A 144,179-nucleotide genomic window follows, 5' to 3' on the forward strand; every position below is an offset into this window, starting at 1 on the left:
CTGATCAAAACCAGACAATGTCAACAAACAGTGGAGAAATCTATCCTGAAACAAGATATTGTCCAGCATTTGCAGATTATGGGTGGAATTCTCTTTGACTTTTTGTGCTTATCTGGTAGTTTTTCCCCAGTTTAAGAGGCTTTTCTAGCACTTGCACAGCTTACAATTATACACCCCCTGCAGTGTGAATAATGAAGCATATACACATACACTGAGCATGCATGATAAGCTATATACAGGTCCGGTGGGAATGAGGCAAGGTATGCATGTACTTGAGTGTAAGGACCAAGAGTTGAGTGGGTAGGGCACTTTAACCAGGGCTTCTATCCTTTGCCCTTCCTCCTAAAGGATTAGAAACTTCTGTACTGAACTTCATCGATTGTATCCTAAGGCTATTAAATAAAGCAATGAAGTAAATGTGCATCAGATCACCTCCCCTAACCATGCAACAATTGGGAATAAAACATGGGAGGACTCGTACCTCCTCCATCAGGGAAATAAAACTAAGAAAGAACCCTAAAATGGTCACAGAAGTGAAGAAGATGGGTAGTATTGAGAAGGTAAGAATATTAAGGGTACAATCCATGACTGGAATACTACCATTGACCACTTAAGAACGTGGCAATTGGAGCAAACTCCTATGTGGGCGGTGAGGGTTGTCTCCATGAGAAAATTTCCACAGGTTAAATGGTTATGGCCACTATGTTCTGCATGTGCATTTGCATAGGCTGTGAACCTAGGGCATAATAGGTGATAAAGCAGATTTACATTTATGGATAGCCTTCTTCCTTTTTAGTATGAGATCAGCATTTTGTCAATCTCACAACACGCACAGGCCTACAGGAGAAATAGACCAGCACTTAGGGACCCAGTAAATTTCAGGAGGGCTTGTGTTTGATCCCTCAATCTGGACCATTTCCATGGTTCTGAGTTATATCACAAGACAAAAGGGAAGGAAGTTGAAATTTAATAAGAACAACTGATGTCTCAACACTCCACTATTTTAGACTGAAATCTCATGAAAAGCTTTCAAGATACTTAAATGCCATTGAATCTAACCTTGGATCACAATCATGGTTCAGCCTTGTTCCCAAATGATTGTGGGACAAGGTATGCATGACGAAACTAGTTGTCTAGCTAATGTAGCCTAGGCAAAGCAGCTTGGAATTTTAAACAATAATTTCAGATTTGGCCAAATATGATAATTTTCATATCTGGATTAGCATTCACTTATCTGATTATCACTACTCTCAGGATTTATAATTTTCTGAAGAATATCCATACAAAATAGGTTGAACATATTTGAAACTGAGGTGTGTCTCAAGTTCAAGTGCTTTACCTCCATATGTGAGATAAGAATAGAGGTGCAGTAGGGTAATATAAATGGGTAATATCAACTCTTGTCACAGGCTTGAAAACCCATATTTCAAATATGTTCTTAGTAAGTGAAATAGAAGGAATAGGAAAGTCAAGACACTTGGATACACTGGTAATGGGATTGGTATAAAAAAATAGGTATAGCTAGATATAGTGTTTACTCTTAAATAGACATGCCTATGAGAATTGCCTGTAACTTACGCTGGGAATTTGTCATTTATACAATTATTAAAGGGCCTAATGGAAGGTATTAAATTACAGGTTGCAATATATTAAAAATTGTCTGCTAGTTGCATAAATGAATGAGTTAAATCATTTTGAGGAGACAGTAGAAACTCAATCTGAGGAGCTAACAAAAAAAAAGGAAGATGCAAGATTTATGTTCACACAGGCTCTAGCCTATGACTGCCATGAAGATCTCATAGTCTAAAGGCAACAAACATAGAAGGACCTCATCTGTCCATGGATTTACATATGCTGTGAATCTAAGGTTCTGTGGGGTCAAGATCTAGAGAAAGAGGATAAAAAGAGCATTAAAAAATGAAAGTAATGAATGTTATAGCTTAGATATTATGATAAGAGGTAGGAAGCATAGGAGTGAAAGTTGTTAAAGATGGAATAAAGGATTTCAAGAATGTTATTACAAGGCAAGCCAGAGAGGATTCTTTTCCTGCCATTGTGAGTACTACTGACTACTCATTTTATTTTCCAGTTTTCTCTGAGGCACTTGGCCTTGGCCAAAGCTAACCCTGGGCTTGACTGAAACTTCCAGTACTTAGAAAACAAAATGGTTCTTAGCTAAATGGTCTTGCTCTTCTACTTAGGCCATACCAGTTGTCGAACCTGGGGCCAGAAAGGAATATTTCACTTATGCCAGGGTAGAGACTTCTATCTTCTGTGGCATAGGGCATAGTCCTTTTCTTAGGCCTTTCCAAGTATACTATAACTAACCACTAGGGTGACAGGGCATTAGCAGTGCCTTCTCCTCTTTTTACCTATAGCTTGTTATAGGTTGCTCTTGGATTGTACTATTTGACAGTGTTTCTTGTAGTCTTGGATAAGGCTTGCAATGATGATTTTGAGGCTTTCTTCAAGTAATGGTTACTGGTGAACACAGATGTATGCATTTTGGTGTGCCTGCTGCTGTGCAGGTAGGCTTTGCCACCTTAAGAGTCCTTCCAAAAGTCCAAAGAATGATCTGGGCACAGGTTTGGGTGCCTGCAGCCCCTTGTCTGGCTTTGCTCCTGTGACAGCTGAAAATTATGTCTGTGTGATTGCTGAAGGCTCTATGAAGTTTAGACCAAGTGTTTTTCTGTCATTTGTTCAGAGATTAAGCTATATGTTGCTGCTAAGACCCTAATTAAAGTCTAAAATGTAGTAAGGCCTTGTATGTAGTATGAGGCCTAGTAAATTTAGCAAAGCCTTATAGAAGTGATGGTGGGCCCTGTGGCGTAGCTAAAATTAACCTTATCAGAAGAATGCAAGGCTTGTACTGCTATTGGTCAGTCTAAGGACAGTTGAAGTCAAAAGAATCTGAATGGCTGTAAGTTATCAGCATAGCTCAGAAGTTATAAATTGGCTAGCACATCCAGAAATCATTTAGAAGGAAGATACAGCTCTGTGAAAGGAACTAATAATTAGCTGTTGACTTGGATCAGTGGGTCCGTGGATCTCAAGGAGCCCCAGGACTGAATACCAGGGTTCTTCCCGGCATCCCTCCAACAGCGCTGATTGGGGATGCCTGACTTCGCTGAGCTTTGTGGAAAGAAAAACTTGTCATGCATCAGGCATCAGAGGGGACTGCCAATGAGTTGCCAACGTGAATTATTGTGTGTCATTATCTGTCTTGGTATACTATTTATAGTTGTGTTTTTGTTAAGTCAATTAACCTTTCTTACCTTTCTACCCCCTGACCACACCCTCAATCCTGAACCCTCTGCAGGCGGCTGGGACAGCTCCTATAGAAGCCCCAAAACCTATTTTCATAATTTAAAACAATAATCTTTGATAAAAACAAATAAGTAGAGCAAACTTTAGCCTTTTCCCAGGGCCTAGATAGTACCCTTTAGATACAAAGTCCTCTGGGTTCAGTTCTCTTCCAACTAGCAAACTATTCCTTGCCAGCTCAAGCAACTTGCTCTTGCTCAGCTTTTAACTCCCTGCTAATCACCCACAGCTGGGCTCATACCCCAGGTCTATCTGCCTCTCTTAAATGGCCAGACTGCCTGTTTACAATAGGAAAGTAGGCTTGGTAGTCAAAAACGTTTCTCCCAATACTATCTTTCGGTATTGCTATGAAAGGTGAGAAGCAGGAAAGATGGAGAAGAGATAACAGGCAAGACAGCACTTGAAAGTGCAAGTGAAATTTTGAACTTTGTGCAAAAAGAAACTTGGAGACTGTGAAGAGACCCAAGGAGATTGAGGGTGATGTAGGCAAAGTGACAAGAAAGGAAAATTATTTTGGCTGGTGGCTTTTCAGCAGTATGATAGAGAGGAAGTTTAACTAACCTTTTCAGAAAGGAGTAATCCTACAAAGTTCGGAGCACCCGCAACAACCAGCAACTTAAAATGGGAGCTGAGCATGCTCTACACTTTGGAAAACCTTCTCTGCATCTGGTAGGAATAAGTCCTATAGTAAAAACTACTATATCCCCTGTGAAATGGTGTGTTACTTGGCAACAAGACTAACATTTTTCTATTTTCAAGACTCACTAAAAGATTTTAAAATCTATTTTAGTGAAATTGGTGAAGAAATAATGGAGTTGAGCTGGGTGTCTTATGATTATATGAGGGAATTTTTGAATATTAAAACACATCAAGTCACTTGCAACAAAGCTATTTAAATAAACCAAACAGATAATTGACAGGCTAACAATATTATCTTTATTTTTGGATGTGGCAAGAGCTAATCAGTTCTACATAAAGCAGTTTGTGCCCCATAGACCATGATAAACAAATATCTAGATGTTTAACATTATGAATAGTAATGTAGTACATATTTAAAGAACGTGCATGGAAAAATGTCCTAGAAGACATTGTTCTATTTTCTTTAGTTGTTTCATGTGACCTGAATAAAGCCTTAAAAAACAAAGGCAAATTTGTCTTTTCTTATTTTTAGCTGTGCATGCAATTGCTGGTGTTCTTTTCTTTCTTTCTTTTTTTAATCATCCATCCCTTGCACATATTAAACATCTGAAAGCTCATATTTCATGCAACTGAATTTTGTACATGCTCACAGCCCTCATAGAAGTGGCCATCTATGCTGACAACCGCTGTAAATATTGTCATTACTGCATCTGGTGTCCCACAGTCTGCAAGAAACATCCAGGAAAGTAGAGGACAATTAGAGGATTGCCTCATGAGGAGAGAATGGCTACAAATGAGATGCAGTTAGTCCCTAAGTGCCTGGGTTTCTATATCACTACTTGAATTATCACTTCTGCAGAGTGTTTCAATAGAGCATGATGGCACAATTTTGTCCAGGTCAAAGTGGCTTATATTGTAATAACATTCTTTAAAAGTTCTGCTTCAATAATCATGCCTCCATGAAAACAGTAATATTTGAGAAAATAATGGTTATAATTATATTTGTATTATAGGATTCAAAGTACTATTTAGCTAGGGGCTAAAAGACAGGAATAAAAAGACATTTTCTGGTAGAGCTTACAATCTAGGCTAATGACAGGATGTAAAAGGCAAATGAAACAAACTTGTAGTAACTAGGCAAGGAGGTAACAATTATGCAGGTATATTTTCTAGCTGTGAACACAATAGCTGTGATCCTGAAAAGATTGTGTGTCTAACTTCATACACTGCAAATTGCCAACATGCTGAGCATTTGAAAAATCTCATGTCCTCTTAAAAATGCTAGATCTCTCTGTCTCTCTCATGAGAGGCTGTTTCTTTTCAATGTCAGTGCCAGACCAGATCTTTTCAGCATGTGGTTTCACAATGTGACATTTGTGATATAAGTTATGGTGCAGCTTTGTCACCTATTAATATAACAGCTAGAATTTATTTATACATAGACAAGATATATTTTTGTAGAACTATTACAAAGAAATGTTAGGTAAATTAGATATTTGAGTAGAAAAGCTAGGCGTAGACCCTGGTATTGACTATGATAAAAACCTGAAAGTAAATTAGTATATTTTGAAACAAGAGAAAACAACAGATGTTTTCCCAAAGGGATATACGTTGAGGCTAACAGAATGAGCTTCAATTACGCTAATAGATTAATAAATATACATGTACAATGAAAATTAACATGCACTCGTCTTCCAGCCCAAGTCCTAAAGAAAACATTTCACCCACTAGAAGAGCAGTGATCCATCTTGCCTGTTTAATGAAAGGCATTATGCGTCAGTGTGATGTACATACGTAAAGAATTGACATCAGTGAGAAATTCAAACTGCTCCCTTGAGAGCAGCTGTCTTCGATCTGCATGTTGCATCTTATGTTAGGAAACCACTGAGCAGCCATGCTTCCCATTACTCAAAGCTCACATTTTTTATCTAAGAATCCATTCATTTCACCCCCCTCCCCGCCCCCCGGCAAAAAACGTAAGAGGAAAAATACAGGTTTCCAAAATTTTAACCTGATTTTTTAATTGAAAAAGAGATCCTTAATTTACCATTTTCAGTGCAGGAATAGCCAGCATTTAAGACACAGTACAGTCAAAATAAAAAAAAACAAACAAAAAGTCCTGCAAATAAACAAAAAATCTATTACTGCTACAAATCAGAGTTGAGCAAATATATGAAAATGAATTATTTAGTGTTGCTCTTCTACTCCCTTATTAGTCATACAGAGTCTCTTTAGACCACCAGAAACACCTACTTGGTGGTGTTTACAGTCAAATCAGGACAAGGGGGTAGTTTCTTTGGAATCCACCCCGATTTGGGTGCCGCTATGCTCTAACTTCCAGAAGACTTTATATTCCTAATTCAGCAAGATAATTCTGCAAGACATTTTTTTCTTTTACATTACAGCAGTTTATACTAAATAAGAAGTGTGTTTATATCTATATTATTTTAATATAATATATATATTATAATAAATTATTTCATAGATTTCATAGACATTAGGGCTGGAAGGGACCTCGGAAGATCATCGAGTCCAGCCCCCCGCCCAAAGGGCAGGACGTCAGCTGGGGTCATAGGATCCCAGCAAGATAAGCATCCAGTTTCATCTTGAAGGTGTTCAATGAAGGTGCTTGAACAACCTCCGGCGGCAGGCTGTTCCAGACCTTGGGGGCTCGGACAGTAAAGAAATTCTTCCTTATGTCCAGCCTGAAACGATCTTGTAGTAGTATGTGACCATTCGTCCTCGTCATCCCTTGGGGCGCTCTGGTGAACAAACGTTCCCCCAGATACTGGTGGTCACCCCTGATAAACTTGTAGGTGGCCATCAGATCACCCCTGAGCCTGCGCTTTTCCAGGCTAAAGAGCCCCAGGGCTCTCAGCCTGTCATCGTAGGGTCTGCTTCCCTGACCCCTGATCATGCGCGTGGCTCTTCTCTGGACTCTCTCAAGCTTCTCCACATCCTTTTTGAATTGTGGAGCCCAAAACTGGACGCAGTACTCCAGCTGCGGCCTCACTAAGGCCGAGTACAGGGGGAGAATGGCGTCCCGGGATTTGCTTGAGAAGCATCTATGGATGCAAGCAAGCGTTTTGGTCGCTTTACTAGCCGCAGCATCGCATTGCAGGCTCATGTTCATCTTGTGGTCAATGATGACCCCCAAGTCTCTTTCTTCCATAGTGCTAACCAACATAGCACTGCCGAGCCTATAAGGATGCTGCGGGTTTTTTTTCCCAAGGTGGAGAACCTTGCATTTATTGGCATTGAACACCATCAGATTCTCATCCGCCCACTTGCTGAGCCTGTCCAGGTCAGCCTGGATCATCCGCCTGTCTTCTGGCATGGATGCTTTGCCCTAAAGTTTGGTGTCATTGGCGAACTTGGCCAGTCCGCTTCTGACTCCAGTGTCCACATCGTTAATGAAGATGTTGAACAGTATGGGTCCAAGGACAGAGCCCTGGGGGACCCCACTGGTCACAGGACACCATGATGAGTGACTTCCATCAATTACTACCCTCTGGGTCCGACCCCGGAGCCAATTTTCCAGCCAGTGGATCGTGGAGGACCCAAGGCGACAATTGGCCAGTTTCTCCAAGAGACGATCATGGGACACCAGATCAAAGGCTTTTTTGAAGTCAAGATATATGACATCAATCTCATCTCCCTTGTCCAGGTGATAGGTCACCTGGTCGTAGAATGAAATGAGATTGGTCAAGCAAGACCTACCCGCAACAAACCCGTGCTGGCTATCCCTTAAGATGTTGGCGTCGGCCAGTCCATTAAGGATGGCCTCCTTAATAAACTTTTCTAAGATCCTCCCCGGGATAGAAGTCAGGCTGATGGGCCTATAGTTAGCCGGATCCACTTTCCTCCCTTTCTTGAAGATAGGCACCACGTTGGCCTTCTTCCAGTCTTCGGGCACTACACCAGAGCGCCAAGAGTTTTCAAAGATCCGCGCTAGAGGCTGGGCTATGATGCTCGCCAGCTCCTTGAGTACCCTGGGGTGAAGATTGTCAGGGCCAGCTGACTTGAAGGTATCCAGCTTCTCAAGATGTTCCTTCACAAAGTCAGCATTAATGGAGGGCAGGGGATCACCCTCACCCGGACTTCCCGGCCCTGTAGCAGGCACAGGCGTCCCATGGGGCTGATGAAAGACCGACGCAAAGTACCTATTTAATAGGTTGGCTTTTTCCTGGGCGTCAGTTGTCAGTTGCCCCATCTGGTTCAGCAGGGGTCCAACGTTGCCCCTGCTTTTCCTCCGGCTCCCCACATATCTGAAAAAGGACTTTTTATTGTCCTTGATGCTCAAAGCTAGCTGGAGTTCAGTTGCAGCCTTGGCTTTCCTGGTCTGCTCCCTACAGGACCGGACCAGTGCAGAATAATCCTCCTTGGAGGTGACTCCCATCCTCCATCCTTTGTAGGCCTTTCCTTTTAGCCTCAGGAGGTCTGCTAGGTCCATGGAGAGCCAGGGGGGCTGCTGTGCCCTCTTGCTGCCTTTCCTCCAAGATGGAATAGACTTAGTTTGTGCATTGAGGATCGCTCCCTTGAGGAGCAACCACTCTTCTTGAACTCCCCTCTCCCTGCAGTCACAGTCCCTTAGGGCCTCACTGACAAGCCTCCTGAGCTTGTCAAAGTTGGCTTTCCTGAAGTCAAGGACTTGCGTGTTGCTGACCGACTTGCCAGCTTTTCGGCGGATGGTGAAGGTGATCAGCTCGTGGTCGCTGTCACCCAGCTTCCCATCAACCACTAGGTCGCCGACTAGGTCCTCCCCAGTAGCCAGCACCAGGTCGAGCAGCGCTTTGCCTCTCGTTGGCCCATAGACTTCTTGAGTCAGGTAGAGGTCATCCACGCACGAGAGGAAGCTCTGCGACCGCTCAGATTTTGCTGAGCGATCCTCCCACGAGATGTCTGGGTAATTGAAGTCACCCATGACAACCATGGTCCTGGAGCAAGCTGCCTCAGCCAGTTCCTGGGCAAACTCCTGGTCTAGCTCAGGACTTTGGGTGGGAGGTCTGTAATAGACTCCCACCATTGTGTCCCCTGTGCCATATTCCCCACGGATTTTAACCCAGAGGTCTCCAGCCGTCCACCCTGGTCACCAATATCGGCTTGCAGGGACGCGTAGCTTTCCTTAACATAGACAGCTACACCCCCGCCCCTTTTCTCTACACGATCCCTCCTGTACAGGGTATAGCCATCTATCCCCGTGGTCCAGTCATGGGTGGAGTCCCACCAGGTCTCCGTGATCCCTATGACATCGTAATTGTTTGCACTGAGCAGGAGGATGAGCTCCTCCTGCTTATTCCCCAAGCTCCTGGCATTTGTGTACAGGCAGGCAAGCGCCCCCTGGGGGGCTCCTTCCTTGCCCACAGATTTTACCAGGGCTGGGGCTTTGGCGGGCTCCCTTGAGTGCCATGATCCGCTGGCTTTGCAAGGATTGTTCAGCGGGCCAGCAGTGGCGGTAGTCCTCCCATCCCCCAGCGGGCTTAGTTTAAAGCCCGGTGGAGCAGGTCAGCCAGTCTGGCTGAGAAGAGCCTCCTCCCTAGGGGAGAGAGGTGGAGACCATCTCTTCCCAGCAGCTCGTATCCAGGAGTATGTCTCTTAAAAGGTGTTCAAGAGACCACTATGTGTGTTATAGAGATAGATAGTTTAAAGGTCTTCTAAATGACACAGGCTGTCTTCTACTCACTATAAACCCTACTATTTAAAACTAAATTCACTCATGAGAGTGAAGAGTTTTCTTTAGAATTTTGTTTTACCTGGCTTTGCAAATCAAAAGGTACCTTCACTGAATAAAACTTGACTTTTGCCTATATTTTTATTTAAAAAATTAAACAAAACAAAACATTTCTGATTTCTTTTCAATAAACATTCCCCCCTCCCCCCCCGGGGCTGCCCGCATCTCCTCCCAGCAAGCAGCCAAGGCTTGCACAGTGACCCCAAGTCAGGTTTAGGCAGCTTAAACTAAGTCGCCTACACCTGAACTGAGTTCTGCAGACACTTGTTCATACCCTTAGGGCATTTATACCCATACCTTTTTGTCCTATGATTTGCCAGAGATCCACCACTTCAGAGCAGACTTGATTAGTTGAATCTGCTCCTCACACAAGCTGATGCGAACTGCACTGCACCGTGTGCAGTTGTATAAGCAGCAAAATGTGTATCCGCACACAGAAAATGGTGGTAGCGTGCTTTTAAACTAAAGCACCTCTGATGTGTTTTAGTTCAAAAGTGTGCCACCACCATTTTCTCAGCACTGATGTGCATTTTCTTGCTTATACAATTGCAAGTGTTGCAGTGCTGTGGCTCTTGCAGGTGTAAAAAATGCCCTTAGAGACTCACTAATTTAGAGGGGCATCAGCTTTCATAAGCAATAGCTTACTTCATTTAATGCTATCAAAATAAGTTGATGCTTAGGAAAGCTGATGCCTGTCTGAATTAGTTTGACTGGATACATTAGATAAGGTTGATCAGCTTATCATGCAAGCAATTCTTAGCTAATTATAATTTAGTGAAGCCTAAGTTACAACATTTTCTTGTGAGGGTCAACCATGAAGGGTTATAAAAAGTCAATAATAAGGTTCTAAAGCCATTTTAAAGAAAAGGAAGATAAAGGATAAAGGAAAATATTGGTCTATTATTTAATGGAGAAGGAGAATGGACAATAAAAGTCTGAAGCCTTCTTGCTTCTGTCTTGCAAAGAAAAGTAATTGTGACCAGATGCTTAATGCAATTAGTTTCAACTAGGGGATAGCAGTATAGACCCAAATGAGGGAAGAGCAGGATAGAAAATATGTTGGTAATTTAGATGTATTCAAGTTGGCAGAGCCTCATGAAATTCATTGTAGAGTACTTAAGGAACTAGCCAAAGCAATCTCTGAACCATTAGTGATTATCTTTAAAGAGCTCATATGGGACTGGGAAGGTCCCAGAGCCATCTTGGAGCCATTAACAATTATGCCTGAAAACTCACAGAGAGGAGAGAAAGTCTCAAGGGACTGGAGAAGAGCAAATATTGTACCTGTTTTTCAAAAAAAAGAAAAGGAAGGGCCAGGACATTACAGATCAGTCAGCCTAACTTCCATAACCAAGGAAGTGTTGGAATGAATCATTAAACAATCAGTTTATCAACAACTAAAGGACAAGAAGTAGATAAGAAAACAGCCATAGACAAAGGATTTGTCAAAAATGTATTGTGTTAAGCCATCCAATCTCCTACTTCGGTAGGATAAGTGAAGTAAGAGATAAAGGAAAATGGGCAATGCATAATGACTTAATAAGGCATTTGATTCCACTTGACATCCTGCTAGACAAACCAGGAAAATATAGTCTACATGAAATCACAAGGCAGGTGCATAAATGGTTAAAAAATACTCAAAAAATTATAATTAACATTTCACTGTCAAAGTGATAGGGCATCACACTTGAGCTTGTGTAGGGGTCTCTCATGGATCTATCTATCTATCTATCTATCTATCTATCTATCTATCTATCTATCTATCTATTCAATAACAGATTGGAAGATGGAATAAAAGGTACATTTATAAAATCTGCAGATATACCCAAGCTGGGAGTGGCTGCAAGCACTTTGAAGAACAGGATTAAATTTCAGAATGATCTTGATAAACTGGAGAAATGGTCTGAAAACATGATGAAATTCAATAAAGACAAGGGCAAAGTATTACACTTAGAAAGCAAACGCTTTATACATACATTTAGAATGGGCCACACCTGGCTAGGTAGCAGTATTGTAAGAAAGAATCTGGTGGGGTACAGTGAACCACAAACTGAACAAATCAACCAAGAGATGCTTTTACAAAATTTAATTCTGGGATAAATCAACAGAAGTGCCACATATGAGAGGCAAGACATAATTATTCTACAACTCATCCATGTTGAGGACTCAACTGGAGTTGTGTGTCCTAGTTTGGGCAGTATGCTATAAGAAAGTCACAGGACAGCAACAAAAAATGATAAAAGGTTTGGAAAGCATGACTTTTGGGGTAAATTGAATGAATTATTATGTTTGGTTTTCTTGGCCCTACTTGACATGTTACATTTATGCTGTGATTAACACATTAACCATGGCATCAGTGGGCAGGATGCTACACATACACCCAATTTAAAGCACCATGAAATGGGAAGCAAGCCATCATGATCACTAGGTCCACCTGAACTGGGAAGTAGAAAGGGCGCCATTAGAATCTGATCCCCAGTCCCTAAATCTTACTTCCTGAGATGCAGGAGGTGAGACTGGTGGGACCAGGGATTAGATCCCAAGAGTCCTTTTAATCAGTGTGGGCCAGGGGTCCTAGAAAAAGAAGAAAGGAAGTGGAAGAAATGATAATGACCTTCCAGTATGTTAAAGTTTATTATAAAGGGCATTGTGATTATCCATATCCACTAGGATCAGGGCAAGAAGAAATTGGCTTAATTTGAAGCAAAGAAGGGAGGTTAGATATTAGAAAGTGCTTTCTAACTATAGAGAGAGTTTGGCACCAGAGGGCACGTCCACATGAGTGTGCACATGCCTCCTGCTCTGCCTCAAACCCCTTTGAGGGGGAGCAAGAGGCACATGTGGGAACGAAAAAATGTTCCCTGCGCTGCAAGTTTACAGCGTGGGGAGAAAATTAGACCCCTGGAGATCCAGGCATCTTAAAAAACTGCTCCGCAATAGAGCAGAGCAAGGCATGGTTCAAGACCGTGCCCGGAGCCAGCAGGGAGTCAGTCCTCCTAAACAGACGCTCTGGTTTTGGCCAGAGCTTCTCTTGGGTGCTCCTGCTGCCCCAGCCCCCGGTGCTGTCCAAGGTAAGTGCAGGGGGCGGTCATGGATGAGGATGGGTAAGGGGTGGCAAGGGGATGTGGGGGGGCTTGGAGAGCAGTGGGGGGGATGTCCCTGGGGCTGCAGGGGATGAGGACCTGGCCCAGATCGGTGTCGCTCACTAGTCTGGCTTTGCACTGGAGCGGGTCGCATGGCTCCAGGAACCACACACAGGAGCCATGCCTCCTGGAGATGTGTGACCCGCTCCAATGCAAAGCCGGACTAGAGAGCCACATGGGGCTGGACCAGGTCCTCAACCCCCTACAGGCACAGCAGGGCAGAGGTGGGAGCCAGTCCTGGGGCCCGTCTGCCGCCCAGCCCAGGCCCATGGTGACAGGACCCGGCGCAGCACACCATCCCCACATGCTGCACTGGGTCCTAGCACCCAGCCGGGCCCTTCCTATAGTGGCAGGACCCAGCCCAGCACACGGGGACCCCGCCGGGTGGCACAAGCAGCCCCAGCGCCAGCAAGACCTGACTTGGCTCCATGCAGTCCCCTGTGCTGGGCTGTGTCCTGGCGCTATAAGGCAGCACGAGCAGCCCAGGGCCAGTAGGACCCAGCTCAGATCTGTGCAGTCCCTGGGCTGCTCATGCTGCCCAGCCCAGCATGCAGGGACTGCGTGGAGATAAGTTAGATCATGCCAGCTCTGGGCTACTTGTGCTGCCCAGCTGTTCCCATGCACTGGGCCAGGCCAGGCAGCACGAGTAGCCTGGGGACTGAGCAGAGCACACGCTGGGCCAGGTCCTGCTGCTATAGGAAGGGCCCAGCCAGGTGGCAGAGTGGCCCCAAGGGCAGCAGGACCCGGCTGGGCCTGGCATGTGGGGACTGTGTGCCACACCGGGTCTTGTTGCCATGGGCCTGGCCTGGCCAGGTGGCAGACGGGCCCCAGGATCCGGCTGGGCCAGGCGCCGGGTCTTGGTACCATGGGCCTGGCCTGGCTGGCTGGTAGAGGGGCCCCAGACCCATCTGGGCCTGTCTGGGCCCGGCGCCGGGTCTTGGTGCCATGGGCCCAGCCTGGCCGGGTGGCAGTGGGGCCCCAGGACCCCACTGGGCATGACATGTGGTCCCCACATACTGTGTCAGGTTCTGTCACCATGGACCCAGCCCAGCTGGATGGCAGAGCAACCCCAAGGGTGGAATGACCCGGCTGGGCCCAGAATGTGGTACCCACATGCTGTGCTGCGTCCTGCCACCACGAGACTGGCCCAGCTGGGCAGCAGGAGGAGCCCCAGGTTGGCAGGACCTGGCTGGTCTTGGCACATGGTCCCCTTGCTGCTGCTGTGAAAGGTCAGTTACAGGCCCTAGGTGGGGGGTCTGTGACCCTGGGGGGTGGCCTCTAGAGTGCCTGGGACCCTGGGCAGGAGGGATGGGGCCCTGTGGGTGATAGGGGTTGTGGCCCTCCAGGGGCGAGCTGGGACCCTCGGCAGGGAGAGGCATTCCATGTGCTGTGTGGGGGGGCTGCACCCTGTGGGGGCCAGGGGACCCACCCCTCCTGAGCATCCCCCTCACAAGGTCCCCCGCGCCCATCCACAGACCAACCCACATCCCTCCACACACACCCACAACCACACACCCACCTGCCATCCCCCACACCCCTTCTCATTCCCTTCCTGCAAACACCACATCCCCCAATTATACTTGCGTCATGTATGAAGAAAAAAAGAAGTACACATCAACACATATAGGCATTTAGAATTTATTTTTTCATGATGATAGACACTGGTAGGCTTCCAAATTGCTTTAACATTATAAATATACCAATAAAGCATTACCCAACTGATCGCGCTCTCACTCTCTCTCTCTAGATATGTGTGTGTGTGTGTGTGTGTGTGTGTGTGTGTGTGTGTGTGTGTTGCCTGTGTGTAGAGTGGTTTTTTGTTTTAACTGTGGAAGAACATGGATTTTGGGGTATTTTTAAAAATGGATTTGGGATGCTGCTGCAGCAGTCAAGCTGGCACAAGGGGTAGTGTCCCCAGGTACCAATTGACTGGGCCCCAGAAGCTCCTGAGAGCTAGTAGCCCTGAGCTGCTTGCCAGGGCAGCTTTTTGTATGGATGGGGCCAGGACAAGACAGCTTCTTATATTGCTGGCGACAGCACAGGTGCTGGCCCCAGGCTCTAGCTCCCCCTGGCTGCAGATTCAGGAGAAGCCAGGCAGGGTTATTTTGCCCTAAGTGGCACAATTTGCTTTACAACAAAGTGCATGTCCAAGCACATGTGCTGAAGCAAAAAGCCAGAGTTCAAATTTGCACCACTTCTATTTGAGCTGCTGCAAGAACACACGCTTGCATGTGTGGACGTGCCCAGAATGGCCAACAACTTTTACTTTCGATGTCTGTTTAGCTGAATCTTATCTTACTTTTCCTCATAATTGTAATTGAATTATCATATTCCCAATGTACATTTTTCTTCTCCAACATGTACAAACAGATTCTGCATTTTTCTTTAGAACTACCTTATATTTCATGACATTTCACATTACATATTGTTACAGGATTATCATGAAAAATCTCTCATCCGGGATAATCTAGTAACAAAATGTTAGTTATCTTAATATAGTATAGGAGGAAATCTCACATTTGCATGCAGTGACAGATCAAGTTGATAACTTTTAATACACTTTTAATATCATTAAGAGTAATATGCTTGCATTGCATTCTAAAGCTCCTTAATAGAGTTAGGTTGGCTTTGCTTGTCCTTTCCCTACCATGCCACACCTAGGGGCAGATCCAGGAGGGTGTACTTGTGCACTTGCACCCTGCTTTGATCCCTGCTCCACCCAAAGTTTAAAACCAACTTCCTGGCAGTGGAAGAAGTGTTTCTAGTCAAGCAATACTAAGGGAGTCACTTGGCTTCATGGTAAATAATAATCTACCTGATCCCTTCTAAACTTTTCAGTCCACAGATGTTAATGACACTCTCTTCTTTTCAACAGCCTTGGGATGCATCTACACAAGATGCTTTACTTGAGATTAGAGCTAATTACTGTGGAAAAAGTGCACAGTAATTTGCTCTAATCATAAGTGAATTTGCTACCTGTACATACAAGTAGCAAATTTACTCTTGATTACTTACTGTGCAATATGGCAAAGGTGCTCCTGGTCAGCCAGGCAGCAGGGAGCAGAAAATTGCTCACTGCTGCCAGTTGCCTACTGCCGGGGTGGACTCCACTACTGGAGCCCATGTGGGGAAAATGTCCCTCTGTCCCAGGAGCCAGGATCTCCCCACCCCCACTTCCTGTTCACAAAACCCATGTTGGGAGATTTTTATCTCCCAGTCTCAACCCCATAGTCACAAGGCCCAGGCTAAGAGATTCTTATCTCCCAGACCTGGGCCCCATGACCATATAGCTCAGGCTGGGAGATAAGAATCTCCCATCCCTGGCCCTGAGATTGTGGAGCAGAAACTGGTAGCTCCCTGCTGCCAGTGGCAGAACCTCCCCCAGCAGCAGAGAGCTCCTGGGGGCAGGAAGCAATGTACCAGCCCCCACCAGGAGACAGCTGACTCCAGGCCCCATGCTCCCTGACAGCCCTGGGCTACAGCTCCCCCTGGCTGCTGCAGGGGACCTGGTGCAGGGCTACAGGGAGTGGGAGCAGTCTGCTGCTAGGAGCAGCCAATCTGCTTCTACGTCCCTACATGGGTAGATGTATGCCCAGGACAGTTTACTCTAGAGTAGTTTACTCTAGAGTAAACTGATCCCACATTATTTGCACATGTAGATGCACCCTTAGCATTCTACTAGTCAAGCTGTCCTTTGTTCTGCAATTCCACTGGCTGTTAGATGATCCTGGTAATAAAGCTCCTATTTCACAGCCTGCAGATTGTTTTTAACTCACTCCAATTAAATTATATTTGTTTTTGCTTTGATCTTAAACTGCATGATACAGCTCTAGGCCCCTTGCATATTTGTAAACTTTTTTCTTTATTTTTAACTGGAGAAAAAGATGTGTTGTTTCATGTGTAATGATGCACCTCACCATCTCCATTCCCCTCTTCAAAATTCTAGATCAGCCCGAAGTCATATCCCATTTCTGAATTTTCTTTCTTTATGCAATAGGGCTACTGAATATTTCAAAACATTTTAATTAATTTCCTGGGTGCCTTCAGATAACTGAGGAATAATGTGCCTGGGCCTTACATGGGCACACTTAAGGGAGTAGACTGCCTGCCTAACAGTCAGGAAGAATTCAAAGGCGGCTCTGTGGGACAGGCAAAGAGAAGGAACAGAGGAAGGCAAGAGAAAGAAGAAGCATTGCCATATTCCTTCCTAGATGTTGGCCAAAAGGTATTCGACCTTGTAAAAACTTGAAGACAGCTGCTTGTGACTGAATACGCATGGAGTATGCTAATATTTGAGGCATGATCACAACAAACTACTTTGATACTTATGACTGCTATTTTGTTAAAATTTAAATTAAGGACACAATTATACTGCCATCAGAGGTAGGATTGAATAATAAACATTATTATCACTTATAGTATCCCAAGACTCTGAACTTCAGTTTGATTCTCCTTCATGTGAGCCTAAACATGTCCATTTATTTTAATGGGAAACTTGGGTCCACTAAAAGTAGAGGTAAACACAAACCCAAGGCCAGACCAAATCATTTCCAGGCTTTGGGGCATTTCAGACTGTGCATACAAATATATAAGTAAGTTGTATGTCCCCAATAACAAACAAAACTCAAACACAGCAATTGGACTATTATCCAGAAAGGGTAATCTTATTTCTGCTTTAGCAAAGAGGATTTTCTTGTGGGCAGGATGATGGTAACCTAAGAAATGAAGCTTGAGACTGGATCCAAATTCCACTGAAATCTATGGAAAGACCTGGCAAATGAGGTGGCTATTGATCATTATGGGGCTGCAAAAGTATTTTATTATATTTAAGATGAGTTTAAGCTAGGGGTGTCAAACTCATCTGGCCCCACAGGCTGGATGAGTAGCAAAGGACTGGTGCATGGGCCAGATCAAGCCCACAGCCTCCCTTCCCTCACCCCTTGCCCACCTGCTGATTCAGTGCACTCAGCACCCACCCAGGTCTGTCCTGGATTCTGGCTTAATCAGGGTCCATGGGTGCTGCAGCCAGGGACCCATTACCAGCAAATGCTATGGGTGGTACATAGCCTGAGACCTGGCCCCAGTGAGCTCTGTAGGAGCTACACAGCATGGGCACTCCTAACAGGGACAGTCCCGTACAGCATGTGGGTCAATGAATTCTTGGCCTTTGCAGATCAGATCCAGCCTGTGGGCTCTGTGTTTGAAACCCATGATTTAAGCACTTTGATGGCTTTTTCTGGTTATTTCAACTGCAGGATTTACACTAGAACTAATGGATGTATCATCATTCATCTCTCATGACATTCTCATTAAGAAGCTAAGTAGATACAGACTAGATAAAAGTACCATAAGGTGGATTCATAACTGAATCATTGTGTTTCATGTATGAGTATTCATCAATGGCTCGATGTCTAGCTGGAAGGAGGTATAAAGTAGGGATCCCCAGGGCTCAGTCCTAGGTCTGATATTGTTCAATATCTTCATTAATGATTTGAATAATGAGATTGAGTGCATGCTTAGCAAAGTTGCAGATGACACCAAGTTGGGTACAGTTACAGACACTCTGGAAGGTAGGGCCAGGTTTCAGAATAACCTGGATAGACTGAGGAAATGGTCTGTAATTAATCAGATAAGATTCAACATGGACAAATGCCAAGTCCTGCACTGGGATGGAATAATTGGATAGACACATACAAACTGGGGAATGACCAGCTAGGCTGCAGTACTGCAGAGGTGGACCTGGGGGGTTACAGTAGACCAGAAGCTGAGTATGAACCAAGTGTGTTCTTCTTGCAGAAAGGCCAATAACATCCTGGGCTGTATAAACAGAAGTGTCACTTGCAAATCAAGGGAAGTGATTCTTCCACTCTATTCAGCCCTGGTGAGGCCTGGTGAGTACTGTGTCCAGCTTTGGCCCCCTACACTTCCAGAAGGATGTGGGCAGGTTAGAAAGAGCCCAGCTCAGAACAGCAAAAATTATTAGAGGCCTGGGAAGCAAAACTTATGAGGAAGGCTGAAAGAACTGGTGTTATTTAGTCTGGAAAGGAATGCTGAGTTGGGATTTGGGATTTGATTCAGTCTTCAAATACCTTAAGGGCCACTATAGAAAAGATAGAGATAGGCTTTTCTTGGTGGCCATAGGAGACAGGACTAGGAGCAGTACTTTCAAGCTATCACTGAGGAATTTGAGGATGGAGTTTAGAAGAAACATTCTGACTATGGGGGTTGTCAGGCATTTGGAACCAGCTACCTAGAGGCTTTCTGGAATCTCCTTCCCTGGAAATGATCAAGATCATGTTAGACAGATACTTAACTGGGATGGTTTAGTCAGGGATGATCCAGCTGTGATCCAGGGGTTGGACTTGATAACCTTTTTAGGTCCCTTCTTGCCCTAACTTTGCTATGATCCTATTCTTATGATCCTATAATAATTCTAGGATCATAAGAAAGTAAGGCTAGAAGGAACTTAAGAAGGATTATAGGATTGTAAGATTACCTTTGCTTGTCTCAGATAATGGATTTCTTTCTCTTATCTGTTCACGGTCAGATTACTTGGACAGTGCGCAAAAGTAGTTGGCTGGTGTGTAAGAGAGGAAGACATCTGACTGGAGCAGTAGCAGATCGCCTCAGCAGTGATTATGTCAGCTCCAAGGCTACAACAGTCTTGACAGCTAAGAGAGAAAAGTGACATATCAGGCAGAGCCACACAGTTGCAGAGCTCTGTCCCATTTGGGGGCAGATGCCTTGCCCAGGTTATTTCATTCTTTCCTCACCATCACCCAAGGAAGAACTTCGTTCCTCTGTATGTCAGGGCTTCTGTGGTAGCACTTCAAGAGAGAAACTATGCTTTCTTAAAACAGCTAAACATCTTGTGGTCAAAGTCCCAACAAACAAACAAATGGATTATAATCCAATGTAGTACCCTATTCTGCTAAAAAATAACAGAAGTAGCCTGTTTTGTTATGGCTATCTTGATTCTACTACATGTTCCTTAAGGAGGCATTTGCTTCATATCTCCAAATCTATATCCACAACCCTGATAACTAAAAAATTACTTTTTTTTATAACAGAGTGTCACGTTTCTAATGCAATGTCTGGATTCCAGCAGCTGGAGCTTTAAAGAAGAACATCGAATATATCAGACTTGCAATATTGATTCTAAACTGGGACAGTAGCAGATCTATCCTGCAATGACTATAGCTCAGGGCCGCAGCAGTTGTAACAGTTGTTGTGTAGTCCCTGAGAGAGGGAATTGAGCTGGCAACATTATCAGCACCTACAGAAGTTGCAATATCAAGTACTATATAGTGAAGGATGTTGTATGCTATCATTTGATCCTAAATACCCAGTTAAAGTAATATACATTATTCATATAGTTTTATGTTGACCATAAGCCAAATATATTCTTAGAAACCTGAGATCAAGTACTTTGGTTACACAATGTCTTAATTTAGACATTACACACTGAAGGTCACTATAAAAATACCTTGCACACAATATAATGTCTTGCACAATGTATAAACATAGATGTTGCCAAGGAGACAGATATAGAGTACATGCTATGCTATACGTTGTAAGCTTACTTTGTTTAGAAGCAATTTAATGCAAAATGTACCAATGCTGTCACAAACCTGCCATCTGGAAGTTCACAGGGTAAACAGCATTTTTCAGCACAATTAAAATGTGAAGGGAAGTGCTCTTAAAGGAAACTTTTCTGCAGCATTTACATAGGCAGTCATGTTTTGATGTCATCTGTGACTTTTCCTGTAATAGCCATACGTATGAGAATGCCTATGTGAGTCATTTTAGAACTGTTGTGTATTGCTCTTAGAAACAGTGTGGGGAGAGCCTAAGAAACCTGACACAGACAAGTGATGTTATACATACCTAACTGCAAGCCTGAATTGCTTTAATTTCTATGAGGAGTCTCCAAATATGGAGTCTGACAGGAAAAACCTTGATATACGAGATGGCTGAAGTTATCCTCCTGGTATTAACATGAACTTCTTACATAACCTTGTACTCTATGCACAATAACTGGCCACAGGCTTACCATGCCCAGCAGCCCTGCCTCAAACACAGCACATCGCCTTAGATATGCTGCCTTCTGAGCCAGAAGCGATATAGCACTGTGGGCACTGCTGGGTGACATGGCCCCCTAGCATTACCCCATTAAAATAGCCCACATGCTGACACCTCACAGGCCCAGTGCAATGCTTCTGGTTCAGGAAGCAGCCCATGCAAAGCAGGATTTGTGCTGAAAGACCCTGCTCCTGGACACAATGATTTTGCTGCATTAAACATGGTCTGCATAACATCACCTTAAATTCTATTACACCCACTTACCCATCACTTGTGAATTTGACCTTCTAAAGCTATTTTATCAAAGATTCAGTAATCATCACATCAAACATGTTAGACCTCAATTTTTTTTCTGACTGTCATGGCTATCTGGAACCAACTTGAGGCTCTCAGTAAGTTACTCTTAAAAAAAGGAAAGAGCAAAGATCATAGGAAAGCAAAGACAAGGCCCTACTATTTCCACAATGAGTGGAACTAGTATCACCTATCCAGTTCATACTTAAAGAATTAGAGAGACCTGGAAAGACTTTTGTCATCAACAGGAATATTAATATTCCTTTCACAAGAATACTCTAGCAAATAAAATGCTGTACATTGTATATCCCTTTGAGCAGGGTCCTCCTTTCCCAGGAGGGTGAGTCATTTGTCCTTATGGATAAAACATGGTCCATGGATACAGTTCCCAATTCTGCCAGTTGCTGATTGTACAGTGTTGGGCAATCAGTGTTCTGTAACTCAGTATGCCCATCTATAAAATGGAAATTATAATTAAAATATTTACCTTTTTTTGAAAAAGCACTTTGAGAACTCTCTATAGGAAGTAAGTGATCCCTGTGTTTTATACAGTACTAAGCACATCTTTATAATAATTATATATATATATATATATATATATATATATATATATACCAAAATATTTTGTATTGTAATGAATGTGAATTTGTCAAGCATCTCTGGATGTCATCAGAAATGGAGAAAGAGACCATTGCACAAAATGAAAAACATTTAACCTTGGGGAAACATCTCGGATTTTCCAGTCAAACATTTTTGTGCATGATTAATTGCTTTCCAGATTTAATTTGAACTCCAGTATTATTAATCAGTTCAATGTCACTAGAGTCATTGTACTCACATATCTTGGCTTAAATATCAGAACTGCCACTCAGCATGCTCATTTCTGCAGGGGTGCTTGCTAAAAATAAAACTGCCCTGAATAAATTTGCCTGAAAGCTGTAAAATAAACAAATAAATAAAACTGTTCCACAATAACTTTTCCAGATTGAAAATTGTTATTAATGCCCCATATACTCATCTGGGTGAAATACTAAACATGAAAGAAATACCTTCTTCCCATAAAAGGATTTTGATCTGGACCTGTGGCTTTGTTAGGAACTGGTTAGGAACCAGTGGGGCTCAGGAAATAAGTCCTGCCTCCCTTTCTTACAGAGGCTGTAGTGCCTAAAATAACCACTAGTTGAAGCAACCTGATGGCTAAAGACAGATATTCAAAAAGCCAGAGCCTGAATTTATTCAATGGTGGGTAACTGGTGACACCTTAGTCAGGAGGGGGGCATGTGCCCTACCAGTGACCTGCCAATGGGGAATGTCCCCCCCCACAGCTAATCTCACCAACTGAGGGAGGGGGAGGTGAGGGGGGTCCCCCACAGCCAATCTCACCAACCGGGAAGCAGCTGTGGCATTCCTGAGAGTGACTGCAGTGCTTCATCCAACACCTGTGCTCCCCGCTTAGGCGACAGGTGGAGGGGCAGGTGGGAGCACTGGTGCATCGTGAGGGGGTCAGGGGGCCTCTCAGGGGAATGCATATGCACATTGCCACTGTATTCAATCTTTGCAGGTTAGTCTAACCTGCATAAACTGAACCGATTCGCAAGTGGACAGACATCCACTTTTGACACCTGCCTGCAATGGCTCAGACCAGAAGCCAGGGGGCACTAGAGTAAGCCCTTGGCTGGAGGAAAACTAAGTTGAATGAACAGTAATGGCCAGGCCTGGGCAGGCCAGGGTGTGATTGGGAAGGGGTTTAAACCCCAACCCTGGCCTGCAGAGACCCCAGCCTGGGTGTGCCTGGGGGGAGGGGGGAAACAGTCCCTGTCAGGGGTCTCTAGCCCCATCACCCCTATTCACTCACTGACTGGTCGCAGGAGTGGGGGCAGGACCAGACCCTGGTAGCCTGAGGGAAGGTAGCGTTATAATCCCCCCATTTCAGGGAGGGAGGGGGCTGCGGCATGGACACCAACAGGCTCTGCTCATACAACTGGGGCCATGCATCTGGGGCCACAATGACCAGACATCAGTATCCTGAGGTGGTGAGGACACTGACACAAGCTCTGGGCTGAGTGCCTCCAAGAAGCAGCCACCTGGCCACAGGGAGGGGGCAGGGAGAGGGGATGTGACTTGTCTGTGAAGAATGGGGGAGACCACCTTACAGCTGCCTCCTGTTGCGGTAGTGTGGCCCAGGCTCTGACGACCCTGAGATCAGTGTCTGCCACCTCCCGCCTCCAGCCCCACATGCCACGGTTTGCAGGCAGATTGGAGCAGAGCTCTCCAACCCCTGCCTCTCCCAGTGACACTGGTGGAATGAACTATTGCAGAGAGCGGAGGTGAGGCACCTGTCACCCACTGCCTGCTCATGGCAATGCCAGGAGCTCATGGGGGGCATGTGAGTGACCCCTGCCTCCAATTGCCCTCACCCCATTCCCCCCAGCCCCAAGAAGCTCCTTGCTCAGGCAAACCAGAAAGTGCTGGGAAAAAACATTGAGTGCAGCTGTGCGGTATGTGGCACTGCAGACCCATCTGTGATGCCACACACCACACATTCAGGTGTTCTCCTGACCCTGGAAGATCCTTGGGTCAACCAATGCCAAGTGAAAAAAATGGGGTGGCACACATGGGGCCAGTGTGCATCATCCAAAACTAGAGCGTGGCCAGCCCAAACCGTGCCCGAGCTGCTGGCCAGGCTTTGAGTGGCAAGATTGCTGTGGCTGCAGCCCCAGGAGGCCACCAGGACTCCAGGTAAGGTAGCTGTGGCCAGCACAATTGCCGGCCTCAGCCTCCCCTCCCCTACCCAGGGTAACCTGCAATGTGCCAGAGGGTGCATGGCACAGGCATTGCCTGGGGACAAGTAGCAGAGGCACAAAGTGTGCCTCTGGTTCCTGTCCCTGGTGGAAACAAATATCCACTCTTGTGGACATGGCTGTAGAGTCCTATTGTCAGATATTATACTCAGGTGGATCCTTTTGCAGAATAAATTATGACAACTGTTTCACTTTGAATCAAAGCTGACATTTAGCCAGAACTGTATGACTTAAGCTTCTATTATTGGCTCTGTATTGAAATTTCTTTAAGGATGTTTTATGCTGGTCTGGTTGCTTTTGTGTTGATTGCACTCTTTCTTCAATTTATTTCCTCACAAGTAGTGGGGGGGGGTTTGTAGCTGGTGGTATCCTTTTTGCTCTTTTCTTTCACTATGGTAATAAATCATGCTTTTTACTAATCCAAGATCCAGAAAAAATGTCTTCTTCCAGGTACTGTTGTTGATCATTATTTCATCATGTCATAAGTGAAAATAGGTAGACGAGCAATATTTCAGAGCAATGAGCTCAAGTAATCGTATCTTCACCTTGCTAATACATTAAAATTATCATCTATCAATATTCCAGCATAGGACAAACCTTTTTTAAAAATTAGCTCTTTCATTAGCACTTAAACAGCACTTTGTCTTCAAAGCATTGTACAAACACCAACTAATCATTCTCCACAACAGCCCATTGAAGTACGTAAATATGTAATCCCTCCGGGGAAAAATCAAGGTGCAAAGATGTAAATCAGAATCATGTTTAAAGTTGAAGAGTTCCTTGTTCCCAGACCTGGGCTGCCTCCAAATACTTCACAAATTACGGAACTTCTCCTCTTAGCAAATGTTCATGTAGAATGTGGCAATATTCATAAAAACTTTCCACTCTAACAATTTATGTTAGAGTATCTCAGGATAACAATTATTTCATAAGTGTCACGGTATCCAGCTGAATATCACTGCTATTATTATTAATATCTCCATTTTTTTTCAGAAGGGCAAGAGGCAGGCATACATGGGGGACCAGTCCTGCTGTACTGCAGCTAATCTTTTTCTCAACCCACTTGGTATAGTGGCTTTGTTTCAGATTGTGTTATTGTGAAATGCCTTTGGGGCTGAATGATCTCAACTCAGTATGCTGCAGTATGTTTCTGCCACCAAGGAACCTCCTAGGAGCAATGTTTAATTTCACATGGGAAGGAGTGGAGATCACCATGAACACTCTAAGATTGGTAGCATCTGAGAAGCATGCCAGATGTCCAGTTCTTCTGAACACTCAGTAATAGTCTCTCTTCCCCGTTAATACATACAGTACTTATTTTTTGTGTGTGGTCATTTTTGGGGGGGAGCTCATCACGCTAATATTTGACTTATTCAGAGAAACATAAACAGGAGCCGTTGCTCATAAATCATCCTTCCTCTAGCATATTTTTGCCATTGATTCTAGAATCTATCATTTATTTCACTTTGCAAGGGAGAAAAACTGAAGTTTAATAAAAATAAAATGTAGCTTACATTTTCCATTGTCTAGTGTTAAAGCAAGAAGGCTTTCTACTGTTGAGTGCCAAGTACAACCAATATCTGTAAATCTGCTATTATCATCACTTCATTGCCTCTCTCAAATGTCATGGTTAATGACTCACTGTTGATTTGCAAATAGGCTCACCTTGTGCAAAATACAGAAATCAGCTGCTTATCCACTAATAACAGGCAACTCAAATTTTCAGCTTCCCTGCCTACAGTAAAAACATGTGGGCACACATGCTCAGCGGTACCAATCTGTACCACATCAGAATAGGACCCAGAAAGAACAGATTCATCTCCTTCCTCTTTAAACTCCATATAACACCCAAGCAGTTACTTCATAGCTATCACCATCTGTTCTATAAGAATGTCATTGAATGCAGGAACAACAACCTCTAAGTTTTGATCAATGGACCCAAATAGTTGTGGATCCAATCTCCATGCACACAATTCACCTCTCATTGACGTGAATGGAAATGAATCCCCATCATTTTCAACAGGAATTGGATCAGGCCCCTATCCTCCCTGGACCTCATATAAAAAACCTATCCTGCTACATCAATACCACTGTGGAGCACTTCTGTGCAATATACAATGGATGTAATACTTTGCATAAATTCTTGACTGGGAAACTCATTACCATAGGATATCACTGGGCATCTCTATACAAAATGCATTACTGCTCAGTAGCCTAGTTTACTTCACAGTAAGAGTGCGATTGGACAGTAAAAACCCTTAACCACACTTAAATTTGCTACTTGCACATGCAGGTAGAAAAATTTAAGCACTATTAGTTCTGCACAGTAACAATATGTGTAGACATGACCCAAGAGAAAATTTGCCCCCGGGTCTGCCCAGGCACTAGAGGGCTGGCCTGGGCCAGCCCCAGGTCTGTAGGCTACCAGCTGCTCCAAGGCTATAAAAGCCTTCAGACATTTTGTGTCCTGGGGTACACAAACCAGGGAGCCTAAGGGCACTGCAGGCCATGTGTGTCCCCCTGGGCAGGCCCTACCCACCCCAGCTCCCCCCCGCCCCGCCTGCCCACACTCCCTTAGCCCCAGGTTTCCACCCCCACAGCATGCAGGGAGGCACAACACAGTGTCAAACTTTATTGAACAGTCTATACCCCTGCAGCTGGGAAGGTACAGGCCTCTCCCACCCTGAGGAATGCATTGATAGCAGCAGCAATTTCCTCCTCAGCTGTGGGTGCCAGGGACATGTAGTGCTGCCACAGGTCACCCTCTAGATGATGGCAGAAGTTGTGGAACAGCCTGAACTTGTCCCTGTGCCTTCAAAGCTCAGGGTCCCAAAGCAGGAGCGCAGGTGCACTTGAGGCACCAGGAGGATCAGCAGCAGCAGGGCATAGTAGGTCAGGCACCCCTCAACCTGTGCAAACAGCTCATTATGCATCACCTAGGCCACGTGCAACAGGGGCACACTTAGGGTGCATTGGCAGGGGTGCAGAGGGCTAGCCCTGGGACACCTCCCCATCCCAGTTATCCAGGATCCCCATGCCCCCCTAGCCTGGGTGCCATGGGCTGGGTAACAGTACAGCAGCACAGTAGGTCTGCAGGGAGAGGGCGGGGGGCAGCAAGATCAGGAGCCACAGCAGCAGATGCTGCCAGGATCCTGGCCTGTCTCACCCTGGGGATGGGGCAGGAAAGGAATGTTGCCTGCAGTCAACACCCAGCAGCCTGCCAACCCCAGGGGAGCATGCAGGGATGGAAGGCTCAAATCAGTAGCTGCCTGGACCCAGGCCTGCCTGTCTTGACTTACCATAGTCCCTGGGCACCTGTGCATAGCCAGCCCCTGATCTGAGGCTGGGCATGGCCCCTGCTGCCAAGTATCTTATCTCTTAAATGTTGCAAAAATCTCACAGAAGGCTTCTGTCTCATGGCTCTGCAGGTCCAGCATCTGGATGTGAGGGGAGCAGTTGCAAGCAGGGATGCTGGCTTAGGCTCGCCACCACTCACCATTGCAGCCTGTTAGTACCACTATCCACCTGATAGTTCTTAGGGATCATTTAGCACAATTAACCCTTAAATGGTATGTGAAATACAACTCAGTGTCCTAAAATGAAAGTCTAACTTTATTAGTATGACAAGTATTAGCTCAGCAGTTTCTATATTCAGAGAGAGAAAAACATTTAGTGTAATGATCTCACCCAATCCCAGATGTTACTTTGCTCAACAGAAAAGGCTGGCCACACAGTTCCTGAAGCAAAGGGTGCGTCATTGTCTGGGATGATCCAGACAGGTGTTGAAGGCTGGATTTATGATGATGACTGTCAGTGTAGCACCATATAGAGTTGCAGACCCTGATGAACTATGGTCAGTCCTGTGAGTTGGTGCCATGAGAAAGAGGTCTTCTACCTTGTATAAATAACCAGCAGTGGTAACCCGGTTCTCTCTTGCCACACCTTGATGGAATTTATAACCTTTGGGAGGTTTTTGTCTGAATGATGTTAATTATACTAATCTCCAACTTCTTCCTCCTGGGGCTCCAACCTCCCTTTACACCCCAGCCATTCACCAGCCAGGTGTTAATATATGATGGGCAAATTTTGCATCTTTGGGAATATTCCTGTTTAGCTTTTGTTCTTCAATTCTAGTTTCTATTCTAGGTGTCACTAGTAAGTAAACAACCAGTGTTCTCCCAGTGGAGGATGTGAGCACCCCAAAGCTGTAGAGTGTAATGACAGCTTTAAAGCAACTCACCTCAGGTAAGAATTTACTCGCACTCGACTTGGAATGCAATCGTTCCTTCTGGCTTTTTCTTCCTTTCTTCCTTCTGTCCAAGTTCCCCCAAGTCAGGGCTCGACTCTACCTGATATCCTCCCATTTATGGAAAGCACAACTTGTGTTAATTAACAAAAGAATGGAAGTTCAATTGCAGCTAGGCGATTCCCCGCCTTCGCTACCATCTAATCAGATTGGTCAGCACTGAGACCTTTCTATCTTATCCCCAACTAGGCTTCAGCACTTCACCAGTGCCATCTCATCAAAACACTTTTTAAATACCGGGAAAAAAAAAGGAATAAAGAAAAAAGTACCTTCCAGTCAGTCTTGAGGCTTGCAGCCTCTGCAACTCAGTCCCGGTTCTGTCAGTTCAGCTGGCATATGCTTCCAATGGGATGTACCTCTCTCATTGTTCTGAGCGCCTCTGAGCTCCAAGACTGTAATCTGATCTCTTTTTTCATTCCCAGGGTCTCTAAATGGCATTCAGGAGGAAGCAGGTGAACATGTCAACTCTCTCTCTCTCTTCTCCCCCACCTCCAGCCAGCTCTGGGCCAGAAATAGGCCTCACCACTTGGGGAAGTGCCAATCCAGATGGACCAGCAGCTAATAAAGTGGCATTTCAGCTGTTGCTGTGTCCCCTGAAGCTGCTCTGCCTCCAGCGTCTCAGGTAAGCTTTTTCCTGTTTCTCTCTTTTTTCTGAGGAGGCAAGGGAAACCTCTTCACAATGACCATGACAACACTTAACTTTCTTGCTTCCCTCTTTTATGTTTTTCTTTAACTTGATTCCTTTGATAACTCCTTGCTTTCAGATTGGTCTCTGTCCAGTCAGCATGTTGTCCATACTTTATCCTGTCAGCATATTTCTTTGTTCAGACCCATCATGAGCACACCACTTAAATTTAGCCATTTTCAGGTGTCTTAATTTGGGCACCGTCTATTCTCCCATATCACCTTTCATTAGCATATCCAATCATTTCATCCCTCTGATTCAGCCAGTTAGTGCCAAGCTCAGTTAATAATAGTTTTATTACCAGCTCAAATTATGTTGCATTAGAAAAACTTCTTACAGTGATAGAAAAGGAAAGAAACATGCAAGCAAACTCAAGGTCATAAGCTGCTTGCAAGAGGCAAGGCCAGGTGATATTGCAGACAACAAAAAGTTCAAATAATGAGGCTATACAGAATTTAAGCAATGATTAAATAGTGCTGAATATAAAAAAAAACCGTTTAAACAATACTGTAATTCACCACTATAAACAGGTGCAACTTTAAAGCATAAAATATGACAAGCTACCCTAACAGGCCCTACAGATGCACCAGCTGTGCCAGAGTTTTTTAAAGAGGTTCTGCCAGCAGTGCCTGGATCTCTTCCCCCCCCCAGTTGCTCAACGGCCCTATTGCAGAGCTGCAGAGAACTGGAAGCAAATCTGCTTCCTAATCCCACATGTGTAGATACCTACACAAAAACTCTCCAGTAAATTTAAGTTGGAGTAAATGCATGTGTAGATGTGCCCACTGAGACCAAGAATTTAGCAAAGAGGGAATAAGAACAGTCTTACATGGTTAAGAATACTTAATGATGACAGTCAAAAGTATGCATTTCTACTTTAAGCATATGATTCCACTTCAGACGCTGAATTTTCTGAGGGGAGGAAAAAGGGGAAGCCAGCGTCTGAAGTGGAATCATATGCTTAAAGTAGAAATGCATACTTTTGCTGAATGAGAGAGAGAGAGAGAGAGAGAGAGAGAGAGGCACCTCAGCCCCTTGCAGGACAGAACCTACAGTGAATACTGCTGGTTATGTTTCTTTCTTCTCTTCAAAGCCAGCATTAATTGCTCCTCAAGGTTGGAATGACACATCACATTCTTAGTTCACAGAAGCCCTAGGTATTTTCTACATATGCCTGCCCCTCCGACTGTTTGTGGTTTTCATGAGAATGGAATACATAGATCCTAAAAAGAGAAAATGGGTTGCAGTTACTATGCATTAAACAGAGACTGCATACAAATCACTTTGGCTTTAATTTTTTGTTTTTAAATTAGAAGTATAGTTGCAGATTTTTTCTAAAAATGTAAGCCATTGTCATATGTTTAACATAATGCGTTCAAATAAAACAATAAGATGCCATAATCAACAATAATGCACCCTTCTAGTACCTAGAAAATATTAGCATGAAAGAATGACATGACATGTTGTATTAGAATAATGCTAGACATGCAGAATCCCGATCTGACACTAGGATTTTCAAGATCAATATATGGTTTCTTTAGTGAATAATAAGCTGCTAGTGGAGAAAACCACTCAGCATTGTTTATTAGTAATACCAGATACACTGTACGAAAAAAAAAAGCAATTTCAAAACCAATCTAAGCCAATAAGCAGTGAAATAATAGTTCATCTGCCACTGAGATTAATATCTCATTCAAAGTAACTGAGTTTCCACATAAATGCAAAAGAGAAATAAATATCAATAATGTAAAACACAATATAGCTGACCAGGGCCATCAAAATCTGTTTAATCAGGTTATGTTCTTTACTACATCATTGAGCCAAACATTTACCTTTGGGATGGAGCCATTGTCCTCCAAAAATCTTTCAGCTTCTATTTACATCGTAATACTCACATGCAGTCCAAGATCAGAGAGGTGCATTATCCCATGTGAAAACACGAATGGGAAATTCTGTCCCAGGAGATATTGAGATTTCAGGAACACAGTGCCAGCTCCTTTGACCCTCCTGCCCCTTGGAGTGCAGTACTTCTATTGGGGTTAGGGCCTTCCCTCCCACTTCACTACCCACAGGATACTGAAATAAGAGAACTGCAAGAAGCCTGTAGCTCTTATAGAGGTTCCTGGCTTGAGGAATGAATATGACATGGATAATCTTGAAAGTATAAAGGGAAGTATCTGGTATGGACCAATACGTTTGTAGATAACAGGGTAGAGATTGATGAAGGCCCGTACTTCAGAGAAAGAACTATAGATAGACCAAAAGAATAATTGATGATCAGGATCCTTCAATGAAGGGAATGGGAAATTAAGGCTCTGTACAAGCCTATATGCCTGCTGCCTGTTTGCTTTTGTGGCAACAAGTAATAAAACAAGTTAATGTTAGTGGATCAGTCATGACCAAAGCTATATGTTCATAGATAAGTCTGTCTGGACCTGGGAATAGAGGCTGTAGGACTAGGCCTATTCTCTTTTCACTTCCTGGTAAAACTCAATTGATTTTGTTTGACTAGTCTCTGCTGGTGTATCTGTGCCCTTTGTATATGGCATGTATGAAGCAGGAAAGAGTGAGGCATGTTTTCATAATGGGTCTAGCAAGGGACTGTTCCTAGCAAGCGACAAGTCTCTAGTTAGGAGACTGAAGCCCATTATGCAGGTAGCTATCATGAGCTCCCCATAATTACATCACAATGATCACAGATGTTCTGGCTTCAAAAGCATAGGAGCCTCCTAAATTAAATAAAAGAAAGCTCTTTCTAACTATTAGCTATGTAAGTTCTATTTTATACAGCTGAGCAGTTCTGATTCATCCATTTTATTATTATATTAAGTAATCCCAACATACAGCAAAAGCTGCTCATCAAGGATCCCTAAGTCTTGCATCAACAGACTAATCCTAAAGCCTTTTCAGAAACTTTGCCTGAATAAGCATCCAAAAGCTTCACTATACAACAATATGGCTCTTAAATTGCACTTCCAGCAGTTTCACATCTTCTTCTGTTATCTGCCAACTCAAGATCCAATTTTAAGCAGTTTATGAAATCCCTGAATAGCATAATAAAAAGTACAGGATCTCTTTCCTGAAAGAACCATGCTTAACTTTCTCCTCTCATGATATTTTAAATAGGTGTGAGTCCCCCAGTGGAAAGAAAGATGAATGCAGTAAAGCTTTGAAGCCAAGTTAAGTTGGTTTGTCCAGGTTGTAAAAGCATATCAGTAACAAAATCCAAACAGTGTAACTTTCTGGCAATAGCTAACTAGACAGGTTTCAAACTAGCTCTTTTCCCCATTCAGTCTATCATATTAAGGTGAAGATTTATTCTCCTTTTGACTTCAGTTTTGCCCTTTCTACAGTAAAGATCCAAACCTTGGCCACTTTAAAAGTTGAGTCCTTAACAAGGTCACCTTATTCTATTTTTTTCAGGTGCAACCAAATTAAGTTGCAGGCTCTGAATTTACACCATTTTAGATCCACCCACTGATTCTGAAATATTTGAATCTTGTGTTCCTTTTCCTAGCAATTGGAAGTACACTACATAACTTCTCCCCACAATGATTTCAACAGTCTGGGGAATGGAAAGCAGTGTGGATTCCCAATGCTACAAGCTCGTGCTTGTAGGGAGGCAGTTAGATGGGCCAAAGCTACCATGGAGCTGAGGATGGCATCCCAAGTAAAGGACAACAAGAAATTGTTTTTTAGATATATAGGGAGTAAAAGGAAGGCCCAAGGAGGAATAGGACCCCTGCTAAATGGGCAGAAGCAATTGGTGATGGACAGGGGGGACAAGGCTGAACTCCTTAACGAGTTCTTTGCCTCAGTGTTCCTAAGCGAGGGGCAAGACAAGTCTCTCACTGGGGTTGTAGAGAGGCAGCAGCAAGGAGCCAGACTTCCATGTGTAGACCCTGAAATGGTGCAGAGTCACTTGGAAGAACTGGATGCCTTTAAGTCGGCAGGCCCGGATGAGCTCCATCTGAGGGTGCTGAAGGCACTGGCCGACATCATTGCAGAGCCACTGGCGGGAATATTCGAACACTTGTGGCGCACGGGCCAAGTCCCGGAGGACTGGAAAAGGGCCAGTGTGGTCCCCATTTTCAAGAAGGGGAGGAAGGAGGAGCCGGGCAACTATAGGCCAGTCAGTCTCACCTCCATCCTTGGCAAAGTCTTTGAAAAAATTATCAAGGCTTACATATGTGAGAGCCCGGCAGGACAAATTATGCCAAGGGGAAACCAGCACGGGTTCGTGGCAGGCAGATCGTGCCTGACCAATCTAGTCTCTTTTTATGACCAGGTTACGAAACGCCTGGACACAGGAGGAGGGGTGGATGTCGTATACTTAGACTTCAGGAAGGCCTTCGATACGGTATGCCACCCCATACTGGTGAACAAGTTAAGAGGCTGTGACTTGGATGACTACACAGTCCGGTGGGTGGCGAATTGGCTGGAGGATCGCACCCAGAGAGTCGTGATGGATGGCTCGGCTTCGACCTGGAAGGGTGTGGGCAGTGGGGTCCCGCAGGGCTCGGTCCTTGGACCGATACTCTTTAATGTCTTCATCAGCGACTTGGACGAGGGAGTGAAATGTACTCTGCCCAAGTTTGCAGATGACACAAAGCTATGGGGAGATGTGGACACGCCGGAGGGCAGGGAACAGCTGCAAGCAGACCTGGATAGGTTGGACAAGTGGGCAGAAAACAACAGAATGCAGTTCAACAAGGAGAAATGCAAAGTGCTGCACCTGGGGAGGAAAAATGTCCAGCACACCTACAGCCTAGGGAATGACCTGCTGGGCGGCACGGAAGTGGAAAGGGATCTTGGAGTCCTAGTGGACTCCAAGATGAACATGAGTCGGCAGTGTGACGAAGCCATCAGAAAAGCCAATGGCACTTTATCGTGCATCAGCAGATGCATGACGAATAGGTCCAAGGAGGTGATACTTCCCCTCTATCGGGCGCTGGTCAGACCGCAGTTGGACTACTGCATGCAATTCTGGGCGTCGCAATTCAAGAGGGATGCGGATAACTTGGAGAGGGTCCAGAGAAGGGCCACTCGTATGGTTAAGGGCCTGCAGACCAAGCCCTACGAGGAGAGACTAGAGAAACTGGACCTTTTCAGCCTTCGCAAGAGAAGGTTGAAAGGCGACCTTGTGGCTGCCTATAAGTTCATCACAGGGGCACAGAAGAGAATTGGTGAGTATTTATTCACCAACGTGCCCCCGTGGGTTACAAGAAATAATGGCCACAAGCTAGCAGAGAGCAGATTTAGATTGGACATTAGGAGGAACTTCTTCACAGTTCGAGTGGCCAAGGTCTGGATCGGGCTCCCAAGGGAGGTGGTGCTCTCCCCTACCCTGGGGGTCTTCAAGAGGAGGTTAGATAACCATCTAGCTGGGGTCATCTAGACCCAGCACCCTTTCCTGCCTATGCAGGGGGTCAGACTCGATGACCTATTGAGGTCCCTTCCTACCCTAACATCTATGAATCTATCTATGACTATTTTAAAATATCTTGCTCCCCAATCTTAACCCTTCTGGATGGCCTCTTTCAGTATCACACTTCTTTCCATGGAATCAATCACTATGTCAGTACTGCCACAGAGGAGAATTTTTACCAGAGAGCAGGGGTTCCCCAAACTGTGGTACTCTGCAAATCCTCCCACTCCCAGAATGACTCAAAAGTACCTAGAGGACTTAACACAACAGAACTACAAGAATCATTCCCAGTGTTACTACTGCTAGATGAAGCTGGGGTGACAGATGCTGAAGACAGAAAATTCTGGGAAACCTGTTGTCTAAAGAACTCTGGAATACAAAGCAGAGAGAGCGAGAGAGGGTACACACACACACACACACGCGGAAGGGACAGGGGCACAGGAAGAGCCATTCAACCTACTTACATCCCTGTGTTGATGTACGAATACTGTGGCTGGCCTCACTGTTATTATAGTCCGGTGTGCTGTAGTTTAATTTCTGGATATACCTACATACTACAAAGCAGTGCTGTGCACAAAAACCCAAGTTAGCTCTGAGTCGGCTTGCTTAGGTACTGGTAACATTATTATGGCACTCCACAGTGGTGTAACAGCCAGGGTTTTCTCCCTGGATAGTAGCTGCGGTAGGGACCCTGGCAGCTGCAGCAGCTGGGCCGGCAGTGGTGGTGGCTGCCATTAATGTGCCACCTCTAAGTAGACACCTGGTCACCCACTGTTCGTTGCACTACTGGCACTCCATCCAGGCTAAACAGCCCTACTCAGAAGCATAGCATACTAGCCTGGGCAGAGCACTTCCAGGCAGCTGATCTAGAGGCTAACTAACTTGCTTTTTTCTGCATGACATTGGATTATTCTTTGCAAATGAAATGCAAGTTCTAGGTTTACCTTATCCACACAAACGTATCGTTGCAATGTATTAGTCAATTCCATCTCTGGCCTTCATACTGTATGGACAAAGACTACATAAAATCAATAAGTGCTGAAATGTATCCACTTTAAATCATTTTAGATTTTTTGATCATTTGGGAGAGCTCTGCTTTCCTTTTGCAAAACTTTATTTTTAAGTGGATAGAGACTAGCTGAAGTATAATGGGAAAGTAAAAGCTCCAGTGTTAAAAAAAAAAAATCCTTAAGAACATTCAACAGCACAGCAAAGAAGAGTCAAGCTAGTAGTGTCCCCCAGTGTCCAAAAAAGCAAAAGCAATGTGAAAGACACTAAACCATAGCATCAGACATTTTAAACTGTGGATGTACCCTCCTAATTTTATCATGAAGGAAAATGCTCACCTCAGAGAAGAGGAAAAAATATACCAATTAATGGAGGAAATGAACTACAAGTGCTCTGGTGCCTTTCGCAATGACAGGCTAACCAAAGAGCTAACCAAAGAGAAATTGTAGTTTGCCCTCTCCATTCACCTGTGTGCACCCTTAGAGAAGAAAAATGCAGTGATAAATTGGCTTGTAGAGACTTTTGTACTTGCTCTGATGTCAGATAGGAAAAGGGCCCAGAAGAAAGATACTGTACTGTTATAATCCTCTGCTAGAGGACAATGATTCTTGTATGTCTGTTAATACAAGAATGCCAAAGGGCACTAATCAAGAACCAGAATTTTATTTCACTCACTACAGTGCAAATAGACAGTAAGAAAATGTTCTCTGCCATGATATGCTTATTACAAACCATAGCAGATGGATCAAATGAGAAAAGGGAGAAGGGAGAACAAGAAACCAAAATAAGCCCATTTTGCAGTTTGCATTAGCTCGCCACATGCCTGGTGCCAATAAACCAATGCTGGTAACTTAATTTTCTTGATGCTAGAGCTGTGTGGACCCTTGCAGCACTCTTCCCATACACAATGCTGTTTGTGAATCACATTTTGTTCTACAACAGGGTGGTGATAAAGCCTGCCCTTCAGTTTCAATTTAGATTTGATGAACTCAAACTTCCAGGGAAACATTTGCAACTTTATAAAGTTGCTATCCTAAATTTGCTTATTGCACAGCTGGCAGTGGTAGATGCTGTACTGTTTTCCTCGCTGCCCCACAGAGGATGCTTTCATTCTTATGGCTCACAGTCCTTTGCAAACATAGATTTTAGTTACCCAGCATGTTTGCATAGTGACCATTAATGCATGCATTTCCTGAATAGAGAAACTGAAGAACAAGGGGGTGAAATGAAAGGTCACACAGCAGAGACAGGACAAATATCCAGGAGTACTGAGTTGTATTTTCCCCATTTTAAATACTAGCTAACACTTCCTGCCTAGGAGAAAGGGCAATTGATTGGGAATAAGATTTTTCTTGGGTGAATTTTCTCCTTCTATTGACTCTTTGAAATTAGGTGGCAAACCTTCTGGTTTGTTTCTTTCTTGAAATGTTCATTATTATTACTATTAACAATAATAGTGATTAAAATAAATCACTTGAAATAACAAGAGTAATAACAACATTAATAATAGTGCTGATACTGACAATGCTGGTAGTTGTTGTTTTGCAAAAACACTTTTAGAATGAGTTCCCAAACATACGACTGTCTCCTCTCCTTACAGCTTTTCACCCTTCTTATGTAAATGAGCTCAGGAATACTTGTTCTGTATTAATTAAGTAGCAATATGAACATCAAAAAAGATAGCCTTCTGAGAAAGTGTGAGGGATAGTACTCCAGTACTGGCAACTGCTTGCAAATACATATACACAGTTAATACTTTTTACCAGCTTTCTGGGGTTTTTCCAGAAACTCAGGTTTATTCTCTCATTCTGAAATTGTGCATTTTGAAGCCATTATTTCATCTACTTGGGCCTGATCCAGGGAAGTCCTTAGCTCTTTCTGGAAAATGCTGGGCACCCTTTTCTCCCAGTGGTATCCACTTTTGCACAGCATCTTGTAAGATAAGGTCCTGAGAAAAGATTTTCAATTTAGCTTAGATTGAAGCCTCAGTGCTAAAATGGAGATGCAATTATATTAATGGAAAAGCAGTGCTTGTCTTTGTCAGGTAACTCTCTTTAGGAGTTTGTATGTGCTTGGAATGGGTTCTGACTTCTATCAGATCCTTCTAGGCAGCTATTTTTGTATTTTATTCTTTCAAGTCCTTCTATAATGACTATCAGAGTTATATCTACACACCCACAGTTACCATGGGGGAAAGAGAGTAAGTTAGTTAAATCTATTTTTAACACCAAAGGAAAGTTATTTATAAATAGATACATCTTTATAGGCGGAATATATTCCTTATGCTCAAGTGAATAGCCTTGTTTATAAAAAGCATTTTTAAACAGGTAATTTTAGTCACTGAATCACGGAAAACAACATGACACTTGCATGACTTTTCTTGAGTGCAGCTATTTTGATCACCTTGAGCTTGAACACAACAGAATCAAAACAGTCACTATGGAGCTGTTTGGCCATTTATCACTTGTTGTGAGCAAAACAGGTTTCAGTATACAGACATGACTTTCAATGCCTAGTCCTGAAGGAGTCAGGCAGCCTTGTCAGCAGTTAAAGTCTTTGGTAGTAATACAAAAGGAGGCCCAAAGTCTTCTTGGTTTATTTTTAATTAATATGTTCAAATTCTGGGTTTATCTTAGAGGTTGAATGGACTTGTAATACCCAATTAAATTAGTCATTTATACCCAACTTATCAGTGTGATATCAAGTTAAATATGATAAGTTCCATAGAGTTGTTATGATGAACTACTTTTGAACATTTTACTTTGGTAATTGCACCACTATAAAACTAGAACAGCAAAGTGCTGAATCAGGCCTCCCATTTTCTTGAGAGACTTCAGTGCTAACAATATGTCGAAACAGGTGTATGGCTTTGAAAAAGAAACAGATTAATTATATCATAAGTCTGTCATGATACAGACACCCCTGGAATGGCCATGATGTTTCTAGGGCACCATGACCATGCTGGCTCCTCCCTATGGGCACCTACTAATCTTGCCTGCCACATCTTGTAGTTATTAACGATGGATTGGGAGGCTGCCCTCAAGTTGCTACTCGCTCGGTCACAGTCCTGATAGTCCCCTAAACCCTGTAAGTTGCTGGACCCCTTTATTGGGGCCCACACTCGGGAGGGGTCTTATGATACCCACCCCTGTGACAGCTGAAATTATGTTTGTGTGATAAAGGTGCTTGCAGAAGGCCCTATAAAGATTAGAAGAAATGTTTTTCTATATTTGTTTAGATATTAAGCTATATGTTGTTGCTAAAAGCCTAATTAAAGATTAAGATGCAGTGAGGCCTTGTATAAAGTAAGGCCTAGTAAATTTAGCAAAGCCTTGAAGTAGTAAGGCCCTGTGGCGTAGTTAAAATTACCTTATCAAAGAAATGCAAGGCTTGTACTGCTAATTGGTCAGTCTAAGGACAGTTGAAGTAAAAGGAATCTGAGTGGTTGTACGTTATCAGTATCATTCAGAAGCTATAAAAGAGCTGAAATATTTGGAAACCATTCAGAAGGAAGATACAGCTCTGTGAAAAGGATTAGTTAGCTGTTGCCTGGATCAGTGGGCCCGTGGACCTCGAGGAGCCAAAGGACTGTATTCCAGGGTCCTTCCCGGTACCCCTTCGGACAGTGTTGTTCAGGAACATGTGACTTCGCTGAACTTTGTGGAAAGAGAAGCTTGCTGTGTATCAGGCATCAGAGGGGACCGCCGATAAGTTGCCTATGTGGATTGCTTTTGTCTCCCATTGCTTGTCTTGTTACTATGCGTAGTTGTGTTTTTGTTAAGTCAATAAATCTTTCTTACCTTTCTACCCCTGACCATACTCTCAATCCCGAACTCTCCACAGGTGGCTGGGACACACCCCCAGCCTTATGGGCTAGATGTGCAACTCTTAAACTGTCCTTTTATCCTGCCCCATGCCTCACAGATGTTATACTGATGTTGTCTCCTTGAGTTGAGGCCTCAGCTTAGTCTGGCCTCAGTAACTACACCCACACTGGTACTGGGGTCTGCCCCCCGCCCCATCACTGCACCCACACTGGTGCTGGGGTCTGCCCCCCCCCCCCCAGTCACTGTGCCCACACTGGCCCTGGGGTCTGCCCCCCCCACCACTGCACCCACACTGGCGCTGGGGTCTGCCCCACCCCCCAGTCACTGTGCCCACACTGTAGTGGGCCCCCAATGAGGCCTCCTCCTTCCCCAACAGCCTCAGCCCAATCCACTGGTTTACAAACAGAAATCAACGTATGAGCCCCTGGGCTATAACATAATGCAATCAGTTCAGGGTGTGCTCTGTCCCTTTAAAAACATTAGATCCCCCCCCTAGCACTAAATGCTTTGCAGGCCAGAGCCCTTAATAAGCTCCTGGAGCCTCTTAATCCTACCAGAAGTAGAACAGGCAGTCAAGCATTTCTACTTAGCTCCCTCTAAGAGAGCTCCTTCCCCCTTGGCTGCTGACAGAGAACTGCCCTCTAGTCCCAGCCGTGGGGTTTATATGTGCCCAAGGCCCTGCCTCTTCCAGTCAGCTGACCACCTGCCATGGTAACCTGCAGCTGTGGGGTTCCTGCCCGACTGCTAGTCGCCTCAGCTGAGCTGTGACTTGAGGTTGGTGACATTTCAGAAAAATCCTTCAGATTTACTCAAAAATATGGAAAAATCATCAAAACTAAATATTTTATTTGGAACAAATTCCATGTTTGCCCAAAATTAACATCTTTATTTTTTTTAGGGGTGGACAAAATAAATTAGCTTAGTTCAACACAATGTTTAACTTCAGTCCCCCCACCAAATAGGAAAATCCATAATTCCCACACCTCTAATACAGATGCATGAGGTGAAAGGCTGAGTCTTCATTTTAAGTTTAATCTTTCCTCATAGAAAACCTAAAGAGGTTCACCAGACAAAAGCTTTATAATTTAATTGAGGCAACAGGCTGCCTATAGTAAATCAAATGACTATACAGGACAATTCTGAAGGAAGGTCTGGCAAGTTCCAATTGAATTAAATATTGTTAGACTGAACAATAATGTTCCTTTCCCACTGATGCCAGGGAGACTCTTCTAAACATTTGCCATGTATAGAACAAACTGAATTTACCAGCTTCCTGATGACATTTATTAGTTTCATACTAAAAAAAAAAAAAGAAAAGAAAAGAAATTACTCCTTTCCCTAGAATACAAATGAAACTGATGCAGAGAAAATGGGATACGTTAAATGTCTTCCAGGAAGGAAATGGGAGAGGGTACAGGGTTTTTTTGATGGGATATTTTTTAATAGGGCTGTGCAAGGCTTCGGACAGAGCTTTGGATCCGGGAAGCTTTGGATGCTTCGGGGTCTGAAGTAGCACATCTGGGTTGAAGCACTGGCCTTGTTCTTGTTCAGCTTCCTGAAGAGGTTCAGAGCTTCCGAAGAGCTTCGGAGCCGCCTCGGAGATTCGGCCATAGGGTATAAAGGGGAAACAATAAAATATCTATAACTTTGTTGGTTTTTGGCTGATTTGGATGAAATTTTCAGGGATGGTAGAGTCTGTAGAGAGCATAAAGCCTGCCAAGTTACAAGACTATCGGTGCAGGGTTTTGGGGAGAACTGCACCCCAAATTCTTGAAAGCAAAACTCATGTCATGCCTATGTGTTACAACACAGAGGGGTCAAAACTGCAGGGCTGGTAGCTCTTGCTGCAGCCACAAAGCCTGCCAGGTTTCAAGAAGGTTGGTGCAGGGGTTTGGGGGAACTGCCCCACAAGCTGCAGACAAGCAAAACTGGTGCCATGGGTGCTTGTGGGACTATCTCTGTCTTGGGGCGGGGAGGGGAGACACAGCTGCAGGCCTGGCTGCTGAGCTGCTGTGTTACCAGTTAGCAATCAATCAATCATGATTCACTCAGGGACCAGGGACTCGGGGACCATCTCAACACACAGGACCTAGCTACTACATAACGACTTGATGAGCATCAATTAGCACCTACAAAACCAGGCTAAGGAGAGGAAAGACTCAATACAGACAATCAACTGCCCCAAGACAGACACAGCCATGGCGCGAGTTTTGCCTGTCAGCAGCTAGGGGTGCAGGGCCCCAGACTCCACCTGCACCATTCTCCCTGACAGCTGGCAGGCATCACAGCAGGGGCCACCATCCCTGCAGCTGTCACCTCGCTGCGCCTTAACACACGCAATGTCACCCATGGCACGAGTTTTGCTTGTCCACAACTTGGGGTGCAGTTCCCCACAAACCCCTGCACCGATCTTCTTGAAACTTGGCAGGCTTTGTGGCCTCAGCAGGGGCCACCATCCCTGCAGTTTTGACCCCGCTGTGTTGTAACACACAGCCATGACATGAGTTTGGCTTTCAGGAATTTGGGGTGCAGTTCCTCCCAAACCCCTGCACCAATCTTCTTGAAACTTGGCAGGTTTTATGCTCTCAGCAGAGGCTACCATCCCTGCAAGTTTCATCCAAATTGGACAAAAAACAACAACATTATAGATATTTCATTGATTCCCCATTATACCCTATGGCCGGATCTCAGAGGCAGCTCCGAAGCTTCGGAGCCACTTCAGCCGGATTGAGGCGGACACCCAGTCTGGAGCTCCAGATCAGATTGTGGCCATCCAAAGCGGCTGGATCCAAAGCCGGATCAGATCACTGCTGACTCGCACAGGCCTATTTTTTAATGATTAATAAATATTGGATACCTAAGTCCTGGTCAACATATTGAAACTGGCTCCCATTCTGAATTTGTATGTCTGGAGCTAAGCTATTATGTTTTCAGTATGCGAGGTTCAGGAGAGTCCAAAATGGGGATGGAATAATATGATTTTGATTATTGGGAGGAGACTCTTGGCCCACATGTATTCACAGGGACTTTGATGGGAGTTCCTTTAGACCCAAGAAATCAGTCATGTGAACTACTGTGGTGGAACTGGTCTGAACCCTGGTCAGACTTGTCATTACAAAGAATTTTTACAAAGAGAAAATTAACTGCTAAACAGCAATGTAATTTTCCCTTTCTTTTTTGCAAAAGATACCTGTGGACCAAATTCTAGAAATGCAATGATTCTGCACTTGCTTCTGCTTATTTCTGTATGATACATTATTTCTGAAAACCTTGATACTGGTGATGATCAAGGTAATGTCAATAAATCAGCATTAAACATGAAGTGTCTTACCCATTCTCAGAGAGATGCTGCAAAAGCGGTCATGTCTTGACAAGTACTGAGATTTTCTTTTCACGTAGGATTTATTTGTTCTTGCTCCTGATGTCTCTGCTGCTGGAATCTGTAAGGCATGTTGTTCTCTGTAGATATGTAGCTTTTTTAAATCCCCTTTCTTTGTTATTTTATGTGAAATAATTAAAGAGGCCAAATGCTTTGAGAATGTGGGAACAGTTCTCACTTGCAGATAATGGGTACATTCATATGTGATCTTTCTGAATTAGAAACAGTCAAGTCTCGTTTATCTGAAAATTAGTTGATAAACTCTGTGTGTCTTCAGAAATCTGTGCTCACTAAGCCTCTTTATAATGTCTATAGTCTTTATGTGTGTGATATCTTTTATTAGACCAACTGGATAGTTGGGAGAGCTGTTGGACAAGTTTTTGGGCATCGTGTACCCTTCCTCAGGCACCTTATTTTTTGTGAATAAAAGGTATCACAAAAAAGATTGACTTCTCTATATTTCCTGGAACATCATGGCTACAACATTCCAGCACTACCTCAATGAGAGCAGGATTCAACTCTCAAACTAGAAACAGTGGTAAGTGTATCATTTATCCCTAGGAAATGCCCTAAGGATTCCCCAGCTCTTGGTGTTTGCCAGTATTGTGAAAACTAATTGCTGTTTTCTTCATGTAATTCTTAGCAAAAATGCACTTGGCTGAGAAATGTTGCCTAAAGAAACAACGAACATTTATACAAAGGTTATGAAAAGCCAAAAAAAGGGAAACAGTAAAGGTTATCATTCTTGCAACCCCCTGCCAGCTGCTCTGGGAAATTATTCTAGTAACTTGACTGAAATTCTTAGCCCTGAGAAAAGAGAAAGATTGAAAAATGAATGTTCAAACAACACATGAACACAAAGAAAAACCATGAAACTGATCAGCGAAGGCAAACTTCCTGCTAACTCCTGAGGCAGGTGCTAGAGTTACCCTGAGGCCCACCTTAGTCTAACATTTATTTCCAGAGGTTACACACCAAAGAAAAGACCACACAGGTTCACTGCATACAATCTGTCGCAGAGCCCAGTTCAGGTGAAGGATACCCTACTGTGTGCATAATCTTTGTGTGTGCGTAATGAATAGCTTCTGTAAAACGAAGTGTTCATGAGCATTACAAAGAGTTAATTAAATATCACTTTAAAAAAAACAACCATTTTCCATAAAGTTGGTAGGAATACTCAGCAGCCATCCTCCTCTGTAGTAGCAGTTGACCAGCAGAGGCCTCTTTGATAGGCACAGTGCACGTGGACAGTTTTCCTTTGGCAATTAGTGGCTTAAACTGGCCAGGCCACAAAGAAGAATGCAGACTACATTCCATTGATGTACTTCCTTGAAAAACAAACTACATGAAGGGCAAGGCTTTGATCATCATGAGGAGGAGGCTTTAGAAATACCACTATTTCTTTGTCCCCTGGTTTACATGCAGTTCAGCCCAGGAAGTTAAGCACAGTAATGAAGCCCCTCAAGAGATATAATGAATCCCAAAGAACGGCATGATCACATTCAACCAATTATGGTCCACCTAATGGTGATTCTGTCTTGCACCTATTTCTCTACTTATATACAAGAATAACCCATGTCAAAAGCTTTAATAAAAAAAATAATAAAAGTCCAGGTATGTTATCTCCATTGCATTCTCCTCATCCATCAAACTTTATCAAAGAAGGAAAACATGTTGGTTTAACATGATTTGTTCTTAACAAATTCATGTTGCCTGTTAGTAATCACCCTTCATTCTTCAGATATTTAAAAATCAGTATTTAATACTTTTCTGTATTAACTTCTCAGTTATTGAAGCCAGGCTGACTTTGGTTCCTCACTTTTTCCAAATTCCAAGCTGGTCATTATGTTAACCCTTCTCCAGTCTTCTGGGTCCTCCCAAGTATTATTGCTAGTGATTATGAAGCTTTTCATTTGGTTCCTGAAGCATCCTATGGGAAATACCATCAGACCTTTATGACTTAAATGTATTCAATTTTTTCAAAAATTCTCTGAGACATTCTTTACTTACCATGATCTACAGGTCTTCTTTTTCTTTGTTTATATTAATTTTTGTAGTCATAAGGTCACAGTTTGTTTTCTTTGTAAAGACTGAATCAAAGAAGGGATTGAGCCCTGGCACCTTTGTTTCATTTGTTAATACTTCACTTTCTCCACTGAGCAACAGAACCACAGTTTCCATGCTCTTTCTTTATTGGTTGACATATTTGAAGAAGCCATACTTGTATTTGATACCTCTTGTTGCTTGTAAGTTCTTTTTCCTTGGCTTTCTTGATTTTGTTCCCTACATATTTATTTTCTTTGTATATTTCCTTAATGATGTGCCATTCTCTCAATTACCCATATGCTTTTTTTTTAAATTTCAGATAGCTAAAAGCTTCCTGTAGAGCACCATTGGCCTCTTGTGGTTCTTATTGTCAAGCTTTCCTCTGCAATAGATTAGCATTTTGATGAGCCTACACAGGAACTTCCAGCCTTCTTGAACTTATGGATAGACAAATTTAAAAGGAAAATGAGAGCTTACCTACTGTTTCTCTGAGTCTGAAACAAGGATGCTGCATTTCAAAAAGGAAGGTTTCATCTCTGTTCCCTTTTACCCCTTAAAAATCATGAATTACTTCCATGCTCATCTCCTCCTAATTTTGCAACCACCTTCATCTTTGCAATTACTACACTCCTATTGCTCAGATCCAGAGCCAAGATGGATGACTCTCTAATCATTTCCTCAGCTTTCTGAAACAGAAAGTTGTCTTCTACACAGATTTAAGAACTTTCTTGACATATTATGTTTTGTTGTGTTTTACTTTCAACAGATCCTAGGGAAGTTAATTCCTAGCTCTTCTATGTAAGAACTTCTTGTATGTTGATTTGGTCTTCAGAGACTTCTTGACAATATCATATTCCAAATTATGCTTTCATTAACATTTTCTTTCATTTGTTAAACACACACACACACACACGTTCCCCAAAAAATGGAAAGTACTTTTTCTAACAGCAAAACAGCACATGCTGGATCAGAAGGGAAAACTACCTTAGATTTTAAGAGTTTTAGTCTTTAAATTAAAAGTGACAAATTGGGCTTGATAACATGGAACCTTTGCCCTGTTACTGGGGGAGGGCTATGAAAAGGGACCTATCAAATTCATGGCAGAAGTGGGGTACGCTGTGGCTCTTTTAATTTTGCAGGTTCCCTCAAGCCCTGCCCCCCTGCAATTGGTGGTGGTACCTCAGTTGCAGCTTGTTCCTGATCAGTGGGGAGGCATAAACTGTGGCTTTAAGTATAGTGCCATTTTTGCCTCCCACCACGATCTGACGGAGGGGCCCTGGGTGGCCCTGCTGTTTGCTGCTGACTGTCAGGGAGGCAAAAATGGTGCCATGTTTAAAACCATGGCTTTAGCTTCCCTGCTGATTGGGATGGAGTGGCAGGGTCCTCCATTAATCAGTAGTGAGAGGGGGGCAGGGAGAGGGACAAGGTCAGGGTGCCCACGGAGGAACATGTGAGATTAAGGGAGCCTCCATCAGGGCCAGCCCACAGTTTTTTGGGGCCCCATGCAAGGCATAGCTTTCGGGGTCCCTGATGCGAAGAAGGTATCACCGGGGGGGGGGGGGGGGGGGCTGAGCACAGAGGCAAATTAAGGTGTACTGGGGCCCTGGCCAAGCACAAAATTGGAGGCCTCTTCCCCCCATGGGAGCTGGGCTTTGGGGGAGGAGCTCCTCGTGCTGGAAGGGGAGGCTGGGTGGACCCTCCTGGGCCTGGGCAGGGAGGCAGATGCCTACCACTTCTCCCTGCTCCCCATCCCCACTACAGCCAAATATACAGATATATATGGCAGACAAATTTCTTTGGGTAAATCTGATATCTTTTATTAGATCAACTAAATAGTTGGAAACATTTTTCTAACAAACTTTCAGGTTTAAAAACCCTTGGTCAGGCTGAGGAAGCATCTGCAGTTGGTGTGTGCTCTTCCTGGATGGAATGAATAGTAAAGAAGCCAGAGGCTGATCTGCATGCAAGCCAGTCAGTGAAAATGTAAATTGAGGAGTCAGTGGGTAAGAGTCACTGTGTTTCGTGGAATCAATCCTTAAACTGCTTGTTACTGAAAAAGCAAGTTTTGTCCAAGATGCTGCAGACTGTGTACGAAAACTTAAAAACACAGACCACCTTCCCAGCAACAACCTCCTACCCACCATGCATGTTACCAGCTTATATACCAACATCCCACATCAGGACAGCATCCAAGCCTGCCTTACATACCAGCAAGAGCAAGATGACAACTCTGAGTACAGACCCAAATATATTACTGAACTTATACACTTCATCTTCACAAACAACAATTTCACTTTTAATAACCTACACTTCCTCCAGACCAGGGGCACAGCTATGGGCACCAAAATGGCCCCCAGTATGCCAACCTTTTTATAAGCCACCTGGAACAACTCCTCAAAGACTGTACCATCAAACCCTTGCTATACTTAAGATATATTGATGATATCTTCATCATTTGGACTGAAAACCTGCAATCTCTGATTGAGTTCCATCCGAAATTCAAAAACCATCACCCCTCCAGCCAACTATCTTTTGAACACTCTAGCACCAACATCTCCTTTTTAGACATGATAATCAGCATCCAGAATGGTAAAATACAGACCACGTTATACAAGAAACCCACAGACCAACATACAGAGCTGCACAGAACCAGCAATCACCTAAACACACCAGGAAACCTGTGATATACAGCCAAGCCCTCAGATCTTACCAAATTTACACTGAGGAGAACACCCAGGATTGCCACCTCACTAATGTGAAAAAGGCTATCACACAACAAGGACAATCCTCCAGAGAAAAAGATGCACATTTAAAAGAGCCACCCGGATACCACATGAAGAATTGCTGCAGTGCAGAAGGAAAACCCCCACGGATCACACACTGCTGGTTATGACATATCACCTCTCCCTCCAGCCTACATGGAAAATCCTCAAACAATTGCAACTCATACTAGAAGGAGGCCCAATTCTTAAAAAGATCTTCCAAGATCCACCTATCCTAGCCTTCAAACAAGCACTGAACCTCACTAACCTCATCACCGGAAGCAAACTTCCTACAGCCCAAAACTCACTGAATGGATGCAGGCCATGCCATGAAAAGAAATACAAAACCTGCCAACACATCTCCACAATAACAACACCCCACAACAGATCCATCACCATTCCTGAATCTTACACCTGCACCTCCAGACGAAGGACCGCCCCTGGGGATGCCAATTAACTAATTAATCCAGAGGGTCATTAATCCTTTATGACCCATGGGTATTCAGGTTTGGGGCAATAAAGTAAGTTAATATCACTGAGCATTGATCTACTGCCTGACCCCACTCAGAGTTAGGAAGAGTAGCTACACACTACAACACAGGTAAGTTGAGCAATGTTAGCTGTATTACACAACAAAACCCATGCAACAGCTACCCAACGCAATATTCCTGTAACACCCGAGCTGCAACACAATACAATACACCCAATGGGACAATAACCCAATGCACATCCCAAACCCAATGTCCCTGATCACACAGCCAATCAACTACACATTACAGTGAGCTTCGGTCACTACACAGTTAACAGCTATGCAACTTTACAGACAACCCAGAAACCACAGATGGCAGCAAGAACACCCTGGGTCTAGTCGGGAGAAACCCTCTGACAGTCCCTGAGGATTTCTACCTTTTCCCTGCTTAGGTACTCAGCATCTCAAATAGGGGAAGGGTGATGCTTTACCCAACTGCAGCTTCCACAGTTAAAGCACAAAGGAAAGAGCACGAGACAAGTAAGCCTCAGCAAGCTCAATCCCAATGACCAGGTCACAGCAAGGAACCTGCACTCGATGAACTCCCACACCCTGAGAGCCTGGAGTCAGGACTGTCTAGCCAGAGTGAGAGCAAAGCTGAGTCCGAGCCTGAGCCCCCAGAGCTCCTACTGGCTGCTCTGGACAGGATTTATGGCCTTCTAAACATGCCACCTGTCACTTACCCAATGGTCCAATCATTGCCATTTTCACAATACCCAATCAAATTCAAACCTGGGCAATACTTAAAAGGACCAATCAATTCAAATTATTTCAACTCAATACAAGCAACATTATTATAACTGCCTTATTAATTAACATATCAACATTGATAAACAGTTGCATTGCCATTACACACTGTGCATGCCCAGATCTTAAAAGTAGGTCATGACTTCATCGAGGTTGAGAGTTCAAACCCTCTAGACACTTGTCACCTCTAGTGATATGGTACATGCATGGACGTTCTACATAGAAACGTTACATATCTCATCCAGTGCACCAAATGCCCTGATGGAAAATATGTAGGAGAGACTAAACAACAACTGCGCACCAGAATGAACGCACACTGGAAATCTATTAAAGACTAGAATACCCAGTTACTGGTGAAGGCACGTTTTTCACAAGAAAACCACTGTCTCTCCAGTCTGTTAGTTCTAATCCTCAAAGGGAATTCACAAAACACTTCTCACAGATGAGCCTCTGAACTTTACTTCATCAACCTCCTGGATACAAAAAAAATCATGGACTAAACATAGAAGAAATACAAACATCTCGAACTCTTGGTTCTAAAATGATACCTTTTATTAGACCAACTGGGAAATCACAAGAAATTGTCCTTTTCTGCAAGCTTTCAGGCTCAAAGGCCCTTCATCAGGCTCTGAGAAAAGTATAGATGGTAAAAAGTTCCCATAGGTAGGCAATAAACTTCATTTTTGCACAGAGAGAGCTGGAGGTGGCAAGCTGTCCCTCTGGGTCCAGCTTTTTCTTGTGATTTCACAGTTGGTTTAGTAAAAGGTATCATTTTGGAACCAAGAGTTCTACATTTTTGTATTTCTTCTCATCTCAGACCTACGTGGCTAGCAAGTACATCCCTGAAACATGGAAGATGCCAAATTTTAGCCAATTTTGGATTTTAAACTTCATTTCAGGACAACAAGAAACATTTTTTACCTCCCCGCCTGCCATATGACACCTCCAAGGAAGGAATTCTACCTAATCTACATACCAAAGAGCAACTCAGCACAACTCTCAAAGACACAGCTACTAAGTACATCCCTGGACTAAATATAGACATTGGATTTATGATACACTATAACCTGCCTGACATCTGACTCCCCAGGTACCTCTCCACCTTTCCCTGCTACATTCATCCCCATTTCCCCTCCCCCCAAGCCTGTCTCACACCCACTGCCTCCTCCATTTACATCTTCATTGACTGGCTTTCTTGCATGCAGACCAGCCTCTGGCCTCTTTACTATTTATTCCATCCAGAAAGAGTGGGTAGGCAGGATTGGGGGGAGGGGATGGGGGAATAGCAGGTCTGCAGGTTGGGGTCTTGGTGAGATATGGAGGGCTGGCAGGACCACAGGGAGGGCTTGTTGGTCCATGGGGAGGTTCGTCTGTCTGGGAGTGAAGGGGGTTGCGGGGCTAAAAATAGCATGGTCAGGGGACTGTAGGTAGGAAAAGTGCAGCCCCAGGGCTGGGGCAAGCTGCTGGACTTTCACAACCCTGGGGTTGCACTCTGAATGTGTACAGATGTTTGGTAGATCAGGTCAAGCCATTCCTGATATAACTTAGTTCACCTCTTCAGTGAACTAAATTTGATCTGCCCAGGCATTTTTTGCCCAATGTAACCTTCCCAGACAATTTTTACAGACAACTTTTTTATGGAGTGGCACTTAGATCAACCTAACTGTAATTTGGTTGATCTAAGTATAACATCTGCACATCCCCTTTGTCTTACTTCAAGCAATCCCATGGAAACCTCTCCACATGCTTTCTGCATGGATGGGACACTGTGGCTTTTAATGTATGTTGTCCAGGAGAAAAGTGGTTGGTTGAGGAGTTGAACCATTTTTTTATGGTGCTGTCACCTGACAAACTGATTCCCATACAATATTTGCTAACCCTTTAGAAAGGTTTGGGGTAGGGCACATGGTAGCAGGGAAGGATTGACAACAGCTTTCTTATCACACAGGAAACAGTGAATGCCAGAAATTATGGATAACCACACTTCTCTGCCATTGTAGATTATCTCTCTGGGTAAAGTTCAGGCTGTACAACGATTGCCTTGTCTTTTCTGTAGATCAAAGCTGGCTCACCTGCTCGATATAGTATGAAAAACCTATAACATTTGCAAGGTAACTTTGATCTGCCCTTGTCTTTCTGATAGGGTAAAACATGATCTGTCCTTATAGCCCTAGAGAGCTGAAGCCCTAAATGAACCTGATATATATATAACTTATTATACCTTAATATAGAGAGATCTAAATGAATTAATTTGTTCTGTTGGTGTTGGTGGAAAAAAGTGGTCTGACTATTGATCTGCAAAACTACAAGATGTTATATCTCATTAATGGTAAGATATGATTTACAAGAAAATAGATATTTATTTTTAGAAGTTTCAGTCATTTTCCCTTTATGCCCCCCAATTACCCCATGTGGTTTGTGTGACCTGCATTGTATGAATGCTGGACTCCAAATGAGTTTGAGCGAGTGAGTGATTTTTCAGGCCAAAGTGATTTTTTCAGACAATAATATCTAGATTATAACAAGAGTGATCAGGAACAGCCATCACGAATTTATGCTTAACCAATCTGATTTCCTCTTGTAACAGGGTGCTACACCCTGTGGATGGGGAATACCAATGAATGTGACATACTTTGACTTTAGCAAGGCTTTTGACAGTTCCCCATAGCATTCTCACTGGTAAGCTAAAGAAATACAATCTGTAAGACACAACTGTAAGGTGGGTATGTAACTGGTTGAACTATCATGCGCAAAGTGTGCTACTGTTCATTTGTCTAAGTGGGAGGAGATATCAAGTGAGGTTCTCCAGGGGTCTGTATCGGGCCTGGTACTATTCAAGATCTTCACTAATGGTTTGCAGAATGAGAATGAGTGGACAGATTTTAAGATAACACTAGATAACCTAGAACAGCAAGGTGGGGTTGGAGGCACTTTGGAGGATAAGATTACAAATCAAAATGATCTTGATATGGTCTGATTATTAATCAGATACAATTCAGTAAGGACAAGTGCAGAAAACTATACTTAAGACAAAACAATCAATTGTATAAATATAAACTAGAGAATGATTAGCTAGGCTGCAGAGAAAGATATGAGGTATTATAGCGGACTGCAAACTGAATGAGTCAACGTTGTGTGGTATAGTATCAGAAAAAAAAAGGCTATGTTATAAACAAGTCACAGGAAGTGGTTCTTGAACCAGGTTCAGCTCTGGTGAGGCCTCCCTCACCTGAAATACTATGTCCATTTTTGGCACTGCACTCCAGACAGACATGGGAAATTGATAAAAGTCCAGCAGAGAGAAACAAAAATTATTAGAGGTGTAGAAAACATGGTATACATGGAAAGGTTGCAAAAACTGGAAAGATTTAATTTGGAAGAGAGAAGACAGAAAAGGGAGTTGATAAGTCTTCAAATACATGAAGGGTTGTTATTAAGAGGAGATGATTCTTCCGTTATACTCAGAACCAGTGAGACCGCAGCTGCAGTACTGTATCCAGTTCTGATCACCACACTTTAACAAGGATGTGGACAACCCTGAGAGAGTTCAAAGAAGAATCACCCGTATAATCAGAGTCTTGACAGGCAAGCCATACAAGAAAAGGCTGAGGGGTCTGGGACTCTTCAGTCTGAAGAAAAGAAGGCTGAGAGGGGACGTGGTAGCAGCTTACTGCTACACTAGGGGAGTACATCAAGGGCTCAATGAGCAACTGTTCACCAGGGCACCCACAGGGAAAAACAGGAGGAATGGCCACAAACTCCTGGAAGTTCGATTCAGGCTCAACATTAGGAAAAACTTCTTCACAGTCAGGGTGTCCAGACTGTAAAATAAGCTCCCTCCAGAGGTAGGTGGATCACCTACTCTGGAAATCTTTAAGAGGAGACTGGATGACTGTCACCTGACCCCCAGTTATCTTTCCTGCTTGGTGCAGGGGGTTAGACCTGATGATCTTCCAAGGTCCCTTCTGGCCTTACAATCTATGAATCTATTAATCTAAGAGGATAGTAGTTTCTGGGTCAATAGGGACAGAGCAAGAAGTAACTACCTTAAGTTGCCACAAGTGGAATTTTGATTGGAAATTAGCAAGAACTTTCTAGTTTTCAGGGTGATTAAGTAGTGAAACAGGCTAGCTAGGGAAGCTGTGGAATCTCCATATTCATCCATGGAAGGTTTTAAGAGAAAGTTAGACAAACACTCGTCTGGAACGGGTTAGATAGGAATGATCCTGCCTTGAACTGGATAACCTTGAGTGGTTCCTCCAGGGCTATTTTTCCATGATTCTATTATATGAATGCCCTCTGGGCAGTTTTAGCTAGTCAGCTGTATTTTCATGGAGTAGATTTCCCGCAGCACATTCCTTGGGAATAACAACCCTGAATTCACCTCGCCGCTGGTGTTTGGTATCTAGGTGGTCAATATAGTACAGGTCCAGTGACAGAAGAAATGGCCCTCCAGCTGTATCCATGGAAGTCCATCCCTTCCATGATTATTAAAGTTTGAAAGAATAAGGACAAGTTGACTTGCATAGAGTTGTGGTAGGACTCTCTTACTTCAGAGTCTCGTATGGGTAATGGCATTATCCAGGTAATTCAGCAAGTGTGTGTTTATAATCTTATAGCACTAGTTCAATATCTCAGTCCAGTCATGTACCTTCTCATAAGATGCAGGTTTGCAAGAAGAATCAGTTATACCTTTTACTTTTTTAGATGAATGGAAATGAGAAATGCAATACAAGTAAAAGCTGGAAGTTAATATGGCTTTAATCTTATATTTGTTCTACAAATTACTTTTTATAATTATTTTATTATATAATATTATATTATATATTAATATTTTATTCATCCAATTGAAAATAATTATAATCATGAAATTAACTAAAGGAAACTGAGGATTCAGATTTCTCTTTGCTACAGGATATGCAGGAAACAAGATAACGTCTTTTCAAGTCCACCCAATTATCATGGAGAAAACAGAAAAAGATCTCATCTACTTCAAGTTTTATCCTTCCTCAAGTTTAGTCTACTTCAAGGATAAACCTTGGAAAGTGATGACTTAACAGTAGGCAATTTATCACTGGAGTGTGTCTTAGAACATGAAAAAATAATAGTTATAACTAGGAAACAGAACGTGCTTTTCCTGGATTGTAGGATCCTTGGGGCAAAAACTATGCTGATATTTTTAAAGTACCTATTGCAATAGAGTCCTTAGGGTTTACACTTCTTCCATTAAATAAGCTTCCTTCCATTTGGTAGTAAGACAACTTTGGAATCCCCGTATTCATTATAGAAATGGTTTCTTGTCTTTAGAAATTTAGAAAGCTCCATGAAACAGGTTAAAAGCGGTAATAGATTTGACTGGCAGATTTAATATGACACATGATCACATAATGATAGTGAGGAGTAAAAGGAGACAAAAATATGTAGAAGAATTATGCAACTCACTGCCTCTGCAGCTCCCTTGCAGTGAGAATCCATTAGAACCTTAATGAAATGTGAAAACATCTGGAGGAAGGGACAGAGTTAATAAGGTCACAAGCACAAACTAAGTATTGTCTTTTCCTGAATTTTGAGTACTTCCGTGTACTTTCATTTTCACATTCCCTGAATGTAGCTTTTAACAGAATGTAATGTAGAAAAAATATGTATCAGGAAGATTTTCTGAACTTCAGTTGCATTTATCCTTGTTAACAACCTATTCTGTTAGTTGCCATGGACACAATGATTGGAGGTCATCAAAAGCAAATGCGGCAACAAGAGAAAGGAGCACAAACAACCAGCACAATGCAAAATGTAACATGACTAGTATTATAAATATTGTGTCAGCTTTCTACATGTTAATAAGAGCCAGTTATTTGTCTGTATTCTGTGGCTCTGTGAAACACAAATATGTACTTCTATCAAAACCTGAAATCAAAGCAAGTCCAATCTTTTTTGCAAAGAATCCATAAATATGTCAAAAGAGATAAGTATGTTGCCTACTTTCTTCCATAAATTAAAGTGAACAAAGGAGATAACCACAGTCAAGCCAGTGACATTACTCAGGGTTGTAAGAATAAGATGAGACCATAAGGCAGGAGTGCGCAACTTGTACACTTTTAACATCGCTTGCAAGATAAGCTTTCCAATAACAGGCCATCACTAATGTAAGCCCTCAGCACATTTGCCAGAGAGAAACTGGGTATATGTACATGCATGCGCAGATTAACAAATCACTTCAGACACGACATACTGTTATGAAAAATAATTTGACTCATTGTTTTGTTTATGGTTTTTGTTTTTAAATTCTTTTTCAGTTTTGATGGTCACAGAATAGCAATGAACAGGTGGTTTAATGAATTCTGGTGGGCTTCTAGGTCTGCCCTGGCAGGCTTCATGTTGCTGTGTACCCCTGCTGTAAGGTATCATTTCTTAATCTACATATTGCCACATTGGGCAGAGACTGGTTTTATGTGCAGCTACCATCCTGGCATATGCAAACTGCATTTCTATGCACAAATAGCTAAAACTGTTCTTTTTTCTTGCACTACTATGTGCAAACATCTCTCTCATATATATATAAGGGTTTAGGGCAGCTGTCTGTGTCGGTCTGTCCGTAACACTCTTTAAATGCGAATAGCTTGAAAACTGGAAGAGACAGAACATTTGTGTCTTCAGAGAAATTTCTTTGCTGAACCTTAGTATTTGTTTAGTGACCATGTCAAGATGATCCCAGTTTCCAGAACTGGGAAAAAATTCAGGGGCCGGGACTGTTTCTACTGAGCTCCTCCAGGGAGGGCACCAGGAGCCCAGCATAGTGGGGAGGACAAAGGAAGGGGCTGGCTGAGGAAAAGCAGGGGCCGGGCAGAGACATGATGCAGCAGGTGAGCAGCGGTGGCCCTGTCCCAGGCCCCAAGCAGGGAAGGAGCTGCCAGGGGTGAGCCCAGCACAGCTGGGAGGGCAGAAGGAGGGGCCAGCTGAAAAAAAGCAGGAGCTGGGCAGAGGTGTAAGGCCATGTCCAAGCAGCCACAGCCCAGTCCCAATCCCCAAGCAGGGAAGGAGGTGCCAGGGGGTCGCACAGAGGAAGCCCCAGGGTGTGGACGGCTGTTGCAAAGTGCGGAGATAGCCTGCCCTTGTCCTTGCCCAGCAGAGGTGTGCAGATGGTGGCCAGATGGTAGCTCAGGAGGGTCTACCTCCAGGCCTCTGGACGAGAGCAAGTACAGGAAGGGATTGGGATCTTCAAATGTTCAGCCCTTTTCATTTAAGTTTTATAAATATTTAATTTATTTAATAAATATAAAGAAGTAAAATCTATCCGTTTGGTTTTGTTATATGAAATTCATTCCTTACAGGCAATTCGCTAGTAAGGGCAATATTTGTCTTTGTTCCTGTCAATATTTTCAGCAGAAATATCAAGAATATTAGCCCCAATACCTACAGTTCTAAGTTTTCATCTGATGGGACTTAACTTTTGGTGAAACTGGAATTCATCAATAGAAAAATCATGCATACCCTCCTTAAGCAGACACCAATAAAAACTCACTTGATGTATGAAATATGTGCTATCATATCAGGATATGAGGATTGTGAGAAATAAATAGAATGAGGGTGAAAGAAAGGGACTTTGTGTAGAAAGGAATTCATACATGAAAGGAGACTAAAGCTTTTCATTCTAAAAAGCCAAGCAAGGTCATTAGTTTGATATATCTGAACAGCTATGGGAGTCAAACATGTTTTGTCCTCCACAGTCTGTCTCCAAGATTCAGTTGTTGGCTTCCTTCCCATAGGTAGTGGCAGAGATTCTGGAATTTCAGCAAAGGACCATCCTAGCTTTGTGGTAAGGCCTATGTGTGTTATTTAGTCCTTGTTTAGACAAACTTCCTATAACTAGGCTGAGAATGTAGGATCTGACTTAAAATAATTATCTGACTGAGATAAGATATTGATAGACGTAGGCACTAAGTAATTAAAGAAACATGGAATTCATACTCATTTCCATGGCTAGCCTGAAAGAATGATGCAACTTGGAACAAGTGGCATACTAAAGAAATGCAAACCATAGAATGAAAAAAAAAAACAGCATTAGCATAAATTTTAATGCTATTAAATCATAACAGATCCTAATGTCTCATAAGGACTGGGACCACAACTACATAAATTCTGTTTATATTTTCTTTCATTATTTTTATATATAAAATATTTGAAAGCTCTCCGGTGGAAATGTATTAAACAGTTGTGCAATATTTAAACAAATGATTTTCCAGTCTCACATTTCCACATTAGAGTGACAAATTATTAATATCAATATAAGATTTTGCATTAATTTCTTAACTGAGGTGAATGTGCAGTTGACAAATGTCCAACATTTAATCCTGAGGACTCTCTTTCTTCCCAGGGAATAATATCCACTTGTGGATTGATTTGAATATTCACTAAGGCCTCTTTACACTGCTGCCTTCAAGTAGTTATAAGTAATTTTAAGTCCTCATTACCCAGCAGTATGTCAGGGCCTTAGCTTATGAAAGATTTAGGCCCTTTATGTCAATCACACCCTTTGTACAAAGGAGGTGGTCTGTCTTTCTCTGTTTTATTTTGCAACCTGGAGATTTTAAATAAAAGTGGATGAAATATTTGTCAGCAGTTTCAGGAGAAACAAGTAGATACATTTGGGTTTGATGAATAATTTTAGCAGAGAAAATGTGAGAATTTTTTCAATTTAAAAATTTAATTTCAATATTTTCAAAGTGAAAGCTTTTGACACATCATTTCAGATTTATGCTTTTGCTTTAACATTGGGATAATTATAAAAAAGGTAAATAAGTAGTAAATAACTTGAAACAGTGCCCACAGGCATACCACACTATTCAACAAGAGAGACCTCCTAAACCAGAAGTAGTGTAGCCAGGTGACATAATTAGCACTGCCAAGCCAGAGAGCCAACTACCCCATCCCCATTCTAATTAATTTGCTCAAGGCAAATTTGCCCAATATCCAGTGGCATAACTAGGAGGGGGCAATAGGGCCAATCAGCCTGGGCATTGACTCAGTGGTGGGTGAGGGGCAAAAAACCCCAGCTGTTACCAGCAGCCATATATTTGCATTTGTGGTCACAGTGGCAACCACAAGTAGTTGCTTCCACTTTGCACTGGGCACCTGACTGCATCTCTACAGTGCTGCCCAAATCAATCAAATTAAATTCGAGTACAAAGCCCTAAAACCAGGGATGAATAACTGCATGCACAATTACAGACAAGGGAATGCCTGGGTAGGCTGAAATACTGCAGAGAAGGACCTGGGAATCAGGTCCTTCTCTTATATTAAGCTGAATATAAGCTAACAGCATGCTTTTGTCGCAGAAAAAAACAAACAAAAAAAAAAGAAGCACCAGCAACTGTGTTGTATTAACAGGAGCAGAGGCAGAATAATGCAGCCAGACACTCATCAGGGCAGTTATGACACATGGGAGCAGCACTGATTTCTGGCTGCCACCATACTCTGGGCTTGATTATGTGACTACTGCAGAAGTGTATTTTTCCTTCCCCATTTCTTCCCCCTCAAATTGGGGCCTGGGGCAACTACTGGTTTCCCCTCCTTATTCATTATATTGAACAAGAGTGTCAGTTGAAAATCAAAGAAAGTGATTCTACTGCTCTATTTGGCACTTGTAAAGCCTCACCTGGAGTACTATGTCTAGTTGGGGGCCTACATTTAAAGAAAGATGTGGACAGATTAGAAAGACTCAAGCAGAACAGAACAGCTCCTGGCCAGCCCTGGGCCATGCTGGGAGGTCTGCACATGTGGGGAAGTCAGCTCCTGGGAAGTCTGCACATGTGGAGCCAAGGCTGGGAGGGCAAGGGGGCGTTGTCCTGGCCTGGGCTCTGTGATCAGAGCATGCCCCAGCAGGTAGCTCCTGGAGGCAGGGAGCCATCTCCCAGCCCCTGCTCCAATCATGGATCCAGGGCTGGGGACTCTTTGCTGCCAGGGAAGGGGGACATTGTCCCATCCCAGAGCCCACCCTGGCAGTAGGATTGTTCTCCCCCAGCCCCTGCTGCCCAGGCTGACCAAGGCAAATTTGCTTCCAGTCTGTATCTACATGTGGGCTACTGCATAGTAACTACCATAACCATCTACATGAGACACTTTACCACACAGTTGACTCATTGACTGTGCAGTGAGCATCTGCACATGTAAATGGTGATGCTTTACTGTGTGGTTAATTAGTCAACTGTGTGGTAGAGAGTCTTGTGTAGATGTGTCCAGTGAAATCTATATGGCCTAGGGACAGAAATTATGCATAAATTGGTATAAGTGTTCAGAAACTGTTTCAAATCTGCAACACAACAGGAGTTTAGTCCTGCACGAATTGTTTTCCAACATGGCCAAAACTGGTTTAAGATAAACCTGGATAGATGCAGTATCAGACTTTACTGATTTAGGTTAAATCAGTTAATTGAACTTATATCCCAGGTCCCCTCCAGATTCAAAATACCTCACAGTCCCTCAGCATCCCAGGATGTTTTTACACCTCCCCCCAACCCACTCCCTTACAGGGTGGGGTGGCCTTAGCACAAACTGTTTACTCCAGCTGAGCAGGGAGGTATGTTGTAGCACCCCCTGGCTTCTGGCCTGGACCACTATAAGCACGTGGCTGCATTTCCAGAATCAAAAGTGAATGTCTGTTCACTTGCTTATCGGTCAATGTATGCAGCTTAGAATAACCTGCAAAGATTGAATCAATTCAGCCTTGGGCTTTTTGACCATCTATACTTAGCCCTGGAGCTAAGAATCAGGAAACCTGTGTCAAGATTTTTTTAAAGTGGGCAAATTCCCAGGGGTGACTCTGATAAGTCCCTAAATAACTTAAATGAAGCTGGATAAAATTCAGAATTTCCACTGTGTGAAAATTTAAACTTTTCAAAATTTGTTTTTGTGATAAATTAGAACAGGAGCAATTTTGTTTAAAAAAAAATCTGTATAAGTTCACTAAAATGTTAGCATGTAAGTTTGATTTTTTGTTTTAAATTATTTTCATTTTACTTTACTTTTATTATAATGATTATAATATTCCATGACTCATCAGCAGTTGTACTGCATAATCATAGAATCATAGAAGTAGGGTCGGAAGGGACCTTGCAGATCTTCAGGTCCAACCCCCTGCCTGGGCAGGAAGAAACCTGGGCTCAGATGACCCCAGCCATGTAGGTGTCAAGCCACCTCTTAAAGACCCCCAAGGTAGGAGCCAGCACCACTTCCCTTGGAAGTCGGTTCCAGATCCCAGCCGACCTAACTGTGAAGTAGTTCTTACGGATGTCTAATCTGAACCTACTCTCCAACAACTTGTGGCCATTATTCCTTGTTATCCCGGGGGGCACTAGGGGAAACAAGGTCTCCCCCAAACCCTTCTGGTCCCCCCTAGTGAGTTTACAGACGGTCACAAGGTCCCCCCTCAGCCTTCTCTTGTGAAGGCTAATATTTGTTTTATCCTGTAAAATCACATAAAATATGATGCCTTTCTATATATGAAAATTTTATTTCAAAGTGAAATACTGGACTTTTCCAAAAATTATTTTTTCCAATTTTTTCTTCATTTAGAACATATTTAATTTGGTGGGATATTTGTCAGAATTGATACAGTTTGGGAAAAAAAATCATTTGTGTCTGAATGCCATTTTTGAAAAATTATTTCAATAAGTGTTTTCTTACCAATTTTTGCCTAAAAATGCAGAGCTCATTAAAAGTAGGACTTTTGCTCCTAAATCATGTAACTGCCATTAAAAACAGCATCCAAAAGCATATTCAGTCCCTTAAATTGCCTAGTTTTCAAAAAATGTAAGCATTTGCCTGAAGTTTCTGATGAAATCAGAGTTGTAGTATGATCTGCACTATTAGGAATCAGGTTGCCTATTTGGATTTCCTATATTTTACAACATTTTAGTCCTAGTGAATAAATGTGTTTTGTGGAATAAATACAGGTCTCAACCTGTACATAGCATCTATAACTTCCTCCAAAATTGGATCATGCGCCACTGAAGTTTATTGGCATTTTGCTATAAAGTTAATGGGATGAGGTCAAACTTGTTGATGTATAATTGAATACATTTTTGCTAGTTTTAAACTTGAAACTGATCCAAGAAAACAACTCTGTGTAAAACACTGTACAACTGTGGTTTTAAAATGTTGAAGTCAATAGTCCTTTCAGATAGTCCTCTCAAGACAGGGTCCATCATATGTTGGGATAACACAGCAGACTGGGATTTTCAATATTTAATTTTACACAGCTATATTTTAAATCTAATGCAGGAAGTAAAGAAAAATCCCTTTCTTCTTCCTCTCCCTTCCCACACTTACTGTTTTGTAAAGAACCTTTAAATAATACTAATATGAAGTTTTACATGATCATTGGTTTGGTTCTCAGTAATAAGATAGAGTTTGCACAGTATGAGCCATCCTACAGTAAATCATACTTTCCAGCATTAGTAACTTCTGTGCTACACTAGCACTCCCAGGTGACCAGAACATCTTACTTGCTTAGGCTTTCTTCTTGTATTAATTTGTTTAAAGAGTACATAATTTTGTTTAAAGAGTACATAGTTATTATATCAGAATATGTTCGAACCATATTTTCAAATGGTCTTTGACCCAGTTGGTTTATTGAAAAATAGAGAGAAAATAGAATTAATGCTTCTAACAGTTACAGCAGTATCATACACAGCAATAATACAACAAAAATAGATTATAGGAACCACATAATAAGTTTTAAAAGAACCAAAAGCCAAACGACAACAAAACAGTTATTTCAGCTTCTTTCCTGTCCCTGCCTACACTACCACGTGAAACCAGTATAAAAGCAAAACCTGGGCTAAGCAAACCCAAGTAAACCAAATCAGATAACATTAGATCTATTGTGAAGCTCTGGTCCATACTGGAATTTAATTATTTTTAAAGTTTTATTATTATTAAAGTTTTATTTATTCCATCTGCTATTACTCATTATCACTAACCTCTGAACCTCAGTTATGGTTGAGATTAAAGAAGCAGAAATGCCAACATCTTGCAGTCACGCTTTGCATTTTCTGGAAACAGAAAGTACTTCCCACAAAATCCTAATGTTGGTAGATTTCCAGTCCAATTTTGAATATATAAATATTTAGATCATATAGTTAACATTTGTTATATGCATTCTCTGTTTCCCCTTTGTGTAGCCTTTGTCAGGGACAAGAACAGTTCCATCATTATCTTCCCCTACATCCCCATAAAAGACCATTTTTCAAGAGAGTTGTTTGTCTTTTATTAGAAGAAGGCTTAAAGTAGATTATGAAGATTAAAGTAATGTTCTCCTTATACTGCAAAACAGAAGTGAAACTTCCAAGAATGCTATAGTTTTTCTAAAAACTCTGTTATAAAATTACACATGATAATACAATTACACTTGTCAATGTCTTTCTCAGTGCTTATTTTTCTTGAGATTTCTGATTGTTCATTGTCACTGATAGGTATAAAGAGAGCCTGAAATTTGCTAATTAGAATGTCAAAGAGATGAAATGAGACACACTCAATCAAATGCACTAGCTACAGTATCTTCTAAAGTAATGAAGATTTTCAAGTAGCTATGTTCACATTTAACTTTGAGTTGATATCGTGATTAAAGTACAGAATTGAGAAATAAGACATGAAGTCTGTTTTCACTTATAGCACTGGCTTGACTTTGTTCAACAGCTCTCAGATTTAAGCCCAAACACCTGTAGCTCTCATTGACTTTAGGCTTTAGTTACACTAATCCATTTACCTCTCTCTGGCCATGTCCAGATGAGCGTGGCCATGCAGTATGTGGTACTGCACACACATCTGTGGTGCCACATACCACACATTTAGATGTTCTCCATGCTGCCAGGAAGCACTGCCTATGTGTGCACTGGTCTGCTTTTATTTTCTGAGGGTTTTTTTGACCCCTAGGTATCCAGTCAAAAGCAGAGCTGGGCTGCACCGAGCCATGCTGCAGCTGCTGGCCAGGCTTCGCACAGCAGAATCACTACTGTGGCAGCCCAAGGAGACCCCCAGGATCCCAGGTAAGGCTGCTAGGGCCAGTCCAGGGCTGGCCCCAGACTCCCCTATTCCACCTGGGATAACTTACCGTGTGCCAAATCATGCATAGCATGGGCGTTCCCTGGGGACAAGTAGCGGCAGCACAAGGTGCACTGCCGCTACTTGTTCCTGGGGGACCAAACATCCATGCTTATATGGATACGGCCTCTGATTCCATTTCCCGTATGTGAAAGTAGGAAATAATAGTGACTTGCTGTATTAAAAAAGTAGTGTGAGACTAAATTGTCTTTGAAAATCTTTGATATCCCCTTACAGAATTCACTGTACACTGTACAGCATTAGATATGGGATTACAGACTTGGTTCACGAATGAGACTGAATCATGAAAAAAAAAAATTATCCATTTTGTCAGGTGTTTCTGTTGAATTTGGCATATGTTATCTCACTGCTCCAGGACAACAGATGTAAAACTTTTTGCCTATTAGTGGCAAGGACTTGACAGATGAAAAGGATGTTCTTAATTCATGGTCCTGTTTAGTCTACAATAGTAAGTTAATACATACAGCAGAAATGATTCAGACAGAATAAGAATTGATTGAAGTCTTTACTGAAAATGGGAACTTGCTCCAAGTGGAAACTTTTCTAAGATAAGACAAGTTCGGCGAATTTCACTAAAGTTATCTTATATTCTTATACATTGTATCCAGATATGGCAAGACATCCAGGTCTGGCAGCAAAATAAATAAATAAATAAATAATGCCCAACAAGGATATTAGCACCATCTTTGGTTATGTTGATTTAGAATTGTGTCTTTTATTGTACCTTTTTATACCTTATTTGTATTTTTTATGTCCTGTTCAGACACATAAGTCTCTTCTTATTTTTGATCTAGTATATGTGTATTGACTTCAGGGGAGTTATGCCACGTTCAAAGTCAGGACGATCAGACGACTGGAAGAGATAAGATGTCATTACTGTATTCAGCAGAGACTGACATCATAGACATAGCAGAGGTAAATTATAATGATGAGGGGAAAAAATAAGAGTTTCTTAAGGTTCCTGTGGTTCTTTGTCTGAAATCTCGAGTCCCACACATTAAAAAAAAATCTGATTATACTTTATTTGAAGAAAATAGTCTCTGGCCATATGATTACTATACTCTCTGTTTCCCAAGACTGAGTTTTTTCTACTTTTTAACAACTCAAATGTCAGTCTGAAAGATGAGGTTTGAAATATAGAAATACTATTTTTCATAGTGTGCTGCTGAATCTCTCAGGGCCTTGTTATGCATTACCCTGTGAACTGTTCAAATATTGATTGGTGTTACTGCTAGCTTGAGTTAGGAGCAGTCACATGTTCAGGACGGTAGGAGCCTGGAGGACAGAAATATAAGAATTCCCCTACCTCCCATTCAAGGTTTCCATCCTGCCTCTGGGGTCTCCCCCCCTTCCATGCTCCTCTTTACTTGTGGCTGCTTGCATTGTCTGTCCCAGGGAGAAGACACAGAAGGGTTAACCTGCCTGCCTGACTTGTGCCACCACCACTGCCAGGCTGCTGCTCTTCTCCAAGCTGATCTGGGCTTAGAAAAGGGCAGCAGTGGTGGTGGCCAGGCAAGCAGGTTAACCCTTTCCTGCCTGCTCCCCTGGTACAAACAGTGTGGGCAGCCACAAGGAAGCAAGGAGTGGGGGCAAGGGGAGAGTGGGGAACTGGGAATTTGGGGAGGGTGGGGGGTGACGGGGGACAGGTGAGGTGTTTACACTAAGGTGCAGCCTAGAGTGGCTACAATTTAGTGTAATACAAGCTGGGTAACACAGATCAGAGATGAGCCTATACTGAAGTGGTACAACTTTAAGATTCCTAAACAGTACTTAAAGCTAGTTTCAGGTATTATATATGGACAATCCAAGGGTTAAGAGCTCCAGGAGCTGCCTAAAATGAATGTGTAACAAAGTCCTCACATATCCCTTGGGCGAAAAAGCTGCAGGACTATGACACATACTGAGACACAATGACACCTCAGTTATAGTCTCAATCTGACTCGAGTTTAGCTTCTTCTGACAATCCTTAGTGTTTTGTTCTATTTTTATATTCTCAAATGCATGAGATAATGAAAACAGCCCTAAAAGCGGAGTGGGAACAACAACAACATTTGCAGCCAAAGTTCAAGCAGTGGAATCAAGGGACCCAATCTTGGTTAACAGTCTCCTCAGCATACATATTGGAGCCAGAAAATGTGTGTTAGGCTTGATATCTCAGAATACAAATGTATAAAGCAATGACTAAGAACTCTGTCTCCTGTCAAGAGATATAATGCTGTTAAAAGATTTCAGAGAACTGGAGCCAAGATGTCCGAGGCCAAAAGAAAGGTTTCGTCTCAGGAGATAGTCATGAATTAATTATAACACATTTTTGAAAAGGCAATGAGATTTTTTAATGTAAAGCCTTATTCATTTAATTAATTGATTTGATTTAGGAAAAAGCAAAGCCAACAAAATGAAATCAGTTCAAAGTACTTGGTAGCTAGTTCTGGGGAATTTTGAAGGGTTTTACTTCACAAAGAACTACCTGAAATCACTTCCAGGCTTATTACAAAGAAACCCCTTTTTACCAGTTTTGCTATAACACATAACCTGTGCCTGTCTCCTGTGTCCCTTTGGAAAGTGCTAAGAAAAGATACTTGTGGGCAACTAGGCTTGATAGAGACAAGGGTATGGCTATGTCCTATCCTGCTCATGCACACTAGGATGGAGATTAGCTATTTTTTATATTTTCTTTTTGAGTTAGTCTAATAAATCAGTGAACATTCAATTAATTGCACTGTTTCATCTTCTCTTTATTCATTGTTAAGAGACTGTTATGCCTAGAACACGGGAAACAAATTCTAACAAGTTTGCTCTCAGAGGCCTTGGCCTCTACACTAGTATAACACTGGGATAGAATGGAAACACAATGCACCAGTGTAATATATTTAAATTCAGTGTAGAAATACCATAGGGAAAAAATAAAAGATAAAACTATATCCCTACAGAAGCTATATCATATTAGGTTTCATCTCTCTGAAGCTTAGGTTGAAGGCAGGGCAGGGTGGCTCCTTACAGACTAACTGGCTAGCTTAGCTTGGGGTAGCTGTTTGCTCAAGGCAAATAAGCTATTACCTTCTCCTGAGCCACCTAGCAGTGAGGTAAAGTAATAGCAACCTACTGTATGCATCTATCCAGGAATAGCTGCTGGTCAGTCCTCTCTGTATTCTCCTGTAATTTGCATCAGTGTATAAATCTGCTGTTAAATGTTTTGTGCTATAAATACCGTGTGTAGCCAGATAATGCATTTCTTATGTTCTTGACACACTACTAATGCAGCTTTCTGAGCTGCTTTCCCGTTTCTCCCCCTCTTACCTACCTATGAACTTATACTTGGATGTTTCCCATTGCCAACCCAGCAGCCCTGTACCTTAACCAAAACCCTTTGATTCCCATTAAAAGCAGTGGGTGCACAATGCCTGGAAGGACTAACCAGTTTTTCTTGAAAGTGTTTGTACTGCTGGGACTTGCTAGTGTTCCGGCAAAACATTAGCTAATGATAATTCTGAATGCAGATCGAACACTTCACTTAAAAATTCCTCTTCCCTGCTATGAGTGAGAAGATTGAAACTATTGACTTAAAAGGTTTAAGAATCATATAAGGCTTAGTCCTTTTCACAAGAGTGCAGGAAAACCAGGTCTACACAAAGCTACAATCACACAAAGATACAGTCAGGGGATTCTGCTACTAATGTCTTTGATATTGTTCTGCAAATGATGCATCTGTAGGAAGCATTCATGGTCAAAGAGGACTCTGCACCTCTACAATATGAATGGTTCCTACAACTGTATCATTTGCAGAGTTGTCTTTGACCAGTTTCAGGAATGAGGGCAAATGTAATATATAATATTGGTTAAAGCTTATGAGAGAATGGGTGCACATGGTATTTAAAGGAAACCAACACATCTAACACCACCTTGTTAGTTCTCTTTTTACTACTGTATTTATCTTGTAGCCTGAGCTGCATATCTAGAAGGTAGGTATCACAAAGCCACTGATTGACAGATTGGCATGTTATTCTGCTGAATCAGCTACACTCATTTTCATATCAATTTACCATCACTGCTGTATGTCACACAATTGACTTCAATAGAAATACTCAAATAGGAGTGGACAGCAGAATCTATCCCTATATTACCATTTGGAAACAATATCAAGTTATAAACATCATAGAACTATCATCTCATGTAGAGCGATGTTTTTACCCAGTACTTTGTCTTTTATTTTATAAAAAAAAGCAAGACAAAAGATGACATTTTGTTAGTGTACAATAAAATGCCTCCTTTCTCCATGCCTCTGCATATTGATTCTCTGCTGAATCTAAGTATGACCAGCATGTTTTCTTGGGAAGGTGTTTGATTAGACTCTTGGCTCTGTGTCTGGTCTGACAAAATAGATTTGCTGTTGTTTAGCAACAAATAATCAATAGACAATCTGCAAATGCATACAAGCTCAGCACAGATAAACATCATTCAAAGTAACAGAGAGAAATAATATCAAAAGCTGATAAAGATGTTATGAATATAATTGCTTTGATCAGGGATAAACCAGGATAAATTCAGATGCATTTAAAAGCAGCTCATTTTATACTGATTCTTAGGAAGCTAAATACCATAATCCTTAATCAAAACTCCAAAAAGTTCAAAATAAGAATGCAGCTAACCCTGTGTAATGAAATATTATAATTTTCTATGTACAACAGCAACCACTGTTTTGCTATGTGTGTGAGTAACTCCTTTCAGCTAGTGACTGCTCACCCATGCTTAAATATTTTGTTGAATCCAGACAACAGTTTGCAAGCTCAAATCAAAAATCCCTTGAAAAGAAAAGATGTGTGTTTCTCATCACTAGAGGGAGCCGGTTCCACATAATATTCTACAAGTAGCAAAGTGCAAACCCTGTAAAGGAAGACTGCACAAACTCAAATAGCCTAATCATAGTCTGATTCATAGAGCCTGAGTTTAACCTTCATGTCATGGGACAAGGTTCCCCTTTTCAGTTGAACTTTGTGAATTGGTCATAAGAGAAGAAATGTCTTGATTTTTTGGATTTCTCTTCTCTCTTTTCTGGTAGGCGAGTAATTGAATGGGAAAGAGCTGGTATTGAATCTCATTCTGCTATGTTTTAGACTTGCTTTTGAGTGACTGCCAGAGACTACATGAAAAATATCATTAGAATAATTACTAATTAATACTAATGTACAACCACGTATTTGACATTTTCTGTAGCTCACCTTGTCCAGTCATTTCTTTCCTCTCTTTTGCAAACTTCGCTGTATTTTCATATTCCTGCCTTTTTATTACAGAGAGAAGCCACAGAGGATTAAAACAAATCACTGTTTTTCTATAGGCAATATTGAAATGTATTAGTTGCCACTATCATAGCTCAAAATGTAATAAAAATGACACACACTAAGTTAAGTACATGAAGACTGTAGGCTGCTGTGCTATTAAACTTGTGGTAATTGCATGTGGTCTGAAACCAGCAAGATGCCTCAGTGATTTCCAAATATGCAACTGGGCCATGTGTAAAAAGAGAACTTCTGTGCCTATTGCCCAACCTGTTGCCTGAAGTCCAGTGCCAGCTGTTACAACAGTGCTCCTTTCCTGGAGTCAGCATCAACTGCCATCTCCTACATCTGCACACACTGCTAAACCCACAATGTCTTGATTTAGAATGACCCCAGACACTCATCAGACCATGGCCCCAACTCTCACCCTGCACTTAGAACTAGGGAGACAAAAAGGGAAAGGCTCAACCATATCCCAGCCCCCTCCCCCCCACACCCTTAGGCCAAAGATGATTAACTGAGTATGCAACAGCGTACATTCAAGTGCCACTGCTTTCTCTCCTGGTTACCCTATCAGCAATAACAATACAAGGCATCAGGGGCACATTCATACATCCAAACATGGGGCTATGTTTTATTCAGGTTCCAATTCATAATATATTAAATATACCTCCCTCATCAAATCTTTTGAAGGCAACAAGTTTGGATTCCTTCTCTTTCACCACCAGAAGACTTCTGGTGTGACATCTTGAGACCGGTACCATCTTTTTTATTCTGTGTTTGTTCAGCATCTAGCACAGTGAGTCTGCTCCATGTTCAAGTGTTGTGGATATCAGTACATGGAATGAATTTTGCTCCCTATGGCACTGACATCTGGATCCAACCAGACTCAATGCTTGGGACTAGCCAATTTTCACTGATGCAAATATACTCTTTCATTTCTTTACCTTAGGCTAGCCTAGATGCTAGCTCATTGAAATGCTTGCTATGGAATATATAAATAAATAGGGTCCATTTTTCCTCTCAAGTTCCACTACTGCCACCAGTTGACTACAGAGTGTTTACGTGGGTCTGAGAGAAGAATTTAACTGAAGCAGTATTCTTCTTTCATTTCAGTGTGGCCTTTACACTGCCCACCCATTGTAAGAGCAAAACAAAATGAACTTGTCCAGACTCTTCTTTAAAATCCAGCTCTGTGTTTTCAGCTCTAAGCTACACACTTGGCTGTGTGGGAATTCACTGAAGACACACATGGCAGTGTAACCACATGACTGAAGGCAATGTTAGGGTTCAGTGCATTTCTCTGTGCCACATGGGAATTTACAATTGCTAAAGGTAGCACTACACTCAGCGCTTGTACAGACATTCACCAGTGCTAGAAGACACACCAGGAATGTGATCTAATTAGCTAGAGTGGGCAGGAAGCGGGGTGGGGGTGGCGGGGGCTAACAGGTCTCTGGGGGTGTTGGCAGGATTGGGGGAAGCTGGTGGATCTACTGGGGGGTGCCCATCCAGGGATATGGGGATCTGTGGGTTAAAAATACTCAGGGTCAGGGGGGTAAAAAAATGTAGCCCCAGGGCTGGGGCAAGCAGCTGGGCTTTTCCAGCCCTGGGGCTATGTTCCAAACATGTACACATGTTTAGTTATACTGGACATAAATATCACAGTCAATGTACTGCACCTCCTTAGTAAGTTAGCTTGGAACAACCATTTTTTACCTGATCTAAACTCCCCGATTGTACATACAGTTCAGCAATAGCTCAACCTGCATGTAACATCTGTACGTACACTTTATGATCAAGTCCATTGATCAACGTTTGGGACACTGATCAATAAATGGTAAAACATCCAGTATTTGATCCATCCTGGTAGAAGAGTTTCATAGACCTGAAATGATTCTGACCCAGCCCCACAACTCCCAGGGGACAGCCAGTCAGAGATGAAAGTAGCTTTAAATCTGAATTCAAAGCTTACCCATTTCCCACAGAAAGCAAGAGCAGCTTTTGCCTGGCAACGGGCCCTTCTGTAGCCCCAGAAGAACTGGAGCACGGACCATTTTTGGTCACATGCCCTCTTCCCCTGCAAGCTCCTGGCATGCTCCTGCTTTGAAGAACATTTTCTGTGCTGTAGGAAGCTGGAACATAAACCCTGAGGAGATTAATTTTTTACAGAAGCCTTCATTTAGCATAGCATCAAATATAGGAAGCGGGGTAGGGAAACAAATCCTTGTAAATACAGAGTTACCTCAGCAAACATCTTTTCAACAGATGGGAATTCTTCACTAAGTTTGTGCTGGTAATCCCCACTTTTGGTCAGTGAGTAAATCTTGCCTGGAAGCCAATCAGGCTAATCTATTCACAAGTTCATCATCAAAATACATTTGGCCAGTGCCTGAATTTTCATCCCCATCGTCATAAGGATGTATTTACAGCATCTCATTTCCTTTTGTTAACCACAACTGTATTCTTTTTAGTTATAACTTCAGCCCAAATTACACAAGTTAAAACAACCAGCTGAAAAAAGAAAATCAAATGGAAGTAGCTTAGTTATAGGCAACAATGACTGTACAAGACAGAGCTGTTCCTACCTTTTCTGTGTTTACCCAGGTAATTATTAGTAAACCAGCTTGCATTTTTGTGTTCATTACAGCACACAGACTACAATTACTGGTCTGAATCATGTCTCTGTCACTGGTGAACATGCTGATTTGCACTTTCATGTGAATGCAAGCTCTGATGGGATTTTGGACAATGACAATGGTGGATTAAACACTGTTTCAAGGGGGAAGAATCCTAGATAATGTTAATTAATTCCCAATGAGGCAGTTATTGATTTAAAACCTGTGTTCTCCAAGAGGCACTAGCCCTAGATCAACTCAGTGTAAAAGGGGCAGAGTAAGTACAGTGGTATTTTACTATGGATCCAGAGTTCAAATCATACTTGTTTTTCTATTAAAGGCCACCCCTAGCTGTTAGTATCTGGTTAGTCAGTAGGTAAGGAATAAAACATGTCTGGGCATGATGTTTGCATGTCACTCTTGTATACGTCAATAGCTACAGACTTTGATGTTCAAATAAGCTATCAATCTGATAAACTGCCCAGTTCCCTAATCTACTTTGATGCCACTGTCCATGCCTCTACACAAGATGCTTTACTGCATTTTAGACTAATCTAATGCGAAGTAAAGTGTCAACATCTACATGTGCACAGCAATAACTGTACAGTATGTTAGTCTAGTATGCCATTTTCTAGTGCCTGTATCTACAGGTACTAGAAAAATGGCACATTAACTAAAGCACAATATTGCATGTATAGATGCTGACCAGGAGCAAATTGCTCCCAGTCAGCCTAGGCAGTGGGGGGCCACAGGGAGTGAGGACAGCTGTCCTGGCTCAGTGGGATGCTGCCTACCAGTCACGTGGAGACCAGGACCCTTCATGATCTCCATGTGGTTGGTTTCCACATCCTGATTACCATTTAGCTGGGAGGCAGCTGCCCACTCAGCTGGGACAGCTCCCACTCCCTCTCTACACCCCCCACACCCTCACTGGGGGCTAGCCTGATCTCCCCCTGGCTGGGGCAGAGCTGCCCATCAAGCCAGGACAGCTTCCCCTTGCCCTCCAGAGCCCAGAGCTAAGCACCTGTTCCCCCTGCCAGCCAGGAGCTGGCACCTGGGAGAGCCTGGAGCTGCCCCTGGCTGCTGTAGGGGGGCTGCACAGGGCATAAGCAGCCCTGGACTGGGCTGCTCCTGTCAGGCTCAGTTTGCTCCCCACAGGGAGCAAACATGTAGATGTGTGCCTGGGAGCACTTTAATGAGCCTGCATTTTCTGTGCAGATGCATCTTGTGTTAAGCACTCTGTGTTACTTTCTCTGCATGTGGTTATAAACAACTGCTTCTCATATTTCTGCATGAGCTAGCCCTGGTGGTCCTTTAATCATAAAAGAATAACTACTAGCACTCGTAAGGTGTTCAGAGAGACAGAGAAAGGTGATAAAATTTTAGGAGTTTTGCTGATCTCTGCACCCTGGATCTCAAGTGATATCCTGATTATACATTGTAAAACCAAGATTGTTTCAATGCAAGTACCGTGAAGTATTTTAATTGGGTCTGGCTAATATATACAAGCTACCAGTCTAACCTGCTGTGATTTATGTTTTTAATCACATACCCTGTCAGATTGCATTGTTGCCTCTAAAAACACTCCACAGACTCTGATCCAATATTCCTTTCCTCTCCTACCTTCAAAGGCCAATGAGTATTCAGCAATAAGCTATCAGAGTTCTCCATAGACCACTGACACTCAATGAAACACTTCCAGGTGGTCTGTAGCTCTGCTTGTCATGTATCTACCAGTCTTCAGTGAGCGCTAATTGTATCAATGGCTTTTAATTAACTTCCAGACAGGTTTGTGATCAGTTAGATTCACCCTGTTTGCCTGTTTCACATCTCTATGTCTCTTAGGTGATTTTTGTTGGAAATGTAGAAGATGTTGCTGTAGTGGGAGGAAGAGCAACACGCACAACAGAATCACACTACGAGCTGAACATACAGAAACAGCTGAGGTTTCAGGCAGCAAAGGGAGATTTGGTAGTGCTTAACAGAAAACCTGAACCCGGAAAGAGAAAATAAACAGCACAAATACAACATATAAAAGCAAATTTATTTTTAACTCACCTCTTTAATGTTTCCATTCAGTACAACCAAGCATTCTGTTGCCCCAAGGAGGTGTGGCAGAGAAGGTGATACAAGAGGGTTTTTTTCCCAGAAGCCATGCATCAAGGGATGAGTGTGTCCCAACCCCAGTATAGCAGGTGGTTGGAGACTCATGTTTACAGATTGCATGACATGGCTCTGCTGATATTTGTGGGACTAGCCATGTGTCAGTATAGCTCTTGTGGGATGGTGGTGCTGTGCTGTCTTCACAGCTGTTGCTTAGAAATCCCCCAAATTACTGCTGATTTAACTAAAAACATCCCAAGTGAATTTCCACTTGGAAATCTACCCAGAAGCAAGAGGAAATGCCAGTAAGAATGACCACCTTGCAATTCTTTCCCCTTCCCTCTTTCACAAGCGTATCTATTTCCTCTACATCACAAAGGAAGAATACACCAGCTCTGCTGCTGTCTCCTCAGTGTCAATTTGTATACTCTTCAAGTGTATTCTGCTAACCTCTACTGCATGTGGTAAAGAGGAGCAGGGCAATGAGGAGTCAATAAAAGCAACAACAACAACGAGGTAACTTAAACACAGAGACTATTCGACTACGATACCTTTTCACTGTGACATTCCTTCAAGTGCCTGCACTACTTAGAAATTGTCCTGCACTGCATCCACACTAAAGGCCAGATTGTGGCCAGCTGTTTCAGTGGATCAGAGAGTACAGCCCCTTGCAGTGCTGCCCTAAGGCCCCTGTCAGAATCAAAGCTCCATTCTACTGGGCACAGTTACAAATGCGCAATCTTTTTTCCAAAATGCCTGCTGTCTTCCAAAAGCAAAAAACTGGAAAGAGTAGGGAGAGAGGGTTCAAGCAGGGTAGGTGGTATGATGATAGGAAACATGCTATTTAAAGCAGATTACCTTGCATTTACTTTTGATAGTGACAGGGGAAATGGCATAAGGTTTTGAGGAAATAGGAGCAGGAGAAAGGGACTTTGTACAGGAGAAAAAGGAACGAGGGAGGTAGAGAATAAGTCTACAGACTGATTGTGAAGGTGAATGGAGAGAGGAGGTTATGACAAATAATTAATCGTCAAACCTATGGTTGGTTAAAAGCCACCTGTAATCACCGTCTCCATTCTGAAACTGTGAACATCTGACGGGGACACAACTTCCTTCCTTCCATTTGTTATACACAACAATTGCTAGGGGAACTCCTTGTTTCTTCTAGGCTTACTCTTGAATAATAATGTTCTGCTGTGGTTGGACTCCCTAGGAGAAGGAAGGAGCTGTGGAGGCATCTACAGGGATGTTCCCCACTCTCGAAGCTGGGAAGTATGTTGCTCAGTTGGACCTCTTTCGTCCCTATGAGTAATGCTGCTCTCATCTGTTGCCAGGAAGTATCTGATGTTCCAAGGGACTGGTTATACCCCAGAGGCTCTCCTTGCTTTGTTTCTCCCGACCAGTGTGTGTGAATATAAGGAAGAGGTTCTGTGCCCTGGTGCCTCTAGAAGGTGCAGTTAGAGTCCTTCTATTTGCTGGACATATGGGGCGTGTCCAGACGAGTGGATATCCAGGGGTCAAAAAAAATGCAGAAAACCCCCCCAAAGCAGCGCACACTAGGGCAGCATGCACTGCTAAAAAGTGGAGGCAGGCTGCTCAAAGCCATGCTGTTGCTGTCGGCTGGGCTCAACCTGGCAGGATCACCTTGGCTGCAGCTCTGGGAGGCTCCCAGGTAAGGATGCTGGGGCCAGCACAGTGCTGGCTGTAGCCTCCCTTACACCACCCAGGGCAACTTGCCACACGCTAAAGTGCATGTGGCAGGGGTGTTCCCTGGGGACAAGAAGTGGTAGCCCAAAATGCATCACTGCTACTTGTCCCCTGGGATCCAAATGTCCACGCATGTCTGGATGCACCACCAATGGTGTTCCTGCCCTTTTCAGGATTTTCCCAAGAAAACATTTACCTATCTTTCATTTAGGTCTGAATGTTTAATGAAGGAAAGTTTGACAGGCTTTATTTTTTAGAGCAAAATGAATGGTCAATATTTTTCAAATAGCTGAAGAGTAGCTTGTAATATTTTATAACAGCAATATTTTAACATGTCTGGATTGGTTAGATAGACCTTTTCCTAAGTTGTGGCATTATTTCTTATTTTGAGAAATGTATAGGTCAGATCCTGAGATCCTGACTCATTTTCTCTTAATACATGCTGTGGAAGTGTGCTTGAGTCAGAATTGAGTAAAAGACAGAGTTAAAACCTCAGGAAACTGCCCACTGGTAATAAAGCTCCTTGAGATTTAAAATGTAGAAGTAGTGGTCCTGATTTCACTTCCTGAGTCAAAAAGCAGTCTAAAATTAGGATACTGCAGTCCCCAATGGAATTTTCCTGTCTCTGATTCACTGAGTAGAGGGAATTGTGCTTTTCTTCTAGTAAGGGTATATCTACACAGCAGTCTTTTATCTAATTGCAACTTGTGTAGACATACCTCACCTAACTTTAAACTACCTAGCTCAGGTACTGTTGTTGCAAAAACTGCTCCTGGTAAATAGCTGGGTGGTTGGTCCACACTGAGTTCCTTGCTACCATGGCTATAATGTTAGCAGTGCCTGCAGTAGCCTGTTTGAGCTAGCTCAGGTACATCACTTACACAAGTTGGTGTGTAAATATACTTTAAATAAACTAAATTTAGGTATCTTGCTTGAACTTTAGGTATTTTGCTGGAAAAAGCAATCTGTCTAAAACCAAGAACCTTTGTGGCCACACTCCAAACAGCCATAAGTTTGCCAGAAATCTATCAAGACTTCATTTAACTGTATTTAATTAAAGGGAAATATCTTCAGTTTCTAGCCATATCCATTCTTTGCTATTGAACGTAAAGCTTTCTCTGACTTGACAGTTGCACTGATTTAGTGAACTTCATCTTTGAACAGGCAACTTTTATTTGCTGCTACATTAATGAGAGTTTATGGGCACTTGTACATGTGACAAAAATGTCATTTGTTTGGCTTAATGGCATCACACATTACACATACACCAGTTTGGGGGGTTTAGATGAGTTTGGTAGTGTAGTTTGCAATGTTGTGTTGCAGCTATTAGTCAGTTTGTCCCCCAGCTGTAGGAGAGGTGGGCAGGCTCTGCAGAAAAAAAAAAGGATCATGCCCCTCACTACTTCTGCCTTCAGCAGGCACCTGCTGGGGTGGGGGTAAACTGAGCCACTGGCAGCTCAACCCCCAGCCCTGGGCAGGCTCCACCAAAAAAAATAATAGGACCAAGTCCCTCACTGTAATGCAACAGAAAAATAACCCCCCTAAACTGAAATGGTGGGTTTCAATTAAAAACCCACTGCATCAATTTAGGAGGCATAGAAGACTAAACCACCATTACCTGTACAAGTGCCCTGTAATTCTATGTCCCTTCCCATCACAGTATTTCAAAGCACTTTCAGACATAATTTAGTCTCCCATCACGTTAGTGAGGTAGATAAATATTATAATCCTCTATGAATAGATGAAGAAATGAAAGTTCAGGATGAAGAAGAACTCAGTAGTGCATACTGCAAAGAGAATCTGCCCAAGTCCCTGAGATGTACACAATACGCTTGAGGAAAGAAGACTATTTCCTGCAGATGCTACCTTCCAAATAGGAGGTAAAGGCAAGGCTGCTCAGCAGTTGTGGATTTTGAATTAAAAAATAAAGTAAGAACACAGGAAAAACGTGGATGATGCTTTCTGAATTTTTTTATTCCTGAATGTTTTAGCTAGCTGTACATGGAGAAAGACTCAAAGCTACATGCCCTCACCTTCACCTCACACTGGGCTGCAAAGAGGAGATCATGGCAGGCTAACATCACATGTCACACAAATACCTTAGACAGAATTCTGGCTGAGGACCCCAAAATCCCCCTTGCTCTGTAGCATGGCCTTTCAGAGCCCTCTTCTGCGTCATCTGGCCCTCAGTGATTTCATCAAGGTCAGAGCTACAGCATGTGCTCCATTCTGCACCTGGCAGCTGTGCTGGCTGATACAGAAAAAAAGAGAGCCAAGAGCCTAGTGCTGGTGTCAGACAACTTCATGGACATCCCCCCAACATTGTGAATGGCCTGTGTGCAAGGGTCCAATATAGGGAAGTCTCCTTCAGCTGCAGTCTGACCCCATATGTATGGGCTAAGTGAATACTGTCATTGATCAAATGTCTCAAATGGCTGTTGACTATTTGTAATTAAAGCAGAGATCTCCCAAGAAAAGGGTGACTCAGAGGACTGTTAATAAAATGCACTATCATCACTAATTTACTGGTTTAAATCTAGCATAAATTACCAGAAGTTATTATCGTCCAGGTGTTTGATGACAATATAAGAAGGGTTAGATCTCAGTCCAGTTTCTAATAGGCAGTGGGCCATATCTGTGTTGGTGATATGTCTTTCCCAAGATTCTTAAACATTAACATCTCCAGCCATGGGACACCAGTTTGCAGCTGTTGCACTTAGAGGTAATTTATACCCATCTTAAAGCCCTTTTATATTACCAGGGAGGTTTCAAGGGGCATTGGTGCAAATGCAAATTCAGACCATTGTTTATAACAGGCCTTTTCTTCTTCCTGGCTTCAGTGATAAATATCAAGTGAGAAGGGTTTGGATGAATCCCTCTTGGTTCTCACATGATCTCTCTCTAACTGACCCATATAAAAGAACACAATTATTTTGGGGAAAAAAAAAATCTCTCTGTGATTGTTCCAGGACATCCCATGACATAGTTCAGAAGACAGCCACCCACACCTTGTTCTTAAACTGCTCATCTAACTTATTTGCTAAATTTATACCATTTGCATCACTGTGCAGGGCATGTCTACATGAGACAATTTGAGCAAATTAGACTAAATCTACTGCACATTAATGCAGCAGGCAAAGCCTGTGCTAATGCATTAAGTTGCAGTTGATTTAGCCTAATGCGCAGTAGCATCACTAAAAAACAGTTCATCTGTGCTAATGCCAACAGTAGTGCCAATTATGGTGCATTAAGTTAGTACCTGTCATTACAGGTACTAACTTAATGAGCCATAATTACGGCACATTAATGAAAGTGTAGATGTGCCCACTGTAAGTGTTAGATATCTTCAGTCCTGTAATTCTATGTGCTGTACTTATTCTTCCAGGATGAATCTTGTAATTTTTTTTTATAAATAATGGATATTGTTGACATGTAGAAATGAATGTGGTGAGGATACTGTTCCACTGACAGGAGGCTAATTAAATCATTATTTTAAGTCAACTCTAATTGTGTTCTTTGGATAGGGAGTATAGTCTTGGTGCCTTCATTTGCTGATTACTTTATAAAAATGATAATCCCAGATTAGGGGTTAGAGAACTGGTTCATTTCTGTTCAGGGAAAAATGATTGGACATAACTTTATTTATGCTTGTTCATTTTTACACACAATATACTCCTATTCAAATAATCTGTCCCAATTTCATCCACATAAATTTGGAGCAAATTCAAGGGGTTACTCCTGACTGACTCTCATGTAACCTGAGACAGTGTGTGTTTCTTGGTTCTTAAGGACATTCTGGACAATGATGAAAGAAACAAACAAACAAAACCCTTATTAGTCACAGCACTGCCTTCCAAAACTGAAGTTATCCATAACCTGCAAACCAAACTGCTTCTCTCACATAATCTTTTTCTAATTCAACTGCAAACCCAAGTATTTTAATTTCCCCCAAATCAAGTGGAATGCATTTGCAATTAAATGTATTTCAACCACTGACTCTATTTGGGGAATGGTCTGCTGTGAAATTAGGTTTTGAAGAGGGAGAGGGGTGTTTTGTGTTTTTATTATGTTGTACAAGGCTGTTACACATTTCAAAATTTTTATGTTCAAAGATTTTATGGAGAAATCTAGAAAACGTGTACAAAATTAACAAACGAGTGTGAATAGGTTTTATTCTCTCTTTCTTATCAAAGAAAGATTATGTGCATTCCTTGGCAGAAAAAATTACAACAATGTCTTTTCAGAAGCCAAACCAGTAATGTCTGCATAATGCCTTTCAATGAGGGCATTGCGAAACTTTTCATGTAAATGCCTGTTTTATTTATGATGTTAATGTGCCAAAAATACACATATCTTCATAAAAATCTTATAAGGGAAGAAGGTCAAACCTGCATAAGATATTGTGCAGCTATTTCACTTGCACTAAAGAAAAGCCTAAAGAAACAGCACAGTTTTCTTCTTGGGAATCCTCCATATTGCTGTTGGAATACTCAGTGATAAAGGTCCTATAGCCCGCTCTATACACTTCAAACTTCCAAAATTCTACGTGGCCAAATAAAATCCCCAGACAAAGATCTTAAATATTTATCAGACACTGAGAACTCATTGCACCACCCAAAGTGATCCTTGCTTCTGCCCTCTGCTCTCTCCCTGGATGATTCCTCAGTTCTAAACAACTAATGCCTTTTGCTGGAGTTTAAGAAAAAAAAGCCTGAGATAAAGTTGAGGTTTCAAATTTCCTTTTGAACGTCAGCCTAGTCCTCTAGCCCAGATCAGAACAGTACCATAGCCACAGTTACAGCCTTCCTTTCTCCTCTCAAGCTTGAGAAACTATTTAAAGCTAGTGCTTTGGAACTATAATAGTGTAGGAGAAAGAATGAATGAGATCACAGGAGAGACGCAACAAAATCTGAAGGAGCAATATGCCTACGGAATCTGAACTCAAAGGAATTCTCAATACAGGCTTATAATGTTCACATTTGTGCACTGTCTGAGTTCCTGCAAATTTTAAGAAAACGAATAACTGCATCATAAGAATAAAGAACCATCTGAGTAGGTTAGGTTAGGAAGAAAAACAGACTGGCTAGTTAGCTTCAGCTAGACAGCCAGACTTTAAGCACCTCTTGAGAACAAGCCATGTGAGATTCATTGTCTGTCTATACATCTAGCTAATCATTTAAACTTACATCCACTTCTTTCAGCTTGATTTGATCCTTGCACGAGTGTCTCTCAAATCAGTCACTAGTTTCCTTGGTCATATTCCTGTAGAGGTCATGGAAGTTGCAAGATACAAAATTGTGCTAAGACAGGGAATGAAACATTCCCAGATGATCTGATTGATTTCTTCATGAGGATGCAGCACTATTAAACAGATGCTATGCAGATTTTGGAGACTATCTGCAATGTAATATAGGGCATGTCTCTCATCCCCCTTACCCCACCCAAAACGCTAAGATTACTTTCTTGTCCTCCTTATACTCATTTCTTTCCTGCAGGTCCCTGTTCCTCCCTGATCCAGTTCACTGGATTTGTCCAGCACTAGGGAGTGACACACTCCACCTGCTCCACACATACTACCTCCCAAACCAGACATACCATAAACAGTTTAGTGAGGGGCTAGGCACACACCAGTAAGCAGTATCTCACAGTGGATGCCGAACCTCTCACTAATCCAGCTATATTACTTCCAGGTCAGGGGGTCCCATACACTTGTCCCTTGCCTGGCCTGAGCTGGCATGGATGTGCTTTATGTCTCTATAAATTCAATTTTTTCCTTCAGGAGACAGGTCATAACACAGTTTAATAAAATACTTGTGAAAATACTATAACTTATTGTTCCTATTTTTATCCCTATTGTTTCTCCATACATGCAGAAAAGTCTCTTAAGAAGATTGTAAAGTATATGAATCTGAAGAAGTTACAGGATAAGTAAGGATTTTGTATGCATTCAAAACATGTCCATAGTGACTACCAGATTGATACTGCTTGGCTGTATATTCTAGCCAGTGTCTCGACCTTACATGGGAAAGCAGGAGAGACAAGCACAAGGAAACATTTCCCTTGTATTGCTTATCAAAGGCCAGGAACACCTGGATAATTCTGAGATAGACCACTCCTTTTCCTCAGATATCCCAGGCATCCAAGGTAATTTCCATTGTTTATAGTGAACAAATCATTATCATCTCTAAGAAAAGAGCCATTTCTTTTTTGTCCAAAAGCCTTCCTACCACAGTAATTTGCCTGGGACCTTTTACCCAGTACTTTTTATCACCCTTACAGTGCAAAAGCACTCAATTTTGATTAAGTGGGAAAAGAATATGTGAATGCCCCCTGGTGCAAAGAATTTTCTCCTTCTGACAGATTCATCTGAGTATTTTCTAGTCGCACAAATATCCCAAAGTTGGCACTGTCTTGCTAGATGAGAAAAGCTTGCAGACATAACAGTTCCCAAGCCAAGTAGCACTACTGTGCAATAGTTAGTCATAACTCAATAATATGAAGTTTAAATAAATTGAAGACAATTTATTAAAAGAAAATAATGTTAGTATAGCCCATTTTCATGAGGTTTGGTTCAACTGCCTCACATTTCAGTGAACAAATTGCTCATGTGTTCAGAAGGTTGATCTCAGAGCTGCAATGTCTTTAGTCACTTTCTTCTATCAGTGCTTTATCTCAGTGTTACATGACTTCCAGCTCTTTTTCTTTTGTCCCTTCTTTATCACTTTTGGATCTGATTGTATTTGACATCACTTGGAGTCTTAGGTTTTAGCATTATTACCAAATTTCTAGTTGCTCAGTATTTTCAGGTTTTATCACAAGGATTGAGGCCAGTTGAAAAAAGTATTCCATGACTACCTAACTCTGTAGCATAAGCAGGGTTGTGCAAGAGTGGCACCTGCTCTGAGTGCAAGGTTTGAAGGGGTGCCAGAATGGCCCCCCACCCCCATGGAGTCCATGCTCTGGAAGCAATAGCCCCATGACTTACCCATCCCAGTAACACTAAACAGTTTCCAGCTGCTGCTTCTGCTTCAAGAGCAACAAGTTGGGTGGCAGCAGCATGGACTCAGCTGGGGACTGTTTAGGAGTTCATAGCATGGATAAGACTAATATCCCCTCCCCTTTCCCCAGCCCCAACTCTCAGACCCACACCCCTCCCCCTGCTTTTGGAACCTTCCCACCCATCTCTCACTAGCACCATGACCAAAAGAGACTTGGGGGTCACGATTGACCACAAGATAAATATGAGCCACCAATGCAGTGCTGCAGCCGGCAAAGCAAATAAAACTCTGGCTTGCATCTACTGATACATCTCAAGCAAGACCCCAGAAGGCATCCTCCCACTTTACTTGGCCTTGGTGAAACTGCAGCTGGAGTACTGTTTCCAATTCTGGGCTCCACACTTTAGAAAGGATGTAGAGAAGCTTGAGAAAGTCCAGAGGAGAGCCACGCACATGATTAGAAGTCAAGGGAACAGGCTTTATGAGGACAGGCTGAGAGGCATGGGACTCTTCAGCCTGGAGAAGTTAAGGCTTGGGTGATTTGGTGGCAGTCTATAAGTACATAAGGGGTGTGCATCAGGAACTGGGAGAGCATCTGTTCACCAGGGCACCCCAAGGGAAGACAAGGTCTATGGGTCACAAACTGCTGGAAGACCACTTCAGACTGGACATAAGGAAAAACTTCTTTACTGTCTGAGTCTCCAGAGTCTGGAATAGACTCCCCACAGAAATGGTGCAAGCACCTACTCTGGATACCTTTAAGAAAGCCTTGGATGCTTATCTTGCTGGGGTTATCTGACCCTAGCTGACTTCTTGCCCCTTGGGCAGGGGGCTGGATCCAATGATCTCACAAGGTCCCTTCCAGGCCTAATGTCTATGAAATCTGTGAATCCCCCCACTCGTGCAACCTGCACGTGTACCTCCCTCTAACCCCCTTGCCCCTGCCTAACACATGCACTCCCACAGGGTTTGCCTAGGGCACCAACTCTGCTTGTTATATTTAATATGCTTTAGAAATTGAACACAGAAGATCTGGTCTTCTCTTATAAATTAGGTAGGTTAGAAATTACTCCCTTGACATTAATGGACCTGTACTGAGGTAAGCTGATGTTAAATAAGAATTGAGTACAGTTGCATTAATTAAAGTGCACACACTCTATAAAACCTAATGTTTTTTAGCATAGAAAATTATGCACCTGAAGAAAATAACATGATTCAGCTATTTTTGCACTGCTTGCTTTACTGAAATGGAAAGTCACTTAGTAGTCCACAGATCATGTGAATTTTATGAACACTCTGATAGCAATCCACTTCCAAGTGACTTCTGGATGTCTAATCACAAGTATACCACTGTAATGATCTGAATTTGCTAAAACTGTTCTTTAAGCCAGATTAAATACTATGGCTGTCTGAAGCTTCAGTCCCTGACTTGATTCAGTGGAAATTCAGCCCAATTCGGTGGCCAAATCTCTGAATCTAAATCAAATCAGGAGACCCTTTAACTCTCTGAATCAAATTGGAACCCTTCAAATCAATTTGGAGATATTCAGAAAGATTCAGAGATTGGGACATAGACACAGCTTTAAATGTTCTTTCTACATACCTCAAGGTACCAGGTGACTCACGAACACTGCAATGCTGGGGCAGATGGAGTGTCCAACAGGAGCACGGGGGGGCGCTCCTCAGAGTGCTTGGCAGCAGACCTGGAAGTCAACCAGAAGTACTTGCGGACCACTTCCGGGTCTGCCAGCAAGCACTCAGTGACTGGTGCCTCTTGGGTATGGTGGGGCACCCAGGGTCCCCCACAGCCAATTGCTGAGCCAGGGGAGCACAGGGGGGTCCCCCAGCACTCCCCGGCAGACCCAAAAGTGGACTGGAAGTACTTTCAGTCCACTTCCGGGTTCACCATCGAGCATGCAGGGGGGCCCCAGGCACTCCTGTGTGACACTCCATCTGCCCCACCATTGCAGCATTCACAAGCCATACCTGATACCTCGAGGTATGTAGAAAAAACATTTAAAGCTGTCTCTATGGCTGAATTGCTGATTCTCCAAATCAGCATCAAATCTTCAGATTCAGATACAGCCAAATCAAATTGGGGACAGTGATCCAAATTGAATCACTGTCCCCGTTTTGGGCCGAATCCGAATTGAATATGGCCCATTTTGCACACCCCTAATAAATACTTACAGTTTGTGTATTCCTAAATATTTTTGATGTTCTTTTTGCTCAGGTCATACCAAATATGTCAGCTACATAAAACTTTCGAATGTGGTCTGAAAATTGAGTTTGTGATGAAGCCATGACCCCTGGAAAATGGGGATTTTTCATGGTTTGGGTATCAATAATAGTGCAATCTATGCCATTAACATTTGATTTATTATTACTGAATTAGACTTAAAAACCCAATGATTACTGCATACTTAAGATTAAGATGCATTAGCAGAATGTTGTGAGAACGCTTATATAGTGCTGTCTGTACTATAATTAGCTAAGTCATTAATGCCTCCTTTTGTATAAGAAACAAAATTATCAATTTTTTAACAAAAGCAAAGTAGTGAAATGTATAAACAAGTTATTGCTAATAACAAAACCCCTTCTGGGGCCAATTTTGAAAGCATTTTGGATGACATTCCTTACTAAACAGGGGTACAGAATTAGACCTAAGACCAATGTTGGTCATTTCTATTTGAGACTACAGCTGCTGCAGAACCAAAGGAAGTAAAGACTGAATATCACTGAAATGACAGTGAAGGTTAAAATTTGGCTTGTGGAATAATTTACCAAAAAGATATAACTAAAGAAGGAAGGATTATGCTAATTTTCTGCATAACAGTGAATTTCACCTACCTTCTATGCACAGAAGTCCCATTGAAGTCCTTTCCAGTCCTATGGCATGCAGTTTCCTTTAGAACATTAACCCTTGTTCTATACAATCTTAGTGTGAAATTAATATTTATTAAAACATATCTTTTTAATTTCTAGTAATGCATGATATTTTTTCTAAACAAAAAATGAATGTCTAAAATGTTCACTGTGGTAAGATTACTGAGGCAGGGAAATCTATCCTGATCTCAGATGCACTGGCATAAATTAGGAATAACTCCACTGAAGTTAACAGAGTAACAGTGAAAAATAAAAAATGTGCAATTTTGTGTCCTCTTCAAGCCAGCAGGGGTAAAGTAATAAAACTTCAACAAGGACTAATAATTTCTGCTATCTAATAGCTGGTTTTAGGTGCTAGTTATGAATCTCAAAAGAATACTTCAGGAAAAGAAAGGTGTTGGAAATGTCATATAATATGATTTCAAGGTGTCCCAGGGATAGCAAGAGGAGGGGTTGGGAAGCCACGGTTATGGGGCCCGACATGGGGAAAAACAGTGAAATAAAGAAAGAATACAAAACAATTACTTACCTGCAGGAAGAGCGGCACTAGAAGATCCAAAAGAAAAGCCGACGTGGTTTACAAGCCTCACATTTATGCAATTAAGGCCAGCTGGTGATGTCACAAGGACACACTGGCCGGCAGGAATAAAACTGGCTGGCAGCATTAGGGAAGGGAGAGCCAGTGAGGAGGCAGAGGCTCTCCGTGCTGGTAGTAGGCAGGACTGGTGCTAATTTGAAATGCCTGAGTGACGGGCAGCTAGTGGAGCACCGAGAGCTCCTCACACCCAGGGCACTAAGATTGAGCCCCAGGAGGGGCGAAGTGTTGGGAGGGACTTCCCCCTTGTGATGCCGAGGAGTTGCATCGAGGGAAGCGCCGAGGAGTGGCACAACCAGGACGATGAGCCCAAGGGAGAGGCTGAAGTCAACCTTGGGGAAGCAAGGGTGTCCCACTTGACTGCTCCCAGGTACCAGGTCAGGGAGCTGGGCTAGGGATGGAGAAGAGAGGGGAGCTCTGCAGAATCAGTGTTGGAGGAGCACTGCCAAATTCAGGCAGGAAGGCTGAGAAAGCCAACCGGTAGGACACTGGATAGGGAGACCTTCCGGGTCCCTTCTTTTGGTTTCTTTTTTCATTTTATTCCTTTACCCCTGCTTGACAGGGGTGCCCTCAGACCCCAAGAAGAGAGCCAACTGACTCAACGGGATCACAGGCCTAGAGCCCAGGCCAGCTAATTATCCTTCCCCGAGGATAGAGAAGGATACAATTGGGCATGAGCAATATCTGCAGAATATAAAGACTGCAGAATGACCTGGATAGGTTGCAGGGGTGGGCTAACAAAAACAGGATGCGCTTCAATACTGACAAGTGCAGGGTGGTACACTTGAGCAGTAGTAACCAGCAGCACACTTATAAGATGGGGAACTCCCTTCCTGAGAGCACGGAGGCAGAAAGGGATCTTGGAGTCATCATTGACTCCAAGATGAACATGGGCCAACAATGCGAGGTCACGGTCGGCAGGGCTAACCGGACCTTATCGTGCATCCACAGGTGCATCTCAAGTAGGGCCAAGGAGGTGATCCTCCCCTCTACGCAACACTGGTCAGGCCACAGCTGGAGTACTGCATCCAGTTCTGGGCACCCCACTTCAAGAGGGATGTGGACAACATTGAGAGGGGCCAGAGGAGGGCCACCTGCATGATCTGGGGACAGCAGGGCAGACCCTACAATGAGAGGCTACAGGACCTGAACCTGTTCAGCCTTCACAAGAGAAGGCTGAGGGGGGACCTGGTGACTGTCTATAAACTCACTAGGGGGGACCAGAAGGGTTTGGGGGAGACCTTGTTTCCCCTAGAGCCCCCTGGGATAACAAGGAATAATGGCCACAAGTTGTTGGAGAGTAGGTTTAGATTAGACATCTGTAGGAACTACTTCACAGTTAGGGTGGCTAGGATCTGGAACCGACTTCCAAGGGAAGTGGTGCTGGATCCTACCCTGGGGGTCTTTAAGAAGCGGCTTGATGACTACTTGACTGGGGTCAATTGAGCCCAGTTTTCCTCCTGCCCAGACAGGGGATCGGACTTGAAGATCTACAAGGTCCCTTCCGACCCTACTTCTATGATTCTATGATCTGCACTGAAGAGGCTGCTGTGTCAAGATCTGGCACCTCACCAGAGGTTGGCATAAGGCTGGGGTGTAAGGGAGGTGGAGCCCCATGAACATCCCACAAGCAGCGTGGTCATCCCTGAGGGGAACTTCGAGGCTGAACCCCACACTGATATAACATTCAAAGATGTGGCAGGTGAGTTTGGGGAAGGCCAGAGGAACAACCAAAGCCCACCTCAGGAAACCCATGACATTAGAGAGTGTACACCCTCTACTGCATGGACCAAGGTGGCATGCGAGCGGGCATTTGAAGCTAGATGGGCACAAAGTGGTGCATTGGCCGGGAAGAGCGGTAAAGATCTGACCCCTAGAGGACCTCCTGTCATGCAGCCAGCAGCTATGACCCCTCCAGATGTGCTGGGGCAGAACTTGCAAGCCCTAATGCAAATCCTTGATGCCCAGCAGCAAATGATGGAATGGCATCAGGACTGGCTGTGGCACAGCTTGACTGCATTTAGGATGCCTAAGATGATGCGGGAAGATGATCTGGAGGCTTACACTGAGGCCTTTGAGAGGCGTGCCATTATGACAGGCGCACAAGGTTATTGTTTTATTATTATTAAAGAAAATTAGGGTCTAATTCTGTATTACTTATATGAGGAAAACTTCTATTGACTTTAGTAAGGAGGTCTCAACTTAGATTAAAACATGCATAAGTACAGCAGCCAACTAAGTGTGAATGTTTCCCCCCTTTCACCCAGAGGTCAATAATATGTACTGATTTTCACAGGGTGAACATCTTGTGTGTAAATGAGAAAAAAAACAAGCAGAAAAGCTGTTATTTTATGGAAGGAAGAAGCTTAGTTCACAAGAGCTTAAGTTATAGAAGAGTAAGAAATGTACTATTCATAGTTCAAGTAAAAGAAGACTCAGGTATAATGTGATGCCTCCCTACACCATGTGCAAATGATGTCAGTGATGACCTATGGTTGCTACTCTTTCTGGGGCATGTGGTAAAGCTCCCCTTGTAAATTCCCTCTAACATATGTGTAGCAGGCTCACCTTTCAGAGCTTGGGTTGAGTCCCAGTCTCCAGATCCTGCTGTTTTGAATGGTAGAGCCCATCCACCAAACAGGAGGTAGCAGGAGAAATAAAGTCATGACCCTTTCCTGAGGGGAGGAGAAGAACTTCCCCGGACCTGATTGAAGACTGTAAACTGTCAGGTCTGGAAGGAGTTGCGTGCCCAGCACAAGGGCAGATGCAGCAAGGGGCTCAAGAAGAACAGAGCTAAGAAAAGCAGGGGAGCCCTCCCTCAGTGGGCAATAGGCCCAAGATTCCTGAAGCTGCCACTGGAGGAGCAGCCTTGGGAGCGGTGCAAGATTGCTCGGGCTGTTGACAGCACACAGAGACAGTGCGTGGAGACCTGGCCCCGGGACCAGTGTGAGACTGCTTGGGCCCATCACGGTGCATGGTTCGGTGCTTGGAGCCCAGGCTTTGGAAGCCACAAGTGGCGGCTCAAGCCTGCAACCCCAGCAGGACCAGCAGGCCACACAGTGCATGGGGGGAAGTGCACAGGGCAAAGGCCTTGGGGCTTCAGTGAGGCGGCTCAGGCCCTATCTCCCAGCAAGTGGCCAGGTCCCATGGTGTGCCGGGTGGTACATAGGGCCCAAGCCTGGGGAGCCAGGGATCAGCGGAGGCTGCTTAGATTAGCCACCCGGCATGAGGATGACTGGCTGGAGCCTGAAGCGCCTGACCTGTGCTAAGAGAGCCCTCAGTGCTGAGCCAGGGCACAGGGAAATGGTAGTGCTGCAGCGTGAGGCCCAGCACCCAGGAGCCAGCAGCAGTGGTTCAGCAGCTGCGAGAAGCCGAGCCCTCAGTGCCCAGAGCAGGGCACAGGGTGGAGAAGAGCCCAGTGGTGCAGGAGAGGCCTGGAGAGGTGCTCCAGCAGAGGAGACCCCATTGAGCTGCACCCTGACCACCACCACCTGAGGGAGCATGAGTCATTGGGCACTTGGGTCCCACATGGGGAAAGACATTTGGGGTGGGCAACCCCAGAGAGGGGGCTGGGTGAGCAGTCCCCTGCCTAGTCAAGGCCCTAAAGGGAGGGGCCCCTGGTGCTTCCTGGACACTCCTCAAGGGACCCCATTGGAAGGAGGACTATCTCTTGCCATGGGTCAGGGACTATATTAAGGAATAGATGTTATTAAGATTGTTCATGTTTTCACCTTCTATTTTGCAATTGAAATGTTGTATTGTGATGTTGTAAATAGTGTTATTTAGAGTTTGACCTTGGTTATTAGTTAGTGTTCTCTGTGTAAATATAGATATGATATTTAGTATATGATATTTAGTTTTATGTTTATGTATATTATAACTTAATAAATTGTATATAGTTAAGAAATTTGGGCTTGGGCTAACTCTATAGACGAAAGAGGGATCTGCCTGAAATTTTGGCATCCCTCTCACAGCACCCCCTCCTGCTACCCATCTTATTCAATTGAGAATAGGGCACACCCTTGGGTGTACCCAGGTTACATATGTTTCCAAATAGGCTCATATGTACCTGAGGCAAAAGGAGAGGGAAAAGAATAGTAAATTTTTACCCAAAAAGAAAACCAGTCCCACATATTTTAATGCAGTGAATTTGTTTTCAAGGTGGTTTGTAGCTGTAGCCACAGGTAAACGCATATGCCTTTTTTAATATCTATGAAACCCCTTTCTGATCTAAACTGACTGCCCCCATACCTTTTTCTCTTCTCCAAAAAGTCATGCAGCTGTGTCCAGGACATCAGAACACACAAAAGAAAACTTAGGAAAACATTACCCTAAGATATTTGTGTTTATGCATATGAAGCATCACAACTGATCATTTTAACTCTGAAGCATTACTGTGTTGGCTGACCTATTTTTTACTTTTTTTTCCCTCCTATGTAAAAGATGTGTATTTTTATAGAATTATGCTTGACATCTGTAGTGAAATACATAGCTGTTCATTTTCCAAAAACACACAAAGAAAATTCTTAATTACTAATTCAAATAAGCTGCATCTACTCCCTTTATGTTCTGTGGTATAAAATTGCTTTATAATATTGCTTTACAAAGTAAATGGATAATTTATGTAAGCAATTTAATTTTTCCCCATGAATAAAGGAATCCCAAATTGTTCAGAGGAGTTTGGGTTTTTTTGACTGAGTTTTTAAAGCATCTTCTGGGGCTAGCAAAATTGTGTGTTCTCTCTTTTTATTGCAGAAGACAGGGTAGATTTTCACCTTATAGACAAACTAAAATATATACGTAGATATACAGATAGATCTATCTATATTTCTGTCTTTATTTATAGATATCTATGTATCTATAACAGTCTATAAGGTGAAAATCCACCCTTCCTTCTGCTTGACTTCAGACTACTTTCTAACATAAAAGGCCCACAGCCTGCTATGTTTGGTCATGCTGGGTGCATCTACATGAGACACTTTATTGTGGAATTGACTAATGAGCTGTGCAGTAAAGCATCACCATCTACACACATGCCCCTATTAGGTCAGAGTAAACTAACTGCACCATAGGATAGTACTGCCCAACACAAGTACTATCCTATGGTGGAGCTATTTAATGTACCACAGTGCACATGTAGATGGTGACTGGGGCTGGTTGGACCATGAGGGTACAGTCTACCTGCCAACTAGTCTTGCACTATAGCACCCTCATGCCCCAGGCAGCCCCTCCACAGCATGTTAAGACAGGGTGAAGCAGATCCAAGCTGGCAGGCTGACCCCCCTGCCTTCTCCCCTCTCCCCCCAAATCCTCTGTCAGCTGGGGCTGCACAGCTCCAGTTCAATGTGCTGCAGTCTCAGCGCACATGTAAATGCCATACCCAGGAGCAATAAACTCCAGGTTGCACTGTGCTGGAGTGCATTGTGTTGCATTAATATCTGATGTAGGCATGCCTACTGAGTGGCATCTTACTTTACAAGCCACCTAATTATTTCAGTATTATTTCAGTTAAGATGACTGAAAGAATTAGACCCAAAATGTGGAATGTCAGATGTTCAGTCTACTTGTGCTCCTCAAGGGACTGATGCAAACCCCATTAAACTCAATGAGAATCTTTCCATTACTTTGAGTAGGGTTTGGGTCAGATCCCAAGAAACTGAGCAATCCAGCAAGCAAGAAATAAGGAAACAAGGAAATCCAGATCCTTTAAATACTTTCTATCATGGATAGCCTCAAAGATACACAGTTGTACTAAACCTCCCTTCTCTAATTGTTAGTTCTCTTGCTTGTAAGATGTCTTTTGAGACATTTACATCAGATGGTGCATTATGCCACTGAAAAATTTAACATTCAAAAGGTTTCTTTTCAAGAATGGTTGGTTCCCTTAATTCATTTAGTAGCAATCTTCTCTCAAGGTTCCTTAGCAAACTAAATGGGGTAAATTGATGAAGCATTTTTCATGTGTTCTGACAAATGTCCAAAATGAATGTACAGTTACATTAATTTAACTGGAACCTGTTCTTAACATCTTTAGTAGATATATTTACTACTTTATTATTTAAGGCCTTTACTTCTTTTAATCTTTCATCATGCAGAGGGAGTATTAAATTATAGAGAAATCCAGTTTTCAATTATTTTAGAACCATGTGCTGAAAAACCATATTGGAAAACTATATGAAAAATGAATTTGGCTTGTTTTGATGTCTTCTAAAACGTGCAACACCTTTCCTCTTTGATTTCCTGAGTGGAGGTGAAGTTGAGGAAGGAAGGATATTCTGTTGGCTACAGCAACATGAGTATCCTGGACTTGTATCCAATCTGTTGACTTATTAGTGCTTTATTCAACACAGCTAAAGGATACTCTTACTGATATTCACACGTTGTTTTAGAGTTGAGATGTTCTGGGAATACATCACTGTACCTCAGCCACTACCCTGCGCTGTAATTTCTATGATTCACTGAATACACTATAGTCCTATTGCATGTTAGAAGAATGCTCCTCAAAGCTACTAGTTTTATGGGGCCCCATGTCCCCTATTTCACTAAAAGCAGCTTTAGATTGTATCACAGGGATGATAATCAATCTAATTTATAAGTAATTCATGCAGATAGTAAACCAACTGCCATTAGTGCACAGAGGTTTTACCTCTTTATCCTTCTAGCAATATCAATACTCTGATATGAAGGACAAAAACCTTTTTATTAATTAGTTTTCATTTGTTTTGTATCAGTGTCCACCAACTTTGGCATTACTCCATTGGCTGACCCTTTGTAAAGGCTTGCCTAAGTTAGTGTCTGTCTACACACTTTATAAATTAATATTAATTAATTATTTATGTTGTTATGCATATTATTGGTAGACCTAGAAACCCCAGTTATGAACCAGATTGGTGCTGGATAAATACAAAACACAAAGCTCTCCTTACCCCAGGGAGTTTGCAATCTAAGTATAAAACAAAAGACAGAGAGTCAGACAGATAAGGGAGTACAAATAAACAAGGGGTTAGCATGAAGGATATGGGTAAGCATGAGGGGCAGTAGAGTCAGCACACCAGCAGCCTAACCATTTTCAAGTTCTTCTGTAGGAATCATAACATAGGGAAGTCTTATAATAGGATTTGAAGGAGAACAACGAAGTAGGTTTGAGGATGCATAAGAGGAATTCCTCCATGTGATGAGAGGACAGCATTGGAGAAAGCAGAAAGGTGTTTCCAAAATAAGAAGGCATAGGCTTCACTTCACTATGAATTTCACTTCATAAATCTACTGGATACGAAAAATCATGGACATTGGATTTATGACACATTACAGCTTGCCTGACATCTGACACACCAGGTAACCTGGCCTAAGCTGACCACTGGTGTTCTTTCACAGTTTTCCCTTCTTTGCCCCACCTCCCCTCCTATCTCTACCCTTTGGATTCCATATTTCCACTCATTTGCATCTTTACAGACTTCTCGTTTACTTCAGCTTCTTTTCTACCTTTGAAAACAGCAGCAGTCTCCCAATGCCTGAAGAAGGATATTTGTGCCCAAAAGCATGCAAAGAACTTTTTCCAACTATTTAGTTGCTCTAATAAAATATATCACATCTACCCAAAGAACCATGCCTGCCTATGGCCTTAGACCAACATGGCTACAACCAACAACCAAGACATTAGATGCATACATTTGGAGCCTTCAAAAGGAAAGGAGCAGTTATGTTCTGATTGTTATGTTTGAACAAGCCAAAGACAATAAATTTTAGTAAAACCGCTCCAATTCTCCAACTTTAATACTGAATGGCGTGTTCAAGTTGGAACAGTTTAGCTACATTTGAACATGTGGGTATTCACAGTTTTTTACCGAATGATGTAAACCTCAGAGAAGAGAATGCTAATATTATCGGTCACTATTAGTATTATATTAATTTTATATATTTAGAATCCTTGCCACTGAGAAGCTTAGTGCATTGTTCACAAGTCACATGGAGAGCCAGGGCTAGAGTCAGAGCTAGAACACAAATGAGGAGATTTGATTTTCAATCTTATACTTTAATCCTTTGAAAACACAGCTTTCAAAACTTAGTACTTGCTTGATAGAATTTATAAATCATTTAACAAAACAAAGAAAATATATTGCTATTAATTGCCCCCTTTAGACTTTTTGCACTGGTTTATTTCTATTACTCTTTGCTGTATGTGTTGTCAGCAGCTGGCCAGTTAAGAGGTATATATATGTTAACTGTAGGGCACTGGGATGGTAAGGCACACATCTCACCTATGTTGTAAAAAGGTATGTGGACCAGCCTACACAGACTCTGGTTTGAATATATAATCATTAATATAAAAGAACATATGAGCTAAAAGCATGGTTTGCTCCCAAGTAGTAGAATCCAAGGGAAAGCTGATGGAGCCTGTCTTAATGAAACTACTTTTTTTTAAAGTCTTTTAAAAAGATATTTGGCATAAATGAAATAGCCAAACAATAAATTTCAGCATGATCATTCTTATTCAGGGACCTCTACGGCAGAAGCAGCAGCAGCATGATCAACAGCTAATCATTAAAGTAAACATTCAGACTGAATTCTGAATCCTGCCTGAGTGATAAATTGCCTTCTATTTTTTCCTTTCAGTATTGGTGATTTATTCTGTTTCTGCTCACCAAGAGGTCACACAGTAATGCTCCCATGACTTCTAGGCTAAGTACAAGCAGTCAAAAAGCCTGAGACTGAATTGATTCAGTCTTTACAGATTTTTCTAAACTACAGAGATTAAACTGAGAAACAACCAGACAGATATTCACTTCTGAGTCAGGAAATGCAGCCACATACCTGCAGTGGCTCAGGCCAAAAGCCGAGGGGCACTACAGCACAGCTTTCTGGCGCACAGTCAGCATGAGCTGTGTGTTTGCTTCCTCTTCCGACTGCCCCCCAAAATCACTGGGATTTTTAGTCCACAATCATAGCAGGAGGATTCTGCAACATTGCTCATCACTTCCTCTTCCTGCCTCCAGGTGCCTCTGGGATTTGTAGTCCACAGTTGCAGCCAGTAGTAAGTTTTTAGCAGAACAGAGCAGGGCAGCTCTGTACTTAGGAGAAGAGTGGTTTAACCCTCCTCCTTGGGAGGAGGGAGTCCTGCCTCCCCCAAAACCCTTCTGTGCTGGAGCAGACAGCCCAGCCCAGTCCATGGCTAGAAAACATGCTGGGGGACTGTAATATAGCTTGAACCAGGAAGGGGCCTGGGACAAATTTCATAAACTGGTTTGACCCAAATCAGTTATGTCTGATACTACATTCAACCAGGTTTATCTTAAACCAGTTTCATCCATTTTGAAACGGGTTTATGTGCAATGAGTTGCTGTTCTGTTACAGGTTTAAACCTGTTTCGGATCACTTAAACTGATTTATGTGCAACTTCTGTCCCTAGCTAACCATTTTCATAAAGCATTTTGGAATCCAAGCACATGATCTAGTTAGGAAATATTAAGAGGCCGGGTAAAATTGTCACAGGTGCTTCATTGATTAAGCAATTGAGTACTATTTTCAAAGGCTAACAGGAACTTTTAAAAATGGGATATCAACTCTTAAGTCTCTTGGATACATCTGGAAATATTACCCTTGTCTTCACTACAAATGGGAACTATGCTTTAGCTGGATTAAGAGCTAACTGTGTTTCCACTTGGCCCCACAACCCCATTACATTTGCTTTGTAGAGGGATTTTACATCTGATTGTATAACCTCAGGAATTTTTCAAGAGTGACCTGAATATGTTTTATATTGAATGACCAACATTACCCTGAATCTACTTCAGGTGTACAGAGATACAGGCTAATGGGTCTTAAAAAACACTCTTATACAAAATAAAGCATATCACAAGGAAAAGCCCAAACACACTTCAGAGCAATGTCAAAATATAACTGAGCCCTATAGAACATCCATTAAACCTCTTTTGATATATGCAGGGCTTCCTGTGGGAAAAGAGGACCACAAAATAGATGTTTACCCCCCAGGACATCAAGCTGATAAATCAGAGTTGTTATTGCTTTATTGATATTATCATATTGACCAAATATAACTTGAGAGAGAGCCTCCACCATTGAGTTTGTCACATATAAGCAGTACTCTCAACCCTTTCCAGAAGAGGCTTAGTTTAGTTTACTGGGAACTATTATGTCAACAGACCTCTCCTGGATGACCCTCAAACGCATAGCTGTTTTGTTTAGTCTGATCGCTCTCGCAGTGACAAATACGATTGTAGAGACAAGTCTGCTCAGATTCCACTTTCCCACAGCAGTAGCTGCTCCTGCAGGATATTCTGTGTTACGGCATCCCTCTTGATTCATGGGTCAGTGAGGTACAATGCAGAACTTTTATGTCCTGAGGAAGATGACAGAAAAGATAGTCTTGTTGTAAGGTACTAAAATATGCTTCAAAAGATCAAGGGAGTTTAGCTCCTACATCTGCAACAGATGCCCTGTGTGACTTTGGTTAAATCACCATTGTACTTCAGATAGCTACATACAAAATGAGGATAATGACTCCTTACTTTATAGAGATACTGTGAAGGTAAATTTAATAATAAGTCTGAGCTGATCAGACACTGTGGAATCATGCATCTTTTAAGGCCCGATATAGAAGAAATGATAATACCCCAATAATTGCTCCCCTAGCAACCTTCAGCATGGTTTCATCCTTAGGGCTTTATGCAGGTGTGCAGAAAACTAATCTAAAACTAGGACCCTAGTATCAAGCGCAGACACATTTCCTATAGGGCCACCACTTTCTTAGGAATTTTTTTTTTTTTGTATTTTAAATTGCTAGTACATGCTTGTTGAATTTCCACTCAAGCTAACCTTTTAATTCCTTTTCCACTCTCATTACTGATATCCATAGCTTTTCAGAGATCAGTATAAAATATAATTTGATGCTCTTACCCTCTGAGTCAATATTTATGCTCATAATTTATCATTTTTACTAGTTCAGAGATGAAGACAGCAAATTAACAGGCCTGAATGATAAATTAGCGTCACTTTTGCCTATGCATTAGCATGTCAATGAAATTCCTCTACTTTGCCTGTACAAAGAATGATAACACATATTAAAGGAAGATTTTATTACTTTTTTTTAAAGTAATTGAAATCCAAAAAGAATTTATATTGAAATATTCATTCCACTTTGGTTTGTGCATTTTGACTAATCAAGGTGTGTGTGTGTCGCGAGGGGGGTTCTCAGGTTACAGACACAATTTACATCTAATGTTGACAACTTTTTACTGAATTATTATGCAAGCTGCTGTTATCACTAAAAGCACCACATATTTATTTTTATACAAGACTCCATGAAGTTCAACTCCGAGAAAGATAAGTTTTTCTGTAAGACTATCAATTTGGTAATTTACTTAGAAATCAGGGAGTAAATACAGGACCCTCAATTAAGGCTAAGCAGATCTTTATAGCGTTCAAAGTTTTTTTAATTGCTTGAACTACTTTTTTGAATTTAAAAAAGCCCAAGTTTATGAAACCCAAAAGGATGATTCAATTTAAAAACAAACCCATTTTTTCCTATCAAAATGGAACTTTCCACTATATAGCAAGGACAGAAGAAAAAACACACTTTCTTCACTGAAAGGTAAGCCTGGCACAAATGGATACCTGTAGTATAAACATGGATTGGATCCAAAGCCTACTGAAGCAAGCAGAACCCTTTCAATTGACTTGAGTGGGTGCTGGGTCTGACCTTATATATATAAGCTGAGAAGAGAAAGGGGGGAAAAACCCATATATATATTGGGCATACATTTTACGTTTTAATGGGATTGTTTTCCTCTTTCTCTGTCCAGTTTGTCACATGGTACACTAACTGTACCACTTCTCTAGCAGCTCACCAGGCACTTTTATACTGCATTTGTCTCCTGTACTTTCCTCTTCCTTTCCCTCTTAGTCTTTGGGAGTTCTAACTGGTACTTTTGCTGCATCCCCAGCATACACTCTACCACAAGGCCTCAGCACCCACCCATATATAAGCAGAAGCCAGCCTGGATCCAGAGTGAATCTGACCTTTCAGCAAAGACCACCATGACACTTTATGTTCTTGCTTACAGATACAAGCAGAACTGTCTCTAGGGGTATGCGGGGCCTAGGAGCAGGGGGTGGGTGGTGAGCAGCCAGAGCCGGCAGTGCTCAGTAGCAGCAGTGCATGGTGGCCACAATGGAGCCTATGCAGCACTGACTGCAAGAGGCCCCCAAAGCATGGGGCCTGGGGCAGTCACCCCAATTTGCCCCCCCCCCCAGGGACGGCCCTGGATACAAGACAATTACCAAATTTTAATGGTGCGAATGGAATCAAACCCTCAGCAGCAGGAGAGTTACTTTTAGCTCTGAACATCAATCATTTCAAGATAAATGAGTGCCCCTGAGTTTCCACAGTCAAGACTTTCTTAAGCAATTAGAATACACATCCTTTCTCCCCAGTTGCTATCTAATCCATCTCACTGGGCAACAGACCCATAGGCAAAGGAAGAAACTTGGGGGGGGGGAGGGGAATCTGAGCGCATATGTGCATTTGCACCCTGGGAAGGCATGGAGAGGCATGTGTTTCCAGATCTGCATGGAGCAGAGCGGGCTGCTGCTGCTGGCTGTGGCCAGGGCTGTGCCGGGCTCTTCCCTTTGGAAGCTGGGCTGCATTGGAGCAGTTGTTGGCAGTGCTGGCAGGGAGGGGTTGGGGGGGCTATGACTGATTTTGGGGTGGCTGCAGCCTCCCCTCATAGCCCCCCCTCCCAGCGCCCCTACTCCCAGTGCCACCACCACCCACCCCGAGCAGAGCCCAACCCAGCCCCCTTCCCCTACTCCCACTGGGAAGAGCCCGGTGCAGCCCTGGCGCCACCCTGCAGCAGCAGCCTGCCCTGCCCCACACAGATCCAGGGGCACCCCCCCATACCCTCCTGGGGTGCATGTAACAGTAGGATCTACAGCCCTGGACAAGCCACTTGCAGCTCAGTGCCGCATCTTGCCCCACCCTGGCTGTACAGAACCTGCCTTTCCCTTAGCCCCAGCCCCACTCTCTCCTTCACCACTGCATGTGTACCCCTCCCCACACCTGCTGCAGCTGCCGGAAGCCAGAAGCCAGACTGCCTTGTGGCCTACTGATGCCCCTCATCTGGGTGGACTAAGCCCAATTAACCCCCCCCCGAACAGGCTCCTTCCAATACCTCCTTCCACCAGATTACCTATAGCAGGGGTGTCAAACCTATGGCCCATGGACCAAATCCTTCCCTCAGAATCATGTCATCTGGCCTGCAGGGCCCCCTAGAGGGTCCGGAAAATCAGGGTTGGGACAACCACTGAAATATGGGTGCATTGTTAATCCCTGGAACCACTTCTGCTGCTGCTCATCCCAGCACTGCTGCTGCTGCCATGTCCAGATCTGATCCATGTCAAGTCCTGTGGTCAGGATTCTGCCTGGTGACAGGGTGAGTTTACTCCTCTTACCTACAAAATGCGAAAAGGTGCTAGCAGAACTCTGTGTAACACTGTGAGTCTCCTCACAGTCACCTACCTAGCCTTCAGTCCTGTATGAATCAAGGGCCTAATCAGGTAAAATCATCATCTGCACAGAAATGCTTTGATTGTGCAGTGGGTCTGGAGCCCTCAGAGTCTTCATTCCTCGGGAATTTGTCTCTAATGCCAAGTGGATATCTTACTGCAGGCTGCAAGCAACTTATTAGAACAATAATGCAGCTTCAGACTTTACCTGCTTATTCTGGTGGCCCTCTCAGTAGTATCTGGGCATCTCCTTCAGTGAATCACATGTTTATCTGAGAGCAGAAACCACAAATTTTCAATTGCATGGTGAATGGGGGGAAAAAAACCAAAAAACAAAACCAACACAAGCTCTCAGCAACAGCTGCTCAGTGTGTGTGAGCAGCCCCTCTTTGTGTACTTGACATCATAAAACCAAGTTCTTGTCTTGTCAGTATGATTTTTAATAAGCATATATTAACAAGCTCAAAGAGGTAGTCTTCTCTCCTCCACTCACCTCCACAATAAATAGCTCCAGGAGGTGAAAGTTTGCTGTTGATTTTTAAAGGGATTTTTATGTTGCCAAACAAGTTGAGACCAGAATTCACTTGCTTGAAACTGAGCTTGAGCTTGTGCCATGACCTGTAAAGTTAACCTCCCCCTGCACTCCCTTCCTTGGCAGTAGCTGCAGTACTGCTGGATTCCTTTGGTGCCTTGAGTCAGTTAAGCAAATATAGTGGATTAAGAAACAAGCTGGCATTAGGAAGTGGAGGAGGCAGATGGCTGGTCACCAGGGAAAGCCTTTGACTTGCTGCCAGACTGTTTCATTACTTCTCAGTTATCACTCCTGACAGGTAAAGGCACTCGGCACAATCAGCCCCATGTTCTTACTGGAGTTATTAGGACTGAGACCAAACAGACTATCTGGACTTGAAATGGCAAGTTAGAAGTTAATACAATAGCATATCAAAAGTATTGTGAAAGCGCTGAACCTGGATGCCCTAGGATAGTGAGCCTATTGCCATATGTTTAGTGACCAAGTGCCTACTAAAACTATAGACACACAAGCTCTCTGCCAGAAGTCTCCATGTGACCCTTTGAGGAGTCACCAGAACTATATACAAAATCTGAACTGGCAGGGTAGAAGAACTGAACAGAGAGGAGAGGGAAAGGTGGCAAAGACTCTGATCAGGGGTCCTGTACATCATCTTTTTCCTCCACTGAAAGCTTTGCAAAAAAGCATGATACAAAAGTGGTTCCTTGCTGAAGGCAACACAAAGTTCTGATGTGATGTTCCCAGCACCAATAAAACCAGGATCCTGTTCACTGGTGGAGCCTAAAGATGAGATCAGGTGAGTGCTGCTAAGGTGGGAAACAAGCCTGGTTCAGTGCATTCCCTGAACTTTACGATTGCGTTAATGTCTGACAACCAATTGTGAACAGGGTGTACTGATGGGGGAAAGGAGGAAAAGTGGCACATTAAAGGTACACCAGCCTTTTGCTGGTGCGTGGAGCAAAAGGCTGGTGTACCTTACACTTGTGCATGAAGAAATGAGGAACAGGACTGCTGCAGCTTGGAGGGATAAATAATTAATTATCCCTAATTAATTATATTAAAAAGATGATTTTTAATTGTAATTTTTTTTCAAGTTGATGTTCTTAAGTCTCCGAGTATAGATTGCCTGATTTCGGACACAAGCTCAGTGCCTGTTGGAGGGGAAATGTTGCCTATTGATGGTGTCAAGCAAAGCTGTTTAACTTCAAAAGATCCATGAGGCTAGGTACAAACATTCAGAAAGCTTGAGGTGGAATCAATCTAAGTTATGTGGTTTCCTAGAAGCAACATAGTCTAGATCGGTAGCGAACAGAACACACTCTTGCTCTTTGGTGGGGTGGGGGAGAGGGGCAAATCTTAGGGTCCTGCCATTGCATGCCAAACTTTTTTCTGTTATGTGTATAGACTGGTTTCTAAATCACTTATACCAGTAAAAATATAATATCTGTACCCGGCCTGAGCTGGGCCTTTAGCTGCTGGTATTTTAAGACAAGCCCTTAGATCATTGAACCCAGCCCTAACTGTTGCCTACCCCACCTGGCAAAAGGGTTATTCTCTTATTAAAAATTAACTCATGGCTAATGAACACTGTACTTTTCAAGCAGAGCCTGTCCCCATTCCTCGATACCAGCCTCCCCAGCTCCCATGCTGTAGATTTCTCCACAAAGGAAATTTAAGGATTAGGGCAAGGAACAGTAACTGATGGCTGACCAACCCCACCATCCCCGTCTCTTTTATGTGGGAAGACAGGTACACAGCACTGGGCAGATTATCTGATCAACAGCTATGGAACCTGGAGCTGATGTAAGCGGAAGATAGTCACTAAGTGGGCATGTATTTAGGGAAGATTTTTACCACTTTGCCACTACGGAGTAGTAATTTGATTAGATCACCATTTACATAAGGTAAACAAGGAACAGGAAGGCATGCCAACAAAGAAGCCACTAAAGTCTAATGTGTTTTTTAAATCTTCCCTAAATGGATGCCCTCTTAGTGACTATCTTCCTTCTGGTAGCAATAATGTGTTAGCATCATCCTTTGCCCTCTCATTAGTCTTCTGTTCCAATACAATACTGTTAAACTCATAAATATTAAATAGGAGCAATAATAGGGTCTCACAACACACATTGGATCAAATTTGCCTTCGTGTACATCTAGGAAAATGCACCATGTGGCACAACTACAGTAGAAAGTAGGATTTGTCCAGTTATTTCTATCAAGTGTAGTCGGTAATTGTTAATGCATTACTATAAACGATAAACTGAGAGCCTTTATTCTTTGGTCACCTTATGTGTTGCAGAATTTTCCCAATAATAAGTAAAGCTCTTTTGTTTCCTCCCTTATATAAGTGCAGTATGCACTGATGTCAAAGTGGGCAGAATCAGCTGTTACCTATAATAAAAATGGTAAACTTTGAGTTTCACATTTGTGGCAAAAAAGGTTAGACCCCACATACTGTATCTCCTTGGCATTAACCAACTTTGTTCCTTTTAAACACAACTTGTGCTACTAGTGTTCCAATTAAGAAGATATCATTGACCTTTTCTAACCTTGGGTTATCTTGATTCCCCTCACACCATTCCAGCAAAATCCTGGTCACAGCAAAATATGTCCTATATATATGTAATATACTGTATATGTACAGTTAATGATTTAAAGCTAATCAGAGGGACAGCTCTTTGAGACAGAACTTCAATAGTGAAGACATGCATCAACTTTTTTGTTATAAATGCTGTCTTCTGAGTGTAAACAAGTTTTATATAGGAACAGCTTAAGGCAGAAACCCTCTTCTCTTCCAAGGTTTTATATCACTTCACATTTCTGGAACAAAATCCCTAAAGTTTCTCAGACAGGACTCAGCCACAGCTGCTCTATTACAAATCCAGAAAATTAACATGTGTAATGAGACAGTTTGACTAAACAACACAAGCCTTTGTTTAATTTCCTTCATCTGACCCAACTTGCACAAACAACATCGGCAAGTGTAAAGTTGGGGCTCTTGTTCAGAATGTGTAAATGGAGAGAAATGGAGAGAAAGAGAGAAACTTAGTAGGGCAAAGGAAAGAAGCAGGGTGTAAATAAAACAGTCCAGTGATTACAGACAAAGCAACTGGAGGGAGAATATAAGACACAGTGGAGCCAAAGAGAAGAATTAGTAGGTAGACAGAAATTAATTCAGTGAAGACAAAAGAAGCAGGAGATAGAAAAAGCCCCATTCCACCAAACAAATGCTGTGGAGGAAGAAAGATCACAGATCGCACCATGTATGAACCAAATGAAAAGAATGTAATAGAGACTTCAAAAGGAGAGACTGGAGTTGGAAGAGAGAGGAGATAGAAATGGCCCTTGAAATACTGAAGTTAATGTGGTTACAATGGTATAACTGAAATGAGGCTTTAGCATAGCCAATTCAAGCAACACATTACCATGAGAGCAAATGCCCAACCCCATGGCATTGCAGCCCTTCCCAGACTAATTGTTACAGAATTAAAAAAAAAAAAAAAAGAATTGTTCCCTGCTTTCTTTCTCTAGATGCTGTTCCAGCACCCTAATTAGCCTCTGCTATAATTGGCTCACTTCCTGGCTACCTCCTTTTCTAATAGGACATAGGTGGGAATTCTTCCAGCCAATAGGCAATCCTGGACTGGGTAGCTGCACTGCACTGCAAATGTTAGCAAGCACTTACAGCATCAGGGAACATTTTGCAAACAACTTTGATATGCGATTAATATTAAACTCAATAGAGTTCTACATGCACACCATTAGAACTATTTCCTGCTCTTCTAAAGCTAGCCAAATTGGCCATGCAAAATGGAAAATAGAAAAGGGATGATACAAGAATACCTACTCGGTTCTTTTTTTGGAAGAACCATAAATTTACAGTAACTAATGACTGACCCCATACCTCTTTCATGCAGGAAGATAAGTGCCCCTATGCATTGAGCACTGGCCAGATCATCTGATCAACAGGTAAGGAACCCGGAGCTGATGTAAGAGTTTAATTAGTTTGGAGAAAAAATAAGAGTACATTTTAGTTAATAGTAGAAAAAAGGCATAGGGTAATAAAACTAACCTGATTCAGTCAAAGAATATAATTTAATTTCCAATTCAGCCTGCTTAATAGAAATGGACTCTGAGGACAGAGAATTCATGCTACTTGTGTTGATCTATTTCATGGAAATGAATTTCACTGCTCTGCCTAGGAATTATTTTGGTTATCAGTGCTATACAACCAGCAGAGTGCTCAATTTTATTTTCAGAGTTTCTGATCATTCGCAACTACTGTGCATTCACTGAGAACTGTGGATGCTTCATGCCTCTGAAAATTGCAAGTTACTAGCCATAATATGTCTCCACAATTAGTACAATATCTCTTGGCCCGGCAGAAAGGGAATAGCACCATCTAGTACAGCAGTATACTACTCTCAGCACCTTGGGATCTCCTTTTTTGACTTCCAGCCAAATACACTGCACATTTAGCCACTTTCTTAGCTCCACAAACTGAGAAGATCTTTTCCCAGGCCATGCCTGCAGGAAATGCTATTAGTTTTGATCTGCTGGAAAGAAAAGATAAGAAGAAAATCTGTTGCACTTTTGTGAACTTTGAAAATCAAGACACATCTCTGTTTGGCCTTTCTTCATTTCTGAACAGTGAATTGACTCTAATTCAATAAATAATACAGTATCTCAGAGCCAAGTGCTGCCCTCCTATAACCCCTAACATAAGTTACTTTTCCAAGGGGAAAACAAGTGAACCAAAGGTAAAGAAACATCCCAGTGCAAGAGCAGTGTATGGAATGGCTGTACATCCCCAAATTAGAGCCCAGAGTTTATAACAACAGATATTATTAGATTTATCTCAAGATGCTTTAAATTAATATGACAGACTTGTTTTTCTCTTTAGTTACACCCTGTAGAAAGGGAAATGTGCCCTCTTAAACCTCAGTTCCATCTTCCTGCTAGTGCTTGTGGTTTACCAGCTTTTGCTATACTCCTAATAATGGCAACTAGGGCTGTGCGAAGCTTCGGCTGCTGATTCAGTTCAGAGGAGATTCGGCCTGATTCGGTGGCTAAATCTCCAAATCCAAATCGAATCAGGAGACCCATTAATCTCTCCAAATTGAATTGGAAGCCCCGCCCCCCAACTCAGTGATTGGTGTCTCCTGGGTCTGGGGGGGCACTAGGGGTCCTCCCACAGCCAATTGCTGAGCCGAGGAGGCGTAGTGGGGAGTCTACCGCCAAGCATGCAGGGGGGCCCCCCCACACTTCTGTGGGACACTCCATCGGCCCCACCATCTCAGCATTCATGGGCCATGCCTGGTACCTTGAGGTATGTAGAAAAAACATACAAAGCTGTGTGTATGGGCAAATCAGTGATTCTCCGAATCAGAATCAAATCTTCAGATTTGGATTCAGTCAAATCGAATTGGGACCATGATCCAAATCAGTTAATTGAATCACTGTCCCCTGAATCAGTCCAAGAAACAATAATTAAGAAATCTGTTTCCCTGCCCCCGCTAAGTAGAATCAACTAAAAAATTCAAATTAAAAAAAAAAAGCCCATCCCATACCCCCACTATAAAAATATAACTAGAATACCTCAGAAAAATGTAATATCGCATTGCTCATGATGGTAGACTTCGCTGCAATCCATTATATAATGTTCTGAATGCAGGTGTTTACTTTTTTTTAGCCTTTTTATATGAATAGGCACATGGCATAACATGTAAAATAAAGTATTACAACTAAGTTGATATATAAATGTGAATGACTCAGTTTAAAAATGAGAACAAGACACAGAGAGATGCTTCAGGGTTAACCTGGATTCTTATTATTAAACCTGGCAGAATAAAAAGATTAAAGACACTTCTGTAACATAGTGCAGTTACATGCAAGTCAGTATTTAAATGTTTAAAACACCATTCCATGTGAGTGTGGACTGCTTCACATGCTAAAGAAGATATTCTTCTTTAGCACCACCAGAAGTGGTTCTGTTTGCATTAAAAAGGGGCATGTCTGGGTTCAATTAAGTAACAGCTTTATTTACAACCAGCTTCTTTTATAAACAGGCTTCTCAACACAGGAGAGAGCTATGCAGAAAACAACAGTATTGTTTCCTTTAAATGCCGTAGGATTCATCCACTAGCATTTCACACAGCTTGGTCACATAGGTTTGCTTTTTCAAAGGGCATTGTTTGGAAGAACATACTCCAAAAACAGTAAGAAAGCACTGCACTTGTGAAATGTGGGAGAATTATGGTTCATTCAGGGTGAAAACTCTTCCAAGGATCAATTAACCTAGGTATCAAGATTCATAGAATCATTGAAAATTAGGATTGGAAAGCACTTTAGGAGATTATCTAGTCCAACCCCCTGCTCAAAGGAGAACCAGCACCAACTATATCACTTCAACCAGGGCTTTGTCAAGCCCAGCCTTAAAAACCACCAAGGATGGAGATTCCACCACCTGTCTAGATAACCTGTTCCAGAGCTTCACTACCCTCCTAGTGAGAGTCTTTCCTAATATCCAACCTAAACCTCCCTTGCTGAGACTGTTGCTTCTTGTTCTGTCATCTGTCACCACTGAGAACAATCTAGCTCCATCCTCTTTGGAACCATCCTTCGGGTAGTTAAAGGCTACTATCAAATCCCTTCTCAGTCACCTCTTCTGCAGACTAAATAAGCCCAATTCCCTCAGCCTCTCCTCATTAGCGATGTGCCTCAGATCCCAAACCATTTTCAATGCTCTCCACTGGACTCTCTCCAACTTGTCCACAACCTTTCTATAGTGGGGGCCCAAAACTGGACACAGTACTCCAGATTTGGCCACACCAGTGCAGAATAGAGGGGAATAGTTACTTCCCTCTATCTGCTGACAACAATCCTACTAATGCAGCCCAGTTTACTATTAGCCTTCTTGGCAACAAGGGTGCATTGCTGACTCATATCCAACTTATTGCCCACTGTAACCCCTAGGTCCTTTTCTGTAGAGCTCCTGCTTGGACAGTTGGTCCCAAACCTATAGCAGTGCACAGTATTTCTCGATCCTAAGTGCAGGACTTTGCACTTGTCCTTATTGAACCTCATGAGATTTCTTTTGGCCAATCCTCCAATTTGTCTAGGTCAATGTGACAGATCAAAGGGAGCAGGGGAGGAGAATTCCCCACTCACCCCTTTCCCCTTGCCTGTCAGAGGGTGAAAAGCCCCAGCAGCGCTGGAGTGAGCTGCAGGAATGCCTGGTGCAGGGTGACAAGCAGCGCAGTGCCGGTGCCATAGCCCAGAATGTCCCACCGGGAAACAGTGATTGCCAGTGAGCAAGACCCTGGTCAGGACTGAACCAGAATGCCACATTCTGTGGATCTTAGAGCCCTAGATGAGGGGACTGTTGGTCTCAGCTCACCTCAGGTGACTCACCTTCAAATAGAAGGAACAAGCCACAGCTGGAGGTTGAGGACCAATGCTTATAGGTTGGGCAAGCCCAGGGACAGTGCAAAAGAACACCAGAAGTGGTGAAGTGCCACATCAGATGCCAGAGAGGCACACTGAAGGAGGGTGAGAGGCTGTTAAGCTGCCCACATTTCTTTATTTTGGTAACAAATAGACTGTGAGAGGTACCCCGTAGTAACCCAGGGAAATACTGTTCAGAGTCTCCAGCTGTGAAGACTTAACAGCTGGAGCTAGAGTTCAATATGGAGGCCTGCAGCAGGAGTGTATAGGTGGAGGAGCCCCATAAGGGTCTTGCCATATGGCATATTTTGTTAATTTGGTTAAATCTTTCAGTAAGGTACAAATTCTTGACTTCAAAAAAGCTGACTTCAATAAGCTAAGGACTTTAGTGAGTAATGCCATACAGGATCATAGCCCACAGGAAAAGAGTGTGGATGAAGAGTTGTCATTCCTCAAGGACACGATCCTCAGTGTACAGAAGTTGTCCATAACTGTATATAAAAAAGGTGGCACAAGGGCCAGGAGGCCATCTTGACTCAACAGGGAACTCTCAGATCTGAAAAAGAAAAGGGAGGCTTACCAATGATTAGAGCTAGGAATAGCCCCCAAGGAGAACTAGATAACATCGGCCCACACCTGTAGGGGGCAGATTAGAAAAGCAAAGGCAGTAACTGAATTCAGGTTAGCAACTGAAATCAAGGACAATACGAAGTCCTTCTATAAGTATGTAGATAACAGGAGGAAAACCAATGGAAACTTGGGACCATTGCTCAATGCATCTGGACATCTCATCACCAACACCAAAGAAAAAACTCAAGTCCTGAATGAGTACGTCACATTTGTATTCTGCCAATCTAAGAGTGATAGCCTGCTGAATGCAAATATGACATAGAATAGTCACAGTATTGTGACTCATGTTGTGTATGTTGACCTCCCAACAGTCAATGTAGAGCTTGTGAAAGAACAGCTAGAGAGGTTAGATATCTATAAGTCAACAGAGATGAATGAACTCCTTCCAAGAGTGCTGAATGAACTAGCCAAAATCATCACAGGGCCACTAGCAAACCTCTTGAACATTTGTGGTGCTGATTCAGAGAATCAGCAATTCGGACATAGACACAGCTTTAAAAGTTTTTTCTACGTACCTTGAGGTAGCAGGTGCGCCTCATGATTGCTGTGATGCTGGGGTGCATGGAGTGTCCCACAAGAGTGCGGGGGGGGGGCCCTCCACGTGCTCAGTAGCAAACCTGGAAGTTGACCGGAAGTACTTCTGGGTCTGCCGGGGCCCGCCCCGCCCCGCCCCCTGCACCTTCCCAGCTTGGCAATCAGCCGCAGGTGCCCCCCCCCACCCCAACCCAGGAGGCACCAGTCACTGAGCTGGGGGAGCACAGGAGGGCTCCCTGGGCACTCCCCAGTAGACACGGAAGTGGACTAAAAGTGCTTCTGGTCCTCTTCCAGGTCTGCTGCTGAGCACACTGGGGAGCCCCCCCGTGCTTCTATGAGACACTCCATTTGCCCCAGCATTGCAGCACTCATGAGGTATGTAGAAAAAAAATTTAAAGCTGTCTCTATGTCCACATCTCTGAATCTTTCCAAATCTCTCTGAATTGATTTGGAGGGTTCCAATTCAATTCAGAGAGATTAAAGGGTCCTCTGATTCAATTCGGATTCAGAGATTCAGCCATCAAATTGGGCTGAATCTCTGCCGAATCGAATCAGGGACTGAAGCTTTGCACAGCCCTACCAGTTATCTCATCATAGAAGGCAATCAGGTTGGTCAGGCATGACTTGCCATTGGTGAATCCATGCTGACTGTTCCTAATCACCTTTGTCTCCTCCATGTGCTTAGAAATGGATTATTTGAGGATCTGCTCCATGATCTTTCTGGGGACTTAGGTGAAGCTGACTGGTGTGTAGTTCCCTGGATCCTCCTTCTTTCCTTTCTTAAATATGGGCACTATATTGGCCCTTTTTCAGTCATCTGGGACCTCCCCTGATTGCCATGAGTTTTCAAAAATAATGGCCAGTGGCTCTGCAATCACATTAGCCAACTCCCTCAGCACCTCTGAATGCGTTGCATCCAGCCCCATGGACTTGTACACATCCAGCTTTTCTAAATAGTACCTAACCTGCTCTTTCACCACTGAGGGCTGCTCACCTCCTCCCCAAACTGTTCTGCCTGGTGCAGTAGTCTAGGAGCTGACTTTGCCTGTGAAGACCAAGCTAAAAAAAGGCATTAGATATTTCAGCCTTTTCTGCATCATCTGCCACTCAGTTGCCTCCCCCATTCAGTAAGGGACCCATACTTTTCTTAACCTTCCTGTTGTTGCTAACATACTTGTAGAAATCTTTCTTGTTACCCTTCACTGCAACTCCTATTGTGCTTTGACCTTCCTGACTTCATCTCTGCATGCCCAAGTAACTAGATTGTTGAGCTATATCTGGCCAAGGAAAGTTACTGGGAGGTAGGATAATTTTAAAGCACTCAAGTTTTTGCCAACTCTGCTCTGAACTAGATTCGATGGGAGTTTTACCAGTGACATCATAAGGAGCTGGTTTAAGCCAGTCCTGAGTGCTGTTGAAATTTGAAAGCATATAGAACGTGTACATACAAAACAGACTTGATGGGTACTTATTTTAGCCCTGTTTATGGAGCATTTACAAAGTTTCTCTAAACATAGTATTTTGTCTACCTCCACTAATGATTCTTATTGATATTCTTTAAAGTATTTGTTTTAAATCTATTCAACTTGACTTTTCAGGCACGAAGATCTTCCAAAATGTGGTATCACATAGCTCAGGAAAAGGCAGGGAGACTTCTAGCTCTCAAAAAGCTTTATTGCAACAACTAACATACACACAAAGATGACTGACAACTTCCTGTTGATGTCATCATGTCACCCCTCAGGAAGAGTATTAACCCTTACTACTACATCCCTCATTTCAGAAGAAACTTGAAAGACTTTCAAAGAAGTGCAAAATCATCTGGGGAAGAGACGTTACAGGCACATCACTCATTTGGTGAGTCTTTACCACTCACTTCCTTAAAAAAAGACAATAATAAAAACAGAAACATAAATAAGCTTTTTCACTTAAAGCAGATAGATTAACAAATCTAGTCTATTTGATGGAACTGATGCATGTCGTGACATACTATAGTAAACAGGTGGAATATGACGGAGATGCTCTCGATTCCTACATAGAAAACTTCTAGGTGTCTCCACCCAATATGAATGAGGGATATCTGTCCTAGTCTGGACAGCGCTTTGTGCTCCTGCATCTGGAATCCATATTTCCTGCTGTGGGAAAAGATCAGGTACATTTCTTGAGGCATGTCTAATGTTATAATTCCATCTCTGACAGTCCTTTATCAGTTTATCTTTCTCGTGAAATTCCTGCACATCGGCAAGTTTTGGATGTCATCTACCATAGTTGGCAGAGTTGTATGGAGTCAGGGACTCATAAGCAACTCAGCTGGACTCCATCCATGCTCTAATGGTGTTGAACCATCAGGAGAGTGTTATAGAGATCTTTGTTGTTCTGAAGCAATTCTTCACAGTCCACACTGCACATTCTGCATCCCCATTGCTACATGGGAAATGTGGACTGATGTTGATATGCTGAAAGTCATAATGAGCTGCAAATTGCTTAAATGCAGCTTCAGAAAATTGTGGACCATTATCTGTTCTTAAAACTGAAGGTATGCCATGGCACTTGTACATATATATATGATCTTCAGCATCATTTAACACTCTCAGTTGTGGTGTTCTGTAACTGTGCCATCTCCAAGCAACAAGAGTAATAGTCACCAATGAGGTAAAGACAACGCTTCCAGATCAGTAAGTTGGCTCCCAGCATGTGCCATGGATAATCTGGCAATTCAGTCATGGATTCATAAATTGTAAGGGACTGGAAGGGATAAAGCTTTTCCGTGTCCTTGTTGAAGTGCAGCACCCAGAACTGGACGTAGTACTCTAGCTGCGGTCTCACCGATGCTGTGTAAAGCAGAAGAATCACTTCCTTGGTTTTGCTTGAGATGCATCGGTTGATGCATGCCAGAGTATTGTTTGCCCATCTGGCTACAGCAATGCACTGACAGTTCATGTTCATACTATGGTCTATAATTAGCCCTATATCCCTTTCAGTTGTGGTGCTAGTCAATTTGGCACCACCGAGCCTGTAAGTATGTTGGGGATTGTTCGTCCCCAGATGAAGCACTTTACACTTCTCAGTGTTGAATTTCATCTGGTTCTAACCGCCAAACTTGCCAGTCTGTCTAGGTCTGCCTGTATCTGCAGCCTATTTTCAAGCATGACTGCGTTCCCCTATAACTTGGTGTTGTCTGCAAACTTGGCCAGCGTGCTCTTCACCCCCACATCCAAATAATTAATAAAGATGTTGAAAAGCTCTGAACCAAGCACAGACCCCTAAGGGACACCACTGGCCACTTCTCACCAGGACAACACAGATCCGTTCATTAGAATTCTCTGGGTCCTACCCCGCAGCCAGCTTCCTACCCACCTAACTGTCAAGCAGTTAAGCCTGCAATCCTCCAATTTTCCTGTAAGAATATCATGGGATACCAAATCAAAGGCCTTTTGGAAGTCTAGGTATATAATGTCGACCTCATCTCTCTTATCCAGGTTACCTGGTCAGAGAAGGAGATGAGATAGTTAAAACAAGACCTGTCCATGACAAAGCCATGCTGGCTGTCATTCAGAATCCTACCTTCTGCAAGCGTATCACATATAGACTCCTTGATGAATTTTTCCAGGATTTTCCCTGGGATAGAAGTTAGGCTAATTGGCCTATAGTTGCCCAGGTCCTCTCTCCTCCCCTTCTTGAAGATGGGCACAACATTGGCCCATAAGACATGACTCTACAGGGACTGGTCAGTGTTGAGCACAAACTTTACAACTATCCACTCAGTATGTCAAGTCTATTTATTCTTGGTTGGATTCTCTTGGCAATATCCATTGAATCCATATCACAGTTCCATGATATCTTTCCTTTGAGTTTGTGAGGAAATCATTGCATGTATTTAAAAGCCCAAGCAAAAGCACTACTTTTAGTCCCCATAGAATAATTTTGTCAAGATAGGGAATCTTGGTGCACAAGTCTTCAGTTAATTGCAAGTGAATAAATAGCTGTCAAGAGAAAACTACCTTACTCCACAAATTATCCTAGACTAAGACAGGTTTCTCTTGGTTTAAATGGTTGCATCATTCACTGGCAACTTTTTTTTCCAAGAACAGTTGGTGTTCTGAGATATTCTGCGCGTGTGCTCATGGCCAGCGTAACATTCTAACTCTCAGTAGAATGTTCCAATTTCCTGGAAATCAGAAAAGTTCACCATTTTCTGCAGTACTTAGTGTTTTGGGATTGCATCAGAAACAGCAGTACTTTAGCAATCCCAGGAAACAAAGCTTTGAAAACTTACAAAAGTTCAGTTCAAGAACCAGAGAGATTTTGGCAGACATAATACTAGGGAAGCTCGATTTTTATTTTTCCTTTTAATCAATCAATGATTTTGAATCACAGAGTTTCAAGTAAGGAAGAGTCGTTTTGCAGTAGAATAATATGCTCACTTAGACACTATATAATCACTACTACTTATTTCTCCTGGACAAAAAAAACCTGTTCATCAGATTGCTCTTTGGTTATGGGGAATTCAGCTGAAGCATCTACAAGTGGGATCAGTATCAGAATATTAGGAGCCAAATTTTGATCTAGCTACTCTGTTTGCAAATGCACAAAACCTGCTTTTATCTATCAAGGGACAGATCATGCATCCTCTTCCACAGGTACAGACAACACCATGAAAACAAAATTAGTGATGTTGTGTAAAATGGGCAGTGTCAGAGAGGTCATTTAGGAGCTGTGTGTCCTATTCCCTGAGGGGTTTTGTACATCAGCTTGGAGAAGATCCATGTTGTGCAAATACTCACATGCTCTGTTCCATGAACAGGAACGATGGTACTTTAGACCTTCATAGCACTACTCTGACCTTCTGATTGGCCTAAATCAGTTCAAAATGACTCTGTGTCTTTAGGGGAAGATATTTCCTCTCTCATTTATTAAGGAGCTTCCCCCTGGCTCAGCGCAACCTATAGGCTATGTTGTGTAGTTAGTAGTGTTTCATATTGCATTTGGTGGTTTTTTTCCTGTTTTCTATATTAAATCTGGTTTTGCAGGGGGTTAGGGGGGTTTTTTGATTACACTACTTGTGAGGAGGTTTTTTTGTTTATGCAGGACACCCTAGTAATTCATTTAGTGTTCCCAGATTTCTGGGTGGGGGCTCGATCTATGGGTATAAATTTATCAGGTACCCCAAAATGTGAAACTGGCCCTTATGCTGCCTACCAGTGCCTGGCAGAAGGGTTACACATGTAAATAATTCATAACATGTTTCCCTCCTCCTCACACAGGACACAGTTGTTTCATGAATTCTTCACCAAAAGGAGTGTTGCAACTGTTCGTCCTCATTTACGTTTATTCTGCCAAACACCTGCAGCTTGACCCAAATGCATATGCAAAAGAATCCTTTTAATGTGATTCATGTTAGCTTTGGCAGACCCCAAACATCTTTCAGCCAGCTAAATACCACTTGAAAAACAGCACTGTATTTTCTGCTTCTCCACCACCATCATGGTTTACAGACTTATTCACCTCTGAAAGTACACAGTGGATCTATGATATGTAATTTTATTCAGTATAATTCAAAGTCTTAGAGCTGGTCTACTGAGGTCAGTAGCTATTCCACACTAGCTACCCAAGTAGACATTCTTATTCTATATTTAAAGTGTGTAAGGATGGTTTAACTTAGTATAGTCTGGAGGGGTAAAATAAACTGCACATTCATAGATTTCATAGACATTAGGGGCTGGAAGGGACATCATGAGATCAACAGGTCCAGCCCCCCCACCATAGGCATGAAGTCAGTTGGGATTAGGTGACCCCAGCAAGAAATAAATGCACCTGTTTTTTGAAGGAGTCCAGAGTAGGTGCTTGCACAACCTTGGGGGGCGGGGGGAATGGGGGAGTTTGTTCCAGACCCTGGACACACGCACTGTAAAGAACTTTTTTCTTATGTCTAGTCTAAATCAGCCTTCCTGGAGTTCATGGCCGTTAGACTTTGTTATCCCCTGGGGAGCTCTGATGACCAGCTATTCTCCCAGGTCCTGATGTACTCCTTTTATGTAATTGTAAGCTGCCACCAAGTCCCCCCTAAGCCTTCTCTTCTCCAAACTGAAGAGTCACGAGTCCCTCAGCCTTTCCTCATATGGCCTTCCCTCCAGGCCTTGGATCATAAGAGTGGCTGTCCTCTGGACTCTCTCAAGCTTCTCCACATCCTTCCTGAAGTGGGAGGACACTGGACACAGTAATCCAGATGTAGTCTCACCAGCTGAGTAAAGTGGGAGGATGACTTCCCAGGTTTTGCTTGAGATACATCAGTGGATGCACGCCAGAGTTTGGTTAGCTTTGCCAGTCACAGCATCACACTGGTGGCTCATATTCATCTTGTGGTCTGTCAAGACCCACAAGTCCCTTTCAGTCATGGTGCTAGTGAGCACAGCACTGCTGAGCCTGTAAGTATGCTGGAGGTTCTTCCTACCAAGGTGCAGCACCTTGCACTTCTCTGCATTAAAGGCCATCAGGTTTTAGTTGGCTTACCTTGAGAGTGAGTCCAAGTTGGCCTGTACCCCCAGCCTGTCCTGTGGTGTGACCACCCTCCACCATAATTTGGTATCTTCCATGAATATGGCCAGTTTACAGCTGACTCCTGAATCCAGATCATTGATGAAAATGTTAAAGAGTATTGAGCCAAGTACTGAGCCCTGAGGGACTCCACTGGTAACCCTGCACCACACTGATTTGCTCCCTTCAACTAGTACCCTTTGGGTCCAACCCAATAGGCAGTTGCCTAGCCATCGGACCGTATGATGATCAAGGCCACAGTTCCCCAGCTTAGCCATGAGGACATCATAGGGAACTAGGTCAAAGGCCTTCTTGAAGTCCAGATATATGACGTCCACATCATCTCCCTTGTCCAGGGCACATGTTATCTGGTCATAGAAGGAAATGAGGTTGGTCAGGCAAGGCCTGTCAGTCACAAAGCCATGTTGGCTGGCATTCATAGATTTCATAGACATTGGGGCTGAAAGGGACCTCGGAAGATCTTTAAGTCCAGCCCCCCCACCATAGGCAGGAAGTCAGCTGGGGTCATAGGATCACAGCAAGATAAGCATCCAATTTACTCCTGAAGGTGTTCAATGTAGGTTCTTGAACCACCTCTGATGGCAGGCTATTCCAGACCTTGGGGGCTCAGACAGTAAAGAATTTTTTCCTTGTGTCCAGCCTGAAAATGGTCTTGCAGTAGTTTATAACTGTTTGACCTCATCATCCCTTGGGGCACTCTGGTGAACAAACGTTCCCCCAGATACTGATGGTCACTCCTGATGAACTTATAGGTGGCCATCAGATTACCCCTGAGCCTCCACTTTTCCAGGCTAAAGAGCCTCATAGATCTCAGCCTGTCATTGTAAGGTCTGTTTTTCTGACCTCTGATCATGCACGTGGCTCTTCTCTGGACTCTCTCAAGTGTCTCCACATCCTTTTTGAATTGTGGGACCCAAAACTGGACACAGTACTCCACCTGTGACCTCACCAAGGCCGAGTACAAGGGGAGAATGATGTCCCGAGATTTGCTTGAGAAGCATCTATGGATGTAAGCCAGCGTTTTGGTCACTTTACTAGCTGCAGTATCACATTGCAGGCTCATGTTCATCTTGTGGTCAGTGATAACCCCCAAGTCTCTTTCTTCTGTAGTACTAGCTAGCATAGCACTGCCAAACCTATAAGGATGTTGCAGGTTTTTCCTCCCAAGGTGGAGAACTTTGCATTTTTCGGTGTTAAACACCAACAGGTTCTCATCCGCCCATTTGCTGAGCCTGTCCAGGGTAGCCTGGATCACCCTCCTGTCTTCAGGTGTGGATGCTTTGCCCCAAAGTTTGGTGTCATCGGCGAACTTGGCCAGTCCACTTCTGACTCCAACGTCCACATCATTAATGAAGATGTTGAACAGTATGGGTCCAAGGACAAAGCCTTGGGGGACCCCACTGTTCACAGGGCACCATGACGATTGACTTCCATCAATTACCACCCTCTGGGTCTGACCACGGAGCCAATTTCCCAGCCAGTGGATTGTAGTAGACCCAATGCCACAATTGGCCAGTTTCGCCAAGAGGTGATCATGGGATACCAGATCGAAGGCTTTTTTGAAGTCAAGATATATGACATTAATCTCTTCTCCCTTGTCCAGGTGATAGGTCACTTGGTCATAAAAAGAAATGAGATTGGTCAAGCAAGACCTACCCGTAACAAACCCATGCTGGCTATCCCTCAGGATGTTGGCATCAGCCAGTCCATTAAGGATGGCCTCTTTAATTAACTTTTCTAAGAACTTCCCTGGGATAGAAGTCAAGCTGATGGGCCTATAGTTTGCCCGATCCACTTTCCTCCCTTTCTTGAAGATAAGCACCACATTGGCCTTCTTCCAGTCTTCGGGCACTACACCAGAGCACCAGAAGTTCTCAAAGATCTGTGCCAGAGACTGGGCTATAATGCTCGCCAGCTCCTTGAGTACTCTGGGGTGTAGATTGTCAGGGCTGGCTGACTTGAAGGTATCCAGCCTCTCAAGGCTTCATGAGGTCAGCATAGATGGTGGGCAGGGGATCTCCCTCATCTGGACCTCCCTGTCCTGTAGTGGGCACGGGCGTCCTATGGGACTGATGAAAGACCGACACAAAGTACCCATTTAATAGGTTGGCTTTTTCCTGGGCATCAGTTGTCAGTTGTCCCATCTGGTTTAGCAGGGGTCCAATATTGCCCTTGCTTTTCCTCTGGCTCCCCACATATCTGAAAAAAGGACTTTTTATTGTCCTTGATGCTCGAAGCTAGTTGGAGTTCAGTTGCAGCCTTGGCTTTTCTGGTTTGCTCCCTGCAGGACCGGACCAGTGCAAAATATTCCTCCTTGGGGGTGAATCCCATCCTCCATCCTTTGTAGGCCTTTCTTTTTAGCCTCAGGAGGTCTGCTAGATCTCTGGAGAGCCAGGGGGGCTGCTGTGCCCTTTTGCTGCCTTTCCTCCAAGATGGAATAGAATTAGCTTGTGCATTGAGGATCACTCCCTTGAGGAGCAACCACTCATCCTAGACTCTCCTCCCCCTGGGGTTGTGGTCCTTTAGGGCCTTACTGACAAGCCTCCTGAGCTTGTCAAGCTCGGCTTTCCTGAGGTCAAGGACTTCAGTGTTGCTGACTGACTTGCCAGCTTTATGGCAGATGGTGAAGGTGATCAGCTCATGGTCGCTGTCACCCAGATTCTCATCAATCACTAGGTCTCCAATTAGGTCATCCCCTGTAGCCAGTACCAGATTGAGCAACGCTTTACCTCTCATTGGCCTGTAGACTTCTTGAGTAAGGTAGAGGTCATCCACACATGATAGGAAGCTTTGCAACTGCTTGGATTTTGCTGAGTAATCCTCCTATAAGATGTCTGGTAATTGAAGTCACCCATGACAACCCTGGTCCTGGAGCATGCGGCCTCAGCCAGTTCCCGAGCGAACTCCTGGTCAAGCTCTTGACTTTGGGTGGGAGGTCTGTAGTAGACTCCCACTGTTGTATCCCGTGTGCTGTGTTCCCCATGGATTTTAACCCAGAGGGTCTCCAGTCATCCACACTGGTCGCCAACATCAGCCTGCAGGGACGCATAGCTTTCCTTAACATAGAGAGCTACATCCCCGCCCTTCTTATCTACTCGATCTCTCCTGTACAAGGTATAGCCATCTATACCCATGGTTCAGTCATGGGTGGAGTCCCACCAGGTCTCCATTGTCCCTATGACATCATAATTATTTACATTAAGCAGGAGGATGAGTTCTTCCTGTTTATTCCCCAAGCTCCTGGCATTTGTGTACAGGCAGGCAAGTGTCCCCTTGGGGGCTCTTGCCTTGCCCACAGATTGTACCATGGCTGGGGCAGGGGTGGGCTTCCTTAAGTGCCTTGGCCTGCTGGCTTTGCAAGGGTTGCTCAGTGGGCCAGCAGTGGCTGTAGTCCCCCCATCCCCTGGCGGGCTTAGTTTAAAGACTGGTGGAGCAGGTCAGCCAATCTGGCTGAGAAGAGCCTCCTCCCCAGGGAAGAGAGGTGGAGACCATCTCTTCCCAACAGCTCGCTGCCTCTCTCGCCAAAGAGCGGGCTGTGGTCATGGAAGCCAAACCCTTCCCGATGACACCAGCGCCACAGTCTTTGGTTGACTACCTGGATCCTCCTCTCCCTCCTCAGCCCATACCCCGAGACTGGGAGGATCAAAGAGAACACCACCAGACCCTTTAGCCCTGCTCCCCAATCCCTTTAGCCCTGCTCCCCAATCCCTGTAGTGCCTCATGACCCAGCTGGGAGTGCTCTGAGCCATGTCATTGGTGCCCACATGAATAAGGAGCATGGGATAGTGGTCTGTGGGCTGGAGGAGTTTAGGGATATTCTCCACAATGTCTCAGATGCGGGGCCCCGGGAAGCAGCAGACTTCCCAGGCTAGGGGGTTGGGGCAGCAGATTACCCCCTCAGTCCCCCTCAGGATGGAGTCTCCCACAACAAACACTTTGCATTTTGTCTGGGGGAGAGCAGGGATGGTAGCTGCAGTTGGGCTTGTGTTGCCTGTGGGAGCTGGCAACTCAGCAGGTTCTGCGTGGGCTGCAAGAGGTTCATACCTGTTGGTAAGCTCCGGCGGGCAGGGGGCTTGGTTCAGCACGCCTTAGGGCCCTTGACGACCTTGGTCTGTTCCCCTGACTTGACATAATGGGAGGTCCCAGAGTCCTCCCTTGTCCTGGAAGGGGACTGTGACAGCTGAAATTATGTTTGTGTGATAAAGGTGCTTGTTGAAGGCTCTATGAAGATTATATCAAGTGTTTTTCTATATTTGTTTAGATATTAAGCTATATGTTGTTGCTAAGAGCCTAATTAAATTTTAAGATGTAGTGAGGCCTTGTATAAAGTAAGGCCTAGTAAATTTAGCAAAGCCTTGAAGTAGCAAGGCCCTGTGGCGTAGTTAAAATTACCTTATCAAAGAAATGCAAGGCTTGTACTGCTAATTGGTCAGTCTAAGGACAGTTGAAGTAAAAGGAATCTGAGTGGTTGTACATTATCAGAACAATTCAGAAGCTTTAAATGAGCTGGAATATCTGGAAACCATTCAGGAAGGAAGAGGCAGCTCCGTAAAAATGATTAGTTAGCTGTTGCCTGGATCAGTGGGCCCGTAGACATCGAGGAGCCCAAGAACCACATCCCAGAGTCCTTTCCAGTACCACTTTGGACAGTGTCATTCGGGGATGCCTGACTTCGCTGAACTTTGAGGAAAAGAAGCTTGCTGTGTATCAGGCATCAGAGGGGACTGCCGATAAGTTGCCGATGCTAATTGCTTTTGTCTGTCATTGTTTGTTTTGTTACTATCCATAGTTGTGTTTTTGTTAAGTCAATAAATCTTTCTTACCTTTCTACCCCCAACCATACTCTCAATCCTCGAACCCTCCGCAGGCAGCTGGGACAGGGGACCATGGTCTACCCTCCGGCTCCCGGGGGAGAAGGGCCTGGCAGTAGGAGTCTATCTCCTGCTCACCGTCCCTGATGGCATGCAGTCTCTGGACTGCGGCCTGGAGCTCCTCCAGCTGGTACACCAGAGACCCCAAAAGGGAGCAGACCTCACAAGGGGAGGTAGCCATGCTCCCAGGCCCCAGAGCCTGAAAAAGGTACAGGCAGCCCGTGCAGCTGAGAGCCAGGGGCTCTGTCTGCATGGAGCCAGGAACTATGGGCTCCATCTGGGTGGCATTTTCTGAGGTGCTGGGGGGGGGAGGAGGCACAGATTCTGAGGGGACCCTCGGGGTGCGGCGCATGCCCATCTGTGTCGTGCTGCTGGTAGACTGGCTACAGCTGGGACTGTCTACCCTGGGGGGCTTGCAGGCAGGGCCTCGGGCCCTCCCACTCACCCTCCTGCGTGAACTCTGCACTAACTCATGCACCAGCAAACAAGCGTGCCTGTTTGTGCAGCCTGTTCACATGGCTCCCTGGGGGGCTGGGCCACATAAGGGCCTGGGCGGGGCAAGACCCAGCCTGGCTCCCACTCAGCCACCTCCTCCCACTCTCTAAGGGTAAACCCCCTCCCACCACAGGCCCTGCTTACCTCCAGCTGAGTTGGGGGTCGGCAGGGGGCTCCGCAGCTGCTGGGAGGTCTCTGGGAGGCTTCGGGGGAGCGGGGATGCAGCAGGCTTTCACCCGTGCGTCTCTTGCCACTCATAGAGCCTGAAGCTTGCTTTCCATTAGTCTAGTGTTAATGGATCCCTTGACAATTTTCTCCAGGATTTTTCCAGGGGCGGATGTCAGACTAACTGATCTATAGTTCCCCGAATCATCCCTCCTCCCTTTCTTGTAGATGGGCCACGTTGGCTCTTTTCCAGTCATCAGGGACCTCACCCAAGTGCCACGAGTTTTCAAATATCCCTGCCAAGGGGGATGCAATGATGTCTGCCAGCTCTTTCAAGACCCTTGGGTGCACTTATATTGCTGTATAAGAGTGTCTCCATAGGGAACTACCATGGAATAGCTGTTATGCTTTAAATTTACATGCCATCTTACTTCACAAAAGCTTCCCCAGATTCTACATTATAGGCATTTATAATTTGGAACCTCAGTACTTCAGTCATCTCTTATGTCCAGAAGTAACTGCTCAGTAGTTACAGTCAATGAGCTGATTTTTAGGCCCAGATCCTCAAAGATATATTTAGATAGAAAAATTAATGCCTTTGAGCATCTGGACTTTAGTGGCTAAGTCCATTCAGGACCAACCCATCAGTACAGCTTCCTGTGATTTAATCTCCCTTGAGGAATTCTCTCGCAGGAGGAGGTCATCCAGAGTGCCATAGTAATTACTTTTACACTATTGTGTGTAGCTTGTTTATTTCAATAATCCTGACTTGTGAGATGTTTTGTTTTTTGTGAAGGGGGAAATGTAATGCGGCATGTGAGAATTCACTGTTTTCTTCAGGTTTGCTTTCCATTCTCTTCCTTCTCCTCCTTTCTCTTCATGCGATTTCAAAGTTGTCCCATTTTATTTGGCAAGGTGAGTCATCCAAAAGCTACTGAGTTTACCCTTTGGGTCTCTTCAAATCGCTTGGTTTTATTTATTTTGATGTATGACCTGATCATTCTGTATTTAGATAGAAAATGCCATTTAAATACATTAAAGAAACAGAAGCTGAACATGGCTTCAACATACAAGCTAATATGAAAAATATCCAAAGACAATAGTGGCCTTCATCTTCTAATAATGACACAGGCATGATTGTCATGGTTTAATTGCCAACTTACTCAGGTTGACAGTAAAGCTAAGAAAAACCTCAGCATTACCTTCTCAGGCTTTCATGTTTGAACATATTTTCTTCAGTGAAGCCAAGAAGAATCAAGTGTAGTTACTTAATATTGTACGTTCTTTCTTTCCTGTAGGGCAAGAACAGCACTGGTTATGCTGGTAGTCATCATTTTTTAATTGCACCCCTCAGCTTTCAAGATTTAGGTCAAGCTGTTCTGAGCCTGTGGCACCAACAGTATCTTCTCTTCTAATTTCACTTTCCAAAAGAGGCGAGGTTGTGATAGAATTATTTTTGGAAACACACTGCTCTTCCATCGTCTATAAAAAGTGCATTGATACCTTTGGCGTCAGCTAGAGAATAGACGTGCTGTGGTGGTTGGCAAGGGTGTGTAAGTACTGGTGCACTGTATTTAGTGAAGAAAAACAGAATTTTTCATAAGGCTACGTTTTTTTCTTCACAGCAAGACGCCACAGACATTTTGACTTCTGTCAGTCAGGTTACTCCCTCCTCAAATCACTTCCAACTTCTGGTAGAGTAACTTGTCATCCAGACTTCTCCGTGTGTGAAATTTAGGAAAATAAAATTCACCTCTTTAAAAATGAGAAAAATAGCGTGTCCTTGATTATTTCTCGGTTTTCAGGCTTAATTAAACTCAGTTGGTGTTCATGAAAAACAATGTTGCATTGCCTCATTTTTAACACTGTTACATTTTCTCTTGCTTTCTTCCTATATGATACATGACTTCTATATATGTTTTGTATTTAATGGATGCAGCAGGGAGTCTTTATTATTATCCTGCAATTGCACTAAACAATAAATTACTACAATTATTATTTATTTTTTAGAGAGAGAAGAGGAGGTTTGGTCTGAGCCCTCACTATTTTTAGTGGTATAGAAATATGCACATCATTGTGGATCAGAATCTAGATCCATGGTACAGATGGTCAGTCCAGTATGATTTCTCTAAATGAGTCTATCACCACTGTTTAAGCACGCAAGAAAAATTCTAAAACCTCAAACTGGGTGATTTCAGAGTACTTAACCCATAAGGAAAGTTATTTTCTTATCCCTGCATTCAGAGGCTGGTGCTATTGGTGCTGGTGATTGGCGCTTGCTATGCTCTTGGGCATGAGAGTTCATATTATTTATTTTATTTTAGTATCTGAATAGTTCTGAATTATACATATTTTTTCAATCTTTTTTTAGCTCCATCCAAGCTTCTGGCCTCAGTTGCTTCCTGTGGCAATGAGTTCAACGGGCAATCACTATTGCTGAAGAGAGGAAACTGTCAGAAAGCTTTTATAATTTAAGGTATTTTCTTTCATTGGCTTTAAATTTTCTCTCTTTAAAATACCATTAATTTGCTCTTTTCTGGTATTATGAGAAAAGGTAGATATAGTAGTGCCTGATTTATCTTCCCTAGGAAGTCATTATTTTGTATAACTTTGTCCTGTCACTCTTCATTCCTCTTCGCTCTTCAATTCCACTGTTTTTAATCTGCCATCACATAGAAGGTTTTCCCTGCCTCTAATCAATTTTGTGGTGTCACTGGGAATCCTATTTCTGCTACTAATGACATCTGATAAGGAGGTGCTAAGCCTCACCAATTCCATGATGTTGTTGAAGACAGAAGACATGAAAGAAAGTGCAATAGTTTTGTTTTCAAACTATGCCCTATTCATTTAAAAACAAAACTATTGCACTTTCTTTCATGTCTTCCATCTTCAACAACATCATGGAGAATGCATCAGGCAATGGCAAAATCTGGGTGCTAAGGGCATTTGGTACCTCAGACTAGGTACAAACATTCAAAAACCCTAAGGTGGAGCCAATCTAAGTTACATGGTTTTCTGTAAGTGGTGTAGTTTATATTGGTAGACAGAACACACATTACCCCTTTTTGTGGGGGCGGCAGCAAATCTAGACTTGGCTCTGTCATTCTCCATGTGCTGAATTTGTGTTCTGTTAAGGCTATAGACCACTTTTGAGTGACAAACTGCTGTTCTGTTACAAGCATAGACCAGTTTTTGGTCACTTATATCAGTAAAATGTAATGTCTGTACCTGGCCCCAGTGTTGCAGCATTCTTGATTATAGCAAAGGAAGGTGACACTGAAAACAGTGACAGTTTATGCAGTAATGAAAGAATGGATGGTGCTTTTTAAAAGGGATTTGTGTAAATAACCAAAGAACACATTTTGGTTTCACCCCCTCCAAAAACATACAAACAAAGCCTGGGTATCAAAGCTGAAGGAGTTGAGAGCTAAAGAGAGGGAAAACAAGGATAGAGGCAGAGAAAAGAGGAAAGGCCTGTATGTAGGAAGAAAGCTTAGCTGTTCAGTTTACTGGAGGAGAGTTCATTAACAAGGTACAGTTTCCAATTTGCAGTGACTGCATTGTCAGAAGAAACAGAAAATGATGTGTCCACTCTATTCAGCAGTGGTGAGGACTTAAAGAACTGTGTCCAGTTTCAAGAACAGGACTTCAAGAAAGACATAGAAATATTGGAAAAGTCCAAAGAGGGTGATAAAAATGATTCAATATCTAGAAAACATGACATATGAGTAAAGGTTGAAAGAATAGAGCTTATTAGTGTGAATAAGGTAAAAACTGAGGGAACATGGTAGAGTTTAGATAACACTTTTCATTTTGGAAAACTGGTGTTATAAAGGGGGGGCAGCAATCAACTGTTCTCCATGTCCATAGATGACAGGCAAAAAGCAATGAGCTACTTTTTTCAGCAAGGAAAATGGCCTAGATATTAGAAAGAACTTTCTAAGAATGAGAGTGGTTAATTCTGGAACAGAGTGCCGTGAGGGATGGTGGAATCTCCATTATCAGGATTTTTAAGAGCAAGTTAGAAAAATATTTTCTGGGAAGGTTTAAATAGGGATGATTCCAACCTGTGGATTGGACTGTGTGAACATATATAGCACTCCCTTATAGCACTATTTTTGAAGTATAATACCAATCAAGGAAGAATCCTTTTAAAATTATTAAATATGAATGATACAGTATTTCAGTATTTAATCACAATAATGCCATATATAAAGATTTTTTTTGTTGTAGTTACAGTTTCCAAAGCATTCCATTAAATTTGATCCATATAATCATTTTTAATCAAGAAAAATTCTAGAGTTCTTAAAAAAAAATCTTTAAGTAGTACTGGGAGGGGACACTTGGTATCTGAACCTCTAGCCAGTCAGGCCCAGCTGGGGAGCTTCCATACCTGACCTTGATCCTGGGCTATTAAGACTGCCCCAGTTCTCTGTAACAGGATTGGCTGAGAGTCCCACTCAGCCCTTTTAAGCACATGTGCAGCCTCAGGCTGCAGGCTGGCTTTGACAACAGCCTCAGTCTGCTCTGGCAAGCCTTGCATCCACTGCTTTCTAGTTCTCCTGGCTCTTGACTCAGTGTTGGCTTTTCCTGATGCTCTTCTTTGATCTTCCCTGGAATGTAGCACCTGGCTCTCTGATTCTCCTGGCTTCAGACCTCAGCTTGCACCCTGGATTAAGTCTCTCCAGCACCTATACCCATGCTCTCAGGAGCTGCTGTAATTGAAAAGCTCACAGTGTATTCAGCATCCTGCATTTTAAAATGGTGGCAGAGGGGCTTTAACTAAAACTTGTTCAACAGGCTTCAGTTAAAGTGCCCCCACAGCTATTTTGAAATGTGGGGATGTTGAATACACAAGACGCTGCAAAACGCTGAAATCTGCTCTGATGTGTTCTAATCAGAACACGTTGGAGAATGTGTAAGAGTGCCGTCTGATCTCCTTCTCAGCAATCTTGGACTTTGGTCCTACATTCCTCACTTTGCTGATCCAGATCCTGACCTGATGCCCTGGTCATCTGTACCCCACTCAGCTGACCTCCTGGTTGCCCTTCAGGGCCTACCTGCAGGCCCAGTACCTACATCCCAGCCAAACCCTCACAGCAAGGTTTGCTCCACAGACCCATGAGGTATAGGAGGATGGATCTACCACCAAGATGGATCTCTGGAGATGAGTTATTGGCTGCCTTGCAAGGGTCAGAAGCTCAGATCACAGCCCTGAAAACCCACTTCTAGGCCCACTGGTGTGGCTAGCACACTTGTCCATCCTGAACCCTAGATCCTTCTATATGCCAAGATCGATGGGGATCTCCACTGGTTAATGAACCCTAAAAAGCAACGTCACTTCTCATTTTGACCCTGCCCAAAACCTACCCCTCTGATACATCGGGGGGGGCGGGGGGCTGATCCTCAGCCTCTTGAGTGGTAACACACTGGCCTGAGCTTCCCCACTTCCAGAATCAGCAGATCTCCTGGATAAGTTCAAAGATTTTATCCAAGCCATGGTCAAGGTCTCTGGAGACCTGCATTAGGTCTGCACTGTCGAGCAGGCTCTCCACACCCTCCGACAAGGGCAACACCTGATATCCAGTTATGCCACTGATTTTAGATGACTGGTCAACAATACTGAATAGAATGAGGCAGTTTAACATTTCCTCTTCTACCAAGGGTTTCAGGGCTGACTTAAGGACAAGTTAGTCTGAGTGGGGCTCCCAGTTACCTTGGATGACCATATTGACCTCAGCCTTCATATGGACACTCATTTGTCTGAGCAACAACAAGAATATGAGGCTGCATCATGGTCACCTGGGTGGGCTAGGACCCAAGAAGAGCCAACGCCATCCCCAGAAGAGCTAATATCGCCCTGCCTTTGACATGATGAGGAAGAGACTCCCTTCAGAGAAAAAGGCTCGCTGTCATTCCCAGTACCTCTGCCTGTATTGTGGGGAGTCAGGGCACTTTGCCCAGACCTGCCCAAGGAAGAGGATACCCATGCCTTCCTCAGGTAGAACCTCAGCCCAGCCTCATTGGAGAGGTATGGTGTGGGCCTTCCACTGATAGGGCAGCTAGACCCTCTGACCCAAATGAGGCTCTTGAATGCCATCAAGGCCCTGTCTCGGACGGCCAAAGCCGACTCGAGGTGATTCAATAATTACTCGTTCGTCTGGGCGGGCTGGTGAATAGAGAGGCCGAGAAAGCTTTATAGTTGTAAAACTTTACTTACGTCACTTGCTGTTGCGACGGAAAACGGTCCAGTCGTCTGAACAACTACGTTAGTTGTTCCAGCTGGCAGGGCTCAGGCCAGCACGTCCGTCTACAAATCGGGCCGGCAGGGAAAGGGATACATCTGGGATTGCGCTCGGCGATGGGGAGACAAATCGATAGGTGATCAGTCTATCGATCAGCTCAGCCACGAGTCAGATCTCTGCAGAAGCACTCTGCAGCGTGCTCAAAGTTCTCTGACTTGGGCGGAAGTCGCACTAATTTTTAAATGGCCAGCAAGCCAATTACTAGCCGCCACGTGTGCACAATTTAAAACTGGCCAATAGCGGGACACAAATTTACATCCGAATGGCGGGAACTCTCTTGCACCGGGGGTTTTCTGCAGCAATAGAAAGCCTTTGCTTTTGCAAGAGGCTCTCATGTGGCGGGAAAATTCCACTGTGCCGAGGCACCAAAATCACTGGGTTGTGACATGCCCCCTCGCCAACGGCACAACTGGAATTTTAGACACATGAGCTTATCATCTGGCATCTTTGTTTCGGGACTCACCGACCTGGCAAAGCTTTAACAACCAGTAATATATATACAAATAACTTGATAGACCGGTCTTTTCTACAATTTACAAAATACAATAACTCTAAACATATGATAACAACTGTTGATCATCGTCTGATTGGAGAACATCTGCTTGGGACTCTCCTCGTCTGATAGTCAGTCCGTCCTCTCCTATTAACAGACAATGTCAATAAAATACTTAATAACAATAAGAAAACAGTATTATAGCAGGTCCTGAGCTAATGAACGTTCCCCGTCTCAGTGTCTCCTTCATAACCATCACTCTACTAACTTGAACGAACTGCCGTCTGGTGCTTGATGAATGTCACACTCGGACAGTTGTGAATTACCACTTTTCTGGGGTTAGTCCTGTGAAGAGAGAAAACAACAACACCACAAGACAAAAGACTCATAATTGGATTTACTGTAAGGATACTGGGTGAATGTTGGAACGGCGTGTCATCCAGTTGTGATGAACGATAATAGGAGGACGATCGGGCTTCTCTTCCAATTGGACAGAAAGGTATTGGGATGTTGTCCCGACAGTTGAACTGTCCCTTTGTGAACTTGTGGATGAGACTGATAGGGTTGCGGTATTGAAATCCATACTAACTCGTCAGGTTGGAACTTGGGCTCCCAAGGTGGAGGTTTCTGGACATTAGCTTCGTCCCATAACGGTTTAGCAGTGTTTAGTGAAATAAGGACATTGTGATTAAATTTAGTCCAGTTTTTAAACGTCCCTCCTCCTCTAAGGCAAAGCTGCTCCTTGTACAGACCTATGTGTCTCTCCGCAACACCGTTGGACTGCGGATGGTATGGCAAATGAAGATGCCAGGCTACATTATGAAGACGAGTGAATTTATCCAGAGCGTTAGAGTTAAACGGGGGTCCTCCATCAGACTGAATCTCATGAGGGGGTTGCCAGGTAGCAAATATAGCAGTCAAAACCGAAATGACAGCAGTGGCATTACTTTTCCGTAGGGGGATAACCTGTAACTGTCTCGTTCCCAAATCGACAACAATTAGTCCTTTATTTGGCGGCTTAGACCCTGGGAGGGGTCCCAGTAAATCCACCTGCCAAACTTTTCCTGCTTGAAACTGCGAAGAATCGAAAGCTCCTAGTTGGTGCTTGGTTCTATGACACTTTTCTTTAGCACATATCTCACAGGCCTGAGCTACTTTTTCCCAATCACGCCAAGCTCCGTATGAAGCTGGCTCCATAAGGGTTCGGCACCAACGTTGGTGGCAAGCTCGTGGTCCCGGGTGACCCCAATTCTCATGAAGCCACGTGAGGAACGGATTTACCTCAGGATCAGTGGTAGATGTGACAGGCAAGACTATGTCGGTTCGGAGTGGATCTTCCAAAAGCTTATCAATTACCTCATGCACTGCATCGGTATCTGGACGATGGGACTTAGTGTGCCTAATTAACGGAAGGTGCACGAATTTAGTTAACGTTTCCCAAATATCTTGCCAATCATTCAAATGTTCAGAAGGAAAAGCTGTGCCCGTGAGAATTTTATAAATGTATTGCGAATCAATTGCGATGATCGGAACTGGGAGTGTATCGTTATGATGTGTCAGACAATGTTCCAGTACCTTAAGGAATCCTAATAATTCACATCTTTGGGCCAAATTATCATCTGAGTCAGCTTGAAAGATTTCCTTATCGTTACAAGCTTTGCAATAATATCCATAGCCTCCGCCATGTCTGGAGGTTCCATCTGAGGCCATCCATGCCGGGGCAGAAGTTCCATACAATGTAGGGACCTTCTCCTCATCTTCTGGGCTTGGATCAGGTACCGTGTCTTCCAACCTCCAACAATGCCAGTTGTAATGGTGGGTAAGTACTAGCGTATTCCAGGTCTTAGATTCTCCCTGAAAACGTGGGTCGACTCTGTCCGCATCCAGCAAGGGTAACAATGTGGCACCGGGAGCGCGTAACGTCCTATGTCCCCTTGCTAAAGGCTCCACCAATTGTTCGGCTAGGAGGATTTTTCCTATAGCTCCATATCGATGTTGTGCCTCTTGAAGTGTTTTATGGGCTGTATATACTAGCTCATCATGAGAATTATGTGCGACAGCCTACACATGGTTGGTGGTGAACCCGAGGGTTATGGTTAGTGACTCACCTAGATCGATGGCATGGAGTTGTGTATTTTTAACCGTAGCTAGCAGGCAAAGCAGGTTCTGCTGATCTCTTTTCATCCAGGGCATAGACTTTCAAGATTTATTACGGATCTGTCGCTGCAATTTGGTGAGGAGTGCCAAATCACTAGGTTCAAAATAATGTCGATACCAATTCAAATGACCCAATAGCTGTTGAAAGTGCCTCTTGGTAGTAGGGAAGAATGTTTTCAATGGATCGATGTTAGGACCCTCATGCGAAATTCCGTGGCGGATGGAATCGATGTATCGAGTACCAAGGAACGTAATGTCATCTACAGGATGCAAACACGACTTGTCCTCGTTGATTGTCCATCCCTCACTCTGAAGGTGAGTGACTAGTTGACTGACTATACTAGTAACTACGGAACTATCACGACCCATGATGGCGATATCATCCACGTAACTCCAAATCTTTAGTTCCTTCTCTTGAGGAAGAGAATATGAAGCTCGAAAATTCTTCAGGGTGTTATTCATGGCACCTGTGGCTAGTGATGGAGCGTTACGATATCCTTGTGGATAGACTGTCCACCTATACATGATGCCATCAATACACGTTTAGTATTCCTTCTGGGTCAGTTATCGGGATGGAAAAGAACATATTTTTTAGATCCAATGTGACTCCGACCCACTTACTTTGTTGGAACTGTGCCATCTCAAACATACACTGTGGCAGAGTAGACAGATTAGGTTGTTGAAGTACCTGACACCTTTTGTTCACTTCTCGATAATCTACAACCAACCGGGCTTCATTAGGCTTTCCAGGTTTCGCTACCCCCCATCCTGATGACAGGTAGGTGCTGGCTGTTACCGTCTTAATACAGCCTCGTCACTCGAGTCGCTGCAGGAGGTCAGTAAGGGACTGTTTTAGTGAACCCTTAGTCGGGATTGGTCGATATTGCCAGGTGGAGTTGTTACGAAGCGTTGGCCGATGCCAATCCTGTTCTGGGATAATGATGGGTAATGCCTGTAGCACTTGTTCTTTAAGGTCAAGCGCTTTTATCCCCGGGATCCCTAAAATGTTGATGCCCCCTAGGACAGCCTCTAGGGGATATTGGTAGCCTTGGACCCAAAATTTGACCTTTGTTGTGACAGCGATAGCGTTAAGCCCTTGTACCTTGATCGTTTTGGCGGCCTTTTGATGAGGTATCATTGAGGTAACCACATTGGTCTGAGCTCCAGTATCGAGAAGGAAGAATGCTTGTTGCTGGTCATCCGGATCAGCAGGGTTGCAAACAGTGAGTTCGGCGTATGGTCGAGAATCCGTACAGTCAGGTCTGAACTGGAGAAGGCTGCCGGCAGAGGCAACGGCCATCACTCGTTTTTTGATGAGTCCTCAAATTTGAATCCCAATGCTTCAGCCAGACAAGACTGGCCCTTTTCTCCCAAAATTCGTAGCTGCACCTTTGTAAGTCCGGTGCGGGAGAGAAGAAAACCAAACATGGTTCTTTCCCTCAGGGTTCTCTCCTTCGGGGTTCCTGGAGGTGACCACCCTTGCTCTCATCGAGGGATAAATTCTTGCCGTCTGGGTCTCAGTGTTCCGGCTGGGCATATCGAAGATCGGTCCCTTATAGTATCAGAAGCTTCTTCACTTTGTTGCATAAGTGCTTGTAGACATGGGAGATGGCCCAAGAGATTTCCCACCGGTTGACCTGCCATTGGGTTAAAAGAGAGTCGGAGTGTAACGGCATTTGCTCCTCCGTATACCTCCACGCAGGCCTCTATAGCTTCCAAGGGCGTTGGGATCGCCCCAGGGTCCGATAGGTGGCGATGAGCCTATTTCTCTTTTCGTTGCATGGCAGTTAGTCCCATGGGATTTGTTCTCGGACTCCATGAAAGATATGACACCCCAACTATAGCTAGGAGGAGTTGCTCCGCAGTAGCCTTCTGTGGAAGACCTTCGTGCCAGGTGTGAAATTTGTGGGTTACCTGTCCCACTACGAGCGCCGGGATCGGGATGGGCCAGTGGGCACTGTCTGTGACCACATTCAAATCGGTAGCACGCCCACCACTCCATGCCGCCTGTCGGGTCAAGGCACTCGCTTCTTCTTTATCCAAGGTGTCAGATCCGAATTCCACTATTAACCGCCCTAACCACATTGCTAAGGTTTCTCCTGATCTTATTTTAGTTTCCTTGCAAAGCTCTTGAATCTCTGGTCTGGTGCGTGTGCGTGAGATAAAGATGGTGCTACACGTACCACTGTTATCTGCAACATGCTTTGTCACAGCTACCGGGTGAGCTGCGGTAGAGAAAGAGTTAAATTCTTCGTCTGGAAACGTTGGATATATCTCTCCTCCCATTGCCCCCTCCCCTTGGCAAGGAGGCGGGGCCACTAGGAACAACATCACCTCAGGGGGCGGAGGCGTTAGGCGGATCCTCGCCGGGTCTTCTGAAGCTCCGCCCCTCTTTTCCGGGTTCCCCGGATGGCTCGTGCTTCTTTCAGCGCCATTTTCTGCTAGCGGTATCATGTGGCCGGTGCTTCTGACAAGCGCCACTCCAGAGCCTTTTGCTGCCAGCTCCAGCGACTCCTTACCCGCCATATGCATCTGTGCCTCTAAATTTGCGTATTCCCTTAGTAGACTCGCTACTGTACGGAACAGCACATTTATCATTTACCCCTTCTTCCATTTGGTTAGACCCCATCTCGGCACATGACGGCCCTTAGTTTCCAAATCCTCCCGGAGCTGAACGAGGAGCTCATGACCCCGCGATTCCAGCACCAACTCCGGACAGTTAAACCAGTCCATGGGAGTGGATTCCCCTCCTTCCCTTAAGTATCGAATGCATTGAGCGAACTCTTGAGCAGGGGTCAGCTTCTCTGCCTTCCGCGCTTTCACCCCGGCTAAGGATATGGTTGAGGTTTCCTCCAGGGGATCGATAATAGACCCGGTCGCTCCCCATTATACATCCAAACTCCCCACGGGATAGCTTAGTTCTCCATTCCTTCGCTACGGCTTCTTCTTTCTTTACAGAGAAGTAACCATCAATATTTCTTTCATCCCCTTCTACCACCTGGTGGTAAGCTATATGCGCCCATAGATTGTTGGCATTCTCTACATGGCGGTTCCCGGTGCGCCAGGGGCAACACCTAATTAGGTTCTTCTCCATCACCGTGCCCTTTAATCCCATCCTCGTCGCCATGTCTCGGACGGCCAAAGCCAACTCGAGGTGATTCAATAATTACTCGTTTGTCGGGGCGGGCTGGTGAATAGAGAGGCCGAGAAAGCTTTATGGTTGTCAAACTTTACTTACGTCGCTTGCTGTTGCGACGGAAAATGGTCCGGTCGTCTGAACAACTACGTTAGTTGTTCCAGCTGGCAGGGCTCAGGCCAGCACGTCTGTCTACAAATCAGGCCGGCAGGGAAAGGGATACATCTGGGATTGCGCTCGGTGACGAGGAGACGAATCGATAGGTGATCAGTCTATCGATCAGCTCAGCCACGAGTCAGATCTCTTCAGAAGCACTCTGCAGCGTGCTCAAAGTTCTCCGACTTGGGCGGAAGTCGTGCTAATTTTTAAACGGCCAGCAAGCCAATTACTAGCTGCCATGTGTGCACAATTTAGAACTGGCCAATAGCGGGACACAAATTTACATCCGAATGGCGGGAACTCTCTTGCACCGGGGGTTTTCTGCAGCAACAGAAAGCCTTTGCTTTTGCAAGAGGCTCTCATGTGGCGGGAAAATTCCACTGTGCCGAGGCACCAAAATCACTGGGTTGTGACAGGCCCAAGACTCACCCTTGACAGTTACCCTTCACCTACATCTGGGGTGGATGTCTTTGTCCCAGCCTTCTTAGACACTGAAGTCTCTGGTAACTTCATTGACCTGACCTTTGTGGAACAACATCATATACCAGTTAGGCCAAACAAAAACACCTTGCTAAAATCAGGCTACACCACATCCACCAGTCTCCCCACATCCACAGAGCCAGTTATAGAAGGCAATCAGGTTAGTCAGGCATGACTTTCCCTTGGTGAATCCATGCTGACTCTTCCTAATCACCCTTTTTTTCTTCCAAGTGCTTACAAATGGATTCCTTGAGGATCTGCTCCATGATTTTTCCAGGGACAGTTGTGAAATGCCACTTAGTCACTAGGAAGTGAGCCAGATTTGAAACAGTAACCATTAAATCCATGTCTCTCTGTGTAGGTCAATGCTTCTCAACCTTTTTAGACTCAAGGTATGACTCTCTAAAAATGAGACACACCTCATTAGACTTGAGGCATCCCTCAGAAAATGCCATAATTAGTTTTCACTCATATTTGAGTACAGAAAAATAGTAGATAATTTTTTTCTGGTACAAAAAACTCAGAAAGACCCCAACAGGGCAGAATATTTTTAAATGCTATGGATTCTTATTTGAAATCTCTGGATTTATCTTGGGAATCAGTTGGCACACCTAAGAGTGCTAACATTGCACAGCTTGTGGTAACCTTGAAAAAAATCCCAAAGCACCCCAGGGTGCCATGGCATCCTGGTTGACAATCACTTACCTAGGTTTTTATCCACCCTCATCCACTGACAATAGCAAGGGGTTGAATCAGAATACCCTCAATGTCCCTTCCAAATCTGGGGTTCACTAAGACTCCTGGAAACATTTGAGTCACTTAACTAATGTCAGGTTAATAGGAGCAAACACAATTCTATCAACCTTTAGTCTACCAATATCAAACCTGAATTTGACCCATAATGAATACTTTGGATTTCCTGTTGTGTATAAAAGTATGTAAACAGCTACCCACAAGCTATAGTTTGAGTTCTTTTTTGGAAGCCTGAATGACTGTGATACTTTTACTTCTGCTTTTTATGTCATTTAAAACTGACTGTTTACTTGGCTTTGTTAACGGCAACTGACTCCAAGCAGGGTGTTTGCTTCCAGCCCAGTGCTACCCTACCACAAAAACAAAATGAGCAGGCTCTTCAATTAAACTGGAAACCACAGGACTGTATTAAATGATAACAGAAAACAATACTTACAATAATTACAAGATTATTTACAATGATACGTGAGAAAATGATGACTAGAAAATGGTATTTAGAGGTTTGTTTTTTGGAAGATGGCTTATTGTTATGTAGCCTGTCCTCCAATGACAGTGATGGGGGTCAGGCAGGGTGCTGATGGAGGGGCCGGCTACTAGTGCAGTTTTCTCTCCTCTACAGAGCCAGGCTGAGACCCAGTGCTTAACTATATACAATGTATTACTATAATAAACACATATACTTAAGATAAAACATGGAATATTTACAATAAAGTTTTGTATATGACACTACATATAATGTCCCACAAACCATATAATTTACAACATATATAACAATTAACACAATAAATAAGATAGTTAAGGGGATAAACACATATGGGAAATCAATTTATATAACCCAAATAAGCTAATAATAATATTCCCTAGACCTACCAAGTAACAATACAAATATACATATTAATACATTAAGAACATATGAACCATATAGACTCTCTTAAACAATAACCACAGTTATATAGACCTTGACACAACAGCAATCACGCAAAATAGGGAGTGTACTCAGTACCTCCCCAAGGGGTTTCCTTGGAGCCCTGCCCTGAGATGTGGACATGCGCCTCCTGTGATGGAGGGTAGAGGTGGCAGACCCTCCTGTCCTGTGTCTACCTCCCCTGCAGGGCCTGCTTCCCCAGCAACTCATGCTTCATCTCTGAAGAAGCCAAGGCTCATCCCCTGGAGGCTGATCCCATGACAGCCTCTCTCCAGCGGCACCTTCAGCTCTCCTCGATGGCCTGGCACCCCGCACTGGGCAGCCCAGGGCTCGCTCTCTCTCTCTCTCGCAGGAGCTGAATCCTTACAGGGTCCAGTTGCCTGGTCTCATACCAGGGGTTCTCCCTTTCCTAGGCCCTGCTCTGGGCACTGGGGCTCTTTTAGGTAAAGGCTGAGCCGCACTGCGGGGCTTCAGTCACTTGGCCTAGGGCTAGGGCTAACTTAAGCAGCCATGAGCTGCTCCAAAGGTGGGTCCTCCATGCACTGACCTGTACACTGGATGAGGCCGAGCATCCATGAGCTGTTCCAGGGTGGATTCTCCATGCACAGATCTGCTCACCATGTGGGACCCAAGCAGCCTCAAGATGCTCCCAGGGCCAGCTCTCCATGTGCTGATCTGCACACCAACTGCCCACCCACTTGCTTTCTGGGTTCGCAGACTCAAGTCACCTTGAGTGGCTCCGAGAGCCTAATCCCTGTGCTCCGATTCACACACTGCTGAAGCTCAAGCAGGGTCCCAAGGACGGCCATCGCCAGAGCTCCTCTCTCCTCTGTCTCTCATCATCTCTTCCCCGTGTGGTAAGCATGCTCCCCTCTTATACTCTTCAGGGGCTCCACCCCTGAAGTTCTCTGGACCTGGCTGGTGCAGTTGCAATTCAGGTCCAGCTGCTCCTTGCCCCCTCCCTTCAGGAAAGGGCAGGACACTGCTTTCCTTGTGCTGCCTCTAGATTAGTGGGTGGGCTCCACCCATCAAACAGCAGACCCTTGAGCCTGGAACTCAACCCAAGCCCCAAAAAGCCTGCTACAGGTAATATAAAGATATGTATATGTATTAAAACAATAGTCCAGGGTGGCAGCAAGGGTTAATTGATTTCTAAAGGCCTGGTCACACAGTTCTCACATCCTTTAAAGCAGACAACGTGTCTAGCACAAGGCCAAGAGATATACACATAGCCTGGGAAATTGTGGGCACATACCACACTGATTTAAACACTGGCTACTGAGGTATCTCGAACAAGGCTAAGAATATCATCATCCCACTCTACTTGGCCTTGGTGAGACCACACCTGGAATACTGCATCCAGTTCTAGGTGCTGCACTTCAGGAAGGATATGGAGAAACTCAATAGAGTCTAAAGCAGGGCCATATGCATGATTAGAGGCCTAGAGAACAGGTCATATGAGGAGAGGCTAAGGAACTTGGGACTGTTCATCTGGGAGAAGAAAAGACTCAGAGGGGACTTGGTGGTAGCCTATAAACATATCAGGGGCATATATCAGGGCCTGGGGGAGCCCCCCTGCACTAGGCAGGAAAGACAACTGAGGTCAGGTGACCCCAGCAACATGACCATCCAGTCTCCTTTTGAAGGTTTCCAGGATAGGTGATTGTACCACTTCTGGAGGGAGTTTATTCCAGAGTCTGGACACCCTAACTATGAAGAAGTTTTTTCTAGAGTTAAGCCTGAAATGGTCTTCCAGGACTTTGTGGCCATTACTTCTGGTTTTCCCCAAGGGTGCCCTGGTGAACAGTTGCTTGCCAGGCCCTTGATCTATTCCCCGATGTAGCAGTAAGCTGCTACCAAGTCCCTCTCAGCCTTCTCTTTTTTAGGCTGAAGAGACCCAAGTCCCTGATCATACACAAAGCTCTTCTCTGGACTCTCTCAAGCTTTTCCATTTCCTTATTGCAATGCAATGCCCAAAACTGGACACAGTACTCCCGCTGCGATCTCACCAACGCTGAGTAAAGTGGAAGAATCACTTCCTTGGTTTTGCTTGAGATGAATCGGTTGATGCATGCCAGAGTATTATTTGACCTGCTGGCTACAGCATCGCATTGATGGTTCATGTTCATGCTACGGTCTGTTATTACCCCTTGGTCCCTTTCAGTCATGGTACTAGTCAGTTTGGAGCCACCAAGCCTGTAAGTATGTTAGGGATTGTTCATCTCTAGATGCAGCACTTTACACTTCTCAATGTTGAACTTCATCTGGTTCCAATCCACCCAACTTGCCAGCCTGTCTAGGTCCGCCTGTATCTGCAGCCTATTTTCAAGTGTGACCACACTCCCCCACAACTTGGTGTCGTCTGCAAATTTGCCCAGTGAGCTCCTTACCCCCACATTCAAACCATTGATAAAGATGTTAAAAAACACTGGACCAAGCACAGACCCCTGAGGGACACCACTGGCCACTTCTCACCAGTTCAACACAGATCCATTCATTAGAACTCTCTGGGTCCTACCCCGCAGCCAGCTTCCTACCCACCTACCTGTCAAGCAGTTATGCCCACAATCCTCCAATTTTCCTGTGAGAACATCATGTGATAACAGATTAAAGGCCTTTTGGAAGTCTAGGTATATAATGTTGACCTCCTCTCTCTTATCCAGGTGGTCAGTTATCAGGTCATAGAAGGAGATGAGATTGGTAAGACAAGACCTGTCCATGATGAAGCCATGCTGGCTGTCATTCAGAATCCTGCATTCTGCAAGTGTATCACACATAGACTCCTCAATTAATTTTACAAGGATTTTCCCTGGGATAGGAGTTAGGCTAATTGGCCTATAGATGCCCAGGTCCTCTCTCCTCTCCTTCTTGAAGATGGGCACAAAATTGATCTTCTTCCACTCTTCAGGGACCTCTCCAAAGTGCCACAAGTTTTGTTAGAGTTTCACCAGAGGTCTTGTGATGACTTCAGCCAGCTCCTTCAGCACTCTTGGATGAAGTTCATCTGGTCTTGCTGATTTATAAATCTCTTACTTTTCTAACTGATCATGCACCAGCTCAGTGTCAACAGTATGAAGGTGGTCATTCTGATGATCTGTAAGGTCCTTTCCAGCCCCTAACATCTATGAAACTATGAGACAAGGTGGCACCATCTCACAAGGCATGGATAGAGTCATCAGGAGGGGGAAAGAATACAAAAACAAAGATTTTTGAGCAACAAAGAGTCCCCTGTCTCTAAGAGGGGAACCCAAGGCACCATGGACAGAGGGCATACCACCAGTCCACCTCATCCGCCCCACTGGTGGGCAGAGGTGAGCCTCGGTCTCTGACCTCCAGGCTGCTGATATCTGACATCTAAAAGAGATCCTCAGAGTGAAGCCACATCCTGGCCAGATGTATCTCAACTCTTGATGACAGCCCTAGGATTGGTAGCCATAGAGTTGCTGGTATTATTCTTTTCTGCTATCACTGTGTATCAATAAATTTGCCTATTATCAAATGGAAAATTCGTGGTCAATCTGAGGGTTTTGGGTCCCCCCAAAACAAGGCATCTGGGTCCTAAATCCAGTGCCAACAGAAAACAGTGAGGGAGAGAGAAAACAGAATAGAACAGAATGCAAACCCTCAATCTTAGAGCTGCAAACAATGTTCTAAGTTACACTAGCACATACAGAGAGCCTCGCTGTTACAGGCTCTCAGGCCCTATGCTTACAATGAGAACTGTACAGATGCCCCACCTTCCCAGGAGATTTTGCTCTCTTCAGGGTACTCTCTCACCTTCAATCCAGGGAATGGGTAATACGTTACCATAAGAGTTTTAGCCCACTGGCACTGGTCCTTGTCTATGGTTGTATTCCCAGAGGGATCACCAGGGAGTCTTGCTCTACCCGGGATACACACTCACCTCCAATCACTCCACAGACACTAGACATTCACCAAACACCTGTAATCTCATCCAGCCTCAGACTCACCAGACCCAAGGTGTATCTCTTCAGACACAGCACTGGTCCCTTTAACCTAAAAAAATAAAAATTAAAAAATTGCCCCACATTCACAATCCAATCACATCTCTAAGGTACCTGTCACTCAAACACATCCAATTGGGGCATCCATCAATCAACATGTTGAAACAAACTTATTACTCTTCACACTTCTGACCAATCGTCATTCACTGAGGGAATAGCGGTCATCACTTTTGGCACCCAAATCCCTGTTGCCAGGTCTCTACTGCACATGCAAATATATGTATTTAGGTCAGCCCCTCCTCAGAAATAAAATTTTCACTGCAGAACCATGACCTTTTGTGCAGGACTTGAACATTTAACATTACATCATCACCTTCGGATTAGCTAGGCCAGGGAATGTGGCATCACTGGGCACTCTACAGCTTGCCTACCATGAATATTAAAGTAATATATCTTGCCTGTAGACCACTCCATTGATGCTATGATTTGATTTTATAATGATTTTTATTTGGAGATAGCAGCACCGACTAATGCATTGGCCCCTAAATTACTTTACTTTTCATTTTACTCCTACAGGCCAAGATTTACCTCCACTTTAACAACACCTATGAAATCTTGCACAGTAGAATGTGAATGATCTTGCATGAGTTTGTGGGTGCTACAATTTATTGGACCAACTACATGGTTGAGATAGACAAGCTTGCATGATATAGATGTTTGGCTGCTTATTTAATGCTGCCATGAATGAGGGTGAAAGAAAGCTACTTTTCATGTGTGCTTCCATTTTTATCTGATTGCTACACTTATTCATGCATTTGTTTTGTCAAGGCTGCAATGCACTCTATGTAGGATTTATTCCTGGGGCCATTTAGAAATGGAGGCTGTACAACCTATAGTTTTTAAATGTAGCTTCACTCTGAGAGCACATAAAACCAATGCTATAATTTAGTTTACAACACTCTAAATAGTTTAAGACAGTGGAAACCAAACTTTTTGGCAGAAGGGCCACAAATTAGTCCCATGCCCTCCCCAAGTACCTCTTAAATACCGTTTCTCTTCCCAATATGCTGTTTATCTCTCTGCTCCCTACTCTCTACTCCCTGCATGTTCTCCTGCTCTGCCTTCTGCTCCCTGCCCTACTGACTGCTGTGTTGCTTCTTTCCTCCCTGATCTGCTGGGTGCCACGCTCAGAGGTTGACCAAGCTATTTATGCACAAGATATGACTACTTAAGAGCTCAGCTTTCTCTCTATACAATACCACGGTACTGATTAGCATGGAACCTTCTTGTTTGGAAAGGTAGTAACTTTCTGGCAGTACATTTTCTACCAGTGGCCTAGATTTGGGAATGTTTTTCCCCTCAATTTTCCAGATATCAAGAAGTTCATCTCTTCTCTCAGGTACTTATGGGGAGGGATTTTGATTTTAATCCAGTCACTAATTGGTGGACACCAGAGATTGATAAGCATTTATATTCTATTGTTGATTATGTTTAACATTGGTTATGACAGTCTGGATACATGTGAGAGCTGTGGATGACTGATCTTGCATCTGTAAAGGGAGTAAGTCAATACCTTAAAGAAACCCATGAGTTGAATTTTGCAGATCACTGTAGGAGAAGAAAATATCAGACAATGGTTAAAACCCTCCATTACCTAAAGTAAAAGTGCTTTTACTATACCTTCTAAGTAACATTTCTAGGATGAAAGTTCATGAAGTGCTCGCCCCTACCCTGGGGGTCTTCAAAAGTAGGCTAGACAGCCACCTAGGTGGGGTCATTCAACCCCAGCATCCTTTCCTGCAGGCCAATCTAGGGGTGAAAAAATTGTGGTTCATGGTAGCAAACTGAATTTAAGAGGAGCCAAGAATCTGGTCCCTGGCTGTAACAGGGGGCCTGCTTGGGGCCGATCTCCGTGGCCCACCCACCTGTTCCTGGGCTAACCACCCACATTCTCGCCCACCACATCTTGTTGTTAATTAGTTAAATAGATGTTAATAAGCGGGAGGCCGCCCATTTTCTGCCCCGATGCCAGGGAACGCTATCTGCGGCTCCTTTCATCCACTCAGGCGGTCTCTTCCGTCATCATACCAGGAACCATAGCTCCCTGAACTGATCCCCCTTCAGGTGCAATCTCCCCACTGGGACCTTTGGCTCTCTAGCCCTGACCCACCTCCAGGCCAGTCAGAACCCCAAGTCTTCAGCTCTTGGGTGTTCCTTGTAGTGGGCCCCTGGCCCTTTGACCCTTCTGGTCCTGGCCCTAGCATGGGCCAGCCAGGGGAAGTTCAGACAGGCCTGAGTCTATGGCCCTTACTCTTTCACCATGGGGTCCACCTTCCCAACCCTCCCACAAAGGGGTAACCCACCTGGTTGTGAGGGCTAGGGGTTAAGGTGCCCCAACCCGCCTTTCACCAGGGTAGTAACTGGCCTGGTATTTCCTGGGGGCTTCCACACCACTGAGAGCCCCACCAGGCCACCCACTCCTGGCAGAGTACAGTTTTAGGTCATACCCAGGACCAGAAGCCTCCTATCCATCCCCTACAGCTCCTCCCTTACATCCAAATGATATCAGCAACCCTCCGGCCAGGCAATGTCGTTGCCTGGCCTCCAGCAGCAGAACTGCCCTGTTTATATGGGCAGCCCCAGATCCAAAATGGCTGCTGTCATCAGGCACCTGGTGGCTGCCAGCTCCAGGCCCTTAAAGTGGCAGGCACACACAGTGCCCTGGCACACTGACCTTTACCCATCACCAGGAAATTAAAACCTCTGAGGTTTCTGCTGTGAAGCTAGCTAATTTAAACCCCATTCAGTAAGAGTTAAAGAAGTCATAAAAATCCAAATATTGTGAACTAGCTCACCATAATCCGTTGTATGCTTTCTAAACATGAATGGTGGTTTTATAGAGGTTGATTGGTTGTCAAGCATCAAGACATGTTTATGAAATACTGGCTTTTTGAGCAATCAATAACCCACCCTCAAAGGAGGAATTGAAATTCTCCATGTGAAAGGGGCTCAGTACTTCCTGACAAGCCTTCATCAGCCAGGAAGCACAATGACTCAAAGCACGGATTATGAAATAAATTTATTTCTATAGGTTCTCACAGTGACCTGATAGTTCTTCTAGGTTTGAATGATCACTTGGCACCTTTAGCTATTGCCTTACATCCACAGATGTAGTCAGAAAGTAACCTGTACTATCTGTGGAGTAACCAGATATTTCAGAGACATCCTGTATTGTTCATCAGGGGACCCACCCCAAGTGATAAAAGTCCACTGATGGAGATTTCACACACATTGTGCTGATAGAAGGAAATGGTTAAGAATCTCTCTTCTCTATGTTAAAGAGAACATACATTTACAGAACTCACATTCACCCTTCGGTGGGGGAGAGGGTTGGGGATCTTAGACCACGTTTCACCATTTTTAAACCAGTCTGTGTGTGCTGAACTTCTGTTCTGTTACAAGTATAGACCAGCTTTGCATGCTGAACTTTTGTTCTGTTAATAAGTATTGATCAATTTCCAGTCACTTATACTGGTAAAAGTGTAATGTCTGTACCTGACAACAATGTGTGCAAGCCACTCTCTGTCTTCTCTCTGCTATGAGTCTCAGAATGCCACAGGACAATATTTTCCTTTTCAAGAAGAAAAGTGCTGTCTACTTTTACATTGTATTTATGTGTTAAGCTGCAATGTTAAAATGAAATGTTAAAATGCTGCAATGTTAAAATGCCCTCTATGTGGCATTGGTCAGAGCGCAGTTAGAGTACTGCATCCAGTTTTGACTGCTGTACTTCAAGAAGGATGTGGATAGCCTTGAGAGGGTCCAGAGGAGGGCCATTCATATGGTTCGGGGCTTACAGGACAAGCCCTATGAGAGAGACTAAGGGACCTGAACCTCTTCAGCCTCCTCAAGAGAAGGCTGAGAGGTGATCTTGTGGCTGCCTACAAGTTCATTAGCGGGGCACAGCAAGGGATTGGAGATGCTCTGTTCACCAGGGCGCCTCTTGGGGTAACAAGGAACAATAGTCACAAACTGACAGAGAGCAGATTTAGGCTAGACATCAGGAAAAACTTCTTCACGATAAGAGTGGTCAAAATTTGGAATGGACTTCCAAGGGAAGTAATGCTCTCCCCTACCTTGGGGGTCTTTAAGAGAAGGCTGGATAGGCATCTTGCTGAGGTCATCTGACCTCAGCACTCTTTCCTGCCTAGGCAGGGGGTCAGACTCGCTGATCTGTTGAGGTCCCTTCCAACCCTAGCATCTATGATTCTATGAAATATTAATTTCTGGTAGGGAGATTAGAGACATGGAATCTAAATTATTTTATCTTTGTGTAGTATCTAGCATGAGCTGGGTCCAGCCTTGTTGGAGCCAGTAGATGTTACCACAATGTGAATGTTAAGCAACAACAACCACACACACCCCACCATTCAGAAGAGAAAAGGGGTGTTTTATAGTGCCTAAAAGTGTGAAATGCATTTAGTGGCCAATGACTTAAAATAATGACACTTAGATCAGAATTTATCCTGAAGTTAATACGGAATAAAAATCAAACTAGACCGACAAAAACCACAGAAAAACTCAAACAAATTTCTGGAAGGTTGACTGCAAAATTACTTCTTCATGGATGTCTAGTTGTCAGGAAAAAAACACTTACAGTAAAAATTTGTGGTTGGAACTTAATGCATGCTTTCTCTTTTCTTAGCTTGTGAGATTTTCAAAAATTACACACACTCAAAGTCTTTTTGAGAATGAGATCAAAATGCAGTGACCTGATTATGACTGAGCACTATTTTGTTTTTAATGGCTCCAGTGCTGCTTGTGCTAGAAACTGTTTGAAATGGCCTTACACCTTTGTCTGCTGGAACAGATTTCAGATCTCTACAAAGATTTACTGTACTTCTCTATTTAATAACAGTCATTTTAATGGAAAATTGAAACATAATACAGTACAGTAACAAATCATAGCTCAGTATTATAATTAACTAGGCAGGGATAGGAAACCTCAGTTGGGAAAAAAGAATTTTATTTAGACATTTAGAAATATTTACAGAAATCGAGTTTTGATATATTTATTACTATTGTGCAAAAGATATATAATTTTCATTGGTAACAAGTATTACACAAATCAAAATAATGCAGTTATATTAAATCCTACAGATGATGGTGAAAGTATGACTGAACCTTTAAGGTAATTTTCAGCAAATCACAAATAGTACGTGAATTACATACCATTATAAAAGCAGTGCCCTGTACAAAATTGTCCCTGAACTAATGCACATTGGTTGAAAAGTACATGGCACATCATAAAGGGAGCAAGGGAGAGAAACCAAGATTTCTAAATCACCTTCCTCTGACTTGCACATTTGGATCTCATTAGCATGTTGGAAATTATCTTCTTTATGTGTTATTTGTAAGGGGAGAAGTTATACATATACCGGTTGACGGGGGAGGAGGGGGGCAAGCCCAGCTAGGGATACATCCCAGTCTGCAAGGGGGCTTCCCCCACCCCAGCAAACCCCAGCTGTGGTCTGAGGCCAGGGAGGGAGGTTAAACACCCATTCCCCAACTCAAACTTACTGTTGGCTGCAACTGTGGACTAGAAATCCCAGAGGCACCTGGAAGCAGGAAGATGAAGTGATGAGCAACCCTGCAGAGTCCTGCTGCTGTGATTGTGGACTGAAAATCCCAGAGACCTTGGGGACAGCAGGAAGAGGAAGTGAATACACAGCCAGAGAACCTTGCTCTAGCACCCCCTGGCTCTGGCCTGAGCCACAGCCGGTATGTGGCGCATTTCCTGAATCAAAAGTAAATGTCTATTCGTTTCCATTTCAATTTAATCTGGGAAGTTTAGACTAACCTCCAAAGACTGAATCGATTCAGCCTCAAGCTTTTTGACTTTCTGTACCTAGCCCAGAAGAACAAAAGTATATCAACTGCTCTGAGACACAATATCTGGCAGGTAACCTAAATTGTTCAAGATTGTACAGTGGGAGCCTCACTAAGATTTAAAGTTAAGGCTGGCAAT

General features: G+C 43.5%; 1 long non-coding RNA gene across 1 annotated transcript; it reads right to left on the minus strand.

Annotated features, from left to right (window-relative positions):
* Positions 1 to 28,588: 28,588 nt before the first annotated feature.
* LOC132251934 (uncharacterized) lies at positions 28,589 to 93,981 on the minus strand. The gene is made up of 3 exons (XR_009463679.1): positions 93,841 to 93,981; positions 42,600 to 42,708; positions 28,589 to 30,228 (listed from the first exon to the last, which is right to left on the minus strand). It is a non-coding gene; the product is annotated as an uncharacterized LOC132251934 (long non-coding RNA).
* Positions 93,982 to 144,179: the final 50,198 nt, after the last annotated feature.

The sequence above is a fragment of the Alligator mississippiensis genome, chromosome 7 (genome assembly GCF_030867095.1).
Source record: "Alligator mississippiensis isolate rAllMis1 chromosome 7, rAllMis1, whole genome shotgun sequence".
Classification (NCBI taxonomy): Eukaryota; Metazoa; Chordata; order Crocodylia; family Alligatoridae; genus Alligator; species Alligator mississippiensis.